Source organism: Enhydra lutris, unplaced genomic scaffold (assembly GCF_002288905.1).
Source record: "Enhydra lutris kenyoni isolate GAN:26980312 unplaced genomic scaffold, ASM228890v2 scaffoldscaffold42, whole genome shotgun sequence".
NCBI classification, from domain to species: Eukaryota; Metazoa; Chordata; class Mammalia; order Carnivora; family Mustelidae; genus Enhydra; species Enhydra lutris.
The window spans coordinates 13,184,376-13,325,437 of NW_019154126.1; the positions used below are offsets into that span (position 1 = coordinate 13,184,376).

At 45.2% G+C, this 141,062-nt stretch overlaps 1 protein-coding gene across 1 annotated transcript; it reads left to right on the forward strand.

Annotated features, from left to right (window-relative positions):
- Positions 1-29,854: 29,854 nt before the first annotated feature.
- On the forward strand, positions 29,855-121,672 carry LOC111155583 (supervillin). The gene is made up of 33 exons (XM_022515830.1): positions 29,855-29,862; positions 38,433-38,490; positions 38,606-38,757; positions 40,913-41,546; positions 58,781-59,677; positions 60,912-60,946; positions 61,503-61,564; positions 61,861-62,000; positions 65,494-65,737; positions 66,367-66,940; positions 67,720-67,945; positions 74,996-75,125; positions 86,556-86,703; positions 90,475-90,564; positions 90,655-90,741; positions 92,177-92,348; positions 94,437-94,609; positions 96,342-96,497; positions 97,794-97,930; positions 98,545-98,692; positions 98,813-98,958; positions 100,656-100,831; positions 102,824-102,968; positions 103,327-103,603; positions 107,859-108,010; positions 110,674-110,779; positions 111,411-111,618; positions 113,910-114,043; positions 115,476-115,631; positions 117,019-117,162; positions 118,156-118,280; positions 120,413-120,568; positions 120,666-121,672. Exons 2-33 carry the CDS (start codon positions 38,483-38,485, stop codon positions 120,750-120,752), a joined length of 6,225 nt encoding a protein of 2,074 aa, XP_022371538.1. The 5' UTR covers positions 29,855-29,862; positions 38,433-38,482; the 3' UTR covers positions 120,753-121,672.
- Positions 121,673-141,062: the final 19,390 nt, after the last annotated feature.

Sequence of the window (141,062 nt, forward strand, 5' to 3'; positions counted from 1 at the left end):
ACTACAATGGAAAACTGCTAAACCAGAGGATTTCCAAAGCCCTTTCCAACCCTAAAGATGACTAACTCTACCACAAGGTCCCCAATGAACTGGGCCTCCAAATTCCCAGTCTGTGTCATATATAACTAATGACGAGAATCCCATTAGATTTTTGTAATAATCTCATCTCACCCAAAGTGCTAAATACTAGGGCATCTTTTTCTTTGCTACTTGTAGCGTATTCTCTCCATTCGTTAGTGGGCTACGTGGACATGATACTTTCTCTCTATGTGCATGTTGTCCGTTCGGAAGGACTGGCATTTGGAATAGCGAACCACACAGACAAGGGCAAAACGCTAGTTAATATATGTAGCCTCACGGGCATTGTTCATGTTTTCTGTAAATTACATTTGCCCCATTGGCTTTGGTTCTCGCAGCTCATGAGGAGCCCAGATCTGGTTTATGTGACCATCTAGGAATTGATTTTGGTTTTTGTGCTTCCCACTGGAAGACTACAAAAAAAACTTTAAAACATATGAGAAAGAGCGGACAAAAACTGGAGAAAAAAATTAAAGAAAAAGTGTCTCGTGACTCAGAACCTGTGCTAAATTTTCCAGGCAACAGGAAGCAGCAGCTGTTAGCCTGTGAGTTTGCCTGAAGGCCAAAGTCCGGCTCAGGAGTCCAGTATTAAGCCCCAGGGTCAGGCATCAGCCCCTCATTCCTCCCTGAGACTCGCCTTCTGTCCCTGTCTCAAACTAGTTACTGACTTGCTCAAACTAGTTACTGCAGAGATGAACTGTTCTGCTAGAGAGCGCTTTTTTTTTTCTTTGCCAAATCAGCATGATCAAATATTTCTAAAGCTAGACCAAATGATATATTGGCTTACAAAGATTATCCACACCCTTGCATCAGTTAAAAAAAAAAAAAATTGGAGCTGCCCGGGAAGGGAGTGGGGAGAGGCTCTTTGGTGCTCAGAAAGATGCCCCAGGGCAGCTGTAGATAGCATTGTTTTTGTTCCGCTTTGGCTGGGCTGGTGTGTGCATTAGCTCATGTTCCAAATCTGTCCCCGGAAGAATGTAGCGAGAATCTTGTTTGAATCTTTTCTTCCTCACTCTTCGCTTAGGCAGAGTCCAGAATAGCCAGGATCGCCAAGACTTAAGAACAGCAGTTTTGAATAAAACCTAACAGGCTTTTTACATGATTCATAAGAAGAAATGGAGGCACTTCTCCCCATAGCCCCAGACACACATCTCCTGTTCCCCGCTCACCCGAGAGGTAGTTGCTGCTGAGTTTTACAATTTATGGGATAATCCTTTTCATAATATCTGCAAGTCTCCACTGAAATTAGAGAGCAGAGAAGGAGGGAGGGAAAGGGAACCAGAACTGGGATCAGCCAGGACTGTGCACTTGAATTTGTGATTTAGGATGATCACCTTCGCCTTTAAAACCTCCAGCAGGAATCTAGGGCTTTGTGTAGCTTTCTGACAGAGAGCCCTTCCTAGGTTTCACACCCTTGTAAGGGACCCACAGGTTAACCGTGTGCTTTCACCCCTCTCCCTAACTCTGCTTTAGCCCCGCTGGAGGTCAGTTTCCTCATCTGTGAGATGGGGACTGGGATTCTCCCCTGCATGCCAGCAGGATCCCGTGATGCCACGTTGCCTAAATCGCTTTATAGGTTATAAAACACTTCTACAATGTCTGTGTTTGTGAAGTGAAGATTAAATGAGATACTGAAAGCATGTTGTATGCCATTAAGGACTGTAGATCTGGAAAGACCTAGCGTTGATTCATGTTTGGTTTGGAAAACTTCTGCCTATACTTGGTACTGGGCCAGAACTTGGTCTGCACAGGTAAGAGGGCAAGAAAGGGGAGAGTGCAACAGAGGGTAGGCTGACCCTCTGGCTGGATGCCTTGTGGGCTGTATACCCCATGCCTCACTAATTATGGGCATCATTTCCCAAACCTGGGTCTGCCTGGCTCAGCCGAGCTCTCACTGGATGGGGAGGTCCCCCACGGGGAAGGGGCATGGGGCACAGTGTTCTCAGATGTGAGAACCAGGGCAGGCACCACGGCAGGAAAGAGCTTCTGGAATGGTCTCGGAGCGTGGCCTGGGGAGTGAGGAGCCCAGAGGCTAGAAGGACAGCAGCTCTTCCCCCAGAGGCCACAAACCTCAGTGGGGTGAGGACAGCTTCCTGAATGGGTCGCTTCCTCTATGCGCCATGACTGGTGGCCTGGTTCCCCTGGGTGCATGGCGAGGGCTACAGAAAATGAAGCATGATCACGGGCGAAGAGGCATTTGAAGAAGGTGTGTGACAGGAGGTGTGGAGCCAGCCCATGGGGTAGAAACAGGTAGAAATCAAGAACAAGGATGAGCTGTAGACTTCTTCCTTATAATATGTATTTATGTCTTGCAAACTGAGTTTCAAAGATTTGCCTGCCCACAGGGTGTTTTGTTCTGTGTTTACATTATTCTTTTCCCATCAAGAAGCTAATTAGCAGGATGAATGAAATGACTTTTCTTAGCTACTCAACCGAATACCTGACTCTCTGTAAAAAGTGTCGTTGCTGTCAGGACACTTGGCCCCCAGTGTGCACAGGGCTGGAATCCAGGCGCGCTCTCCACGCTGTGTCCCACGGGGCCTTGCACCTGGGCCTTGGCAGGCTTGCTGAGAACACAGCTCTCCAGGTGAACCTCCTTTTGCTGCTCCCCGAGGTGGCTGTGCACACCTGTGCCATCCTGGAAACACAGGATGTTTCCCTTCCAGGGCCCCATATGCAAGAACCCCGAATTCCATGAAGGAGGCCAGTCTAGCTTGGACTTTTGCTTCCCTGCTTAACAGATGTCAGGTAGCAAAGGCAGACCTAAGGATATGTCTTCCACCCCCTAAGGAGTCCTCCACCTCCGGACCAGCTCCTCCTCCTCTCTTTTCTTAGCGGTCTTAACCTTCTGGAAGCTTGTGGGCATCTTGTCAAGGGCTTGGGAATCAGACAATCAAACTCTTTAGAACTGGGTGAATAGAATAAAAGGGCTTATTGAATCTCCAAGAATAGGAGTTGGAGGCCGTACATTTAACATACTGTCCTGGGGTGCCTGTGGGGCTCTGCCTTCAGCTCAGTCATGATCTCAGGGTCCTGGGATCAAGTGAGCCCCACACTGGGCTCCCAGCTTAGTGGGGAGTTTGCTTGTCCCTCTCCCCCCAACTTGGGTTCTCTCTTGTACTCTCTCTCACTCAAATGAAAACCAAAATCTTGAAAAAACAAAACTGCATTTAAAAAATTATGAGATTTGTGTATTGATTATAGCTTAATATGTATGTAGTGTTAAATTTTCTTAATAAAATCTGATGCGTTCAAAATATTCTATATTATGTATATTTATAATTATAGAAATTCTGTCTTTGTAATTATAAAATATATTGCTAATTTGGGGACTTCTATAATAATATCATTCTTTTCCTTAGAGGGTGTGGGCTGGAGATAAACTGCCCAAGCACGGTGAATTCCTGTGTGTGATAAAGGAGGGGCAGGCAAGTCAGGAGTAGCAGGTATTTTGACATTTTTGGATTTTGATAACCAACCTGGTCAGAGTTTAGTGAAAACGACCTGGTTTCTGAGGACCCAAGTCTGATGGAAAGCTAACCAGGTCCCTTGGCTTGGAATCTTCCTGGACAACAGATGGAGAATGAGAATTGGCCCTTCCAGTTCCCAGCTGCAGTATGCTGGGAATTTCAGGGACACTGGCTTATATCCTTACGAGAATATTCTTCTATCCTTCATGTGAAGGTTTTAGGGCAAGCTTCAGGCACTTACCCACTTACTTCCAAAGGTCGGCTCCTGTCGGAGTCTGCAAAGGACTCTGGGACAATTTGTGTCTTGTTTGCACTATGAAAATAGTGTGAAATTTGTATAAAACATTTGTATGAATTTTTGTAAAACATGACTGTACAGTTTGGCTGTAAAATTATAGACCCCCTCTTCTTTTCACAGGTACCCTCTAACTCTCCAAATATTAACAAGACCACTGTCAAAAGTTTTAAGAGTAAGCTAGAGATTAGGGCCATGACCTCTGAGGTGTGTTCAGCCTGGGGCACCATTGTTGGTGATTTTTGAAATTAAACATATCGCCACCGCCCTTTCTCTGGCCCTAAAACATGAGGTGGAACAGGAGTGGATAGAAACATGTGGGGGAAATTATTTGAATTTTCTTTATACTTAACAGTGACCAGTCCCACCGATTCTTCTTAAAAATCAGTGAGGCTTTCTTTTCCAACTTAACCTTTCCCCTCACAAAGCTCACTTCGCATATTTTAACAGAAGTTGTTTGTGTGCGTTGTGTGTTTGGATCACACAGTACGCCTTGTAACGTGCCGCCTCCCCTTTCCTCCATAACTAATGGACACCTGTGGCTGCGGTCATTTAAATCTCCCACATGGAGCGCTCACCTTGGAGTGGAAAAATCTCAGCAGCAAGAGACTGAACAGCACCTGGGCAGGCGAGGTGCTGTTTTAAGCAGAAACGAGAACCTGCACGTGTTCAGTTTTTGTGTTTGTGCTCCTGAGATGTTCTCCCGAGAGGCGCTCTCGTCCTTTGTCTTGTGAACGATCCCAACTGCTGTCCTTCCTTGGACTGAGCCCAGAGCAGACAGCAACCACCCAGGGCACTTGGGCTTCCCCATGAGGGGTGGGTCAGAGCCCCTCTGGGCACGGAGCATCCCGCAGCTGAGGCTGGTGCTCCGAGCTGGCGTCACGGGCCGTGTGCTGCCTTGCCTGGTGCTTCTAGCACCTGACATCCCGTAAGGACTCACACAGGAATGATCCCAGTTGCACCACTGCCAGCCTTGAAAACAGATGGGGAGCGGGAGTGTAAGACAATAGCGTTCTATGGCTGTGGAATTTATGATGGCTTCGTCAGATGCGAGCTTCTGAATAAAACGTTCACAGCACTGTAATGTTTATATATGAAAGAATATAGTATCGTGGTGTGTTCTTGCGTCAGTGTAGATGGCTAAAGAGAGACCTGTTCCTTTTTTATGAGACTGCCCGGCTTTGATAACTCTTGGTATTTTAGTTCAGAATACGGAGGGTTGAAAACCGCCAAAGCCTTTTTATGTAGCTGATACGAAAAATCTCATTAGTTTGGATTTCATGGGTCACTTTATTTAGCGGATTGCTTGCTGAGGGCGCTGGCAGCCAGCTCCGGGCTCTGCCCAGAGGAAGGGAAAGGGGAAAGGGAGGGGACAGTGACAGACAAGGCATGGAGGAGCGACACCAGCAATACAAAATCACTCCTGCTTCCAGAGTATCTATAGTTAACCCCTGTGACATACGTTAAAAGGCCACTGGGCATGTGGGACATTACATTATACTTGGTCATTGATTACCAGAATGGAATTTTCTCTCACACCTTTACTGATTCTCTTTACCAAGTCCCAGGACAGGAACATGTAGTGCATATTTGTGGAGTAAATGAATGCAGTCATTTGCTAACATTTCAGCTCCTGGATACATCTCAGAGATACTAAAGCTATCTGCCTAAGCACAAAGGTCCTGACTTCAGGCTTTCCATTTAAGATGGTGTTCCTAAAATTGACTTTGAAACATGCACCAACTCCTTTCTGCCACTAGGGGACGACATAGTGCAGTTTAGGATTGGCGTTTTTAATTCTTCTTGAAAGAAAGGTTGGTTCTTGAGCTAATACCCTTTAGACGTGGAGAGCTGGGACTAAGTTAAATCAGCATTACAGGAGGCAGTTTCAAGCTGTATCGGCATATTTTAAGCTTAACACAGGGTAAGCATGTGTCCGGGTTAAAAATATATCCATAAAATTAGCCTGACAACATGCTTAAAAACAAAGGATTCTATAAATAGGTAGCAAATGAAGATTTAGTCCTTAATTACATTAAAGTCACTTTCTGCCACCCAGTACAATAGCTTCTAGGGCCAAATAGCCAAAAAAGATAGAATGTACATATTAAAGAGAACACCTCTCTTTGGAACAGGCAAAGATCTGATAAAACCCACTGTTCCCGTGCAGATGGCAGAGTTCTGATTTCAGGGGGACAGTGGAGTGGGTCTAGCTCTGCTGACTTGTTGTTAACGACATGCATATACCTTCAGACTGATGGGCAGCTGCTGGTTTGCTATGATCAGGTCCATGAATACATCTCTTGTCCTGGAAACCTGTTGGACAACCTTGCTTAATGCCAGTGGGAGGGTGAGCACAGCCCTATCTTTATTGTTAAAGAGAGAGTCACAGGGACTGAAAGAGAGAACTTTTTTTTTTTAAACAACATTTAATTAGAATAAATGTAATATTAGCTCAGTAGTCACTGCTGATTATTGGAGAAATGAACTTATTCTTCTTTTTCCTGTCTTCAGTCTCTAGAATCCTGAGGTTTGGCCACATAGGAATTCCAAGGTAGATCCAGGTCACCCTGTGATGCCAGGCCTTTCCTTCCCTTTGGCAGCTGCTGCCTCCTCCTCCTGCTCAGGGGATCCTGCTTGCCCTGCTGGCTGGGGTTGGTAGCCAGGAGCTCTGGGTCTCCTCTCCTTTTGCTGGCCTAGGCTCCCTGGCCCTGCTAATTAGGAATCAAACAGCCACCTGGAGTGGCTGGCTGTTGGAGAAAGGGGAATAATAATGCTTCAGTGCTCTCTAACTTGGCCTTGAACAATGGGAAATTAGCTGTTTGGGAGTAAAATAAACACAGAAGCCAGCCAGGCTGGTGGGAGCCTGCCAGGGAGGGCCTGGGAACTCCCCCCACCTGCTGAGGGGCCACAGGGACCCAGAACAGCTCCACACTCCTCCCCACCCCGCGCTGGGACTCTGCCCACCCCCACCCCCCACTGCGCCCACCCCACACTCCTGTGGTTCCTCTCCTGCTTTGCCTAATTTAGAGGCCATAAAGGAGAGTGCAAGCCCATTCCTGTAGGGTTGAAGCTGTGAGGGCAAAGCCCTGTTAGGACAGTATGGGGGTTGGTGTTTATTTTTTTAAACTCAGTTTTCCAAGGCAGCTTTACATGAAGCTAAAGGACAAGCTTTTGGTTATGAGGGTCCCATATCCCCTGTTCTCTCTGTTATGAATATCTAGACAGGAATTTCTGAATGCCTCTTGGGAGATTCCCCTAGGGACTGAATAGGTAAACTGTGGATTCCTCAACCTATCAGCAAAGCGTAGGCATCTGTTTTTCCTAACAGTTGTTTCAGATCCTCTAAACTCCATTCCTCTGAGAAGAAAGGAAGGCGGCTTCATGGTAGCTGTTAGGGCTCTGAGAGATTCTGAAGGAAGCCTGTGTTTACACGAAAAAGTTAACTCTGGGTGCTAGCACAGGGGGAAGGATAGAAGGACGGTCGGGGCCTCCAGATTGATTTCCATTGGCCATAAGTACGGATTTGGGCTGTGTACTGGACTTCACAGGCGCACTGACACTTTTTTTTTTTTTTTAAGATTTTATTTATTTATTTGACAGACAGAAATCACAAGTAGGCAGAGAGGCAGGCAGAGAGAGAGGTGGGGGAAGCAGGCTCCCTGCTGAGCAGAGAGCCCGATGCGGGGCTCGATCCCAGAACCCTGAGATCATGACCTGAGTCGAAGGCAGAGGCTTAACCCACTGAGCCACCCAGGCGCCCCTGCACTGACACTTTTGCTGAATGCCTTCCTCGGGGTCGGCCCTCTCGTGCTCCCTGACCCTTCCTGGCCTTGCTCCAGGTCAGCCTCTCGCCAAAGCTCGGCCGCTGAGACTTGAAATAGTGCTCAGAGCTCTGCTGGGAGGTACCCAGTTTGGTGGACCGGGGGCCGGATGTCTTCAGAAGGACACCGAGACTGATGGTGAAGAGCTGAAGGAAATTTGTGCCATGATGAACGGGCCGCACGCAGTTCATCACGGGTGTATCCTTGCCCTTATATGTAGCGGAGAAGTCTCAGGAGCGGGGGGTGGGAAGAGTCTGAGCCCAGACCTTAACAGCAGGAAAAATAATGGGTGTTTGTGTTCAGGCACGGTCTGGCCCACAGCGCAGCCTCCTTATTTGAAAAGATAGAAGTTTTGGTTTTTGCCGTGCATATTTTGTGGAATGCTAAGGATCCTTCCCGCACTTGACCTGGTGACTCCCTTTTAAGTACCCAGGACATGCCATCTATTTGGAGACTGTCGGTGGCTATTTTTGAAGGTGGGCGCCTCAAGGAGTCAGGATGCACACTGAATAAATTGCTCCAAAGACTGAGTGTGAGTTCTCTGAGGGACGTGGGAAGGGGGATTGGGGGAGGCCAAGAAGGCGAGGAAATTTCCCCTGAAGCCTAGCTACTCCAGCCTGCTGGAGGTAAGGTCCTTTAACTCTGCAAGCCACCCCGGGTTTTAGAGTCCCGGTTTGCAGACCAGTATGGATTATTATGTAAATGGCCCAACAGTGCTGCCTTTTAAGAGGTTTTGGCAAAGGGTAACCCTTTGTCTGCCAAAAGGTAGGCGCTCCTTTTGCTTGTGAGCCCAGAGTTTGCACAGTAAACAGTGCGTGACCTATAAGCCAGCCAGTCAACTTGCATGTTGCCTTATTAGGCAGGCTGGCAGGCCAAGAGGGCTGGCATCTGGGGACAGGCTGGCAGAGCTGGGGGCAGCGGGCAGGTGTCCTACAAGGAGCCAGAGAGCCCAGACCCTGGAGACATGGCCTAGTACTGCTCAATTAATTCTAGTCCACTGTGATGACAGGAATATACACTGTCCTTGGCAGACATACTTTATGCTATGGGTGGAAAACAGGAGGTGGCTTCCCAAAGGACAAAGTGGTCGGATCTCCTTTTGCTAGGGTTTTACTCACTGTGTAGCTTGTACTGTGTTAGGACTTACTCTATGGAGTGTGGACTCTATCAGGAAATGTTGGTTTCCTGTTAACCCAAGCTATTTTGGAGACTCTTGGTATCTTCATTGGGTTTTCTAGTAGAGTCTTGCTGGTGGTGAGGTCCTGTGTGTAGTAGGGAGGAAATATCACCAGATGGCAAGGTGGGACAGTGGAGAGAACAGAGTCCAGGAGCCAGGGGACCCGGGCTCGAAGGCTGTCACAGATGGGCTAAGTGACCTTGGGCAAGTCACTTCCATTGTTTTCTCTAAAATGTAGGGTAAAATGACCTCTCCATTTTAAACTTCTCTTCTTTTTTTTTTTTTTTAAAGATTTTATTTATTTATTTGACAGACAGAGATCACAAGTAGGCAGAGAGGTAGGTAGAGAGAGAGGAGGAAGCAGGCTCCCCGCTGAGCATAGAGCCCGATGCAGGGCTCGATCCCAGGACCCTGAGACCATGACCTGAGCCAAAGGCAGAGGCTTTAACCCACTGAGCCATCCAGGCGCCCCTAAACTTCTCTTCTGAAATTACATTCATTACATTATGGCATCTGCTTTATTGTTCTCTTTAGCAATAAGGTCTCCTCGGTGTTGGTGGTTAATAGCCAAAAACCTTGCATCTGAGGGAAATATCTATGCGAGTGAGCCTTTAAGGCAGAATTCCTCTTTTTCTTGTCTGTGTTTTTTCAAAATTGATGCAGTGGCTAGAAACTAGGGAGGATGGCACTTCTCTGGACCAAAATTTTTGTTTGGACTTCTCAAATTCTTGCAACGAACAGTCACAGCTCATGAACCAAAGCCGCACGTGAGACACAGAGCACATGGAGAAGGAGCCTGAATTAATTCCATGGCACAGGGACACTTCAAGTTCATGTCACTTGTCTAAGTGATTCCCTCCTCCCTCCCTCCCTTCCAAAATTTATTTATTTATTAGTGTGCAGGAGCAGAGGGAGAGAGAATTTCAGACTCCCTGCCGACCGTGGAGGCTGACACAGGGCTCAATCCTAGGACCCTGAGACCTGACCTGAGTTGAAATCAAACTCAGCTGGCTGCCCGACTGACTAAGCTACCCTGGCACCCCCTTGTCTAAGTGATTTCTTCTTCATTTTTGTACCGGGTACAGGCTCTGGACAGCCTACTGAGATGGAAAGAGCAACTGACAGCTCCTTCCAACTGCCAGGTCACCATGAGGCTCTCCTCTTACCCCAGAAATCTCCTAGCAACAAAGCTATCCAGCTCTTTTTGCCACCAGACAGCCCCCCCATCCCCAGGGTTAGGGTGGGCAAATGGCTGTAGACCCTAGGGGAGTGGGCAGGTGCCCCTCCTGCTGGGCCCTGTTTTTACCTCATTGTCTTCCTTTGATTGACTCCTGTCTGCTGCTTATCATTCAGGGAAAGGGCGGGGTCACTTTACCCCTCCTGTTAAAGAAATCCTGTTTTTGTTTGTTTGTTTTATTTTTTTTTTTTTATTTTTTTTTTAAAGATTTTTATTTATTCATGGACAGAGAGAGATCACAAGTAGGCAGAGAGGCAGGCAGAGAGAGAGAGGAGGAAGCAGGCTCCCCACTGAGCAGAGAGCCCGACGTGGGACTTGATCCCAGGACCCTGAGATCATGACCTGAGCCGAAGGCAGAGGCCCAACCCTCTGAGCCACCCAGGCGTCCCTGTTTGTTTGTTTTAAATATCTGTTCCCATCTTTGTTGACCAGCTTGGCTAACTGGCACCCCAGGGCATGGGCTGTAACTTGGGGTTACTGGTTCTTAACACATGTACCTTTGACCTGTACAAAAATGAAGTTGTTAGCTCGGTGCTGAGCTCCCCTAGGACTTTAGAAAACTCCTGAAACTCTGTGCAAAGTATGTTGGCTGGAGGGAACATTGCCGCACGTCTTATTGTAAAGAGAAAAATATTGTGTGCAGGACAGGAAAGAGCAGAGAACTCTCTGGAGGGGGGGTACATTTTCTTTATGCATCACAAAGACGTCAGGGGACGGAAGAGGCTTCTTGTTAGAATATAAACTTGGGGTCCCCAAATGAGAAGACACAAAGTCTACCGCATTGTAAATTCCAAAACTATTGCTTGAATTTTTTACTTCGAGGTGTCTGGAATGAGGAAGTTGGGATTCTAGCAGGTGGGTACTGAGTTTTCCAGTTTGGTTTTTAAATATATATATATATATATATATATATATATATCTTTACTGATAAGCAATGATTTGGTTTAAAGGCATAGTTCCTGTTCCTGGGAAGTTAAAAGTGCTGCCTTTTTAAGGGGAAGGGTCACGGACTCCCATGAATTACACGGTTTTTCATCGGTTGTTTTGATGATTCCATTATTACTTCAATGAGTGATTAGCTACAAGGGAGCCATGATGAATGCTTGACTCCAGATCAATATGAGTGTAAAACATCACATGATTTACATGACTAGGACTCCACAGTTTACATACTTAACTTCCACATTGTGACAGTTAAAATGCCTCCGCTGCTGCTGCTGTCACTGGGTGTTTTGAAGATCCGAGTGTGAAGGAAGTGCGGCGTGTTCTCTGTTCTAGGAAATGAGGACTTGCAGTCGTCCTGCCTGTTTGTCCCCGCGCTGCTGGGCACTTGGTCGTTCTGGGGCTGGAGGGCACAGTCTCTCATGATTCCCAGGAAGAACTGATCGTGTATGCGGAAGACAAACAGACGCACTTGACAGGAATAACAGAAGAGGTAGGGAAACTTCAAAAGGGTCAGGGAGAACAAGGTGGAAGAGGACCGAATGGGTCAAAACCAGTTCTGCATCCTTTAGTGGATCTCTTCATCTAGACTGTGAACTCCTCGGGGGCGGGCAGTCCTTTCAGCGTTCCAGCCCTCCTGGTTGCTGACCTCTGGTAGCTGCTCGGTGAATCCTGTTGGGTAGGAAGGAACAGCTTCTGCAAGAAGAGGTCTGGGGCAAGGAGCGAGGAGGGAGGGGCAAAATCTTTGACGTTTGTCTTTTGCATATTGGGTTCAGGTCGGTGGCTGAGCATCTAACTGGAAATTCCAGGCAGATAACGAGAAATATCAGCTTTCAGATGACATCTTACTCTTAACACTGAACTGCCCTGTAACTTACATCCCGGGCAGTCAGTCTGTCTCACTGGCTTCGGGTGTCTGGTGTGCTGGTCGGCCAGTCGTGTCTGGTGACAGAGACCAAAGCCCAGCAGTGACGTGGCCAGCCGTGGCTGGGGCTGTGACCTGTGAAGGGATCACAGTAATGAGTTTATCAAAGAGGCTGCCCTTCTTAAGCTTTTTTATTTTGCTGTCTGCTGTCCTGTTTAAGGGTAAGAGGCATGCAAGCCATATAGAGAAAGCGACTGGGCTAGTACATCTGTGCTCCTGAAAACTTTTCTCGCTGCCTAAAAACCATACAGTACACTGTTTGAGTGTGGTATCAAGGCATGAGAGAATCTGAAATTCCTTCTTCTGTTTGGACTTCAGTACTGGTTTTCATTTTCTTCATAGCAGGTGAATCTCCGTGTTCTGGTAGATACCTGCCTTCCCACTTTTGCATGGCCTGGCCTCTCCCATTTCTCCTGAATGTGGACCCCTGTTCCAGCTCACACCTCCTTTAGTAAAGCACTGCTCTCCTCCCATCTGTCACTCTCACATGACCCTTTCTTCTTACCCATCCTTTCCTCCATTCCCAACTAGGCTCACCATTACCTCCTCAGGAAGCCTTCCTTCATTAAACTCATCCATTTGGTTCGATTTTCCTGCTTCTTCCCAGATGTCATCTTAAATGGCTTGTACTCGTGATTTTTGACTTTTGGGAGCATATCCTAATCATCTGGGGTAGGGGGACCTTCATTTTTTAACAAGCACCCCACGTAACTCTGAGGGGCACCAAACTGCTATCATTTGCCTTTTTATCAGATGTTAAACTGACTCATAAGTGTGCGTTTATCTTTTGTCATTTCAAGTAGAGTAGAATGTATCTTCAACTTCCATGTCATAACCTTCCTGTGCTATTCAGTCTTTGAGTACAGACTGCTTTCCTGGAGATCACTGTACATGGAGAAAGCTCTTGAGAACATGTCCAATCTTAGCAACATCCACCCCCCACCCCCCATCAGTCAGCAAATGCACTGGGGACCAGCTCTGAAACTCTAGTGACGGTCCTGGGTACCAGCTAACCTACATCTCTCACAAACAGTGGAGATGCTGGGGATGGCAGGTTGCTGGATTTTTCTTAAGTTTCCATACAAATTAGTTTTGTGAGGTGGTGGTGGTTGTTTTTATGAAGATGCTTTTCTGAGAACAAGAAGGCCAGAAATTATTTTATTCAAAGCCCTTTCCAATCATTCAAGCATAGCTGTGGAAAGGCTATAATCTAACAGGTATCAACAGTAATATTATACATTTACGGTCTACCATCTGGATTTTTAGACTCATAAAACATTCTCATATCTGATGATTCAGTATTTCCTTGCTTTCTGTTCATGTTAAAACCATCAAATAGTGAGTATTGAATGACTGGAGTTGGCAGAAGCCTTGTGCACGCTCCCTGGACAAGTGGAATTATGCTAGCCCCCTTCTCCTCAGCTGGGGTTCCGCCCTCTGTGAGCGAGCCCAGTGGGGCTTGGACCTCTGTAGCTCTCAAGAACAGTGTTCTGCACCCCATGCCGTTTCAGATTTTACACACTAAATATCTAAATATATTACTTATTTGTCAGATCATTGTTGAAGGACCCTTTGTGTATTGGTCTTCGAATAGGTCAGAAATGTTCTTGGCGTCTCCTTGACCTGGAAGGGAGTAGTGGGCGCGTGCAAGCCAGCATCTGCCTTTGGTCCAGCGCCTGTCAGGAGACCTGTGCCCGGATGTACATGCCTGTAACTTGTGTCACTCTGTGCTTTACCTTTAGTGTACTTTATTAAAAAAAAGTGCTCAAATATAATACCATTGTAACCATTTTTAAATGCATTAAGTACATTTACATTAGTTTGCGACCGACCTCACCATCCATCTCCAGAACTTTCTCATGTCCTCCAATTAAAATTCTGTTCCCATTCAGCAGTAGCTCTCCATCCCCCCTGCTCCCCAACTCCTGGTAACTACTGTTCTGTTTTCTGTCGCTGTGAATTTCACTCCTCAACATACCTCCTATTTGTGAAATCACGCAATATTTGTCCTTTGTGTCTGGCTTAGTCATTGAACATAATGGGTTCATCCATATTGTTGTAAGTGTCAGAATGCCAATCCTTAAGGCTGAATAATAGTCCATTGTAGGTATATTTCAATGTATATTTTAAATGTGGAAGTGACCTTTGTTTTGTTTTGTTTTGTTTTTTTCTTGCTCTGAGAAATGGTTGACTGTCCTCTCCTCCTGTAAGCTACCTGGGTTATTTTCCCCAAGAATCATTAGCTACAGATTCAGAACTGGCCAGAAGCTAAAATGATTAGAGATAATTTTCACTTCGTATGTTAACATTCTTCTTTTGGACATTTAAAGACATGAATAAGTCCTTAAGAGTTTGCAGTAAGCCTTTTTTTTTTTTTTTTTTTTTTTTTTTTTTTTTTTAAGATCTTTCCTATGGCAAGATGGGCATGGTTCTTTCAACACATCCAATACAGGAATGTCTGAGTTATAATATTTCTTATCATTGAAAGTACTTACACCTTTTCATGGCTACATACTTGGCCTGTTTAAAATTACCTTAACAAATCCTGTAACACAAAATTTTATTTGAGACTTCTAATTATTACCACAAACCCAAATTCACAAAACACAACGCACACGGGAGGAGAATTACTCTAAATAAGGAGTCTGGAATATCTGAATAAACCAGTTTGTGATAAAAGGGAAGCAAAAAGGACTCACCAGGCTTCCTACTGGTGGGACTCAGGCAAGGCAGTTCTGCCCACATTCAGAGTCTGCACACAGAAATAAAATCCACCCCAGAAAATTTCCAGCTGCTTCTAGCATACAAAATACCCCTACTTTACTAGGCTATAAAAACACAACCCTCACTTTGGAATTTTCAGTCATGGCCTGTAGTAGCTTATAGTAGATTTCATTACAATGGTTCTGTGGCACTTGTTAAAATCGTTGAAATGTATCAGTAACTCACAACAGGATGTAGTCAGGTGTTGCACGTGTCAATGTACTCTCTCTTTCCTGTGGACTGGGAGGTTTCAGGCACTATCCAGGGAGCCCAGTGAGGAGGCGGGAGGCGACAACCCATAGGCCTGGGAAGAGTGTTGCACACACCCGCATCTCTTTCCCATATGGAGATCCACACAGGGATTGGAGGATGCCCTCCGGTTCTCGGAGCTGTTCCCCACGCAGTTGGCCCTCGAACAACACGGGTAGCAACAAGAGCGGATTGATGTCTCTGTGGATTTTTTTTTTTTCTAATAAATACGGGACGGTACTTGTAAATGAATTTTCCTTAAGATTTTCTTAATAGCATTGTCTTTACTTAGTCGATTATAAGAATACAGGTTATAATACACACACCAAATATCATTAATCGACTTTGTGTTCTTGGTAAGGCTTTCGATCAATGGGCTATTTTCAGTTCAGCTTTGGCATAGTCAAAGTTCTACTCCGATTTTCGACTGTGCAGGGGGTCGGTGCCGCAACCCCTGCGTGGTTCAAGGGTCAGCTGTATAGTCTTGATTTAATCATGGCCTCACCTTCGTATTTACCTCTTTGATTTCATTTTAATTGACCAGTAAGTGGTCTTTCTGCCTTTAGAGCTACATTTTAAGTGGCCTGTCCAGGCCCAAGGATTTATCCTAGAACACCCAGTATCTCCGTTTTCCCATCTGCCAGTGGGGATAGTAGCAACATCTCCCTGAAGGTTTGGAGAGAACTAGATGAATTTAATGCTCCAGAGCACTTAGCATTGTGTCCCCTCTCTTGGTGAAAGGTCAGTAAGGGACTCAGTTCCTATGCTATTCTTTAAATCATCACAGTAGATGTGGTAGAAAATGTGTAGGTGTTAGGCTGTTTTCCTTTTCATTTGGCTTTGTTCCCATTTTCTCCTCTATGATGATGACTCCCAGAGGACAGCTTCCTCTCACGTTGCAGGGGTACGTAAATGTCAGCCAGACAGCAGACGGGAGTTGGGTCACAGACCGTGGCCCCTCCATAAAGCCTCGGTGTAATCCTGAGCCACAGCTGTGAACCACAGTCCCTGAGGAGTTATACCTTGACCCTTTGTCATCTAATGCCTTACCTGTTGACCTTGCCCCTTTAGGAGGTGACCCTTCTTACCTGGACTCATACTGACATTGTCCACAGCTGGACTGCAGAAATCCACTCCCATTTTTCCCATTAATTCATACCCCTGGCACATCTTTAGCATTTCTTCCTGTTTCTCCCTCTACACAAATACTTAGGTGCCGTATCCTTGCTTCACATTGTAGGAAAGACAAGAAAACGTTCCTAGGATCCTGGGTCAAGTTCAGGAAGGAGTGGTAGTACTTCTGCTTTATGCCTCCTAGAAAAGAAATAGAGTTGGCTGAGAATGAGCCAGAATCTAGGAATGAGGAAGAGCGGAAGTGAGCCCAATGCTGGTCTGCTTCCTTGCTTCATTCACTCATTCCTCCAGTATTTAATAGTTCATTGTTCTGAGCCAGGCACTGTGCTAGGAATGTGTCTCAGGTGTTGCCCCACAAGCTTGGTAGTCCCAAAAGACATGGCTTTTGAGCAGGAAAAGTGTACTTGGTAATAGAGAGATGCTGAGAGAGAAGAAAATCTATGGAAGGGCTTTAACAGGTGAGTTCACTCTTGGTTGGCAGGGGAAGTTGGCCCAGAACTTCCATGCGATTGTGGCCCATGCGGGGTGGAGTTTGAGAAACACTGGGTTGCACGTTATCAAGAGCTTTTGTGATTTTCTGGGCCAATGCCCCTATAGCCAAGAAATGCGTATGTTCAGGGGAGAAAGGCTGGTTGATGTGCATAGGCCCACAGACACAATTCCATTCATGGTTTTCTCCTGGATGTTTAGGCCAAATCTAAGCCTTGGGATTTTAAAAGAATCTATTACCTTTGTCTTTATTTGTAGTTAATTGTTTTGGTAATCGTAGAAGTAATTCATGCTTATTGTTGGAACTTTGAATAAAGGAGGAAAAACATGAACAAGAGTTATGTCTGGGTAGCAAGATAATAATGTTTTGGTCTGTTTACTGTCTTTCTCATAAGGTGGGGTGTCTATCTCTAATACATCATGAAAATTTTTTAAATCATCAAATAAGTTTCTAAGCTGGTTTTCATGTATAATTTACCCATTCTTCTGTATGTTTCTTTATGTAGGCTGGTTCCATTTTTATATATTTATAAACAAAACTGTGGTAAACATCCTTGTACTCATTCAAAGTAATTTCCTTAGTACCTTTCTAGAAGTAGAATTACTGAGTCATTGCTTTATACATTCTTAAAAGTTGATAGTAACATCCTTATCTTGTCTATCTCCGATAAGGTGGAGACCTTGGAAAGGGAAGGAAGAATTGGAAGTTGCTTTCTTTTTTCCATAATCCCCCCCCCCCCCCCCCCCCCCCCGCCACCACCAAAAGGCCCCGATTTCTGTCCTTGCCTGAGGACCTTAGATATGTCCTATTTACTCCTGTCTGGAGTCACTGCGGGTTTGAGGAACATGTGGAACCATCTCTGGTTTGAGGAGCATCTCGGGAACCAAAACCAGACCAAGGAGTCCTATGAGATTTGTAAGAAGCTGACTTGACTCCTCCCAGGGCCAGATTGTCCCCTTTATCAATGAAACCAACACAGGTCAGAGGGCAGGGGACCCTATGACAACAAGCCAGGACACATATACAGCAATGGCTCCTGTTAGTTTGTGTCCAGACTGATCAGGAATGTGGGAGTTGTCCTGGGGAGAGTGAGAGAATGTGAGTTTATTTCTAGCCTGGCACTGCCACACCATACACTCTGTGACCTTGTGAAGGGAGGTTGTCCAACTCTTAGTAAAAAGAAGACCAGGTGATCAGAAAGGCCCCTTCCTCTCGTTTTCCCAAAGTCCATGGCTTTGGATTTACCAAGACCTGATGCAGTTGTCCGAGTGATTTCACTTTGGGATGTCAGCATCTCAGTGGTCCATTCATAGATCCTTCTTGGTCATCCACCACCGACCAATCATGACATTGACATGCCCATGACAGTGACCTTCCTCTTGTCCTCCCATTCACACATTTATGTTCCTTCCACTGAAACATTTTTTTGTGTGCCCATCTAGAGGAAATGTAAACATTTGCTTTCTTTTTAATTTCAAGATTGAAAGTTCAAAAACATTCCATAAAATACTTCCATAAAACATTAATTCTGAGCATTGAGAAGACTATGGTGCTTTGAAAATAGAAAAGATCTGTGTTTCTAACTGGACGCAGTAGCAGAGAATTTTATGCCTCTAGTGTATCTCCTTTCTTTGCACTGAGCTGGTGGTTAAGTGATGTTGGATAGCGAGTACGACAGTATCTCTGCTTTAAATTGAGCTATCTTCTCCCTGAAATTTAAGAACATCACAACCACAACTTAGAATTTTCTCTGCAGAGAAATAAAATATGCTAACCTACAGAACGATGTGAGGAAATGTTTGTCTGTTTTGGTCGCTCTTCAGTGTGAATGTGCCACCTTAAAATAAAATTATTATTAATTGTTATTATTTCTAATTATTGGAGAGTAGACTTAAAAGCCTCATACTTTCTACTGATGTAAAATACAGATTTCTTTCATCTTTATGATCTCATGAGGATGGGATAATTAAATAGGAAATTAATTTATATATCCGTAATTTAATAAAGAATGCTGTGCTTTTTCTTTTCAACAGTGAAGCCATATTTAAATCTGTTTGCTTTTTTCCATAATGGGTGAGCAAGGCAAATAATTCTGGTTAGATTCCATTACCAACTTATAGAGAATATCCAAATTCTTTCTAGTTGCTATCAGAATTTCATTTTAAAAACTCAAACTGGAGATGTTTCTCAGTAACAATTAAAAATAAACATTTAGGGCGCCTGGGTGGCTCGGTGGGTTGGGCCGCTGCCTTCGGCTCGGGTCATGGTCTCAGGGTCCTGGGATCGAGTCCCGCGTTGGGCTCTCTGCTCAGCGGGGAGCCTCCTTCCCTCTCTCTCTCTCTCTCTCTCTGCCTGCCTCTCCGTCTACTTGTGATCTCTCTCTCTGTCAAATAAATAAATAAAATCTTTAAAAAAAAATAAACATTTAGATATACTTTGGATAATTCTATTTAACTATTCTCCAAGAAGAGTAGTTTTCAGGAATATAAATGGTCATGAGCAGGTGACACTGTGTTTTATAAACTAAATTCTTTATAAAGATTATTTGTAAATATAAATATTATTTCATATCATGTAATTATTCATTTCCAGAATCAGTTGCTTGTGCAATTTCCTCCCTTCCTCTTCACCTTCCAACACTTCCTTCTTTTTTCCCAGTTGATCTAGACCTGACAATAAAATGTCTACTACAGTTGCCAACAGCTACGTATGTTGTTCCTTGATGAGTTTTTTTAAACTGTCCCATTTGCCCTATTTCTCTCCAATTTCATCAGAGTTGTAGTGACCAGCTGTATAGAGAGAACTTCAGATGCCATCGCGGACCCACGGAGTAACCAGTGCTGGGGTGCCTTCTGTGGGCGCACCTTGATTAATTTCTTCCTTTTCAAGTTATGTTTGTAGTTTGGAGATCAGTTTAAGTCCATCTGGTTTGAAATCAGGATGTAAAGTCAAATGAAAGGCATTTCAGAGTGTGACCTCGAGCCTTCAGGAAAGATTATTGCATGATTTCATATGGTCACTCAGCACACATTCTCTGGGAGCCTGCTGTGCTCCAGCTCAAAGACAGATGTACTCACGTAGGTCCCTGCCTCCCTGTGGGTGAATGGGGCGAATCATGGTCTGGAGCCCACCACCTTCCCCAGATCCTATGGCTCCATCATGAACAGAGTGTCTGCACATGAGCGAGTTACTCCTCTAGCCCTGTTTCCTCATCTTGTAAATGATTTTCTTAGGTTCCCTTTAATGCTCCTTTTAGCTGTAAAATTGCCGACCTCCAATCATTGCATATTTTTCTTGGAATTGCATTGTTGCTGCTTGGTCTCCCTGTCTTCATGTTGTAGTTAAACATAAATGGGGGGACTCCAGGGTTTCTAGTCTTGCATGTAAAAAGTTGCGAGTCCCCACTTTATCCCAACAACAAGAAAGAAACTGCATGGGCCGAGATCAACAACTCTTCTTGGATCCTTAGGCGGTCCCAGGGCAAACCACTGATCCTGAGATGAGAGACACAGACAGGCCAGTACAGGGAGTCGGGGTCTCTATAGGGAGTAGAGACCTTCAGGCAATGCAAGGGAGCAAAGATAGTCTCTTCCCCAAATGCTGCCTGAACAACTGGATGGCTACATGAAAAAAAAAAATGAATCTAGACACAGACCTCATACCCTTCACAAAACTTAGTTCCAAATGGATCCTAAACCTGAATGTAAAACACAAAACTGTAAAACACCTAGGTGAGGACATAGGAGAAGGCCCAGATGACCTTGGGAATGGCGATGCCTCTTTATTTTTATTTATTTACTTTTTAGAGAGAGAGAGCATGAGCAGGGAGAGGGGGTGAAGTGGTGGAGGGAGAGGGAGAGAGAATTTCAAGCAGGCTCTACACTCGGCATGGAGCTCGACGTGGGGCTTGATCTCACGACCCTGAGATCATGACCTGAGCAGAAATCGAGAGTCAGACCCTTAACAGACTGAGCCACCCAAGCGCCCCTGGTGATGCCTTTTTAGGTACGACACCAAAGGCACAATCCGTGGAAGAAAGAAATGACAGGCTGGTTCCTTCTTAAAATTATAAAACTCCTCCAAAAGACGATTTCAAGAGAATTAGAAAACCCATTGGCTGGGCAAAAATATTTGCGAAAGACACATCTGATAAAGGACTATTATCCAAAATATACAAAGAATTCTTAAAACTCAGCAATAAGAAAACAATGGAGTAAAAAATGGGCCAAAGCTCTCAGCAGACACCTCACCAAAGAAGATACAGAGACGGCAAATAAGCATATGACAGGATGTTCCACGTCATATGTCATCAGGGAAACTCAGAACAGTAAAGTACCACTGTGAATCTATCAGAATGACAAAAGTTCCCAACATGGACGTCACCAAATGCTGGCAAAGATGTGGAACAGCATGAGCTTTCATACATTGCTGGTGAGAATGCAAAATGGTACAGCCCCTTTCCAAGACCGTTTGGCCCTTCCTTACAAAACTAAACTTATTTACCATATGATGCGGCTGTCACGCATCATGACTTTACCCAAAGGAGCTGGTCTTTACCCAAAGGAGTTGAAGACTTCTGCCCTGCAGAAACCTGCATGTGGATGTTTATAGCGGCTTCCTTCATAGTTGCCCAAACCAGGGAGCAAGCATTCGGTAGCGGAATGGATAAACAGACTATGGTCCACGCAGACAATGGAATAGTATTCACCACTGACAAGGCATGAGCCGTCAAGCCAGGAAAAGACATGGAGGACCCTTCGGTGCATATTACCAGTGAAAGAAGCCCATCTGAAAAGGCCACATGCTATGTGACTCCAGCTATGTGACATTCTAGGAAAGGCGCAACAAGGGAGATGGAAAAAGAGCAGTAGTTGTGGGGGGAGGGGGTGGGGGGGTGAGTAGGCAGAGCACAGAGGATTTTTAGGGAGCCTTCCCCTCCATCTTGTAGTAAACCCAGACCTGCTTTATAAAAATGAAATCCCTCTAAAAAATAACGAAATAAAAAGGGGGGCAACCCAAGAGGTAAGGCCTAACCGGAGAGCCTCTGTCTCAAATTAAAATTTTTGAGCCTCCAGTAATATCTGCCTTTTCTTTTCCCACAATTTCGCTCATATGTTGTTCATAAATCTTAACTCTTAACGATGGGGTTTTGGCTCCCCGTTAGGTGAAATATTTCATTTAACTTCGCCAAAGCCAGACTCAGAGCAGCCTGGGAATCGTTAGGCTGCTTCCCCGCTTCCCAGTATATCAGGAGTCTCTGTATGGCTCCTTTTTGTTTACTTTTAGGGCGAGGAGGAGTTGTTTTGGAGTCCCCCATGGTGGGGGGTTAGGCTGCAGTATTGTGTGTGTGGCGGGAGCATAAGCTGGGCTTTGGCCCCTGCTTTGAAGTGGCAACATCAGGAATGGCCCATCCACGGAGAGCAGCCTGGTTCAGCAGCCACAGGCCTGATTTCTGCCTGTAATCTGATTACGGGGTCTGAGCTGTTCCAGCCTGCAGCCTCCTGGCTCTGCATTTACTATACTTTCAAGGACACGAGGGCCTGATTGCTCCAGCCCTGTGCTGTGAAAAATCTCAACCCAGTTTTGCTTAGACGGGCGGCAGGCCGCGGCCGGTTGCACTGGGCTCTGGATCACACTGTGTGACTAAACGTTCTGTGTGCAACATGTTCAGAAACCCAGAGCTTGCCGGCTGCCTGGGAGCTCTCAGGTTCCCTGAGAAACAAGGTAAGGCAGGAGAAATAGGAATTGCACTTGTGGGTTTATTTTGTAACAGGATGAATGCCTCGTATCCTCCATTTTTTCCTTGTATTCTCCTGTGTCCCGTTATCCTTTCCTCAAAGGACACTTGAAAGATCTAATTGCATTTATAAATTAGCTTATTTTGTGGCTGAAATACGTGAGGTGGTTTTTTGTTTGGTTGTTGTTGTTGTTGCTTTTTGTTTTTTCTTTCTTTCCCCCCTTTTTTTTCCCCTATTGTAAGTTAGAGATACTGCTGAACCACAAAAGCCTTTATGCAGGAAAAATTGCAGATTCAATTCCAATGCCCAAACTTTGGAACTTGTTCTGGATGTGCTGTGCATTAGCTAAAATAGTTTTCTAAAGCGAGGGCTATATATACTAAATTATTTCCAGTAGACAGTGGTGTTTGTCTTTTTTATGAAATCTTCATGTGATACTGTTTGGAACAAAATGTTGTTTTTGTAGTGGCTTCCTTTGAGGGCAGAGGAAAATGCATGCTTTCCATTGAACCGCCGGAGTGGCCTCGCAGATTCCGATCACTGATTGAACAGGGCTGAAATGCTGAAGTTATTTTGACTGTCCCATGTGAAATTCTGGCATTCTATGTCAAAGTCTTTTCCAGCACAGATGCACCCTTAGGAGGTGATTCGAACAGCCTCAGCTTCGGGAATTTTCTTCTACTACATTTGCTAGCTTTTTGAACTGAGTTCTCTCTCTCTCTCTTTTTTTTTTAAATATATAACACGATATTTGTATAATTAGGAAAAAAGCTCAGGTCTTTAATTGGCCTTATACTTTTCATTTTACTGTATTTCTCTAGTTGGTCAGAATTTCCAAATGCCAGGAAGCTCTGGATGTGTTTTGCTGGCTAATGACATGTCAGCATCTGGTGCATTTTGTACCTCCTTTTCCTCAGGCTTCTGCCCCCAAATATTAGACAGTAAAAGGCATTTGCTTAGAAGTCTGTGTAAGTGGTGTGCTTGTGGTTTTCTTCGTGGACAAACGATTACTGTGCCCAAAGTTGTAAAACATTACTTGCCTAGATCGGTATAAATTTGTCTCTGCCTGGTTTTGATTAACTGGTCCACCCGGATGTGTCTTTTTGCTGCATGGGATTGTTACCACCTGTCTTTACATAATACATATCTCGTCTTCAAAAATAAAGAAAGAAATAGTTAATTTGATGATTTGTTATTATTTAGATTTTAATGAAGGCAATAAAAACAGCGGACCTGTTCCCTGCTCTTCACCAACCTCTCCACGCATACATTCTTTTAAAAGCATCTTGAATATATCAGGCAGTGATGAGTTTCACCGTTTCTGTTTATCTGGACAGAAATTGTTTAATTTTTTTTTTTTTTTTTTGCCTTCTTTTCCCCTGAGTACGTAACTGTGCTATTCAGTATTTAATTGCTTTGAGTATTTTTATAGCTATAACAAATTTCAATGATAGCATTGAACTATGTCAGGTTCCCCCATCCCCACCTGCAGAGTTATGCTGGCTAAATTTCAGGAGAGGAAGAAACTTTGCCTGTGTAGAATGCATGTTGTGGAATTTGATTTCTGAAAAATGTCATTTTTGTATTCTTATGTCTTGTCTGGTTAATGGTTTCCTTTTCCTTAAGTGATATGTTCAAAGGGGCTTTGGAGAATTTTTTTTTCCATTGGAGGTTTTTTTTTTTAACTTACTGTATAGCTATTTCAATGTTGCATCATTTCTTTCCCCTTAGATTTCAACCAGAAAAACTTAAGCTTTGTTGGATTACCAAGTCAAAGAAGAGTTTCAAGGTAAAGTGATCTTCGCTCAAGGAATCTTAAATTTTGAAGATCTGTGGTAGCTTTTAGAATTATTCTCCTAAATTCCTAATTCATGAGTTTGAATGTTTGGCGGTATGTTTTCTCCCCAGAGTTTGATTTATTAAAATGTCTGAAGCAAGTTGACCTAATAGTACATTCAGCCAAAAAAAGATTCTTTTTGTATTCATTAATGCTGTTTATGGGAACATGATCTATTTGCAGATCAGATAAAATTTTGAACCTGTAAATGGCTATTATCTTTTCTTTCTTGTACCTGCCTCTAAGTGTGGGATGTTCTTTTGCAGTCTGTCCATCAAGTAAGAGAGCTTTTGATTTTTTAAGAGAAACTTTAGCCTTGTTCTTTCCTTCCATCCTTCCTTCTTCTCTCCTTCCCTCCCCACCCCCAAACAATCCATCTGTCCAGTGAGGTCTTTTTTTTTTTTTTCCTTAAGATTTAGAAAAATTTTTTTAATTGGACAGAGCAAGTGAGCATAAGCAGGGGGAGCAGCAGGCAGAGGCAGAGGGAGAGGGGGAGGGAGAAGTAGGCTTTCCACAGAGCAGGGGGACCTCCAATGCAGGACTCGATCCCAGGACCCTGGGATCATAACCCAAGTGGAAGGTAGACGCTCAACTGACTGAGCCACCCAGGCGTCCCCCAGTGAGGTCTTTTAATCATTTCCCTTGACTGTAAGGTGTTATGGGCACTGATTCAATTTACCTAACGTGCTGAGACGCTGTGGTACATAATCATTCATTTAAGCTCTTGTAAAAATTAAAGTCTGTGCCAAACCAGATAGCTGTATCCCAGATGTTTCTTAGTAGATCACTGTCCCTGGTAGAATTTGAGATTTTCAAGTGGAGACACAAAGTTATTATCCCTAAGACATGTAGGCATCAATCCCAGTCTAGACTTGGTGATGGTAGAAGGACACAACCCTGATTTACCCCACATTCCACTCAGACGCTTTCATTCCTAATGTATCATGTATGACAATGTTTCTTTGCTATAAAGGGTTTGCATTTCAATGCATTGAATAAATAGCTGTTCTCATCAGGCTGAGCCTGGCCCTGCCCTGCCCTGAGAATGGCAAAATCGATCTTGTGAGCACATTAGATGAGATAAAGCCTTGGTGGATTTGATCCATGTCTTAGTATCAGGCCAACTAGAGCAGTGTCATGGGTAAGGTTGTCTGTCTTATTGAACTCAGGAAATCTTACATTTCTGGGGCTTCACACAGTTTCCTGTATTTCTCATCTTCGCCTTTTTTGATAGAATCTAAGGCTTACACTTTCGTGAGTTCCAGCTACTATAACAAAATACTCTAGACTGGATGGCTTATAAACAGCACAAATTTCTTTCTCAAAATTCTGGAGACTGGAAGTCTGAGATCAGGGGGTGATCTCATAATGGGGTGAGGGCCCCCCTTTAAGGTTGGAGATGGCCAACTTCTTGTGTCCTCATTTGGTGGAATGGGTTAGAGAGATTGCTGGGTCTCTCAGAGGAGTTCTTTTATTTTAATTGAAGTACAGTTGATCTCTGAATCTCTTTTTATAAGATAAAGGCACTGTTCTCATTCATGAAGTCTTTACCTCATGACCTATCGCCTTCCGAAGTTCCCACCTCCTCGTCGAATCACATTTGGGGGTTAGGATATCAACATCTGAATCTGGGGGAATACAGATGTTCAGACCAGAGTAGCTTAGTTCCCAGTATGTTCCTGGCAGGTTGGTAGAGCCGTAGTAGAGCTAGTAAGTGACTGTGCAAGAGGAAGAAGAGGAAAGCGTTGCTTATTTAAGAACAGCAGCAGCATGAACTAGAAGGTCAGACGTTTCAGCGAAAACAGATTCAGAGGGACACAGCTGCTCTAAAATGGTGGGCGGTAGGTCCTCTGGATCCATGCAATGACGACCTCCTGCCCACGGAACTAGAGTAAAATTGGCTGGATATGGAGGTACTTGCCTTCTTCAGAGCATTATGATCAATCAGGCCAGAAGTACAAAGAGGAGGTAGTAGACTTTGATCTCTTGTGTCTTGTAATGTGAACAACAGTAGAAGAGTGAACAGATCAGAGGGAATCTTTCCCAGCGTGGGTGCTGACTGATCACTGTCATGGTGTAGCCCCATTTTGTCAAAGACAGACGCTAGTAACCATAGAAAATCCTGTCCTCACTCTCCTAAAGTTTCCCCTTCTTTCTACTGTTGGCATTTAAGTAGGTTAATGGGACACATTAAAAAAAATTGTGGAAGCAGGGAGCAATGTCTTCTTAGATTATTGAAGCAGAGGGAAGGAGGTAGGGTATAAAAAATTTAGTCCTGAGAGAGCAGTATTTCAGAGGAGATGAAGATATATAAAAAATACAAAAGGTGCTGCTTAATGGCAAAAGTCAAAAGTCAAGACTGTAGCATTTACGTTAGCTATATATGGAGGGTTTTATATATTTTATTCTGAAATACAGACTTATGCTTTTGGTTGAGCTGTGGCAACCCACCTGTGCCTACAGAGCTTGTCAGGCAGAGAGCCCATGTCCCAGGGGTGATGGTCCACGAAGAGAGCGCCACGGAGCACACGGAGCTCAGTGCTTTGGAGGCCCCCATTGCGTGAGGTAGGATTGGGCTCCACCAGTCACACTGCTTGGTGCCTCTGACTCAAAAAAATTAAAGGAGGGTGATGTTAGGGCTCTTTGGGGTATTTGTGGGTTGTTTTTTTTTTTTTTAAGATTTTATTTATTTGACAGAGAGCAGGAACATAAGCAGGATGAGTGAGAGAGGGAAATCAGGCTTCCTGCTGAGCAGGGAGCCCATGCGGGGCTTGATTCCAGAACCCTGGAATCATGACCTGAGCGGAAGGCAGATGCTTAAGGACTGAGCCACCCAGGTGCCCCAGGGTATTTGTGTTTTATTAGCCATTAGAAGATGATCGGAAGGGATTACTCATTCACAAATGTTCCAGAATCTTTTTTTTTTTTTTTTTTTTTGAGAGCATGAGTATGGGCTTGCACGTGGTAGACCCTGAGATCATGACCTGAGCTGAAACCAAGAGTCAGAGGCTTAACTGACTGAGCTACGCAGGCACCCCTATAAATCAATAATTTGAAATAAGACATTTGCCACATGTTCTACAAGTAAGAAACCAGGATACCATGAGAGAAAACAACAACCGAGGTGCATAATATAGATTTGGTGTGCGGTGGGACGGGCACGGGGTCAGGGACTTTCTTCCTTGAGGAACTGACCTTAAACTGAGACCCAGAACCAGGAGCAGGACTCAGGTAGGCTGGAGAGGAGGGAACCTGGGTAGAGTAAATCGCATTTACAGTAAACCGTGTTAGGAGCCACGAGAGCTTTTCCTGACAGTGCTTGGGTTTCCCACTGGTTTCTGACCAACTGGGAAAAGGCTGCTCTTCTTATGGGTACTGACATTCTCAAAGCTTGTTTGAAGAAGGTAAGTGCAGGAGCTGTCAGGGGCTGACTTGGAAACCCCACTGTAGAAGTTCAGAAAAACGTTTAACTGGGGAGGAGTTTCTCAGTCTTCAATTGCGGCTTTTTTTTTTTTTTTTTTTTAAAGATTTTATTTATTCATTTGACAGATAGAGATCACAAGCAGGCAGAGAGGCAGGCAGAGAGAGAGAGAGGAGGAAGCAGGCTCCCTGCGGAGCAGAGAGCCCGACGTGGGGCTCGATCCCAGGACCCTGGGATCATGACCTGAGCTGAAGGCAGAGGCTTTAACCCGCTGAGCCACCCAGGTGCCCCTTCATTAGTGGCTTTTTGATAAGCACAAAAAAAGGGGGGATATAGAAGCATGCAGATATTTATGTTTGAAAATATGAGATAGTCTTTGTCCCCTAAGGTCAGCGGCCTGAGAAACTGAATATTTCCAGGATTGGACCATTTTTGTTTTTGTAGAGACTTCTTTTCCTGAGATTTTAGTTTCCCGAAGAAAGTGCAGAACTTTATCCAGATGTTTGCACAAGTAGCTGAATAACCGATGACAATGGCATGCCGTTCTTTCAGTGGGCTATACTTCTACAGTTATGTGATTCGGTTGGTTTATACTAAGTCGTAAATCTGACTAAAACACTGAAAAAGAATTGTCACCGCATCATGATCGCTGTTGAGAAGTCAGCGCCAAGTCCACATTTCTGCCCTAAGCAGGTGTCCTAGAGTCTTTAAACCATTTGGAGTGTGGTTTATAATGACTACTTATTCTCAAGACTTTTTATGAAATAATATGAATGTATGGCAGTCATATTTATGAATATAAGCCCTACCACATTTATCAGCAATAAGAAAGATTTCAGATGAACTTGGTTCTAGAAGATAGATCTGTCTCCTATCTTGGATCTTGCGCCAGCTACTTGAAATTGAATTGATGGGTGGAGTGTAGATGATTTGTGTGTCCCACTTATCTGGTATGCACAGAACTTTCCTCAGTCCAGTCCCCTTGGGACCCCTAGGGACAGGCACCCCTGCAGAGCGGAAATGCAAATGGAGGACAAGCCCTTGGGGAGGGTCAACTTTGCACTGATGTTCAGCCTTTGCAAGGCTGTCATTCACCTTTCTGGAGGTGATCCTATCACTGAAGAATATTAGTTCTCCTGTTTTCATGCTGTTTTCTTCCTGTTGCATGGCGACAGCTCTGTGGTCTTGCACAACCCCAGACATGCTCCCACAGAGGCCCATGGTGTCAGTGCGTGCTGCCTGGGGTCCCCTAGATTGGTGTGTCGTCTTTGGACAAACCATGTAACAGCTTCCTAATCTGCAAACCAGGGATGACGATAGTGCCAGTGGTGTGCTGGGGCTGGCTCGCACTGCCTTGTGAGAGCGAGTGCATGTGTCTCTTTCCAGAAAAGTCTTATGCGAAGCTTGCAGATCGGCCATAGTAGGAGCATTGACATCATCAGCAAAGACTGCAAAGCACATGCTCAGGGGAAGCAGGTGGGAGAGCAAGAGGAAGGAGCCCACTGTTAAACCTTTCCCAGCACAGCCCTGAGCAGTTCAGGCCTCACTGAGTCTTATGAACATAATTAAGATTATACCCACAATATGCCTCATTAGAGAAGAAAAGTACATAGTGCTTAATTCCTTATTCTTTCCCCCTTCATTTCCTCCTGTATCCCAAGACAGGTCTTCATGAGCCTTTCAGACTTCAGACCTACTCACCATGCTTTGATTTCTTAGTTGTTTGAAGGCATTTGTTACTTTACCCTAATTTCAGCCCTGGAGGAAAGCATGTACATATCCTAGACAAGTTGCTGATTTTCTGAGGAAGAGATGAACACAGAAAGGTTGAGCGATTAATCCAAACTTCCCCTGCTCTTGGTGAGTGGCTGTAGAAGAGAGTGGCCGTCCCAACCGAGGCGTCCAACTCGCGGCTCTGCCATGTTGTTACCCCTGACGCCATGCCACCTGCCTGTGCTGACGTAATTCTTCCATTACACAAAAAAGTTTTAGTGACATGACTATAAATAAATGAAAAAAGCTAGCATTTAACTCCCTGAAATAAAACTCTTTACTTGTAATCCACATACACGTATTTCACTATGTATAACAGTCACGTAACTCTTGTTTTGCATTTTTTTTCCACTTAACATCATATATCTTGATTCACATTGACTTTAAATATTATTAATGGCATAATTTAATTTTTAGCTTTCAGACAGAGTTCTGGCTTGAAGAGAAAGAACAGCGTGCTAACCACAGAAGAAGAATTGATGCTAAGATTTTAACTGCACTTCCGAAAGGTGAGTCTTTCTCTAAATGGTTGACCAGTGTCCCGGGCACATAAGTATTGTGTCACCTGATTTTCTCTGAGGGGAATTCATTCCGAAGCTCCAGTGTATACCCTCCTTTGTGTTCCTTTCTGCCTGTTGCAAGAATTAACCTTAATGAAGGTACCTCTCTTCTTACGTGTTTCATCTGCACCTTTCTCCGTGTCCTTTCTTGTTCATTTTAGCCGTCTTCGGGAATTCCCTGGAGGCCGGGAGGGGAGGGTGACAGAGAGAGCCAGCATAGAATCCACCCACGTCATCTCTCCTACCTCTCACCTTCTCTAGGGGCAGTGAGTGTTGTTCATAAGCCCTTATCTACTCCGTCCACTCTGTCCACTCCCTCTGCCTCTTGGTGCTTTGCTGGTGCCTTTGCACTGAGTATCTTAGAGCTCCCTGCCAGGCAGCACACTGGGTTTCCAGGACATCCCATACCTCCCACATCTTTTTCCCCAGGTAGGCACTCACGTGTTCTGTGAATTCGTATTTTCATTGGTAAAGATACAAGCGCAGTAAAACATCGCAGCAGCCATGAGCCCACCACTCCCTGTGTTTTGCCTGAGAAATGATGTAAACGTTAACCAGATCTTTGTGTCCCCCAACTCTAACACTGGAAGAGGGGCATACCAGCTCTCAAACTGCTTTCATGCCAAATCCACTGTGTAACCCTTACTTCAGAAGAAACAGGTTTTGGTGGAAGGTCAGATTTTTTTTTTTCTATTTTGTCCTCTGAAAGAAAAAAACAAACAAACTTGAGATCAAACCCAAAAGAGATGAGACCAGAAAAAATATTCTTTTAATAGAAACTAAATCTAGTTTAAAAGTCCCAGTGATACATGGGTGTGCAGCCTGAGGAATTGAATAGGTGATGTGCTTAGACATAGTCTGACGAGGATGGGTATTTGAAGCACCCCAGAGATTTGGCCCTGGGGAGACAATTTAAACAGGGACATTTTGCAATTTTCAAGCACTTAGAAAACTGTCAACTGAAATACAGACTTACTCCGTGTTGTCCCGGAGGCCCCAGATGAGAATACTGTGCTGAATTACACAGAAGTAGATGAGATTTCGTAGGAGAGAGACCGTTCTGATAGTTCATGGGACCTGTGGATTATATGGGCTGCATCGCCATCTCATTCACTCCCATTGGCTGTTCAAGGAAGGTCATGGGCTTCCATGAGAAGGAGACATGCTCGGGTTCCCACCTGGATGGCGTGACATGGAAAAAGCCTTCTGATTTTTTAGACTCTTTGTGAAAGACAAAGCAGCTCTGGTGAATCTGAGCCAAGCTTACAGTCTGGGAAGATGGTCCAAGCAAAGTTCAAGGGTGAACAGATTGATTTGAGCAGGAACTTAGAAGATTGGACTGATTAGGCAAAGTTCTGTAGCAAAAGCTGCTTCACTCATCCTCTTTGTCTGCCGTGGTCCTTTCCTTGATGAGCAACAGTACGTGCAATATTAGGGTCAGAAAAATTAGAAACAGTATATGAGATGCAAGGTTCCTTTCAGGTTCAACAGCTTGTAACTCTGTATGTGCCGAAATTTAAGAACACGTTAAGTTGATTAACCAGTTTCATTAGAAAATGTATCATAGGGGCTCCTGGGTGGCTCAGCCAATTTAAGCGGCTGCCTTTGGCTCAGGTCATGATCCTGGGGTCCTGGGATTGAGACCCACATCGGGCTCCCCACTCAGCAGGGAGCCTGCTTTTCCTTCTCCCTCTGCCTCTTCCCCTGCTTGTGCTCTCTCCCTCCCTCTCTCTCTCTCTCTCAAATAAATAAATAAAATCGTAAAAAAAAAGAAAGAAAAAAATGTACCATAATTGGTGATGAAAATGTACTTTTTCACAAATCAGAGGTAATACCATGTATTAATCAGATTTATGTTTCTAAATTCACAAGATCTTCAAAACCGTGCTTAAAAAGTATCCAAACCCCTCCCCTCCTGAATTTCATGTAAATTCCGCAGAGTCTTATTTTACGTTCTGTACTTCACGAATTCGGGAAAGACCCAAATTTGGAAAGACCCACGTATGACCTCTAATCTCACTTCTCCATCTTAAATATTTTAATGATTCTTTCAGCTCCTGGAGATATAATAGTCAAAGTAGGAGTTGATTACAACCATTTTCATGGCATAGCGTTTTATGTCTGTTTATACATTTATAGAAGTTTCTGGTCATTTAGTGAGGAATTCTTGCTTTTGTGAAATTGAGCATTAAAATGATCATTGACTTTTTCTCTAAGGGGGCTTCCTTTAACTGTGTATCACAGACAAGTTATCCAAGGGTTAAAAATCCTTACCTCTGTAAAGATGATGATATTAAAATAGTTTTTCCACTTACGCATTATGAAATGGACCAAATATATTAGTCTACTTTCTTAATAGCTTTCTTGAAATATATTTCAAGCAATCTATAATTCATCCATCCAAAGTATACAGGTCAGTGGCTTTTAGCATATCCACAGAGCTGTGCACCCATCACCATAGTCTGCTTTGGAACACTGTCCTTATCCCCAAAAAGAAATCCCACACTTCTCAGCCCTCACTGCCCCCCTTAGTCCTCTAGTTTTGTAATCTCTGATTTTATAAGCTGCTTGTCTTTGTATTAGTGGCTGCCATCCAAGTGTGAAAATTAGAGTGCGGGAAGTCCGATCCCTTTTCAGGACTTTCTGGGTCTGGGCTGTGCTCTCAGCTTGTCAAGTGCAGGGTGGGAGGGAGGTGTTCTTGGCAGTCCTCTGCCACTTATATTTCTTTGGAAGATTCTACTGTACTTGGGTTTGGATGCCTGAACTCAACAATAATTTTACCAGAAAGCATGTTTCTCAGGGCTAATTAAAGAAACAGCGTTGCCCAAGAAAACTACCCAGTAGACCACATTATGCTGGGTATTGGCATCATATATTATGATAAAGCATGTTAGGCAAGTTAAATAACTTTGTAAAGTATGATAGCCCTGATGTCATTTGCCTTTCAGTTACCTCAGAAAATGACTGTCTGATTCCCTTCAAAAATAACTAAAGAAATAGACTCATAGAACCTTTGTTGGCACAGAAGCACTGTTTGGAATTACTCAGAGGAGGACAGCAGGCTGAGATAGCAGGTGCAATGAGGAATAATTTAGTATATGTCACAGTTTTAATGTACTTGAAGGCAAAGTAGAAAATTCGTTACAATGGAAGTTAGATCAACAGCACCTATTTCGATCTGTATTATACAATGATTTCTATTACTGTTACCTGAACCATTTATGAGTGGTATGCATTACACCACAGCATACAATCAGCTGAATTATAGCTGTTTAATCCAATTTTGTTTATTTTTTTAAAAATGTTTTATTTATTTATTTGACAGCACGAGCAGGGGGAGTGGCAGAAGGAGAGGGAAAAGTAGGCTCCCCACTGAGCAAGGAGCCCCATGCAGAGCTCGATCCCAGCACCCCGGAATCACGACCGGAGCTGAAGACAGCTGCTTTTAACTGAGCCACCCAGGCGTCTCAGCTTTATCCAATTAAAAAAACATTCTTATGTCCTGTTTTTAGGAAATATACACTGATAAATTTAGAGATAAAGGGATATCGTGCTGCAACTTACTCTTGAATAGCTCAGAAAAATTAGTATGTAGGTGGGCCTGGGTAGCTCAGTCCGTTGAGCATCTGACCCTTGGATTTGGCTCGGGTCATGATCTCAGAGTCATGGGATGGAGCCCCATGGACAGCTCTGCACAGGGTGTGGAGCCTGATTGGGATTCTCTTTCTCTATCTCGGTCCAGCCCCGCCCCCCCACTCGTACTCTCATACTTTCTCTAAAATAAATAAGTCTTTAAAAAATTATATGCACATATGTGTACATGCGTGCATGTGTATACACACATAACACATGTAAATATGCCTATGGAAAAGGATAAAAATAAATGTAGTAAACTGTAAACACGTTATGAAGCATGTGTCGATTTTTCTGTTTAAGTCTGAAATTACGTAATAATAGTAAAGACAAGACTGCTTTTGGTAGATCATGAGCAGTAACAAATTGTATTCAACACTATCTTCCAGACCATAACTTTGGTAGTGCTTTATGAGTGAAAGAATGGAGGACAACATAGATTTCCACAGCTGGGATGACTTCTGTGTTTTCTTAGTATCAGCCCCTTTTATGCTTTATGATAAACCTGACCAAAACTTCCAACCAAAGGGCCTAAGGAGGACTGCAAGAGCCCAGAAGATGTTGTTGTTTTTGTTTTTTTTTTCTCGAAAGGGTCCAAAAATATATGCACACATCAGCAATTCAAATAAAACCTATTCTCTTGCATACAACTGAAGTGTTTTCCCATGGAATAGAGATACTAGAGTAATTATATTGCATGTTTGTTTTCCTCATTTTACTTTTAAATTATAGACTTGGGAAAGGAAGCTTCTCTATGACTTCTTTTGTCTTCCACATCATTTCTTTGCCCTGTAATCTCCTGTCTATAGGAATGAAGCAAATCTTGGTAACTGAAAAATAGATTGGTTACAAAGAATTGACTGAGAGGTAATTTGTTTGTTTAAGGGATTTTTTTTTTCCCCCTAAAAGATTCACTGTGGGTCTCCACTAAGAATGAATAACCTTGCTGGTACATTTATTTATTTAATTTTAAAGTAATCTCTATACCCAGCTTGGGGCCAGAACTCACCATCCCGAGGTCAAGATTCAAGCACCCTACCGACTGAGCCAGCCAGGTGCCCCTAGCTTGCTGATACATTTAAAGTATGGTTTGATTTATGACCTCATTTCACTCCTCAGGAAATAATCTTAGAGGACTATAGGTTAGAGGCTTGAAACGGTTTTGGGTTTGAACCTAGGTGTGGTTGAAAAGAGTGCGGTGCTGGCTGGTGGTGTCTGTCATTGGGATAACCTAGAGCTCCAGCATCCAGGGGTGTGGCTGCTTATTTGCATCTTTGTCCTAGCATCCGTGCTTCTCAATCCAGGACAGTACCATCCCCAGGGGGCTTTGGGAACAAGCGGGAGTATTTTTGCATCATGGCGACTCATGATGAGTAGGCATTTGGTAGGGGAGCCCAGGAGACTTAAGGTCTTGAGGTACAGGACTCCATGAAGGAATTTTTCACTCAACAGGCCATTAGCACCCCGGTGGTGATCTGTGACCTGTTTCAGAGCAGGCTGATGAGTCTGTGACCCTGAGGAGGCGTACGTGAATGGCCGCTAATTGCTCTCAGACTTAAGAGCAGTGAGACTTACAGCCTTGCTAGTGGGCTGACCAGCCTGTTCTCTCCAGAAGAGGGCAGAGGTCACCATGGACAGTAGGGTAACTTAGGTTACCCCCTCCCCCATCTTTTTCCCACTGTCCCAGGCTTCTAAGGGTTCAGTTCCTGGGATGAATGACTGTTCTGACCATCAGCCTATTCCCTTCTCATAGTATCTTAGTTTTTGTAGCATGCTGAAATAGGTAGGTAATGGCAGAAGGAGAAGTATAGTTTTGTTGTGGGTGGGCCATTTGCACAGTCTGCCAATTAGGTGATCGTTTCTTCTAGAAGATGGGAAATAAAGAACATCAGGAAACAACTTAGCTTTTTCACTCTACTGCTGGAATCTTCTTTTTTTTTTTTTATGTCTTTAGTTGTATAATTTCTAAAGGAAAATGTAGAAATTTAACTAGAAGTGATTTCAGTCTCAGTTTAGGATAAAAAATATGCCTTTGTCTAATAGAAGGTATAGGATACTCTGTGCATTGAATTAATGTTTTTATCCTTATCTTATCTTAGTCCATTTGGGTTTCTATACAAAATACCATAGCCTGAGTGGCTTTTAAAGAGCACAGATTTGTTGTTCATAGTTCTGGAGGCTGAATCAGGGACCCCGCATGGTTGGGCTCTGGTGAGAACCCTCTTAGGTCTTGCAGACTGCCAACTTCTCACTGTGTCTCACATGGTGGGAAGGTGGCGCGAGCACCTTGTGGGGCCTCCTCTATAAGGACACTAATCCTACTCCTGAGGGCAGAGCCAATCATCTCCTAAAGGCCCCACCTCCTAATATCATCACTTTGGGGATTAAGACTTCAACATACGAATTTGGGTAGGACATCAACGTGTAGACTGTAGGATAACTAGTTGAAATAATTTGGATGGAGGAAAGATCATGGTGTTACGCTCTGCAAGACCTTATTAAGACACCCTGTTTCTCAGTGATGAGTTTGACGCATAGAGTCTGAAACCTACCTTTCAGAGCACTTGGAATTTGGTTCTAGTAGCTTCTGGCATACTCTTAGGAAAAATATGGCCCCTTGCTCTTCTTGGGGTTTAAATAGTTAATTTATACTCTTTGGTTTATCTCATCCTTGGAAATATTTTCAAAGTATGCACTACCAGTCATTAAAGTTTTATCACCATAATCTTGCTGGAGCTAATTTGATTAACTGGGAAGCTAGTATTAGTCAAGCTTCCTCAACAGGTAACATGGCAGAGGCACTGTTACCATTACACCCTTGTCTTACAAACAGAGCTGTAATTGACAGTACAGAGCAAATATACCTCTGCCTCCAGCTACTCTGATTCCTAGGAAAGCCACCTGAGGGAGAGACTTTTTTGAAGCCAACTATCTTTTTTTTTTTTAAATTCAATTCGCCAACATATAGTACATCATTAATTTTTGGTGTAGTGTTCAATGATTCATTAGTTGTGTGTAACTATCTCAACAGAAGTCAATCTAACTAAAATTGTAAGGCAGCTATCATTTAAAAATAAATAAAAACAAGGCTTGTATCTCCGAAGGCGGTCAAAGGGCAATATAAAAGGGGAGTGTGAGTGTGTGTGTGTGTGTGTGTGTATGTATGTGTGTGTGGTTCTGACTCATTACTAAATATGACAGCTTTAAAAAAAATAGAAATGAAAGCAGTTGAAAGTTGAATTCCAGAATTTAGGGGTACCTGGCTGGCTCAGTCAGTAGAGCATGTGACCCTTGATCTCAAGGCCATGAGTTTGAGCCCCACGTTGGACACAGAGTTTATTTTATTGTTATTATTTTAGAGAGTTGGGGAGAGGAAGGGCAGGGGGAGAGGGAGAATCTTAAGCAGGTTCTATGTCTAGTGTGGAGCCCGACCTAGGGCTGGATCTCACAACCCTGAGATCATGACCTAAGCCGAAGTCAAGAGTGGGACTCTTAGCCAACTGAATCACCCAGGTGGCCCAAGATGTAGAATTTACTTTAAAATAAAAAAGAAAATTGAAAAAGGGACACCTGGGTAGCTCAGTTAAGTGTCAGCCTTCAGCTCAGGTCATGATCCCAGGGTCCTGGGATCGAGTCCCTCATCGGGCTCCCTGCTGGGTGGGGAGCCTGCTTCTTCCTTTGCCTCTGCCTGCTGCTCCCCCTGCTTGTGTTCTCTCTCTCTCTCTCTCTCTGTCAAATAAATAAATAAATCTTAAAAAAAAAAAAGAAAATTAAAAGTATTCCAGCATTCTTGTATGCCTCCATTGAGTTTCTTCTTTGACTCAACCTTTCAAAGTTCCTTGGACCCCCAGGGCTGTTAGTGCCACTTCTCCCTGGTATTCCTGTGTCCTCAACAGGAGCCACTCAGATGAGCCTTTGTGAATTCACGTGGCTGAGGAGGAGGTGAGAAGAGAGACCTTTATTCTCCACCAAATTGGGCCATTTCTCCAAAGAAACAGTTATTTGGCATCTCAGTGATATCTTTGTAGTCAGTATCACATGAGACCCTCCCAGCCTCAGCCAGACATTTGTCTGCCCATCCGGTGTTACCAGGAGAATTAGGGTTGTTAGTTTATCTATCCACCCAAATTAGAGCGGGGAAACAAATGTTAACATTTCCCGGCAGCGAAAGCCAGTAACGGGAGGCTTAGAACTGTGTTAACCTAAACCGCAGTTAATGTCCATAAAGCTCCATTAGGGATGGCTGGAAACACGATCAGCTAGTCACAGATTTTTTTACAGGTTCAATGATAGGGTGAAATAGGAGTGTGGGGAGACATGGGGGTTGTGGCTTGCTGATGGGCGTGTGGGGGCTCTAGTACCCGTCTCTGCTTCTGCCGACATTAGAAGTTTCCCACAGCGGAAAAACTTGGAATACTTTGTTGAACGTAGTAACAAAGACAGATAGTGAGATATCTGATTGCTGGAGAGATCTTGATGTTCAGGCCTTCTCTGACTCCCCTGGATGAAACAGAACTCATGGTTTTACTTCTTAGCGGAGCCTGTGATGTGTGTGTGTGTGTGTGTGTGTGTGTGTGTGTGTGTGTGTGTGTGTGTGTTTTACACATCCCATGTGGCATCTGCCCTTTCACACTAGAAGACAGTCTCTAGGAAAACACTGCATGGGATCTAAGAACAGAAACATAAGTTCAAGAATATATGTTATTGAATATACTATAACATAAGTTATATACATAAGTTCAATAATACATAATATGTAAGTTCAATATTAACTTATATAAGTTCGATAATATAGAAGTTCAATAGATATATGTCTCATGAATGAGTGAATGAACACATGACTACTGAAAACTGGAGTATCTTTTTATTCTTCTGTTTTATTTTAGTTGCAGAATTAAGAAAAATCTTTGAACCAAAGAGGAAAGAATTTTTAGAAATGAAAAGGTAAGAAATTGATTGCACCTCATTAGAAAGTAGAAGAGCTTGGTGAAGCAGTATTCACTTGCCCTGAGAACCGCTTTCCATGGCTCACGAGGCCTGTCTTTGGTGCCCTGCACAGAAAAGAAAGAATTGCCAGGCGCCTCGAAGGAATCGAAACGGACACGCAGCCCATCCTGCTGCAGAGCTGCACGGGCTTAGTGACTCATCGCCTGCTGGAGGAAGACACGCCCAGATACATGCGAGCCACAGACCCGGCCAGCCCCCACACCGGTGAGTGCGCTTGTCTGGTGGCCTGCCGTCACGCAGGCTGCCCGAGATGGTCCATGGTGCCTTCTTTACCCAGTGGCATTGGAAGGAAAATGAGATAGTCCACAAAAGTGAATTGTGGAGGTGTACTTACTTATTAAATACACGTTATTTGTGAAACACTGCAATGACACGTATGTCAACTCTGCCCCATCTCACAGGTGTGGTCCTCTGGGATCATAGCAGGAAGAAATGGTTCCTCTTGGCACACTGTTGGGAAATTGATGACATCATTTCACTCCCGTCTCTTCCTGGGACCCCTAGAGGGCAGGAACAACATCTCCCTCCTGGCCCCCTCAGGGTGCTGGCACAGGACCTGCTGTCCTCTTCTCAGTAAGAGTTCTTAGAGGACTGAATGAGACTCCTTTAAATAGCATGCCCAGGTGCCCAGCACAGAGCCTGGTTGCTCGCAGCAGGGAGCAATTTAAAATGAACCTGGACCTTTGAGTGGTTAGGGTTCTTAGTCTATGTTTTAATGCAACAAACATTCTACTTAAATTATTTTAATGTAAATAATTTACATCTCATTTTAAATGTATTCCATATTTATTTTGTATTAAACCGTATTTCAAATGTGACTTAACTTTTTTGGGTAACTGTCAACGTTAGGAATATGAAATATTCAACTTGGGCTTGGAAGTGGATGACCCATATGGGGCTGTTCTTCTCAACCCGTCCCTGGCTCTGCAGCTCCATGCTGCTGCTTTTTATGGCCAGTGTTTTCTGGTTTCTTCCTTAGGGCTGTTGATCTCACTTTGTGATGTGATCATGTCACTTACCTAGAGTTCCTGATCTTCTATGGCCAGAAAGCTAGAGAAGTAAGATTTTTAAAAATTACTTGAGAATCAAGAATAGAGTATCAAAATTTGTAGCCAGAAATAAACCCTCATGTATGTAAAATGTGAATCTATGTATTTTAAGCATCACATATTCATGAGAAAGGGAAGACTTGTTTAATAAAATGGTGCTGGGAAAATAGGTTATTGTGCAGTAGGGAAGGGGTCATAGACGTCTTCTCACTTACACGAAACACAAAAATAAGTCCCAATTAATCACATGATTAACTTTAAGAAAATAATTAAAAACATGAAAACAGGTGATTATTTCATGCACATTGAATGGGAAAGGACACAGAAACAGCTTGAGAAATCACAAATGACCAGGTCAGTTGACTTGACCACATAACAATTCACATCTGTACTCCAAAGAAAATCTTCCATGTGGATGTCACAGAATATTAAACAAGTTTGAAATACTCATGAATGAGATTAAGGTTCACAGTCTCAAAAAAAAAAAAAAATGCATGCGAACCAATAAAAGTGACACTATGAATCAATAGTATATAGAGCTTAAATAAGCTTCATCAGATATTCCAGAAAAGAAAAAAAGTAATACAAATGATAGTAATTGAAAAATGCACAAATTCTCTTTTTCTAGTAATCAAAGGAAATTTTTAAAATGAACGTTTAATGTTTGCAAGCGAACATATATTGCAGGTTCAAGTATAAATTGACGCGAACTTTATAGAAATCAACTTGACAGTCTAGCAAGTCTCTTAAAATGATACACTTTTTGATAAAGCAATTACACCATTATCTGTTGTGATAGTAGTCAGAAAATCAGACTGATTAAAAGTTAGAAACAATGAAAAAAAATTGGCAACAATGCAAATGCCCAGGAATATGAGAAGGGTTAAATTAGCTGTGGAATGCCTGTTGAATATTACAAAGCTTTAAAGAATGTCTTCAAAAAAAGACTTCCAAATATAAGAAAATGTTTTATACAGAACATCAGTGGTATATAAAACATAAATTATTTTATATGGGAGAAAAGAAATCAATTTTATAAAAGACTAGAAGGAATATATAGAAATGTTTGGCAAATTATCAACTTATTATTTATTATTATATATTAATGATTATTGGTGATTTGGAGTTTTACCTTCCTATGTTTTCAATGTTAGACATTTTCTGTACCAAGCATGTGGCTGCAGTTGGAAAAATGCACTTCTATGCACAGAACAGAGTGCAGTCAATGTGCCTCTTGAACTTGAACTCTGTGTCTTGAACTTGAACTCTTGAGTTCTTGAACTCTGTGTCCCCCGTGTGGTCCCTTGTAGGCCGGTCCAATGAAGAGGAGGACACTTCAGATTCCTCAGTGGAAAAACAGACCCGCTCCAAACTCTGCACTGAAACCTTGGGCGTCCATGCTGACCCCTCCTGTGGTTCAGGTCTCATGGACACCCAGGCTCTGGAGTCCAAAGCGGAGAGAATCGCGCGGTACAAAGCGGAAAGGAGACGGCAGCTGGCCGAGAAATACGGGATAGCACTGGATTCCGAAGCAGACTCGGAATCGCCGTCCCGATACACCAAGTCCAGGAAGGACGCCGATGCTGCTGACAAGAGGGGAGGGAAAGGTGACAGACAGGCCGAGACAGGCAAAGATTCAAGCTCTCTGTACTCCAAGGACTATGCCCTCTCTGGGGGCGATGGGCTTTCGGACACCGAGGTGCTGCTCAATGTGGAAAACCAAAGACGGGGTCAGGAGCCTAGCACCACTGGGCAGGCCCGTGACCTGGCCCCCACGGTTGAGAGTTCCTCATCCTTCCCATTCCCTGGGCGAGACTGTGCCTTCAGTGACGTGCCAAGGTCCCCAAAGCAAATGCACAGCATGTCCCTCTCCTCGCCTCGGCCACCGGCCTCCCCGAGCCACTCTGCTGGTGACCCGCCACTCCCTCCTGAGGCCCGAGTCAGGTAAGCATTGAGCCCGCTCTGAGCTGTGTTCCCATCTTTGCTTTGCCTCCCCTGTGTCAGGGTCTGGGTGTTCTTGGTCTTCTGTGGAGGGTTCCGCTGGTGGCAGAAATAGGTAAGATAGGGTTTTTTAAATTTCTGCAGTATCAAAACAGGTTCTACCCAAGCAAGAAGCTTCAGTTCTTTTTTACAAAAATGATAAGCTGAACAAGTGTCATGGGGACACTTTCATGGGAGTCTCACTTACAGATCCTTCTTTTTATGGGTTTTTTATATGCTTTTAATAATTGTCTTTTCTTTTATGTGTTTCTCTAGAATTATACCCAACCCCCCCCCCTTTTTTTAAGGTTTTATTTGACAGAGAGAGACACAATGAGAGAGGGAACACAAGCAGGGTGGTGGGAGAGGAAGAAGCAGGCTTCCTACCAAGGGGGGGGCCCAATGCCAGGCTCAATCCCAGGACTCTGGGATCATGACCTGAGCCAAAGGCAGACACTTAATGACTGAGCCACCCAGGTGCCCCATTATACCCCAAACTTCTTAGTGATTGTTTTTGTTGCTGTCATGTAAAATCACAAAGCAGAAGGACCACCACTAACACAGTGGAAGGGTCTCAGTTTAGGGTATGACGAATGACTGCAATATAGCTTGAATATAATTGTCTCCTATAGCTATGCAGGTATATCAACATGCTGAGAAACAGCTGTGTAGAAGAGCACCTCATTAAAAAGATCAGTCATTAAGAGTAATTGTCATACACAAAGACAACAGCTCCCATTTGGGAAAATCAGAAAAAGGGTAAAATGAGAAACTCAAATGCCAGAAGAGAATATTTGTTCCTAAACTTAAATTTCCAAATTTAAATTAAATTTGATTTAAGTTCCCAAATTTAAATTAAATTTGATTTAAGTTTCCAAATTTAAATCAAATGGAAATTTCTAAATTTGAGTAAGATTTAAATATTTAAATCGAAGTAAAATCCAAATATTTAAATCTAAGTAAAATTTAAATATTCAAATTTAAGCAAAATTTAAATATTTAAATTCAGGAAGTGTGATGACCATATTCAAAAGGCACTTTACTTAAACATCCTAGTTTAAAGTTTGGGACAATTGTCTAGGTAGACTTTTAGGTGTGTTTTTCGGTCCAAATAGGCACTAGCTTCCCAGGTAAATTGAGGAGAGGCGAGGATCAAGCAAATTTATTTTGAGGGGAAAAAAAAGGGGTAGGGAAGGAAGAAGTATTGGGAAATACTCCTATGTATGTCACACTGGGACAGAGCAGTAAATGTGGTCCTCTCTAAGTGGCAATAATACAGCTAAAACAGATCATTTTACTTATTGATGTTTATGGAGTCAAAGACCTTCCCCTACTTAGTTGACAATTCACACTAAAATATTTAGAGAAGTTAACTTCTTAGAGAAGTCAGTACTGTAAAAGCTGATATGGGGTTCTGAGGGCCTTTCTTTTAGCCTTTGGGCTTATTTATTTATTTGACAGAGAGAGAGAGAGAGAGAGAGAGAGATCATAAGTAGGCAGAGAGGCAGGCAGAGAGAGAGGGGGAAGCAGGCTCCCTGCTGAGCAAAGAGCCCGATGTGGGGCTCCATCCCAGGACCCTGAGATCATGACCTGGGCTGAAGGCAGAGGCTTAACCCACTGAGCCACCCAGACGCCCCATAGCCTTTGGGCTTTTTGAAATTTTGGGACTATGACCTGTTTTCTCTTATTTTGAAATGAAAGTCTGTTGTTTGAGAAACCTTCATTTCGTAGCAGAAAACGTGTTCTTGCCTATCAAAGTGAACTCTTCATATGCTTTGTAAACAGGTCAAAGAAACCTAACGGTCTAATTTAGAAAGGAAATTCGAGATTTACGCTTACATGGGTTTGGAGAAAATTCAGAGCCAAATTTCTGATTGCTATATTATGAAAACTTGGGTTGTTAACGTGGCATCTGGGTTAGTCGTCTAGATCTCATATGATAGATCCTCAGTGAGATCCTCAATCAGTTGTAATAATAACTAAAACTTGGTTGGGTTCTCCAGGTCAAAAGATAGGCTATTTAATTGTTTTGTGTTAAAATCTTAATATTAAAAAAGTCTATAATGTAAAATCTTAAGAGGTATTTCTTTCTCAATTATTTGAAGAGGCATGTTACTTGGAAGTTTCCATAAGCCTAACCCCAGCTTCTTAGCACTTACTTGACTTTCACAAAGGGAAGATTAAAAGGATTAAGAAATTATAAAGGAATTCTTGAGGCACATGCTTTATTTATGTATTTTTCAATTTTAAAAAAAGCACATGCTTTATATATTTTTTTAATTTAAAAAAGGCACATGCTTTTTTAAAAGCCATTCAAGACCTACAATTCTATGGTTTAGAGGCAGAGAAACACAAATCATTTCATATATATATTTTAGAAAAATACTGAGAAATATTTACATTAAAAGGGATGGAACATAATGTATGACAAGTATGACAGTAAAAGATAAACAAAGATACAAGAAACAGCATGGAGGTTCTTCAGAAAGTTACAAATACTCTACAGTCCAGTAATTGCACTACTGGGTATTTACCCCCCAAAATACAAAAACACTAACTCAGAGGAATGTGTATACCCCTACATTTATAGCAGCATTATTTACAATAGCCAGGTTATGGAAGCAGCCCAAGTGTCTGTTGATAGAAGAATGGATAAAGAAAATGTGATTGATCGATCTATCTATCTATCTATGCTATTCAGCCATAAAAAAGGAATGAAATCTTACCATTTGCAACAACATGGATGGAGCTAGGGAGTATAGTGCTAAGTGAAATAAGTCAGAGAAAGGCAAATAACTTATGATTTCACTCATATGTGGAACTTAAAAGAGCAAAGAAAAAAGAGGGGATGGGCAAACCAAGAAACAGTCTCTTTAACTATAGAAATGATAAGAGAACAAACTGATGTTTACCAGAGGGGAGGGCATGGGGGGGATGGGTGAAACAGGTGAAGGAGATTAAGAGTACACTTACCATGATGAGCACTAAGTCATGTATGGAACCGTTGAATCATGGTATTGTATACCTGAAACTAATATAGCACTGTATGTTTTTTAAAAAAGGATTTATTTTGTAATGACTACAGCAATTCATCTTGCAAAGATGGATTTAAATGAATTAATATTCTGCTTAGATATCCTTTCTCTACAGCCCGGATATATGGGTGTCAGAAAACCATTGTTGTTTGATTTCCATTTGGGGGGGAAGAAAGACAAAAAATACTTTGTGAATTATAACAATAACCAAAGAAATCTCAGTGTCTTAATAACCATAAATGAAAATGCTTGTCATCCAGTATGGAAATAAGTAACAGAAACGTTGAGGGAGATGAAGGAGTAACCAAGAAAACCATCTACAGATAATGAAATTATTTTATTCCGCATGTTTTTGTGGATATATCCTAGCATTGAGATGGACTGTTTTTCTCACTGCTGTACTATACTCTCTCATCACCTAGCTCTGCCAAGAATTGGGGCTATTAATGTCTGAATTAACTCATTCCCATGTCATCATTTTATTTTGTGCTCACTAGCAAGAGGCTGGTTTTTTTTTTTATCATTAATTAAATACGAATGTGTCACTCATGAATATACCATCAAAGACTTCCTATGGTATCCTAAAAATCCACCTCTGAGCCAGACATCAAATGCACAGTTTTTGTGTGTGTTCATATACATGAACACATGTACAGATGGAACAGTCATTATACCATTAAGAGCATTCTAAGCTCCTAACAGTCTTGAGGGCTGAACAGTACATTTAAATTTATTAGAATTTGTTAATAAACATTTATATGATTAAGAAAATACATATGTCAGAGGGTCTTTAGCTCAAGAAATCCTGTAGCTGCCTGGGAGTTCAGGAGAACACGTCCTTCTGAAAGAAATGGAGAATATATATATCCAAAGAAGAGAGCCTAAGATACCTCTTAACTCCAACCCCCGAGTTCTGCCAAGCCCCTTCAATTTAGAATTTCAGAATTGTGTTTTCTAGAGAGGGAGTTTTGCTGATAGGAACCATTCTTTGTTAATTAAGCCATTGTGAATTTTAGAATAAAATTCAAATGGATCTGGGGCCTGTGGGTTATTCAGATTTTTAAAAATCTGAGCTGTTGCTAATGGAAATCCTGAATGCAGAATTTGTATTTCTTAGTTAATTAAAAAAAAAAAAGAAAGAAAGAAAAGAAAATGCACCATATTTGTTACTTCTGTGAGTGGAGAATCTCACAACCTGAGTTCCACACCTGCTGTTTTCCTGAGCGTCCATTGTGACTCCCTGATCTCAGTGACCTGTGTATTGGGCAAAGAGGAAAATTTCCCAGTGGTGATCCACTCTAGAAAACGCCCTCTGTATTTCATCTCTCCGCTTCTGTCCCCATCCCTCCAACTCCCACTTAGCAAATTGTATCATTAGAAAAATGATTATGGTATATAGAGCCCTCCCTGAAATTTGAGCTAGGGAGAGCTGCCATTGGTCAGTCAAGCTTCAGACCGGGCTCTGGTGACATCAGACCTGTGGACTGGATCTTCCCGGGTCACCCTCCACAGTGAGCCTTTTTGGAGACATGGTGACAAGCAGACTCAGCCAACTGAGAAGGAAGGGGGTTTAGATTATGTTCTTGTAGTTTGTCTCTGATGATACTTACTCAGCTCCTAGGGAGAGGTTCAGTCTAAAAACTGTCTTCAGAGCCTCAGGCTCATTGTTTTCCTTGTTAAAGGTCTGTTAACCTGCCTGAAAGAAATGTCCACACGGGAGTGATAAGGAGAGAGAAAGCTGCCTCTGGTCATAGGCATTCCTGTCTCAGTCCCTGTTCCCCCAGGGCAGGAGTGTTCCTAACACAGGCTCCGGGTCAGGGCAGGTGTCCTGGAAAACCTAGGTCTCTAAAGAAGAGACTTTCCTGTACACTCACAGATCTTGTAATGGGATGGAACTCTTTTCACCTTTTAGCCCCTGTACCCCCAAATATCTTTTCACCCGCTCTACTAGCGTTTGCCTGTTAAAATATGGTTAGTTCATTCCCATGTTTTTTTTTTTTTCCTTTTTCTTCTGTTCTCACTGGCAAGTTGTCAATTTCTGTTCACTGAACTAAATATGAATAGATCACCAAGAACCCTAGCTAGTATGTCCAAAAATTTAGACACCTGCCAGATTGTAAGGAGCTAAGCCGTGTGCGCATGCCCTCGCATGTTCGCACGCCTGCACGGACCCACAAGGCAATCCTTAGCACTTTTTCCAAACAAGCAACTTGAAGCATATAAACTGTTCATTTTAATAGGATGCCTAGTTAATAAGCATTCTTCTTCAGCTGAATACTGTTTTATAATTAGAAGCTGTTGTATAATTAGAGCTGGGCACCCACAGGGTGAAACTGATTCTCCTGGGCTGGATTTGACTTCACTGTGACAGCAGGAAGCACTTTCAAGTCTGTTGACTCTTAGGAGTTACAGGGAGTTAAAGCCCATCATTACAGACTTAGGGATAGAGACCAAGAGCAGCTCCCGACCTCTGTGATGACTTAGGGTTGAGTTCTTGTTTCCTGGTAACGTAATTCTCTGCTAGCCAATTGCCACATTGTTAGAAAGTTCTGTTATACCCAAGGTCAGCCTCTCACTGTTCTCTTGTCCCCAGTGACCCTGTGGCCCTCTCCCAGGGGAATGACCTCTGCCTTATGGGCAGCTGGCTCACCCCAAGCCCTCACAAGAACAGATACTCAATGTTAAAGAATTTTAAATTCTTAGAAACAAAAATAATCCTGGAGATTATTTAAAAATTTTTTTACATGTGAAAAAACTAAAGATTAAAGAATTGATTTAAGACCATAAGGCTGCTTTGACAACATTGAGGCCATCATCCATCACCCATTCATTCATTCAGTCAAGTTCCCTTGCATCTGCCCATTCTTCCCATTGTGCTCTGCTCCTTTTACTTACGTCAGTTCTATTATCCAACACACTGAAGAAGAGGGTTTGCTGGTTTTGCCCTTTGAAGATTAGAGATCTTTAGGAAAGAAGACTAGAGGTATTAGAGAAACAGCATGTGTGGATTTACATAAGGTCCTTAACAACTTGGCCCTTATAAGCAAAGTGAAAACTTGTAATTTAGGAGAGTTCAAATACAGTAGGCATCCATATATCTATGCATACGTCATAGGTATTGATTTATAGATTAGTTTCAGCTCTGAGATAGTTTAGTTAATCACTGAAGAAAATTATATTGGGTCTTCGGTCTGCGAGGCACTGTGCTTGTAGCTGGGTGTATAAAAAAAAGTGTAGGAAATAACTATAACATGATAGGGTAAATAAGTTTCTAGAGATCAAGGTTGGGTGCCAGGGGAGTACCAAGATGGAGTATTAACTTTTCCTCCATGAGAAATGGTCACAGTGGAACCAAGTCCTTAAGGATGTGGTGGTGAGTTTGCTAGCCATGGAAGGGAGGCTCCTCCCAGCACGAAGGCACCAATGCCCAGTGAAGACCTAGGAGGAGGTGGGATGAGGCTGAGTGCCGGGATGGTGGGGGGAAGCAGTTGTAGAGCGCCTCAGATGACATATCAAGGCATTTAGCCTTTGCCTTGTGGACAACGGGAAGTTCCTGAATTTTATTTTTATTTTTTTTTAAAGATTTTATTTATTTATTTGAGAGAGAGTGAGAGAGAACATGAGAGGCGAGAAGGTCAGAGGGAGACAAAGATCACTAGTAGGCAGAAGGAGAGGAGGAAGCAGGCTCCCTGCTGAGCAGAGAGCCCGATGTGGGGCTCAATCCCAGGACCCTGAGATCATGACCTGAGCCGAAGGCAGAGGCTTAACCCACTGAGCCACCCAGGTGCCCCGAGAAGGTCAGAGGGAGAAGCAGACTCCCCATGGAGCTGGGAGCCCTATGTGGGACTCGATCCCGGAACTCTGGGATCATGACCTGAGCTGAAGACAGTTGCTTAACCAACTGAGCCACCCAGGTGCCCTCTGAAGCATTTTAAAGCAAGGATGATTGATTCTGTGTTTTAGAAAGATTGCTCTGGAGGAGTATGGAAGATTGATCTGAGGGTGAGTTGATTCCAATCAGGAAGACCACAGGCATGTTGGCAGCAGTTACCCAGCATGAGATAATGAAATCTGTGCTTCCAAGTTGGCCTTCATCATTAACTTGGTCCTGTTTGGCATTTCATTAGAGAAGATATTAGTGATAGGTTGATTAGTTTGGTGATGGTGAGGTAGAGAGTGGGAGGAGGGATGGAGCAGGAAGAGAGATGAGAGAGAAGAGAGCACATGTACCTGCACTAGGGTTAGAAACTAACAAGATGAAATTTAATAAAGTCTTCTACCTAGATGGGGGAGAAAATCTGTGTACAAGTTCAGGATTGGGGAAACCTGATTTAACAGCAGTTCATGGGAAACAGACCGAGCAGTTTTAGTTGATAGCAAATTCTTTATGTGACTGCCAAAATGACTGGTCCAATCTTGGGGTACAGGACTGAAAGTGAACTGTTTATAGCCAGATAGTACTGGTCTAGCCCTGTTCTGTGATGCTCAGATAACATCTGGGTATTTCCTTCTAAATGAGCTGTTGACCAATGAGAACCTATCCAGAGGGTCTACTTTCCTGTCCGCCTTGCTTTCTTGACCTTTCCAAGTTTTTATAACCACCCCCCCACCGTCTTAAGAGAAACTAGAATCATTTTTGGTCTCTTGCACGTTCTCTGGTGCTTAGTCTGTCACACCAATCTATTGTTCTCATTATCAGATGGTTGTTTCCCCTGCGCAGTTATAAGGCTAAAGTTTGGCTTGGGATAGGGAGCCCTAAGGTTACCAACCTGGCCTCTCATTGATGAGGATTCTGCTCGAAGGGGAGAGGAGAAAGAGATCATGAGTTGATGAGGTGTGTCACACATGCCGTTTCACCTGTACCTCCTGTCTTGGGAAGAGGGACATTCAGATGCCTTCCTACCTGCACATGGGGCTGACCTCCCCAGATGTAGGGATGCTGGTCAAGGTGGCCGAACACGGCAATGTGGATTTGGTGTTATGCCAATGTGTGAGACTGGGAAGGATGATCCCAATGATAGCATTACTTCAGTACAGGCCTTCTGCGAAGGGTACTTGCCCTGGGTCATTTTCGTGTTTCCTTCCCCGCTCCCACCAGCATCTAGTGCATACTGAGTAGCTCAGTCAGTCATTTTTGGGTGAATGTTCTGTTGTTTTCTGGATTTTCTTGGAAGTGTTACCAAACTGTAACAGTGCTACTTGAAAGAGCTGGTCTGCAAACAGTTTATCAGCCCATTGCCTGTGAGGGTTGCAGCTGAATGTGAATCATGGGTCCTCTCCTTCATCAAGAACATCATGCTATGAGCAAAATGGCAGCTGAACTCAACAGTGGGCTTAGGGACATTGTTCATCTCCACTCCGGTGTGGGTCTTTGATCTCATCATAGGCCAGGGACACCGGTCAGCAGAACACACTCTGAGTGGCACGTACGTGTGGAGAGGCTCTTTCCACTCTGTCTGAAGTTAGAGTGCTTGGATATGAGCCTGAGTCTGTGTGCTCATAAATATTATGAAACTGTGAATGAGCATCCTGGTTGTGGGGGGGCTGCTTTTGGGATCTTGTGAACTCGGTCTCCAGTCCTGAATGTCTGAGTCTAGGTTAGTCTCACGACTAATGGAGCCAAGTCCCCGGATCACTTTGTTCTAGCTGGGCTGGTTAACATCCAAGCCGGAGATGTGGAGATCCAAATCCAGCTGGGAGCTAGAAGCTGGAGCCACTTTGGGAGGGCCCTTAATGGCACCTTCCTGAGACTCCAATACTTTTCTAGGCAGTTCTAGACACACACTTTCTGTCTTTGTGCTTTCTCATCTGAGGCTTAGCTTTTAGCCATTCAGTACTGAGATTAGTTCAGAGGGAACCTGGAAGAAATTGGTTATTTCACACGTTTATCCTGCTTCCACTCCAAGAAGACTGTATTTCTAGACTTTCATTACTCAAGAAGTCCTCATTATTTGTGTTCCTCTCTCCCTTTTTTTTCTTTCTTTCTTTCCTTCCTTCCTTCCCCTCTCTCTCTCTCTGTCTCTCTCTTTCTGCCTGCCTGCCTTCCTTGGGTGGGGAGAGGGAGAAGGAGAGAGAATCCCAAGCAGCCTCCATGCCCAGAGTGTGAGCCCAACACGGGGCTGGATCTCCCGACCCTGAGATCGTGACTTGAGCTGAAATCTAAAGTCAGACACTTCACTGACTGAGCTACCCAGGCGCCCCAAGAAATCCTCACTTTAATCCAGCAGTGGTATATTTGTTAACTGAGGCATAATTCACATCAAAATGCACGTATTTTAAGAATGCAGGTTAGGGAGTTTTGCGAAACATGTAACCATTGCTCTAGCTGAGAGAGAAAAGGTTTACATCCCTGCAGGGCCTCTGTCCACCATCAATCGTTGACTCTCTTTGCAACGACCTAATTTACCTGCCATAGCCCGATGGTATCATGCACTCAACTTGTTTTGTTGTACCAAACCAACCCTTCCCACTTGGTTCGGTTTTTTTTTAAGATTTTATTTTTATTTGACAGAGATCACAAGTAGGCAGAGAGGCAGGCAGAGAGAGGAAGGAAAACAGGCTCCCTGCTGAGCAGAAAGCCCGATGCGGGGCTCGATCCCAGGACCCCACGATCATGACCTGCGCTAAAGGCAGAGGCTTAACTCACTGAGCCACCCAGGTGCCCCTGGTTCTTTTTTTTAAACTAAGTTTTAATTATTAAAAATAGTTATGCATAACAGTAAGACACGCTGCAATAAATAGCAGCATCAATTTAATATTTAAAGAAAGAAAATGAACCCAAGGCATTATTTGCCATTATTCAGATGTGATCTCTTTTTTAAGAGCTCTATTTTTAAAAGCTTACCAGCTATTATACTGTTTCTCCAAAAACCAATGGCTCCGAGGCCCCAGAAATACATTTTGTACTCTTACAAAATGATAGACGTTTTAATCGGAGTTTGGACATCCCTTGGCCACCTGTCAGTCTCAGAGTCAGAGTGTATGGAGAACTTGGTCCACAAAGTTCCATTATATCCCATTGTTTTGGAGTGCCTGTGAATTGGTGAGATTGTTTTTAGACCTTGACCCACCATTTGAGGACTCACGCACTTAATGCAAAAGGTAGAATTTGGTTTCTCACCGATGTCAACACTTAAGAGTGACCACTCTGGGTTGTTTTCTGCTCTCTCCTCAGGTTTTTCAGTGTCTTTGGGCTTTGGGGGGAGAATTTGAAGGAGAGAAAGAAAAAGATTCAAATGGATTTTGTGGCATTGACTGTGTTTGACCCACATTTTCGTTTGTTATTTATGTATTTATATGAGTTTTTGCTTTTAAAGAGTGAAAAGAGATACTTGAGTTTAAAAATTCCATTAACTGCACTAAGCATCGATGTCCAAGTAAATCCCTTAGTGTGACTGTTGTCTAGATCAATTATGAAGGTACACTGAATTACAATTTTTTTAAAGATTTTATTTTTTTATTTAACAGAGAGAGAGATCACAAGTAGGCAGAGAGGCAGGCAGAGAGAGAAGGGGAAGTAGGCTCCCTGCTGAGCAGAAAGCCTGATGTGGGGCTCGATCCCAGGACCCTGAGATCATGACCTGAGCCAAAGGCAGAGGCTTAACCCACTGAGCCACCCATGTGCTCCCTGAATTACAATTTTTAGAAGTCTTAAATTTTTAGGATATTTATATTGAAGTATAACTTATGCAGAGTACAATTCACCCTCGCTAGTGAAATTCTGTGCATTCTGTCAAATACATCAAGTCATGTAGCTATCACTACAGTCAAGATACTTACCTGTTCCATCAGCCCAAAGATTCCTTTGTGTGCCTTTGCGGTTAACCCTTGCTGCTGCCACCAGGTCCCGCCAACCAATCATCTGTCTTCTGCACTACAGGTTTAGATTTTTGAATATATAAAAATTCCTTGAGTGTTTTGTTCTTGTCAATTTCAAACAAGCCCTATAAGAATTTGATGAAGTTAGTTTTTTAAATCATAGGAGAAATATTCATAGTGTCGACCATTTATAATACCATCTTAGAAAACAAATCCCTCTTGGTTGAGATTTAAACGTATAAGATACTTCACACAGAGCTGATTTTATTTTAAATATTTATTTATTTATTTATTTGACAGAGAGAGAGAGAGAGATCACAAGTAAGCAGAGAGGCATGCAGGGGGTGGGGGAGGAAGCAGACTCCCTCCTGAGCAGAGAGCCTGATGCAGGGCTCGATCCTAGGACCCTGAGATCATGACCTGAGCCGAAGGAAGACAGAGGCTTAACCCACTGAGCCACCCAGGTGCCCCCAGAGCTAATTTTAAATCTCAGATTTCCTAGTGGATACTCAGCGTGCAAGGAAGTCAGGTGTGCATGCTAAAATTATTTTCTCTGATATGGGCATTGCACCTGGAGCATAGGAGACACATGAACGTGTATCAGTGAGTGTTGAGTTATGTTTAGCTCTAGTGATGTTGAGCCTGAAAAGGGACCGTGAAAGTGGCATTTAGGTTTAGTGAAAGAGGTGTCATGTCACATTGTCTTTTTCTATGTGTGCCAGAGGAGCAGGGGCAGCCCAGAGGCCCAGTCAGGCTAGAATGTTCCCTTGGGCCTCAGAATATTTTCTGATCCCTCCCACTAACACCCAGTATCACCTGCTCCTAGTTTCTCCCTTCCATGAATTTTCTTGTTTCCAGATGGTTGATTCTTAAACTTATCTTCTGCTATAGATTGCTTTGGTGGGGGAAGGAGGAAAGGTCTCGTGCGTCTTGCCAGGTCTGGGCCCCTGCACCCTCTCCCACCCCCTCCTCAGCCGTGAGTGCCCTCCAAGCTAAATTGCTCTTTGCTTCCAGACTCCTTTGATTTCACATTGTGCATTTGGAGAAAAAACAGGGAGAAGATCGTTGGGTTTTGTAGGATTTACAGGAAATTTCCAGGCTCTCTGCTGAAGGTGGAACAGGCACAGCCAAGAGACCTCCATCCAGTAGGGGTTGTGGGTGTGGCCAAGACACCCTTGGTGCCTTCCTTGCTTAGTCCCAGAGCATGCGAATACTGGTGCCCCAACACCATTATTTCTCACTCAAGCCAGGGAGGGGTTGCTCATTCATTATCCATTCATTTTCCAGAATTGAAAGCCTGTAGAGCACTTGCTGGAGGAGAAGGTGTAGACTTGGGCAGGGTCTCACAATACTTGGGTTCAAGCCCCAGCCTTTCTTCACCAGCTTGTGATCTGAGCCAGTTAATATACATTTTTTATCTTTTTATTTTTATTTTTATTTTTATTTATTTATTTATTTATTTTAAAGATTTTGTTTATTTGACAAGAGATCACAAGTAGGCAGAGAGGCAGGCAGAGAGAGAGGGGGAAGCAGGCTCCCCGCCTAGCAGAGAGCCCGATGCAGGGTTCGATCCCAGGACTCTGAGATCGTGACCCGAGCTGAAGGCAGAGGCTTTAACCCACTGAGCCACCCACGTACCCCAATATACATTAAAAAAATAAAAAAAGATTTTATTTATTTATTTGACAGAGAGAGACCGTGAGAGAGGGAACACCGGCAGGGGGAATGGAAGAGGGAGAAGCAGGATATCCAAATGGAAGCTTCCAGTGGCCAGTAGAGTCCAAGGCTGGAGTTGAAGGGAAGGTCAGCATGGAAGTGAAAGCCAGATGGGAACATCAAGGCACTGAATGTCGATGGAGGAGGAGAGAAGCCCATCTTGGGCACCCCAAGCTCTAGAGATGCAGATGGTGGCGGGGGAGGAGGAGACCAAGAAGGCTGCTGAGTCGGGTGAAGGGAGGGATCACCTGTAGCAGATGCCGCTTGTTGGAGAGAAAGAGGATGGAGGAGCAAGCACATGCTGCTGGTCAGTGGGTGGGCGTGCCCAGAACAGCCCATGGGCAGAAAGTGTCCAGATTAGGTGTCTCCCCACCCCCTCTCTCCCTCTTTTCTGGTTCTGATGGCCAAAAGTATCACCCAGGTAAGCGCCTCAGCCAATGTCAAGGATCTTAGTGCCTAATTTTGCAAAATACTGTTCTATATCACTCCTGATGCAAATTGACTCAAGACAGACTCGTCCTCCTGGTTGAGGCTGGAAGCACGTTCCTGAAAATCACACAACTTTTGAATTCAGATTCTGTATGTCTCATCTCTTTACAATATAGAAGCAGTAACTCAGAGACATACAGTAGGATGTTGGTTTTTTGGCTAATTCCATACCTGTGGTGTAGTGAATAAATGGAACCCAGCCAGCCTCCCATGTCTGTATGATTGGCGCTTTTCAGATGCTGACCCAACATATTCTTAAACAAGCCCCTGATCATTTTTTATTTTTATTTTATTTATTTATCTGTTTATCGATTTATTTATTTTGTGGTGCTGACCAAGTTCTAGTCTTATCAATGAAAGCCCTGTTCAGAAATTTGTATAGCACTTCACAGTTTACAAAGCATTATGTTACACACAACGCATTTGAGTCTTAAAATAGTTTTGTGAGGTGGGCATATTCGTTATATTAACTGGGTGGTTTTCAGTAGCAAATATCAGCTGCTTCCTCTCCTTCCACTGTATCCCGTGCTTGAGGAATCCCCTCCTTTCTTAGCTGCTGATGGTAGACTAACTAATCCTATGCTGAAATGAGTGTTGAGGAATTAGACCTTTTATAGTTGGAAATAAAACGGCTTTCCGTACATCTGAATTTTTTGTTCACCAGACTGAATTGCTGTGATGCTGGGGTAGGGAGGTGGGCGGACAGGTTCCCGTGTAGAAAGGCAGGGGGATAACCAAGGCTAGAATGTGACAGGTTTCAGTGGTCACAGCAAAAGGTAGGGCAGTGGTTACAGATTGGCTCTTACCTATCAGCTTCAGCTAAAACTTGAACTAAAATGATTTTTAGAAAAATCAGATAATTGTAATTATCGTTCTATTTTTTTTGGATACTGCTTTGAGCTAAAATGGGTTTCTAGCCTTGTATTGAAAAACTCTTACAAATAAGGTGGTATGGTTCTGAGCTGGTAAACATTCTCTTTCTGCATCGTAAAATGATACACATCAGTGGTTTGTTCCTCCTGAGTCCTGCTTTACATGGTTGCCACAGGGTTTTTCTGGCCTGTTCTAAAATATCTTCAGCCTAACATAATTCCTTCCTCACATCCAACTTTGCGTAATATCCGATCGTGTGTGGAGGGATGAATGTATAAATCCTATGTTATCTGGCCTGCCATAGTGTAAGTTTTTTAATGGCTGGGGTGATGCCCAGGTCCCCTTTGTTACTTCTCAGAGTCTAGTTCAGGGTTTAATACATAGTAGGAACTCAACATTTATCTAATTGCCCTGAATTGGTATTGGTTATGTCATTGTTACGTTGGTTGCGTTATTCAGTGACAAATGGAAAAGGAAAATATATAAGAGCAATTAAAGATATGATCTCATTGAATTTCTTTTTATTGATTTCCTTTATTTGGTATGTGTTGTTTTGCATGGACACTATCTTTGTATTTGGCTATTTACCAATGTCCCTTGACAAAACTTAATAGAGGATGAGTTGACATTTAATCCAACTTCTTACAAGAAAATTGTCTGGTATTTGTGGGGAGAGTGTGAGTATAACAGACTCCTAATACTTTCAGGTTACTTGGAAAACACTGTATATGGTGGCTTTGGATAGATTTATTTCTCTTAAGTTTAGTAACGGGCCACATGTCCTTGGGAGTTTCGTGATGTGAATGTAAGCCCTGTGACAAAATGCGCTTATACATTTTCCGAAAGCCAGGATTAGTCTTGACTTAACAGAAATCAGCCTTCGGGTTTCAGATTATAATTGTCTGTACCTGTGTTGACGTTCAAGTAGAAATTATCTGAAGTTTTGTCTTTTGTACACAATAGTACCGGGAAACCCAAACATGAGTGGTTTCTCCAGAAAGATTCCGAAGGGGACACACCTTCTCTTATCAACTGGCCTTCCAGGTATATGCCCAGCTGAACCTCTTGGCTTCCTCGTAGTGAGTGCTTCTTCCCTGCTGACTTGCCTTGCTGTTCCACACATTACCCAACGCTAACTCTCTTCTTGCCCTCTGTTCATGGCAGTGCGTTTGACAATGATGTGTTCACAGGGGCTGCTGGAAGTTTCTTTCTGAACGTTTGCTTTTCTCCTCCCATTGCCCTAATCCCTGCTAATCGTATTTCCCCCTCCTCGTTTTTTCCTCTTTTTGAAGATCTTCTTGATGACACGTCTTGCTTTTCTCCTTTCTCACCAACCTGCATACCGCCAAGTGGGGGCAGTAGTGAGATTCCTCCTGGTTTCTATCCTCTTGAGTCTCACTAACTAACCAGGGAGTGTCCCATCTGGACAAGCGCTTCTAGCCTCCTCCTTTTCATGTCTCCTTGTCTCTAAACCAATAGTTAATTTTTATCAGCTGCCCTTAGGGCATGTGCTTTTAAAGGCAGACAAAACCCCCCCCATCATTTCATTTTTAAGGTTGGGGGCAGGGAGAGGCGGAAGGAGGGAGAATGAATAAGTTTCTGGCAGGACAAAGCACCCATATACTGAGTTTCTAACAGTCACTTTGTTCTCAGCGGAGACAACATTCAGATTGTCTCTGATTAGAAGGACACATTCCACAGGAGAACTTGAACCACATTTCAGTCTTCTTTTGATTAACAAAGATTATAAATATGAAAACCTCCAACACTGGCTAGTCTCTGGGAAAAAAAATAACTTAGAATGCCTTTTTTCCCCCCTCCTTGGGGGAAATTGCCTTTTGTGTGTGTAACTGCCTTTTGTGTGTGTTTAATTTTTTGTTAACGAAATATATATAGATATCCTGCATCTGTTGTTGAAATACACGTAGGAGTCGATATCAAATTTAGCAGGGTGCATTTGTCATTTAAGGAAATATTCTCTTCCAAAAGTATAAATAAGTATTTTTGCTGACTGATCTTCAGTACATGAGTGTTTATAGTCCCCCAAGAAATCACTTTTCCCACTCCAAAAATGTGTTTTACTTTCTAAGGATTATTGCCAATTAATAATCCATTCTTGAACAGCTTCAGTGGTTTCTCCTTTCTCACTATGTGGCATTTCAGAAAGCAGAGATAAGTACTAGCTAACACTATTAAATGGTTACTCTTCGCTAAGAGTACTTAGTACTAAGCCATCCAAGTGCTTTGCCAACATCACATTACATTTTGTCACTAGGATTTCCATTTAAAAGCAAAGAACTGAGCCAGGTAAGTTGCCTCAGACCACACAGCTAGAACTGGCTGAGCCAGTTTTGAACCGAGGTCTCCTAGGTGCCCCAGCCAGAGCTCTTGACTACTTGGCTTCTGCAGCAGTAGAGTAAGATTTTGTAGCTTTTCAACTGGATTTCACTTTAGCTCTCAGCTATTTAAATAGCTCCAGAAATGACAGTGATCTCTTTTCACTTTAGTTTTTAGCTAAGGGCCTACTAGCAATTCCGAAGGGGAGAAAACGTTCAGTCTGTTCTCTCAACAAATATCTTTTCTCTAACAGTCTTCTTGGTGCTACAATGCTTAGTCGTAATGATATCCAAACTGGTCACATGTCTTAGGAATGAATGGATACAGTCTGCATTGCATGAAAACGCTTGGGAATGTTTAGCTGAGTGCTTGAAAGGGGTGATTGTGTGTTGTGTCTTGAGCTCCATTTAAAAAATTTTTAAAAATCACAAATGTTCTTATATTTCCAGGAGACAGTGAAATTATTACACTTGGTCCATAGGTGTGTGTATACTTGGAAACTACCCCCGCCCAGAGTCCACAGAGTCCACACACTGGGCCTGTATGTGTAGTGTTCACAGATTCCCACCAACAGCCTCAATGTGCCCTCATGCATACTGGTGGTGTATATTAATGGATTTTTCTGTGGCTTCTGGTCATTCGTTTAGTCAGAAGGCAGCCATTCTCCCCCAGGATGGCATCTGAGCCGTCTCAGCTTTACAGAGGGCAGAGTGAGTTTGTTGCCACACTGGCGTACTCACATCTGGAAGCTCGAAATCCTTCACCCGGCCGGCAGTGAGTTTCTGACGTGAACCACCAGAAATGCATTGTCACTGGGGGTTCTGCCTTTGGGTGGATTTCCACTCACGGGTAGTCTGGGATCCACGCATGCTTTCTCCCCATGAAGCGGTTACTGCATTTTGCAACTTAAATCCTTTTTCTTTCTTAAAGAGTTAAGGTTAGAGAAAAAATGGTGAAAGAGGAGAGTGCTCGCAGCAGCCCTGAGGTGGCCTCCGAGCCCTTCACTCAGAGGAGACATCAGCCAGTGCCCATCCATTGCTCGTCCTTTCAGTCAGAAAATTCGGCCTTTGATAGGGTCTTGAGCAAGGCAGCCAGCTCTGCGGGACAGCCGATCCGAGGCTACGTCCAGCCGGCGGACCCCATTCACACGGCCACGCTGGTGACCTCAGAGATCCCAGAAAACGTGTCTGAATGCAGCTGGGGGGGGTCCGCCACCCAGAATGTCAGAAAGCCTTCCACCTTAAAGGTTCTAGAAAGCGAGAGAAGGGATACCCCAGTTCTCCATATTTGTGAATCGAAAGCGGAGGAAGATATGCTCTTCACCGAAGCTCTCGAGAAAAGCAGGAAATCACTTTTGGCGTTGGAGGACCATGGGCTTACGCGAAGCCACGAAGACCCCTCTGGAAACGATGACGTCGGCAAGCCTGCTGGGAGCCCAGTGCCCTCAGAACATCAGAAGGAACCAGAGAGCCTGTCACACCCGCCTCCCGCTCAGCAACCGCCCACTGAGAGGATAAGCAGACACGAGATGGTCTTGTACGTTCAGAGCCAGCCCGTGTCACAAGATGCCAGGGCGACAGGCCACAGACAGGAAGCCTTGGTGAAGAAACGCAGGGTCCTCACCCGCTCCCTGTCTGACTACACGGGCCCCCCTCAGCTGCAGGCCCTGAAGGGTAAGGACCCCGCGTTCAGGCAAGAACCGGAGCCGCAGAGTTCCAAAGCTGAAGGGCCCCCCCCGGAAGTCGGCGTGCTGGACACGAAGGTCTCTGTTGCCCAGCTCCGAAATGCGTTTCTGGAGTCTGTCCATGCCAGCAAGAAACCTGAACTGTAGGTGATGTTTCACACGCCCTCCCAATGTGTCATTTGCACGCCCTTGGCAGAATTATTCACTTTGCCACTTGCGGTGTGTCCCGCATTGGGTCCTATTAGCTTAGCTCACCAGGGTGCAGGGCAGACCGTACAGGAAATGGCTTGAAAACTACCATTCTGCTTCTGCCTACTAATAGGGAGCTACAGTACTGGGTCTCTGGACTGCTCCCCCTCCTTCAAGTGCATGGTCGGGGCATGTGGTGGGATTTGGCGGTGTCTGAGCCTTGCCTCACTGAGATGCATAAACCTTTGCTTTATTCTCTCTCTCTGTCTCTCGTTTCTCTGTGCACTCCCTCCCAATGATTCTAAAAGCCAACCCCGGGTGGAGAGGTCAACCGAAGGCGTTGGCTTGCCTACCGGTGTGGAACGGGAAAGAGGGTCCCGGAAACCAAGACGCTATTTTTCTCCGGGTGAAAGTAGAAAAACTTCCGAGAGATTTAGAACTCAACCTATAACCTCAGCCGAACGAAAGGAATCAGATAGGTAGGCACGCGTGATGTGTAGTTCTGTAGTCCAGGAACGTAAAAGCCATCGAATGGGATCTGCCCGCAGGGACAGTCCTGGCGATGTTTAAAATGGGTTGTGGTGATTCCATCGTTCCTCCATCTAATCTATAAGGGATATTTATGTGGCTTGTATATATGTATTTTTAAAGAATGCTGCCCGTGGCAACAGTATCGTAGTACAGTTTTACATTGTGTTCAGACGGTAAGAAGTGAGACACGTTATTTTTCTCTGTTTACTGTTTTTCATTTCTTATACCCTCGTTAAATTAGAAACCACAGTGAGTATTCCCCAGATTTTCCCGTGCAAAGAACTAGGGATTTTACACTCACTTTCTAAATGTCTGTCTACTTGTCGTATCTGAGTTTTACACGGTCCTATGCTTATACGTAGAGGGGATGAGGTTTGCGTACAAACTGACCAGTCGTGTTTAATGAGTCACACTCGGTTCTGATTTACCTCCACGAGGTGTGCACCTGGCTGGGTTGTGTGCACACACACTGCACTGTGTCCATTAACACCTGTATCTGTGTATTCACAACGAGGATTGCTAGCAGGATGATATTCCTTAAGAGAGTTCGATTGAATTTTTACTTTTGCTTTAACTTTTCATCTGATGTTTTATTTGGATCTTCTATTCCCACCAGCTAATTTTTTGTTATTATTATTTGCCTAATGTCTTTCCTAGGTCTGCTTCGCATTCAGAAATGCTGGCCGCGGAGGGCAAGTATCTGTTTTCCTTTTGTCGCTTCTCTGTCATCTCACCCAGATTAGGTTTCTGTAAGAGTCTGCTTTTTTGAGAGGATGAAATTTTGGAGTCTACTGATTTCTTTGCTGCAGGTTTTCTCTCTGTGACTCTAATAAAACCTAGTTGAGATTCTCGGGTGAGCTTTTCCTTATTTTTAAGAGAGTTAGAACTGTGGAATGAATAATACTGAAATTAACTGATTTGCTAAAGCAGCAGCTTTTTGTTGTTAATTTCTTGTCACTATGTAACAATAAAGAATTCCTTTCATAAAATCTATTCTTACACCTTAATTGTTCAAATATTGTCATAGAGATTTCCTGTCCAGACCGAGTTTTGTCTGGTTAATTGCAAAGGAAATTAGCACCTTTTCACTGAGCAGAAGAATGGGATCCCTCCAGGGGGAAAATATTGCCAATTATAATCTTTGGTACATCCATTCAGGATTTCCAGGGTCAGGCTTGGGAAACTTTTCAGAGACTTCACCCACATTTTTCTAATAATGTTCAGTTTTTATTTTGTGGCCTCTTACAGATGAAGAGAAGGTAGACGAACGAGCCAAGCTGAGTGTCGCTGCCAAGAGGCTGCTTTTCAGGGTAAGGTGTACTGAGGTGCCTGAAGTGAAACTGTCCCCTGCTCCCTTCATGGGGCCCTCCGGCCCGCCTGGCCTGGCCCACGTGCCTCTCAGCCCCTGGCTGGTGAGACCTCCCTACCCACGTCCCCACCCCCACCCCCACCTTCTGACACTACACAGGTGCACTCTCCTGAGAATGACATCTGCCTCACAGGGGGTCCCTCCTGGGGGGCCCTGTCAGGGAACAGAGCAGAGACCCTGCAGCCCCAGTGCCCTTTCCACAAACATATAAGGATTCCACATCGTTTCTGATCTCAGGAAATGGAAAAATCATTTGATGAGAAAAACGTTCCTAAGCGACGCTCCAGAAACGCGGCTGTGGAGCAAAGGCTGCGGCGGCTCCAGGACCGATCCCACACCCAGCCCGTTACCACCGAGGAGGTGGCCATTGCAGCCACGTAAGTCCCTCCTCCTGACCTCTGGGCCTTGGCTGAAAAGTTTTCTTGAAAAAAAAAAAAGAGAAAGAAAAAGATTTAAAGACTTTTAAGGAAAACTGAAGCGATCAGGAGATGGTTCGGTTAGACTCCACAGAGATGTTCACAATCTGGGATTTTCCTTCCTGTGGTGTCTCTGAACTTTGTAACAGGGTGTGTTGCCTGTTGTATCTCCTAGAAAAACCTCAAGACGAATTTTAATTTTTTTGGTCTGTGCCTTTCTCTTAATCTTTTTCACAGTGGAAAATTTGAACCATGAGATTAACATAATGAGCCCGAGTGTACTGACCACCGAGTTTCAACAGTCAGCAGCCCGGCCAGTCTTGCTCTCCCAAAACCCCATCCACTTCACCTGTCCTCCTGCCTCATTTTCAGGCAAACCCCAGATATCATTTCAGCAGCTGTCTCAAAAAGATAAGGGGTTGGAGGGTTTTTTGTTTTTGTTTTTGTTTTTTAATTTGTTTTTAAATAGTCATCAAAAAACCGTAAACAATTCCTTGGAAATTTGAGGACTTTCCAGTACTTGAGTAGTCCACTCCAATATGTTCAGAATGAATTTCCCAAACTAATTCATTCAGAGATAATTGCTTCAATCAAGTGAAAACTTTTATTGGGTTTTTAGAAATGGTTTTCATGCTTCCACCCCAGACCCACACGCAGCCTTCCTGGAGAAAGTGTGTTCATCTCATTCAGGGCATGGACACCCCAAGAGGCATCTGTGTTGCAGCCCACACCGGTGGGCCTGCTGTTAGAGCAGCTGCTCACGTCCTTACCCAGCTGTTCCTCAGCTTCCTGGTGTGTCTGTGGAGGGGCACTTCTTGTGTTCATTAGGAACTCTTGAGCAGATCAGCTCTTTTGGTTTTTTATTTTTTCTTATTTTTTTAAATTTTAAAATTTAAAAATTTTTTAAAAAAGATTTATTTTATTTGACAGAGAGAGACACAGCGAGAGAGGGAACACAAGCAGGGAGAGTGGGAGAGTGAGAAGCAGGCTTCCCACGGAGCAGGGAGCCCCATGTGGGGCTCGATGCGGGGCTTGATCCCAGGACCCTGGGATCATGACCTGAGCCAAAGGCAGACACTTAGTGACTGAGCCACTCAGGTGCCCTAGTTCTTTTGTTTTTTTAATGTTTGAGGAGCTGTTGTTTACCAAGAAGCAACTACTCGTGGGAGCAAAAGAGTAAATGTAAACAAAAATTATCACCTTGTAAGGCTCCCTGAAGCTACTTTGATGTGTGTGTAGGTTATAGGAGGATACTGATTTTCCACAAAATTGGCTGAGTACAACATTCTAAGACATGAGCGTAATCTACTGATTTGCCGGTGGCTGATACTAGCTTTTTCTTAAGTTATTTTTTTAAAAATCCAGACATTTATTCTGAAGTCAGGGTAATTCCTTTCCAAGCTTTAAAAACCTAATCTTACTCCATTTACTTTGCATCATCTCTGTCTCTTAGTTCCTCAGTTTGTAATTGCTTTTCAAGTTCTTTGGTAATTTCCCCCAGAGTACCTATAAATAATTTTGTTAAAATATTTACGGTTTCTGAAATTTAAAACTATGTTTTCCTTTAACGCTTCTTTTCTTCTCTCTCCTCATGAATGTTCCTTCTTTGGCAATTGCCTTTAAAGTGAACCTATCCCTGCTTCGTGCTCTGGGGCCACCCAGCCTGTAATGGCGAGACTTCCTAGTCCCAGTGTAGCTAAGAGCACTGTGCAGCCTGCCAGGTACTGGACGGAAGTAGCTGCATGCGGCCCTCAGGCCAAAGGTCCTAGACAGCAGATGCATCTCATTATCCTGAATGTCTTTCATGTGTTTGAGAAACGAGTCAGTGCAAGGAGTTGCCTTTGGGGATGGGCGCCATTTTGTTTTGTCGTAGTGCGAGACGCTGCTAACTTCCTATAGGCCTGCATGAGGAAACCTTTCATCTCCCTGCTTACAACATGTATTGGAACTAGGATCACACTAACTCACTCATCCATTTGTTTTGTTTCTGTTTTTCATAATCACGGTCTTCTCTAAGAAATTTCATCCTCCATCTAAATTACTAGCACTTAATAAAGGTTAATACGAAAATAAGGACTCGACATGAATGTTGAAATTCTAGTAATACCCTGGTTTTTGTAAACACTTGTAGTCATGAATACACGCTAGAAACAACTGTATCTCTTTCTAATGTACAGAGAGACAAGGTCATGACTTTTGGGGATTGAGACAATAATTATCTATGGAGTCTGAGCTTAGATGTTTTACTACTAAGCTTTGAATTGTGTTTTGAAAGTATGTCCTTATGGCACATAGGTGTCCCCTGTTTTGCTGTGAGGGACCAAAACACAAGGGCCAAAAATAAGTTTAAAGGAAGTCAGACGGCAGTGCAGAAATAGGTCTGGCCCCACCCAGAGGTAGGGGTCTACTGCTCTTTAGTCTGGGGTAACTTGTGAACTGGTGATTCACTGGTGTTCAGACAGAATATGCTGTCCACTGGGTTTGAGAACTGGATTTGCCGGTGGCCTCAACCTACGTTGTCATAAACCTTCCAATATCCACCGTGACCAGGTAATAGGAGGCCTTCTCCCCCACCCAGAAGCTGGAGGGATTTCGCAGCACCTGAAATGCCCTTTTTCAAGTTGCTGGGAGTTACAGATCTCTGTACCTTTCAGAAAAGTGGTAGGAAGCTATGAGAGAAAATGATGCACTAAAGGAGCGAAGGAATCTTTAAAATCGATCTATTTGTGTTTAGTAAGTAAAAATCGAAACTCCTTGTTCCCAGATATATTATTGACAGAGTGACTGGATTATTTCCTAGTCCTATAAAAAGAAAAGAATACCTCTGAACTACATGTTTATTTTTTTAAAAAGATTTATTTAATTATTTGAGAGGGTGAGAGAGAACAGGGTAGAGGGGAGGAGACAGAGGTAGATGGAGAAAGTGAGTCTCAGGCAGACTCTGGGCTGAGTGCGGATCCTGACACAAGGCTCGATCTCACCATCCTGAGATCATGACCTGAGCCGAAACCAAGAGTCGGATGCTCAGCCGACTGAGCCACCAAGGCACCCCCGAACCACATATTTGGATAGTGTCTAGACATGCCATAGATAATGCTTTGGGATTCTCTTTTAGCCTTATTTGTTGTTGATACCACTGATATACCGTCTCTCTAAGATAAGGTATATCCAAGCTGACTTCGGTCTCTTAAAGAGGAAATTCACTTTTTAGAAATAATTTAGAGATAAAGTTCTGCCTTCATGACATTGGTAACAGTCTCTGCTATTCACGGGCTTGTTAATAGCTAAACAGTGCCTACACCTGTCTTCAACTTTTGTAGGGAGAAATCAATCCTTTTCAAAATTAAGTGACACTTGGAAGAGAGTTAATATTCAAAATTTGGCAGTGGGCTTTTTGTCTGTGTTGATCTCTGTCACTGATTTTTTTTTTTTTTTTAATGTTTATCCCTTTCAGATTACAGGCATCTGCTCACCACAAAGCTTTAGCCAGAGACCAGGCAAATGAGGGCAAAGATTCTGCTGAACAAGGTGAACCTGACTCCTCCACTCTAAGCTTAGCAGAGAAGTTGGCCTTGTTTAACAAATTGTCTCAGCCAGTCTCAAAAGCTATTTCTACCCGAAACAGAATAGACATGAGACAGAGGAGAATGAGCGCTCGCTATCAGACTCAGCCGGTCACGCTCGGGGAGGTGGAACAGGTGGGTACACTGTAAGTCTAATCCAGTGTGCGGGAATGTTCTTAAAATGCAGGATTGTGCTGTTGGCTCCTAGATGGAATTAAGTTGATAAACTGTATGACCTCTCGGGAGTCTGGTAATAACTTCTTTCCTCAGAAAGATAGCCATGCCGAGTACCTTTTTCTTTTCATGATTTGCTTGCCGAAATCATCTGGAATGAATCCATTATGGAGAAAAGAATAGGATGAGAAATCTGCTTTTCACCCGGATGATTTTGATTAATGATTAATTTTGATTAAGAAAATACATCTTCCTGGGGCGCCTGGGTGGCTCAGGAGGTTAAAGCCTCTGCCTTCGGCTCAGGTCATGATCTCAGGGTCCTGGGATCGAGCCCGGCATCAGGCTCTCTGCTTAGCAGGGAGCCTGCTTCCTCCCTCTCTCTCTGCCTGCCTCTCTGCCTGCTTGTGATCTCTCTCTGTCAAATAAATAAATAAAATATTAAAAAAAAAAAGAAAATACATCTTCCTGCTAAGACAAGCTGTGAAACTGCCCCCAATGTAGTCGTTCATTCTATGTCAGTCCCTAAACTGAGATTTATATAGATAGTATTTTTGAATCTGCTTTTTTGCACTTTAACTATGTCCTTCCAGGTGCAAAGTGGAAAGCTCATTCCTTTCTCACCGACTGTTAACACCTCTGTGTCCACTGTGGCATCTACGGTCACACCGATGTACGCAGGGGATCTTCGGACAAAGCTGTCTGTGGACGACAACACGAGTGCCACTGACTATAAGTTTCCTTCTTCGATAGAAAATTCAGATTCTCCGGTTAGAAGCATCCTGAAGTCCCAAGCCTGGCAGCCTTCAGCAGAGAGTAGTGGGAGCAGAGGAATGTTGAGAGAGTTTGGAGAGGCCGAAAGCAAGAGAGTTTTGACAGGTGGAGATGGTGGTAAAAAGTACGGGTCCTTCGAGGAAGCAGAGCCATCCTGCCCTACCTTTAACAGAGTCCGGGAAGGAGACAGCCATAAGGAACCCAAATATGCCGTTCCGAGAAAGGGCAGCCTGGAACTAGGCCATCCTCCCGTCGCCCACCTTGGTGACGAGCTGAAGGAATTCTCCATGGGTAAAAGTCTCGCACAGGGGAGCCCAGACTTGAAGGACAGGCAGCCCTTTGAAGAGAAGGTCGACATGGAGAATGTCCCAAGAAGGAAGTTTTCACTAAGAGGTAGGTTACTGCTCCGGAAGTTTTAGAAACCACCTGGGTTTTTGGTATTGGCTTGATTGGTTGTGTGTGTCTGTGATTATTTTTAATTAAAGTAGGAGGACAGTTTATAACTCGTATCGATTACAAATCACAAGTGAATCCCACTCTTCTCCAGACTTCTCTTCCCCTTGAATCTGACCTGTTCAGTGGATCGATCAGTTTCCAACAATAGGAATGCCAGAGCTCTCGCACACGAGGATTCACTCACATAAGTCTTGTGAAATGCTAGCCCTGTTGGCCCCTTTTGTGACTTGGTGACCCCAAAGGGCTGTGTTAAGCACAGGGAATGAAGACTTGAACCCAGGACTGTGGATTTCCAGACTCCTTCCATGGTCCTGGTACGCAGACTGGTAAGCTCCGCTACTTGGGGCTTTCATTCTCCTTCTGCATTTATAGAAAATGATGGCGTGTAAGTTACGTTGGTGGTTTTAGCATGTGATTCCGGCCACTGGCAATGTGAAAAGGATTGTTTTGGAGGAGAAGAAGCATTCCGTAGTGTGTAGTAAAAGCTCTCTTCCTGTGTCTTGCACACAGGAAAAGACCAGTTGTCACAAAACCTCCCGGGCAGATTGGTTTCCTCACAGAGGATGGCGTGCTACAGATTGGCGTGAATCCATGCGGATTGGGTGACACCCCCCACGCCCCCAGATAGCACTCCATGTGTGGGGCCGCTCGGGGTAGATAGCTGGAGGAATGTCTGCCTGGAGGAGGGAATGCTGACGTGGCTCCTCTCTTCCCAGCTGCAGAGTTCGGGGAGCCCCCTTCTGAGCAGACGGGTCTGGCTACTGGGAAGACTGTGGCCCCCACCGCAGCCCCCGTGTCCTGGAGGCAGCAAGATCCTGCAGAACCAGGGCAGGAGAAATACTCCAGGAGTCCGTGTGCGATGTTCGCTGCCGGAGAGATCAAAGTGCCTGTGGTGGAGGGCATCCTCGATTCAGCCGGCAAAACCATGTCTATTAAAGAGAGGTAACGTGATTGAATGATGGCAGAGTAATTCTCCTGGGGGTGGAGCTTACATGTTGCTGGTAGGAAAAGCTCCGAGTGATGGGCAGAGATGACGTCATGAGCACACAGAGGGCGGTGACGCTATAGGAGTGCCAGTTTTGGACTCAGGTATGGGCGCGAGCGGATGCTGACTTGTGCTTACTTATTTGTTTGGGGTTCCATTTTCTCTTTTTCCTATGAAATTCTTGCACTGTCCCATGATGGGAGCAATGATCTTGGCTCTTTCCCCATCAGACATGTGGCTTCAAATTGAATGCACTTAAGCCTTCATGACTGTCTATGTAAAGTGTATGTAGATGGAATGAGGATAATTTGGGACAGACATTTTTGGGATTAGAACCCAAGTTTTATTTATCCTACAGAAAGGGAAACGGGAGGACTCTTGTTTAGAATTTTTATATCAGGTAATAGCTGTGAAAGATTACATTGGAATATCCAGTAACACTGTAACCTCATTTCCAAAAATCGAATGGAGGATTGAGAGGGTATATTTAAATGGGACAGGGACAAGGAACCAGGGCTAAATATTTCAGGCTGTGTTTTCCTTGTTAGCCTTTAGCCACTGTGGAATTAAACAGCAAAAGATGTCATAGCGATAAAAAGACTAGATGCAGAAAGATCTCTATACTTTTCCAGGGTGACCAGCCCAGCTGTGTCCGCCATCCGCTCTGCCGGCCGGCACCCTTCCTTTACACCTCCTGCCATTTGGAAGCTTTCTTCCTCTGCCAGACAGCAGCCACTCTGATTTTTCTGGATACATTTTGCACTGCCTAAGACTATATATCAAACCACAATCAAAATTCCTCATTCTGCTTTTCAAGTCCAAGTTTTTTGAGCCCCATGCTTAAAAAGGTTAGATAGACGGGGACTTTTTCAACCGACAGATTAGTAAGGTTGTTAAATCTTACGTACTTTTGCCTTCACTTGTTTCAAATTCACAGTAGATGAGACTGCTGGACTGGGGCTTAGATGAAGGGGAAGATAATACCCCATCAGCTAAATGGGAGTGAGGTCTTGAATCAGAGACACTGGCCTGTGCTGGTGTGAATTCCTCCTCCACCAAAACCTGGCCCAGGGAGAATTTGATCCCAGAGATCCTACTCCTCATAATCGGTTGGATGAGAAGGAAGAGACATCATTTAAGGGAATTAATGACAAATACCACTTACACACAAGTTCAGGTGTTTCATACATTGGAAAATATTCCTGGGGTAAAATTTCAGTGAAAGATACCAGTATGCCCCCTTCTTTCACAGGCTCTTAAAGGAGAATCCCCATCTTTGGGTATAATCTGTCTGTTGGGACTTTGGACTTTCGAGGAAGAAGTTTTGTGTCTCTCCACTGTGCAGTAATTCTTGGTTTACCTGCCTGTTTATGGTAAATTTGGTATATTTTCTATTAGCATAATTTACGACGAGCTTAGCTGCTAATACAGGATGAGAGACACTTCTCTTAGAAAATATATCACCAGTGATCTTTCCCCCCTTATGTTGATAGTATTTTTATTTGTACTTTGCTGAAAACACAAACTATGTTACCTTTACAGTCCATCTGTAGTGGTTTTTCCTGAAGCAGGGCTCTGATCCCTCCCTTCTGTTCAGAAAGAAAGAATGAAGCTTGACCTATTTAAAATAAGAATGCTCTTTGTATATTATTTGGCCTTTTTTTTTTCCTTTTGTGATGTAACATATCACGTGGAATTTTCAAACTTTATTTTAACTTCTGATTGCCCTGTTTCACCAAAGTAGGAGTTCGGTTCCAAGGACCACTAAAGCCCAACGGGGGCGATGGGACCGACTCCAGGGGCTGGCCTCCGACCTCCCCTGGGTAGCTGGGGTGAGATTGTCGTATGCTCACGCTGCTGGGTTAGCCGCTCACCTGTGTTCCAACTAGGAAACTGAACAGAGGACTGAAATGTCAGCGAGACAGGGGTGGGAAAAAGATTCGCCTCCTCCTGAATGGATTTTCTCAATTCATGTGTTCTTTGCATGGCTTATTTCCAATTCTACGTTCACATCTGACTCTTAGTAAGAGGTAGAGACTGGACTTCGCAGATTTCCTTCATTGTTTTTAGAAAGCTGCAGCTTTGACTTCCTCAGCCTTGTGCATCCGTCTCTTTCCTGCTTGGGAGGTGGGCCTGTTGAGTCCTTCATTCTGAGGGACACCAGGGGTCATCTCCCTCCCTTGGAATTTCTTATGGACCACCTCACTTAGTACTGAAGGCAGCCCTTAAAGGGAGGCAATGCTGTCCCTGTTTTGTACTCTGATAACTGGGACTTGGAAGAGTGTAACAACTAAGAAATCACAGGAAAGCCTCAGTATGCTCCTCTTCTGGGGGAAGCTGGCTGTTCAAGGAGATGTCCCTAAAGGCTCCTTTTCTTTCTTCCTCTTTTCTGATGTCCTCAATGTCAAGTTTGAACCATAACTAGCACCACTCAGGCTACCCATTGGCTTTTTGCACTGGATTAGTAAAATCAACTGTTTCATAACTGCCTAAATGATTTGGGTTTAAATTGGCCCTGTTCGGGTACTTCTTATTCTAAGTCAAATAAATTGTGTGTTCTTTAGGGGTAAGGCCCTTGAGACCTCTTTAGAAGTATACTAGGCTATTGGGAACCTTATCCACAGTTACCAAAGCAACTGTAGCTGTGCTTTCGGATTCAGGAGAAGATTCCTAAACAAGGCAACAAAGCCATCCTCTCACTGGGAAACTGGTGGAGTGTGAGGGCTTAGGTGAACTCCCAGAGGGGCAAAGAATGTGCCCCTTGGCCCTCACCAGCCTAGCAGTCCGCCCTGCAGAGTTCCGCTCTGGTCCCTGCGTTCCCCCCTCCATTCTCCTGCTTTCCCCCAACCCCCGCCCCACCAGCCGGTGTCCATGCTTCCCCCATAGGGACTGGAGGGCTCTTGCTCAAGATTTCAAGATTTCAGCCACCAGAGGGCCCCCAGATTTACGTAAGAATTCAGGCCCCAGGAGTCTTCTCTGATCTTTGATGTGTCCTCATTTAAAAGACACAGGAGCTCACTCCAGCAGCCTGCAAACCAGCCAAGACCAAGATCTGATAGGAGGACTGATTTGTGCTGGTCTGTCCTATCTGAAATCTGTGGGGTGCCGGTGATTCAAAGGGGGAAGGAAAAAAAAAACAGACTTAAGATTAGGGGAACATGGTTTGCCTGTCCCACATTTGACCCAGCCCCAACGGCAGGGAGCCTGCAAAACCCGTTCTAATCAGGCTGGCCTCTTAGACTGGGCTGAACACAGGCCTGTCAGGCCAGCATTCCCTGCTGAGAAAGTGTGGGCCTTGGCGAGAGAGGCAGACATTTCCCCGGGCGGCCTTGGAAGCACACAGCGCCTGTGGCCCCCAGCCAGGCCTTGGGGTTAATAGGCTAACCCAGTGCCACTCACAGGGCTCCCCGCCTCAGACCAAGCAGATGCCCAGGCTGTCAGCATCACAGCCCTGCAAATAGCGCTCGGACTTGGCGGATGTGAAAAGCGCTGACAGTTGTTTGAATTGCATAGTCGTGTGTGGGAGCAGACCTTTCGCTCCTCGGCCCCCACCAGCGGGTTGTGGAATCACAGGAGGAGGGTTTGGAAAGGTCTCCTGCCCTTCCCGGCCTGCGGATCACCAAGTGGGGAATCCATAATGCATAAAATTTTCAGCGTGTGTTATTCGTTAAGTTAGCCGTCATTGACACTCAGTAAGCCAGGGCAGGGTCCAAGTACTGTGTGGCCTAAGTTAAAATACTGGTTGTTCCACGTGATTCTGCTGACCCTGTAGTCCTTGGAAGTGCCTGATGAGACCCTGCCAACACATCCAGAAGCAAGATTTCAGGTTTGGGGCCTGAAATGAAGGCCATCACAGGGGAGAAAAAAGCCAACATTATAAGAAACCCAGAATACTATGCAGTCTCTAAAACATTCGGACACAAATGGGTCTGGTTAGCTAATGCACTAATGGAGACAGACAAGCCATACTCTGGGAGGCAGGGCACCCCTCCCTGCGCACAGCATCTCCCTGCCCCTCCCCTCTAACCACCCCCCCTCCCCACCTGACACGCAGTGTGACCTCGGTCAGTGAAATCCTTCGCCTGTGTGTGCACTCATGCCTCGTCTGTCGCCTTAGGAATAATCTCCAGTTTCTTTGGAACCAGTAGAGCATGTTGTAGAGTCCACAGTTTGTTTTTTCTAAGTCAGGTTTACGTGCACTCGGGGCAGCCCTCAAGGAAACCATATGGTTATTTGGGTTATGTTTTCATTGCTCCAGACACCCAGGAGCTTTGTTTCAAGAATGTCCTCAAAGACTGTAGCGCAGGATTTCCCATAAGCCCAGCTCATGGGGATGAATTTGACTTTTTAGATTCTCTCAGCTCACTTGGGATCAAATCCGATTAAAAAGGTAGATGGTCAACATGAAGAACTACCGTCTGTGTCAAAGGGGGAGTAAGAGAAGCTGGCCCCGAGACCAGTTTGCAAGGAGAATATCGGGGAGATGAATGTCTCTCATGAGATGGCACGTTGGAAGTACTTCCTCATTCAGGTGTAAAAATACTGGCATGCTCACTTTTTTAAAATCTCACTTGTAGATACTTGGAAATACTCTGTGCAAGTACATAGATACTTTGAAAGCTCTATGCAAATACTAGTTGTTTTTTCATGATCTGATTTTATTTGGTTATTTTTTCTTAGTGGCGTAAAACTGATTCATTCAGAATAATTAGAGAAAAAAGAAATCATTGTGTAGTCTGATGAAAACACCTGAAGGCACTGAGCATTTATTTTCAAGTACATGAACTGGCCCTGGTAGCCTGCAGAATACTGTCAAACATCACAGGCTATAGAATGCAGGGCTAAATGGAACCCTCAGCCAAATGGGGCCTGTCTTAGGATTTTGACTCTAATTGCCAATGTGGGTTATTTTCCTCCACCACCAAGCATGTCTCTGACCCCAGCTGGGAGTCCTGCAATTCAGCAAATTCTGACACTGTCTACTTGGAGATGGCTTCAGATGCCACAGGTTAAGGGCTCTGTTGCATAAGGATGCCCCCTTAACACACACTGTCACATCAGATGCTAGAGGAAGGTTCAGGTTGTCTCCTGGACTTTTGACCCTATATGCTACAGATTGGAGGTTCCAATGACCCCCCTCCTTGGGTTTGGTTTACTAGAGCATCCTTACTAGATCTCAGCCTTCTTATAGAAGCTTATAACACAGGAATAGCTGGATGGAAGAGATGCATAGGGTAAGGTATAGAGAAAGGGCGTTGAGCTTCCAATCCTCTCTGAGTCCCATCCTTCTGGGTATTTATGGAGACCTCATTCCATAGGCATGGTTGATTGGATCATTGGCCATTGGTGACTGATTCAGCCACCAGCCACTCTGCCCTCTGCAGAAGTCAGGGAATAGGACTGTAAGTCCCACTTCTCTAATCACATACCACATGATTGGTTCTCCTGGCCACCAGTCCCCATCCTTAAGGGCTTCCCTAAGGTCACCTGATTAATATAAAGACAACTCTGTCATTCTCATCACTTGGGAAATTTCAAGGGGTTTAGCAGCTCTAGGCCCAGAAGGGTGATGAAATCCAAGAACAAATTTCTTATTGTAAATCACAATATCACAATAAGGTGGCATTGTATCAGTTTTATAGAATGGTCTTGTGAGGTCTTATGTGCTGTAACACAGCGGAAAGGAAAGAAAGGAAAAGGAAGAGAAGGGGATACGTCCAGAACTTGAAGCTCCTTCCCTTTTAGGGGACTCCTTTTCTTTGTGCTTACTTTCCATTCTTTGGATGAATAGACAAGGTATGATTATGTACAAATTTTTAGATGGAAGTAGATTCTTATTTAAGTACTGCAAAATTTGTTTTTCTTATTTGCATAGGAAAACTTTCATTAGCGGAGTCAGGAAGTTGGGTAGAAGGGACCTAAGAGACCATTGAGTCCAGTTCCCAGAATTACCAACAAGGAAAGGATGCCAGGCTGCTGGGCCAGAGTTCACGGCCAGGCTAGAGCTGATGTGCTGCTTTCAAGTATGCCGTTTATGGACATGCACTAGGATGTTCAAAAGACCCCACCCAGCAGGCTCGGCAGAGAAGAACGACGGGGGCTGTCTAATGCCTTTCCCCCCCCCAATCTTTACATTGTTTGAACAGCAGCTGAAATGAGTTTAGTAATCACTTTTTTTCCTTTCATCTTTCCTATGTCTGGCCAACTTCAGTGCCTGAGATGGCTTCATTCATCATAGGAGAGCAAGCTGGAGAAACCTTATGCTCACGGAAACAGCCTTTTCCCAGGCTGTAGCATCTAGGTAGCTTGGTACCAGGTCACATCAGATTGAGCTAAAGTAGGTTAGGTAAAAAACCCCAATTAATTAGATTCTTTTTTTGTATGTGGTTTTCCCCAGGAGGAAAGTTGGAGTCATTTTAAAACATTTAAAACAGGTTTGTAGAGAATAGTTTCCATATTAAGATGGATTGGAGAGACCAAGTAACTTTGGAGGAAAAGAACAGGGCTTAGAGTACAGAGAGACGAAAATCTTAAACATCTTCTTTTGCCTTTTCTTGAAAGATATGAAGTGATTGTCAGTTCTTTATAGTTTTAAGTTTTTAAAGCCATTTCTGCTAAATTTTCTGCAAAGGAGTACTGTCCATCCAGCTCTAGTTGTTAAATGTTATTCCACAAAGTGACCAGAAGGGGTCACTAGAAAACATTTTTCTCTGGGGATGGTTTACCTTCATCTCCTTGTTCTCAGCCCAAGGGCAAGAAAAAAACAAAGGTAATTCCTCTGGTGGAATGTTGATGCTAAGATTTGGGGGAAGGGACATCTTAGAAAAGGGGATGCTTGTATTAATTTTCCAGACAGAACTTTGTTCAGAATAAATGAAACTCAAAAAGATTGAAAGTAGGTAGCTGTGGTCATGTTTTGGCCAAAGACTAACTTACCCAAACTATGCTTCTGTTACAAGGTAGAGTTTAGTGCTGAACCCCTTTTGGTTGGCCTGTTTTCCCCCCAGGTTAGCGCTGTTGAAGAAGAGTGGGGAAGAAGATTGGAAAAACAGACTCATCAGAAAGCAGGAGTATGGCAAGGCGTCTGTCACCAGCAGCCTGCACATCCAAGAAATGGAACAGTCCCTCAAGAAGAAGGTAATGTTCTCCATGTTCAGAAAAAGCATTCAACTAACATCATGCTTGGAAGTGTATCAGCTAGGCAAGCATGCCCTAACTAATGTCCACTCTGGGAAGCGCTGTCTTGCCTCGGGTACACACTGCACATCTGCCTCACAGCAGCCAAAACTGATCAAAAGGTCAAGCCTTGAGATGCTATCAAAGTGCGAACAGCACTGTGGACGTAGTGCGTGGAGTAAGCAAGTTCCTCCATTTTGAAGTGTGTACTTCACGTCAGTTTAAAACCTTCCAAAGCGAAGTCATTTTGGCGTTACAGTGTTGTTAAAACCTTTAGAGTAACAATCTTCAGTTGACCACGAGCCGTTTATAAGATGCATATACAATGCGGTCTTGAATGTCCTGTGCTAAGATTTAAAAACTGAAACATACAAAACAAGAACATATGTGTGGTCAGTGAGCACTTATTTTCTTATTACTTATTATGGTGAGCGTGCTTTACAAGGAGCCAGGTATGCCTCTTGTTGAGCATGTATAGCAAAATTCGTTACAAATTAAAAGCAGGTAATAAAAACAAAAACAAAAAACCAAGTAATGCTCTGTGATCGATACGGGCAAGTGTTTCGATACTGACATGTTGTTAAATTACTAATGTGATGATGACCAGCTTTGGACCAGTCAGTGCGCACTCTCAGAGCTGATGGTGAGTTTCCTGTCGCTTGTCCCTACGCTTGCAAATGCATGTCCTGGCTGGGGACAAGGCGGCCACCTGTCACACGTCCACTGGCCAACTTCTAGGATCAAAAGTCTTCAAACAGAAACAAACAAAAACCCCAAAAAACCAACAGTTCCACCAGGATAATCCCCTGTAACTCTTTTAGTTCTAAAACAACTTAGCATCTATGGAAGAGAGGAACTGTGAATGTGGCCGGTAGCCATTCAGAAACTTCCATGGAAGGGAGGTGCCCATGTAGGATGCTAAGGCGGGAATTCTGGTGCTGTTTGATATGGTCCTTGTGAATCCTCTTAGGTTGAATTGAAAGAAAAATTTGAATTTTCTTGTTTGAGACATATAAGATATTAAAGATAGTGACTGAAAACATCATTTTAGCCGTGAGAATTCTGGTGGTATTTGATATGGTCCTTGTGTGTCCTCTTAGGTTGAATTGAAACAACAATTTGAATTTTCTTGTTTGAGACATATAAGATATTAAAGATACTGACTGAAAACATCATTTCAGCCATTTGTAAAGTTCTCTAATATAGCTGACTTAAAAGCATGTGGGCGAAATCTGGATTTCAAAAATGAGATCTTGAAGTGGAAAAAAACAATAACAAAAACCGGGGTCCCTCGATGTATCCCTGTTGCTCACACACTTTATTTAAAAGGGTCTTGAAATCATCAGTTCAACAATAACTTTAACACTCACTCCTTGTTGGTCATTTTGGAAGATGCAGAGAAGCCGTAGGAGCTGACAGGCCCATATGGGGCTGGCGAAAATTCAGATACAGCTCTCATGCAGAAAATTCAGATACAGCTCTCAAGGTAGCTGGGCTCCTTGGGAACAGTGAATGGGATAGGTGCCCTACCCCTTAAAAGATGGGGGGGATCATTTGAGCTGTGAGTAGAGGATGAGATCTGAACAGCATCCCACTTAGGTTTTCAGAAGGTGGGAAGGCTGAGATGGTGACTGTCTTTGCCTGTCGGGGAGAGCGCAGCCCACAGGAGCGCCGGGGCTCTAAGCATGCCTGGGGCCCGAGTGTGCAGACGTGTCTCCGTGCTCCTGGACATTGCAGAAGCCGCACCCATCGTGAATGCACTCTTCCTCCTCCTCCAACTCCTCCTCCTCCTCTTCTCCTCCTCCTCAGTGACCTAGTTCACCAGGGCCTGAGACAGTAAGCTCTTTGAAGTTAAAATAAGCCGATCTATTTTGGGCTTTTGTAACAGACATTGGGAAATCTCAGGTTCTGTTGAGGTCAAGTGGTTTTCACATGGCCCCTGATAAGCCCTCGGCTTCTTTTCATCCTAAGGGCTGGCAATATATTTCAGTAACACCTTCGCTGGGCTCAGATGTGAGGTGCCTTAAACCTAATCTGTCTTCAGACGGTCCCCCAACAGCTGAAGGGTGCTCGAGAGATGCCTCTGCTCCTGGGTGTCTGAATACTGCTTGGAGAAAGAAAGACATTCATACCATGTGGTGCATGCAGATGGGATCTGGCTGCCTGGGCTGGATCTAGACTTGCTGATGGAGAACTCTGCTAAGGGGAGCAAGTTCTAGAACCATCCATCTTTTCCACCAAGAGAAGAAGAGAGCTGGTTATACAGTCAGGGCTTCACTTCCAGCACAGTTTGCGAATTCATCAAAGGCACAGAACTGTGGTGGCCAGACATTTTCCCGTCCACCCTCCTCTAGCTTTTGTATGTTATAAGCACAACCCCATGAGCTGCAGCCTGGGGAAATGCAGAAGAGGCAGGAAATAGAGACGGGACTCCCTGTAAATCATGCCCGTGGCCCCTATGAAAATCCTCGCTGTCCAGTAAAAATAAAATGTGAGCCGCATATGTAATTTTAGATTGTCTAGTGGCTGCATTAGAAACCAATGAACGATGCCTTGAAAGATCTGTAAGGGTCTTGTTTCTGTCAAAGAGTTTGTCCCCAGACAAAACAAATTCCTGATGCTCTAACCAGCATCCCGTTCTGGATCCTTCCTGGGAAGAAAATCTCTCTTGGCCCATGAATAGATTTGGGGAACTAAGAGCTTCCCATTCCCTATAAAAAGACTGGTTGTGTTTCAGAGAACACCTCACTTAACAAAAGTTCCCTGCTTTCCAGATTTATTCTGCCACACACCGCCCCCCTCGCATCGGGATGGATGATTTGGAGCTTCAGAGCGCAAATCATTTGTTTACTGGACTCTCTCCTTTCCTGTAATAACCATTCTGGGTTCTTCCTCTTTCCTCTCTCTCTCTCCCCCTTTCTCTCCCCTTGCTGCTCTTCTCTTCTTCTCTCTCCTTTCTCCTGTTCTTGGCTTAGTCCAGGGCAGGGCTAACCTGACTTAAGCATGTCTGCTTTTGTAGCAAGTATAATTAGTTATGAAGATGGGAAAGCCATGTGGTTTGTGGATTTGGCCAGGTCCACACTGTCCGGAATGCGTGCACTTGAGCGCGATCCGTAGACCGGTCCCTCCAGGCTAACTCATTCCATCCAAAAAGCGAGAAAAATGAAACAAAGTTTTCAAAGCGGGAGTCTCTCCGTTACCACTCAATTGCATTTATTTATTTATTTATTTATTTTAACCAAGTGATTATTTTAAATTTCCACCTCATTTTGGCATGTTTGACATCAAGGTATGTCGTGACTCCCCTACAGTTTAAGATAATCATCCAATATATCAGACTTTTTTCCAGGAAATAAAATCCCTTTATAGAACGTGCCATTACAAGTTCTGTGTCTGAGTCACAGATGTGGAGTTAATTTCCAGCTGTGCTCAGTAGTATCAGGTCAGTGAATCAAGCTAAGATCTGTGATGTCCCGAAGCATGTTCTTGAAAATTCAACGAAGGTAAATCTGCCACATTCACGTTCTAATTGTCTGCTGACATTGAAATTCCAAATCACAGTTCAGGAGAAAGAAGTCGCCTCAAAGAGCTAAGGGAGGAGGGAGAGAAAGGCTGAGGGTATGATCTCCAAATGAAAGATTATCATCGCACTGTTGGGATAGGAGTTTCCCTGGTGTTTGTGTCACCGACTGTGTGAGCATGTTTGTGCATGCGTCCAAGTGAGCCCAGGCTCCATATCCTTGAGAATGCTTGTGACACCCTAACCCTACCCTACTCTTCCAACACTCTGCAATGTTTCCTGTTTGTTTTAACCTGTAGGAAGAAGGAGGATTTGCAGATGATAGTGCCATTTCTAATCTGCTTTGGGTAAGCCTGACTCTAACGTAGCTGTCCTCTAGATTCTAGCTACAATTCGACCTCGCCATGTATAATTTTCATCACTGGTGTTTCCGTTTTAAACCCTCGCTGTTTGGTTTCTTGCCCCCAGGCAAGATGCCACCTCTATCCAGAGAAGACAGCTATCCTGTTTCTTTAATTTTTTTTTAATCGTATAATGATAAACCTTAAAGACTTTAAGTAAAAGATTTTATGGTAAATGCTGAACCTGTCGATGAACTTCGGGGTTCCCCTCTCTGTAACTGAATATCGCAGAGACTGCAGTAATCTTGTCATTAACTCATGTAATTACTGCACAGAACTGACTCGGTTGTATTTACTGTGCTGGTGTGGGTTTCTGTTAGCTCTCTAAGAAAACAAACAAATAGAAGGGACTGTCTTGAAAAGAGAACTGAAATTGCAATGAGTAAATTAACATCCTGGTCAAGATACCTCGTTTTTGTCTCTACTCCTCCCCTCCCAGCTCTGATAAACCTTCTCTTTTCACCTCTAATCCTCTTGCTTTGCTCTATAGGAACCTGTATATGCTTCTATTTATTCTCCTACTATACCTGCTGCCCATAAACACCTGTCTTTTGTATCTGTTAATCAGGTGAGGAAAAGCCTATGCATTTTAAGCCTCATTGCAATTTCTGAGCAGTAGGGAAGAACTTGTTTCATTTGGGGACATAACTCCTTCGCTGCATTTCAGTGTGTGTGTGTGTGTGTGTGTGTGAGTGACAGAGAGAGAGAGTTCAGTTCTTGTATAATTAGAGTTAGTCGCACACGTCACATCCATGGGTCAGACTTTTAGGTAGACTTGATGGCATTCTTTGACTTTGTAATTGTGAAACCGGTTTAAGAGAAGAATTTCCCCTTTTAATGTCCAAGGTAAGTCAGAAGCCCAAGGACTATGCCGAAGTGTTCTGCTCCCAGTTGGGAACAGTGCTATCTTGCTAGGCTTGATAAAGGAAGACGTGGAGATGCGGTGGAGGTAGGTGGGTGTGGACGGGTCAGAGAGAAGGTAGAGCAGGGAAGAGTCTGGGCTGATAGGACCTCCTCACAGTGATTTACTAAGATGAGAGCCCACAGCCCTCTTGCCCCTTCCACTCCATCTCCACTGTACCTCCTCTGAACCCCACCCCAGAAAGGAGACCTGGCTTGGGTGGAATCTTTCTGTTCGTGCAAAACACACGATCACTGTTAAAGCCCAGAGTACCAGTGATTGTTTTTTATTCTCTTTGGAATGTCCCTGGGGTCAAAGTGACTGGGAGAAGTGCCTACATCCACACTGTCATGAATCCCAGATTCTATCCTCCCTCCATCTTAAGGACCTTAACCTAGTCATTTCCCTCAGAGGGCCTTTGTCTCCTCATCAGAACTGGGATTTCTTTTCTTTTTCTTCTTCTTCTTCTTTTTTTTTTTTTAAGATTTTATTTATTTATTTATGAGAGAAAGATGACAAGTAGGCAGAGAGGGAGGCAGAGGGAGAAGCAGAATTCCCACTGAGCAGAGAGCCTGATGTGGGGCTCGATCCCAGGACCCCGAGATCATGACCCAAGCTGAAGGCAGAGGCTTAATTGACTGAGCCACCCAGGTGCCCCAGAACTGGGGCTTTCTTACCTCTAAGGTGTGTTCTAACTAAAAATTTCATGACTATAGTCATGAAAAAAAGAGTTCTTTATGTATTTTGGATAACGTTTCTCTCTCAGATGTGTCTTTGGCAAATATTTTCTCTCAGTCTGGGGCTTGTCTTCTCATTCTCTTGACAGTGCTTTCATAGAACAAAGGCTTTTTTTATTTCAATGAATTTCAGTTTATTGGTTCTTTCTCTCATTAGTGTTGTATCTAAAAAGTTATTGCATTCAAGGTAATCTAGATTTTTATGCCCTGCTATATTCTATAAATTTTAGTTTGACATTTTACATTTAGACTTATGATCCATCTTGAGTTAATTTTTAGGGGAACTGTAAATTCTGTGTCTAGATTCTTTTTTTTTTTTTTTTCTTGGCAAGTGGGTATCTAGTTGTTCCAGCACCATTTGTTGAAAAGACTGTTTGATGTTCACTGTATTGCCCTGGACCTTTCAAAGTTAGTGGGAGTGTATTTGTATGAGTGTATTTCTGGGCTCTCTATTTTGTTCTATTGATCTATTGATCTGTTGTTGTTGTTTTTTTTTTTCCCAGTAATACCACACTGTCTTGATTATTATAGCTTTGTAGTAAGTCTTAAAGTTGGGTAGTGCCAGTCCTCCAATTTCATTTTTCTCCTTCAATATTATATTGGCTATTCTGGGTCTTTCTCCCTCTCCATATAAACTTTAGAATTAGTTCATCAATATCTGCAAAGTAGCTTGCTGAGATTTTGGTTGAAATTGCATCAGATCTGTAGATAGAGTTGGAAAGAACTGGCATCTTGACAATGTTGTAGCTTCCAATCCATGAACATGGACTACCTCTCCATACATTTTTAAGTTTAAAGAAAAATACCACTCATCAGAAATAGTTTATATTTAATTGCTTCAAAGTTAAAATAGCCCTAAAATTTTGTATTTTTATATCTTGACAGCTTTCCCAGATAAACATTTTATGTACCAGCCTTTGTAGTTGGAGTTCATCAGTGTCTCAGAGACTCCTTACCTCCTGCGGTCCTGGTATCTGTGTTCACTTATGCAGAGGTTCAGAAAAGAAAACAGAGCATTACAACAGCACACACATTCTGTCTAAATGGACCATTTGTCTCTTTGTTGGGCTTTAACACACATTTCCTTCTTCCTCACATGCCTCACAACTGCACCAGAAGAAGATTTCCCTGTATTCTCCTCCCTTCATCTTAGCTGCTGGTAGATGGTAACAAGACCATGGTTAGTTTGAGGTTTAAGCTTAGTTGAGATCTTTCTCCATGTTTTTTTCAGGCCATCGAAGGCTGCGTGTACTGATGAGGGACTAAAATCACTGGCGGGGTTGGCGGGGTGGGGGGCTGGTGCAAAGCCACAATTCTTTAACAGTACATAGAATTCTTACACAAAAAAAGGCTAACAGTACTGATTTGTCACTTTATTTATACTACTTAATCTGTGCTCTTATAATTTCTTTAGCCTAACTAGATGTGAATAAGATAAAAATTTAAAAGCCAGATCACAGTATTTTCTATTCATGAAGCCCTCCAGTTTAAATTTGTACTAATCCTAGTAGAACATGTTAGATTTGCTCTCTCTTCTTGTATCACCTCTCTGTGTCAGCAACATGTGGGAAGATTTATGTTGTGTATTCCCGGTAGGTGTACAGAGGCAAAGCCATCAGTAACAATGCAGTATGCTGAAAACATTCTTGCAGATTGACCCTTTGCCTAATTTCAAACTCTGTTCTATTAAGACTCTTGTCTGTCCCTAAGACCTGCCTTCTTCCCCAGCTACTTCACTTGTTTCACTGCCTTCTACACACACACACACACACACACGCGCACGCGCGCGCACACACGTGCATGCACACACACATATGGTTATTCTCTCCCCTCGCTGTTTCCATCTCTCTGCTACATTCATGGGATCTGCATTTGAAAGAATGGAGGACAGACGGGGTAGGGCTTCTATTCACATTCTGCCCTAACTCTCTTACTATTCCAGTTAATCCTAAACCATCACCAGCTAAATCTAGACGAGCCTGGAAAATGGCACAATACTTACTATAATATATACCATGTCCTTCTCTAAACAAGGAAAGAACAACTTAGAAAGGAAAAACAAGACAATAATGAAATTTAAAGCCAAAGAAAAAGTAGACAAAGATATGTATCTTGTTGTCACATTTTAAGTTCAAAAATTTAATAGCTTGTGAGAAATTGTATTAATCGTCTCTGTGGATTAAAAGCTGTATATTTCTTACCCCCATTATAGAGCCATCTGAAATCAGCAATTAGGGGCCCTAAACCAACTTCACTAAGTAGCCATGTTAAGAAAGAGAGGCAAAAAGTTTTATGTTCAATAGTATCATTGAGAGAGGAGTTTAAAAAAAAACAAAACACTCCTTGACAAAGATCTGGCAAACTACTGGAAGCTTTAAAGCTTCTAAGAGCTGTATCATTCCTGGGCTTGTAGCTTCCACGTTCTTGTAGGAGCTCCAGGGGCATCTGATTGCTTTGGGAAATGGAGTTGTGGACTCGGGGATGCCATTTTTTTGAGTCATGAACCACACCCCACTGCTACACATGGGACTTTGGAGACGTGTTCCCAAGTTCAGCAGAATGATGATGTCTGGCTCTTCGGAGGAGCAAACTTTCTTGGCACTTCATATGTTTTTTCAGAATATTTTAAGCCAAGTGCTACATTGATTTGATTAAAATTCCCTCCTGAAGCTTCGTTTTCAAAGAAAATGTATTATCCTTTTTGAATTTTGATGAGGTCTTCCTGGCAAGTCAACCTTGGAGTTTATTTAATAAGGGTATTGGATTCGGAGAGTTACTTAGAATGAGGGTTATCTCACCAGCCATACGTGGAAAAGTGCAGGGAAAGGGTTTTTAACCTTGGGATAATATTGTATTTTGATAAAATTTAAGACTTACAAAAAATGCACCGTGATAGGGCTCTCTCATATCGCCTTTACTAGAGCCACCAACTGTTGGCATTTGCTCGCCACCCCTGCCCCATCTCGTCTCTTCCCTCCATCCCATCCCCTCCTGTCTCATGTACATATACATGATATACAAAATTGGGGCTCCCTAATAGAACGCTATAGACTGAGTGGCTTATAAACCATAAAAATTGCTTTCTCACGGTTCTGGAGGCCAGAAATTCGAGATCAGGGTGCCAGTGTGTTCTATGTCTGATGAGAGCCCACTTGCTGTTTGTAGAGGATCATCTCCTTGCTGCAGCCTCACATGGTGACTGTCCTCCCGTGGTAGGATGGGCACAGGAGCTCTCTGAGGTGTCCTTTATAAGGGTGTCAGTTCTCTTCAGGAGGGCTCCACCTTCCTGACTGAATGCCTCCCAAAGGCCTCACCTCCTAAGACATCACCCTGGGGATGAACTTTCAGCATAGGAAATTTGGGGCACACAAACGTTCGGTCTCATCACAATACAGTGATGGAGATGAGGAAATGTAACCTTGATGCAGTGTTCAATCCACAGCCCATTTCCAGCTGCGCCCGTTCCCCTCCAGCCATGCCCCTTCTAGCCCCCGCTGTCTCTTCAGGAAAAGGGTTTTTACTTAAATTAATTTAATCACCAAAGATTTCAAAGTCCATTTTGGCTGTGATTGCTCTGTAGAAGAATTCTGTAAAGGATTCACAAACTAGATGAAGGAGAAGTCCTTGTTCATGGCTTAACCCGAATGTGGCCGGTGCAGATACGGTTTTTTGCACATCTCTCTTGGGAACGAGGGAAGGACCCCTCTCCTGTATTACCCTCCATCGTGGATGAACCTTGCTGATCTCTGCTTTCTTGCTGAATGAATCTAGAAGTTGTTTGTTTTTTTGTTTGTTTGTTTTTCCTGTTGGTCAGTTAAGGGAAGTATCCTCAGGGCTCTCCTGGTTTTCTGACTTCAGTCTGTGGAAGGTCTATGATCACCTTGACCTTGTTGCTTCTTATCCAAGGAAAAACTAACAAGAGAATAAGAGCTGGGGAACCTGCCAAAGGAGGTTAAGGCAAGGTCATCCATAGTTTGAAAGCAAAGCCCCAACAGGAACAGTGCACCTCAGGTCTGAGAAGGGGCTGAGGTTCAAGCTGAAGCACATAGCCAGGAGGCCACACCGGCGTTGGAGCCCCTGTCACAGGAGCAACCTAAGACAGTGGACTGCAGAGTGAGCGAGGGAAGCTCTTGCTCTAGGGGGAGGCTTTTTCCTCTCTTCCTTCCTCCACACTCACTCCCACAGCTCCTGCCCCTGCATCTCTCCCTGTCCTATACTCCCTGCCACTTGGCAAATCTTAAATTTTACCAAAACAAAAAATGGCCCCCAAATTAAAAAGCCCTTCTCTTTCATTTCCCCCTCATGATCTGTGCCTACTTTGACCCTAATTCCAAGTAACTCTGAGAGGGGTCGGTAGTGAGAGGAGAGACAGCGTGGAGGACGAGGGAAGACAAACTGTCCTACCAGCATTGAGGACTGCCCGCCCTGGTGTCACCCACCACTGTTATCCACACGTCCCTGGCACACTCCTTCCCCTCTGCCACCTCTTCTTCTTCTTCTTTTTTTTTTTTTTTCAGTTTTTTTTATTAACATATAATGTATTATTAACTCCAGGGGTACAGGTCTGTGAATCGCCAGGTTTACACACTTCACAGCACTCACCATAGCACATACCCTCCCCAATGTCCGTAATCCAGCCACACTATCCCTCTCCACCCCCAGCAACCCTCAGTTTGTTTTGTGAGGTTAAGAGTCTCTTATGGTTTGTCTCCCTCCCGATCCCATCTTGTTTCATTTATTCTTTTCCTACCCCCAAGCCCCCCATGTTGCCTCTCAACTTCCTCATATCAGAGGGATCATATGGTAATTGTCTTTCTCTGATTGACTTATTTCGCTAAGCAAAATACCCTCTAGTTCCATCCACGTCGTCGCAAATGGCAAGATTTCATTTCTTTTGATGGCTGCATAGTATTCCATTGTATATATATACCACATCTTTATCCATGCATCTGTTGATGGACATCTAGGTTCTTTCCATAGTATTCTGCCGCCTCTTCTTGTTCCTCCTCCTCTCACCTCAGCCCAGTCCTGTCCTCTTTCATCCCCTCTCCCGGCTCCCTCAGTTCCCTAGGCCTTTTTCTCTCAGGCCAAATGAGTTCACCAAGGCCTTAGAAACTGAAGAAGCAGGTATTTCCAGAACCCCAATTAGAAGCTTTTGAAAGTAGTTTTTAGGTGGAAATGTTGGTCTGAATGTAGGTTATGTCCATAGCACCATTCATCCTCCGTGATCAGACACATTGGGACCCAGAAGTCCCTTTCAGGGGCTGACCTGCTTCCCTGACTGCCCACCTACCAGAGTTGTCTAGGAAACATGCTGAGTTCCAGAAAACCTTCTTGTAGCACACCTGATTCCTACTCAGCTTTCTCTCTTTTATACTTGACTGTGATCCTTGTGAACTGAAGTGGGTAAGATTTTTCTGGATTGACCATGTCTTTTGTGAGAACAGATGGATGAAATTTCCTAATCAACTGAGTTTAGCTAGCTTGGTACAATTGAGCAACTTTTAAATTGATGGCCTGGAAGAGAGTCTCTATTTTTGTTTATTTTTACAAGGTGTCATTTTGGTGGTCCAGTAGTCCAAACGAATAAGTGGGAAAAAAAAAAATCAAAGTTTTAACGTAAAGTTTTGGTGTTGCTGGTGGTGATCTCTCACCCAAGCTGGGAGTAAGGACATCCCACCTATTTCCACTAGAACAGTTACAGACATTTTTTGGACAGTGTACCCCTCCTGTTTGTTTGCCTGCTCCTAGGCTCATGAAATGCTACATGCTGAAATTCACAGCTCTGTCATTTCCCTGTCCTCTTTTCTCCCTGGCATGCTTTATAAACAGCGGGTCACAGAAAGTCGAGAGAGCCAGATGACTATCGAAGAGAGGAAGCATCTCATCTCTGTGAGAGAAGAAGCCTGGAAGACAAAAGGCAAAGGGGCGGCCAACGACTCCACCCAGTTTACAGTGGCTGGTAGAATGGTGAAGAAAGGTCAGAGTCTGTGTGTGTGTGTGTGTGTGTGTGTGTGTGTATATGCACCTGTGCATGTGGGGAGTGGGACACACACACCAACTCAGTTGCCCACAGAAGGGAGGATGGCCTGTGATAACCCAATTTAAAAAATCAAGCCATGATCTTTTTTAGTTTTTACTCTTATTGAAGTTGTACGGATTTTTTTGGGGGGGGGTAGATTGGGGAGCTCTTCCTACTGAAAACCCTTTCTTCCTAAATGGCATCATCTTCATGTAAGAAGTATAATTCAGTTAGTCACATTTCAGAATTTAGCCAGTTGGCGCTTTTTTTTTTTTTAAGATTTTATTTATTTGAGAGAGAGAGAATGAGAGAGCACATGAGAAGGGGGGAGGTCAGAGGGAGAAGCAGGCTCCCCACTGTGCAGGGAGCCTGAGGAGGAACTTGATCCCAGGACTCCAGGATCACGACCTGAGCCAAAAACAGTCGCTTAACCAACTGAACCACCCAGGCACCCAGAATTTAGCCATTTGGAAGTTGAGCACAGGTTTCAAAAGCAATGGCAAATCTTCTAACAAATCTTAGTCCTTTCCCATAATTGCTTTAAAATTATTTTCATTTTCTTGCCACCTGGCAATCAGTTAACCCAAATAAGCCTTTGTCAATGAAGAAGGAGTTTGCATCTTCTCTTTTTTGGAGGAATTCCTAGGTCCCTTTCCACCAAACTAGAGTTTGCTGGCTTACAAAACCCTATTTCCGGAGAGGTTTTAATAGATTTTTAAAAGACGTATGCCATCCTGAGGAAGTAGGATTCCCTGCAGACGGTCTCTTCTTTGCCGCTGAGCTCTTAAAACTGATTTGAAGTTGGTAGTCAAAGATTTGTGAAATTGACCAATGCCTCACATGGTCAGTGAAGTCACTTTTTGCCTCACGTGGTCAGTAAAGCTGTGAGCCTCCATATCCTATGGGAAATGGTTAAAATCTGGGGTTCGTTCATCACCTATATGCCTATACTTTCATTTCCTAAGGTATTGTTTGAAAACAAATTTCCTGACTTCGTGGTATTAGTGCTCACACGCACTTAGAGTTAATGTATGTTGTCATCAGCTTTCTTAGTTCATGCTTCTCTTCCCTGGAAAACTTCCAGGATCCTCACTTATAAATAGTGCCTAACTCATTATAGGCACATAATAAATATTTGCAGAAGGAAGGGCGGGGAAACCCTGAATTGTGATTAACTCAAATCTTGGTGTAGGAAAACAGAAGGTAATTTGCTCCCACTGAATGAGGTGGTAACTGTGTATTTTCTTCATCAGATCAGAGACCTGTATACACATGTTAAACAACTTTGGCCCGAGCCCTGTTCCTGTGTTAACAAAAGCAGACCCTGAGGCCCATGCTGGTTAAGAACTCAAGCTGGGAACTTGAACCAGAGTTCCCATCTTCCAACTTTTAGCCTGGACTTTTATCCCAATAATTTTGAACTTTGGTTTCTTTCTTATTCTTCCATCTTAAAAATTATCATTTATTTGTAACCAGGCCCTTATTACCAAATACACTGTCCTTGTCCACAGGGATGTCAGAGGAAGTGGATTTGGAGAACAGGGTCAGAGACATTCGTATCCCTTAGTGCAGGAGTTTGCTTTCACATTTCTTGAACAAATCCAGGGTCTTTATTTAACAGGTGCTATATGGCTGGCTCAGGAAATAAATGTCTTGTACTTTTCATGTAAGGAAAAAAACTGTATCCTGTTTTTCTAATATTTTTACCATCTGCTGTTACATGTTTCACTGGAATCATCAGCTCTTTCTGATTTGCAGGAATACGGCATCTAGTGTGCTACACTCACTGCAGAATAACATAGTCCCTATGCCACAGCCACAGAGACTTCTCCGCTCAGCTCAGTGTTGCTACATATTAACCCTGATTTTCCTTCCCTTCTCTTACTTCGTTAAGATGTTTTGTTGTTCCTAGACTGTACCTAAGGATTAGTGCTCTAGTTCTTGTGGCATTTGACAATTCTCCTGAAAGTTCTCAAAATATCCCTTTGAATAAGAGAGCTGGGAAGATGTCTCTGAAGAGAGTAGGTGGCTGGTAATTGCAGGTAGAATTCACTGAGAAGGGGTACAGGGAGTGCTTTAACAGTGTTGAGTTAGGGAGAAACCCTTGCCTGTAGTTGGGAAAGGGAACGTCCCACCTCTGGGAGCTCTTGTGCATGCTGCTGGCTGGATGGGCAGCAGGGGGCGCCCCTACAGGCCGGAGGGCCAAGTTCTCTGAGCTTCAGAGTTTGGGAACTTTTCTGTTGTCTCCCGTAGGTGATGATTTACGGCACCTGTACGGGCTGTGTTACCAAATTTTACTTTATTATCTTTCAAGAAAGTTTGCTTTCTCACATAAACCTTTTTCAGGTTTGGTCATTGAAACAAATGTTTGGATTTTTATGGACATCATCAAGCAAATGTATGTACCTATTAAGAAGTACTTCTAGAATATCACCTAAAACTGAAGTTTTAAGCCACATTTCTGTATTTTTTCTTTAAAAGTTTTATGCTATTATACATCCCTCTCCAGTGAACAGGAGGAGAGCAATTCATTCATTTATTTTTCCTAGTCAGCGATAGTGAGTTACATATTCCGCAAATGCTGTTCTTTGAGGGATGCTTAAAGGGGCAGTGTCATCTAATGATTTCACATTTATTACAAATGAATACAAAGAACATTAACATCTCATTTTGTTCTTTGTAAATGCACTAATTACTTTCCTTTGCAATCCCTTTACTTAGGTGAAGAAAAGGGTACTCATCTTTGTTCTTATTAAGGTTTCTTGTTCCAACCAGATACCCTCTCTATGTTGGAATGCCTTTCTTTCATATGTCCCTAACACTTACACTTTAAAAAAAAAAATTCCCCACTCTGCTTTTTTTTAAAAAATATTTTATTTATTAGAGAGAGACAGGCAGAGAGAGTGCACAAGCAGGGGGAGCAGCAGGCAGAGGGAGAAGCAGGTTCCTCACTGAGCAAGGAGCCTGACTCAGGACTCGATCCCAATACCTTGGGATCATGACCTGAGCCGAAAGGCAGACTCTTAACCCACTGCACTGGCCCGGCATCCCCCCGCTCTGCTCCTTGATAAATGTATGTGAAAGCATTTAGCTAGTTCCCAGCCACACCCAAGATAGATAAGACCCTTCAGCGATCATAAATCAATTTTAATGTATCCTCTTCTGTGTCTTTCTTCTAAAAGGTTAGTGCTCCTTAGGTTATTGCTCAATAAAATCACTCTCTGACTGATGCCCCCGAAGGCCAAACTGCCCTACCTTGGGTCATCCTGCAGGAAGACCCCAGTGCCAGGGGCCGCTTGACAGCTGGTATGACACGGCCCATTCTCCACTGCCTCTGTGGGATGTGGTGCAAATATACTTTCTCTTGAACTACCTCCACCACCTAAAGGGCCTTCAGGACTCACAACTCCATGTATTCTAGTATATTCTGATGCTTTATGTACTCTTCTATTCCACTTACGTGTTCCGGGCACGTTTTCTCACCTGTCCTCATTGTTCCTTTTGGAGTGGCAGCTTCTCAGCTACTGTAGGCCTTAGAAACTATAAAACTCTGTCCACATCTGCAGCTGTCCTACGTAGCAACGATACCTGCTGAATGGACGTACGTGTGCACATGTGTGCCCGTGTGTGAGGTCTGTAAGTTGTAAAACCTACAATGGGACTATTGGAGATCCGGCAGGGTCCTGGGAATTTCCAGAAATGATCCTGAGCTCTTTTGATGTTCTGCAGGTTTGGCATCACCCACGGCCATAACTCCAGTGGCGTCTCCCATCTGCAGTAAAACGAGGGGCACCACACCAGTTTCTAAGCCCTTGGAAGGTAAGTCACCGGGGCACCTGATATGCCCCTGGGTCTAAGACCAGAAGAGTCCCCGTGGCGCTGTCTCACGGATGGTTTCCGCTTACCTAGATATCGAAGCGAGACCTGACATGCAGTTGGAATCGGACCTGAAGCTCGACAGGCTGGAAACCTTTCTGAGGAGGCTGAATAACAAAGGTACATACCGGAAGCCAGAGCGAGGCTTTGGGTTTTGAGCTTGTAGCTCGCTGTGATTCATATCCAATGAGTAGCTAAGGGAACCTAAAGAGAAAACCCCGCTTCTCTCTCAGAATCTCTAAATCGTGATTCTGATTGCTTTTTCTCCTCAGCTAAATTGTCTCTTTTCTGTTTGACTTCACCAAGTCATAGTGAAAGTATTATCTTCATTACCATTTGTTTGAAAAAGGAAGTCAGAAATGATTGGATTACCCCGGTCTGATTCACTTCTTACTGTACTAGTTCGGGGATCTCCAGTAAGATTGGTTCCTGAGTCCCACTCAGTCCTTGGGATGTCACCCAGTCAGGACTGGGAACACAGTAATTTTGCTTTTATACTTGAAAGCAGATACTACACAAAATTGACATGATCACACACTGGATGAAATTTAAATTGTATATGTCAGGTTTTTTTTTTTTTTTTTTTTTTTTTTAAGGATTTTATTTATTTATTTGAGATAGAGAATAAGGAAGAGAGCGTGAGCCAGGGAAAAGATAGAGGGAGAAGCACAGAGCCCAATGCAGGGCTCTATCTCAAGACCCTGGGCTCATGACCTGAGCCACACAGGCACCCCTATCTATCAGTTTCTAATAAGGTAGCAGATGACATATTGCAAGTGATTTCTGAATACATGTTGAAATATATACATCAGTATAAAAGTCCTTAAAGTATACAAAGTAACGGAATAATATGCAGAACTAGCATCATCTCAATAAAAATGTCCAGTACTTGAAACCAATCACATACTAAGCACTGGGAGTCGCTGCTGTTGACCATGGCCTCCTAACAGGTTGGGGATAATGTAGACAAATGCTTTATACCAGCAACATCAAAGTGTAAGGTCATAACGAAACTGGCAAGGCAAGGAGTTCAAACAACTTGAAGCCTATTACATATGTATAACGGTGATCTAGCTCAGGGGGTCAGGAAACAAATCCAGCTCTCCGCCTGTTTTTGTTAATGACGTTTGTTTGGAACGAAGTCATGCTCCCTTGTTAATGTATTGTAAAGAGTCCCCTTTGCCCAGTAGCAGAGGTGAGTGCTTGCCGTACAGTCCCTATGACCTCCCACACACAGCCTATAATGTTTACCATGTGACCTTTTCTAGAAAAAGTTTTTACTGATTTCTGATCTAGAATGAGGCTGAGGCCATTTCTGCCTCCAGTGGTTCAGAAATGCTCGGTGGGCTTTTATCGCCTCCTCTCCTAACACCTGCCAGGTGCAAGGTTTTTGCAATGGACAGTCCTTCCGTGAGACGTCAGGAAGGCCCAGAAACTATCACGTTCTCTCTGCTCTTGGCATTCAGGGGGAAATATTTTGAAGACCTCGTGAAGCGTAGTTGGGGTAGTGTTTTGACACAAATCCAAGGTCATGTATTCGCTTCGTCTGTCATAGTTGGCGGAGAGACCGTACTCACGGTCACTGGGAAATCTGTGAAGGAGGTCATGAAGCTGGACGATGACGAGACCTTTGCCAGATTTTACCGCAGCATGGATGACACCGTCCCGCGAAGCCCCGTGGAGCTGGACGAGGATTTTGATGTCATTTTCGATCCTTATGCCCCTAAGTGAGTGATTTCTGTTTCTTTCACCCACAGAGAAGGGATGATTCTGTCGTCAGCCTTCACACGGTACCTCCATGAGGATCTTCTCTCACTGCCACCTCCTTCTGCCGCAGACCTTCCTCACAGACACAGGGTTATTCTCTAGAGCCAGACACGTAGGGTAGGTGACATGCGCACTCCAGAACAGACGTGCGCTCGGGCAGGAGGTCAGCGAAGACCGCGCGAAGACCGCGTGTGCCGCGGGTGTTTGCCCCTGCCCATAAAAGTAAGGTCACTGCGTTTGTCACATAACTGAATATTGTTTTGCAGATTTTTAGACAAACATAAATTTGGCCAGCGATCTCTATGCTGTCTTTCATTTGACATTGAACTTGTACTCGTAACCTTGAAAAATATTTGGATCACACGGGCTCAGACTCACAGAACGGATTAGAAAATCAATAAAGCAGGTTACTTACCCTCCAGTAATCTATGAAATGAATAGCTCTGAGAGTCTTCTCAGGGATGACCAAGGGTCGCTCTTCACACAGGATCATGACTAAACCACGTCAGGAAAGCCATTGTGGTTTTGGGATTCCTTTGGTTGCAGGTGCCAGAAGGAAATCCAAGTCAAACGGACTTTGATAAAAGAAAGGTGTGGAGGGATTTATAGGTCCACTCACTGGAAAGTGTGAGTGTGAACAAGGTTCCAGAGGCTCCTCAGAACGAGGTCTCTCTCTTGCAGGTGTTTCTTGGGACTGCTTTGCTGTTGCCAAGCTGTAACCCGTGGCAGACAATGGCCACCCCCGGTGTGGCTGTTTCAGCCACTGGCTTGGCCACTCCAGTACAGGCAGCTTCTCTCCTCAGCAGTTCCCTCCAGCCCAAGTTCCAGGCTGGATTTTCTAGGGTCCGAGCCCTGTCCTAAAGCAATCATTGTAGCCAAGGGGATGGAAGGTGAGGATTGGCCAGAGCTGGTCTCTGGACGCCTGCCCCTCAGAGCCAGAGCCAGTGTCAAGGTTTTCTTAGCAGAAGCCAGGGAGAATATATGCTGGGCAGGCTATGCCCACAGCCACAGACCACATTTTTTTCCTCCCCACAAATTTATCTGAGTGACTCCCTCTTCCAGAAGACTGTGGGGTCATCATACATTTTCCTGTAAGCTGCTCCAAATACATTTTTTGCATATTTTGGGGGGAGGGGAGTTCAGTTTTTCTCAATTTTCTATCTTAAGAAATGAACAGTTTGCCATTTCCCAATTTTTTAAATGAAATTTTATGTATTTGCACATTTGTCCTCTTCTCCCAACCCAAATGTCATTGCTTAAATCGTTGTATCTATCTCTGTATAGCTATAGCTATGTTTATACACACACTGTCACACAGAGGACAGAATTATGTATCAGAGCTCAGAGGATGTGTGGTTGGAAACTGAGAGTAGGAGTGAAATCTGTCAGGAGACCGTGTGACCGGATCGCCCCCCTCCCCGTGTCTGGTCTGCCCCCAGAGAGTCGTGTGAGTGTGTGGCAATTGTTGCTGGCTTCTTGGGCCTGTCTTATTTCAATATATTCTTCAAAGCAGTGGTTACTTTTCAGAAAGGCGCAAAGAATTGAGAGGAGGCTGGTTGTGGGGGAGTTCCGAAGGCAGCTGAAAACCAGTTGTGTGAAAACAAAGTTTAGTCTGGAGGAAAGAGAAATCGAGAAGCAGTGACTGGCTGTAAATTCCTGAAGGGCTTGCCAGCGACAGGAGTAGACGTGCCTAATATTCCAGTCCATGGGTGTGATCAGGGTAGGAACGAACTTTCTACCCTTCAGAGCATTCTAGTAGTGGAATGAGCTGCCCCACAAAGCATCAGATGCACGGCCAGCAGAGACCACAGGGTGTGCTGTGGTGTGTGGGGCCGGGAGCCTCCGGGATCTTGGACTAAATGGGCCTGAATCCCCCATCTCCAAGATTCTATGTGTACATGTCCGGGAGTGACGGGCAGGAGGAGGACTTGTAAGACAATGAAATCAGAAAATAAAATGGTAGAGACTTATTTCACCTCAGAGAGCCGCAGATAACCCAGGTGTGGACAATAGGCAGACCAAGGTCACAACTCCACTTTGCTCCCCAGGTTGACCTCCTCTGTGGCCGAGCACAAGCGTGCAGTGAGGCCCAAGCGTCGGGTCCAGGCTTCCAAAAACCCCTTGAAAATGCTGGCAGCCAGAGAAGACCTCCTTCAGGAATACACGGAGCAGAGACTAAACGTTGCCTTTATGGAGTCGAAGCGGATGAAAGTAGAAAAGAGTGAGTATGTGGAACCACTGCTCTGCCTCTCTGTTGGTGTCTGGCGATTAGGTGATTTTAATCTTTTTCTGCCTTGCCGGGGCCAGTCATGTGCTCAAAAGACACTCATCAAATAAAAATGAGTAAGTTTGCACACACGTACATGCACACCTGCCTGGAAATGGAAAGGCTTTTCGCAGAACTTCTTAGAGCGTGGAGTGTCTATTCACTACATTAACTTATTTTCTTATTTTTTAAAAAGATTTTATTTATTTATGGGACAAAGAGCACTCTGGCAGAGGGAGAGAGAAAAGCAGGCTCCCCGCTGAGCAGGGAGCTTGGTGCGGGGCTCCATCCCAGAACCCTGAGATCATGACCTGAGCCAAAGGTGGACGCTTAACCCACTGAGCCACACAGGCGCCCCGTATTTAAGTTATTCTGTTTTGCTGTTTTCTGTTCAAGAGATTGGAGGAGAAGGGTTTTGTAGTTCAACCCATTTTCAGCTCCGTAGAGCCCAAACACAGTAATTCCCCACTTAATCTTGTTTGAGAGCAAATCATTAGATCTCTCATGAGAAAATGAGAAAATTCTCATGAGAAAATGTCCCAAATGGCTGCTTTTCCTAATCCTAGATTTTCATATTACTAATTAATGCATAAACAAATGATTTCCAAATTGCGTTTAACAGGAGCCTTGGAAATTGGGGATGTGGATTGGGTAGTGTTGGGGCTTTGGGGTAGAGCTGGTGAGTAAGAGTGAGGCAGTGGCTCTGTGTCCTGTGTCCCACTTCTGGCTCAGCTGCTCTGCTGTCCTCAGCCTGATGAGGTAGGGTCCCTTGTTCTGAAACAGTGGTTTTCTTAGTGGAGGTAATTTGGGCATACACCATTTGCAGATTGAATAGTCTTGCTATAATTTGTATTTTCCTTTAGCACTCGTAAACCTACTTCTGAAAGTTTTTCTTAGAAATACAGTATTTACATGAAGTAGTTGGTCTTTTCATTATAACTGATTAACTAAGAAGATATTTCAAAACCTCTGTGCCATACGAATTGTCAAGTAGGATAAGACCTTAATCCCGGCAAAATAATTTTCTCAATTTCTCCTAGCCTAGACATTTTTAAAAAAATGAGCAGTTGAAGAAATAAAGGCTTCTTGGCACAAATTTTAGGTATTTTTCCTCTATCTCCACGTTCGGGGGCTTGGGAGTCGGCACGTACACATTTGTTGGTGTCTGAGGGCAGAAGACCTTAAGGGATTATCTAGTTGATCACTTTGCCTCCAGGAAAAAGATTAGGACTAACCCATCCCTACAAGAGTGCCTGCTTTTCTACATATAAAGACTTTGTTGAAAGATACCTCCTAGCCTTCCTTGTGAGTGTGTTGGCATTAACATCCAAACATTGTTAGGAATTACATTCGCTTTCCGTGGAATTGCGACATGTGAGTCCAGCTCCTGATTTTGTAGCAAAAGAGCTGGTCCACACTGTCCCTCGATTCTTGCCCCCCTGCAAGGTAAGGTGTGATGTGTGTCCGCAAGCAGCTTGTACTTTGAGGACAGAGTTAAATCCTGAGTACAGGAGCTCAGCCCTGTACCGCCTCGTCACCCAAACCTGAGGATGGTCTCCCCCTCGGGATTAACCTGAGAAAAAGCTAGTCGATCATGAATCTCTGATGGCAAATGTCATTTCACCAGCCCGTCTTGCTCCCCCTTCCCCACTGTTTCCCCCACTGTTTCCTTATTCAACCCTCCCAGTGTCTGCCAACTCCAACTTCTCCGAAGTCACTCTGGCAGGTTTAGCCAGTAAAGAAAACTTCAGCAACATCAGCCTGCGGAGCGTCAATCTGACCGAACAGAATTCCAACAACAGCGCGGTGCCCTACAAGAAGCTGATGCTCCTACAGATTAAAGGTACTTAGGAGCTGTGGGGAGGAACCACGCACAGAGCAGGGGTTTGAGTCTGGTAACACCGGGAGGCCTGACCTTCAGGGGGAGGGAGCGCATGCTCTTTGAGAACCTACTGTGGGCAGAGCACTGTGCTACCTCCAGTCACCTAAGCTTCACAAAATCCCATGAGGTGGCAGATGTGATGCCCACTGAGGCTTGGTGTGGTTAGTGATGCACCTGAGGTCACAGCGGCTGTTTGAGTGGCAGAGGTGGATTTGCAGCCAGGTCTCTCCCATTCCAGAAGCTCAGCTTCTGCTGCCGCTTCCCCTTGCCCTCTGAGCCCCGTCACCACGCTGTCCTGTAGTTCCAGCAGTCCCGGAAGTCTTCGTGGGGCCTGTCTCCACTCAGTTATCCTCGCTGAGGTGAGCAAGGTTAGTGTGGGCCAGAGGCAGAGATGCAAGTTCTTGGAGAGGGAATCCAGGGAAAGCAGAGGCAACTGAAGCCGACCTAGATTTCCACTCCAGCACCCCCTTTGTCAAGAGCACAGGAGACGACCAGAGAGACTGGGCTGTGAGGAGAGACTTCGCTGCCTCCGAGTGGCAATCCCAGAGTAATAATGAAGAGGAGGCTGGTGGAATATCCTTTACGGAGGGTGTCCCGTGTGTTTCTTCGTGACCACTGGCCTTTTTAGTGCATTTGGAGGACTAGTGATGAGTGCAATTAACAAATGTCTGGTCCCAAGTTCTGACCCAGAAATGACACTATCAGTATGACCCTGGAAAGTCCTAAATCAACAGTCATTTAGGAGATGGTGTGGAAAGCAGCACAAAGCAGTTCTTCCCTCCAAGCTGATTGCCTCTAAGACTGCCCTGGGTTTAGCGTGCCAACCCCAGGAAGATGATGCTTGGGAAGGTAGGGCCTCGTCTGCAGTGTGGCTGGCCTGGGTTATGAAATGCAGGAGGTAGGCTCAGCGCAGAGAAGGGGGTTGGGGGGGAGTTGAACGGGAAAAAGGAGCACGTTTGCTAACTTTCCTGGAGGAGGGAACTTAATGAATCCACACACACACGTGCTGTAAAAGGACTCCAGTGGCAGTCATAAGACTCATGATGACATATAGGAAAGCACTAACACGGGAGAGTAATCTAGAAGGCCGTCACTAGAAACCCCCCTTCTACCATTCTTTGTCATGGAGCTGGTGTTGGTAGATGAGAATCTTTAGAACTTCAAGAGTCTGTAGCAGGGGTGCTTCCTGGCCCTTCCTGTGGCTTGGAGAGTTCTCCTCTCTGGCAAGATGGCGACTCTTTGCCTCCTGCCTTACAGGAAGAAGACATGTGCAGACCAGACTGGTTGAACCTCGAGCTTCGTCCCTCAACAGTGGGGACTGCTTCCTCCTGCTCTCTCCCCATTACTGTTTCGTGTGGGTAGGAGAGTTTGCAAATGTCATAGAAAAGGCAAAGGTTGGTATCTGAAAAATAAGAAATGTTGAGTTAAACACCACCTTTATGCACCGATAGAATGTTCTACCAGTTGCTAGGTCTTTACAAGGCTTCTCAAATGCCAAATGTTTCATGCAAGTGAGAAGGGAGAGAGGCAGTATTTCTTTGCTGAATGTCTCTCAAACACGCATTCATTAGGTGCTTGAGTGGGAAGTTTTAGAAGGATTATGACCCATCCCACCAGTTTTTAACTCCTATTCCACTCCTGTGTGAAAAAGGAACTGGCACATCCCTTCAAAGCCATTTATCCCAGGTAACTATGAAATGCTGCTACCGGCTTATTGAATAAAAACTTCATGGGCAAAAGCCCAGAGAATGGGTATTTTTCCAAAACTTCAGAGTGACCTATTGTATTTAAAAATAAAGAATGGTTGCTCTAGAGAGTTGTGCCCCCTGGTCCTTGAGTTCCATTCTCCTGACCTTGCTGAAAATACCCAAGACCCGGTGCCTGCAGCCCCTGTGGTCACATGGTCTCCCCTGCAGACCCGCCATTTTTGCCTCCAGCTTCAGTATGCACCACTCTGCCTCACCACAGGCTTGTCTATCTAGGTAATTGTGCTCCTCCCTTTTTCCAGGCCTCAGAACTGGCAAGTTTAATTCAGACGAAGAGGGAACTTGGTTGTAGAGCTACCTATGTCCAGACTATCGAAGAAGGAATTAATACACACACTCATGCGGCCAAAGACTTCTGGAAGCTTCTGGGCGGCCAAAGTAGTTACCAGTGTAAGAGTTTACTGTATTTTCAGAGCCTTGCGAGGCTTTTCTAATTCCCTACTTACTTCTTCTAAACCGGCCACTTTTCAGTGTAAAATGTCATCCTGTCTTCTTGTTCTCATCCCAAAGCTGCTGGAGACCCAAAAGAAGATGAACTTTATGAAACAGCCATAATTGAAACAAACTGCATTTACCGTCTGATGGACGACAAACTTGTCCCTGATGACGACTACTGGGGGAAGATTCCCAAGTGCTCCCTTCTGCAGTCAAAAGAGGTACAGTGTGTGGGCACCATCCTCGCCAAGAGAGCGCTTGGCACGGGGTTGCCCAATAACACCCATGCCACGTGCTGGAGAAACGCTGGCTGGCGTTCGTGCCTGGTGTGGAACAGTGACATATTTTTACAGGATATTTACTTGTGAATGCAAACCATCACTCCATCTTAAATACGAGGATCGAATTCAAAAAAAATTTTTTTAAAGATTTTATTTATTTATTTGACATAGAAAGACACAGTGAGAGAGGAACACAAGCAGGGGCAGAGGGAGAGGGAGAAACAGGCTTCCCACCGAGCAGGGAGCCCGATGTGGGACTTGATCCCAGAATGCTGGGATCACGACCTGAGCTGACGCTCAATGACTGAGCCACCCAGGTGCCCCCAGAATTCAGAACATTGTTCAGAGGAGTCATGGGTCATTGAAGGCTTTCTGTTTTAGGCAAAATGTAAAAATTTTTTTTTATTTTTGGGGAGGATTTTTATTGTATTCTTTTTCTTATCTGTATGAGGTAGTGGATGTCAACTGAACTAAATTGTGGTAATCATTTCACAGTACATGTAAATCAAGTCATTGTGCCTTCTGCCTTACACTTATATGGTGCTGTGTGCGAGTATATATCAATATAACCAGGGAATAAGATATAAATACTCCTTAGCCCTATCTCTTGATTTTCTATAAACAAAGTTTCAGGAATAATAGATGCATGTTTATACAATTTGGGTTTATCAAGAATACTAGCTTTTTTCTCCTATATCAGTAAGTATTTACTAATCATATACACTGTCATTACCATCGTCTTGTGAAAAAAGTGGAAGACACGAAAGAACCTTAAATTTCATTGGGTAGAGGAGTATTAGAAAGAACGTCTTCCAGAGCTAGGTGGATTGTATGACACCTGTGGGCATTTAAATGGAAAAACAAAATCACAGAGAAGAAATAATCAGGAGTAATTTTATTTTATTTTTTTTTAAAGATTTTATTTATTTATTTGACAGACAGAGATCACAGGCAGGCAGAGAGGCAGGCAGAGAGAGGAAGGGAAGCAGGCTCCCCGCTGAGCAGAGAGCCCGATGTGGGGCTCGATCCCAGGACCCTGGGATCATGACCTGAGCCGAAGGCAGAGGCTTTAACCTGCTGAGCCACCCAGGCGCCCCTCAGGAGTAATTTTAAAGGGAAGGTGCAGTTGAGCCGCGCTGGGAGTTGAGTAGGATTTGGATTGCCGGATAGGAAGGAAGAAATTATTCTAGGATGAAAGAGTCAGATAAACCAAAGGTATGGAAATAAGAAATGGCATTACATTCATGTGTTCACTCAGCAAACACTTCCTAAGGTCCTGTAAATGTCAGTACAGTATGGTCTCTGCCCTGGAGGGTGCTGGAACTGTACAGAGGGGAGACCGCCTCACTGGTCCTCAGGGTCTAGCATTTAAGAAGTGGCCACTGTATATGCTCAGTGAATGAAAGAGCAGGGGGACAGGGAAGAAGAAGGGAAAGAAGGCAGGTACGAAAATGCAGTTAAATAACTTGCCATGGAAGCTGGTGAGTTCAGAACAAGACGGAAATCAGAGCCACGGGCCAGAGGCCAGCGTGGCAGGGCAGTGCCAGCTGTCACCCCATCAGACTTGGTTAGTGCACACCTCATTCAACCGGAGCAGGGCTCTGAAGTTAACCTGTTGCTCTCTGCGGCCTTTCCAGGTACTGGTGTTCGACTTCGGTAGTGAAGTGTACGTGTGGCACGGAAAAGAAGTCACATTAGCACAACGGAAAATAGCTTTTCAGCTGGCAAAGCACTTATGGAATGGAACCTTTGACTATGAGAACTGTGACATCAACCCGTTGGATCCTGGAGAATGCAACCCGCTTATTCCCAGGTATTTCCGTCAGCCGCCAGTGGTGTGGGAGATCAAGCAGGTTCCCTCAGCAGGCCTGAGTTCCCCGCATGCTCACCTGCTGTCACTCTTCCTAGGGTTTCCTTTTCATCACTGACTGCAGGCAGTACCCTGAATACTCACAAAAAGAGTATTTCTTTAGTTTTTGCCTAACTGATGCGGAAATATGGATGCCATCATCTTCCCGATGCTGTGTTCAGTCTCCTTTCTTGAGGTGAACAAATTGTTCCCACCTGCGGCCTCCCAGGGGCTGTCCTGGCAGATGAGTAGCCATTGTTGAAACAAATTACATGCAGATCTGAAAAGGCTCCGGGGCCTGGAATTCCGCCATCGATCCGAAGGGGCAAAAGCGACATATTTCCTTCTCATTTCACGCCTCCTTAGCATAGCTCTCAAAGTCCAGGATTTACCATTTATTTGGCAGTAGATGACGTCTGTGCCTTTTGGGGGATAGGGAGTGAGAGGGAGGATATTGTATTGAAATCATTGTAACTTTAATATTTCCGACTGGGAGTAGATGAGTGAGCACCTAACCTGGGGCTTCTCAGCACATCCCAGATCAGAATCACCTGAGAAGCTTTAAAAAAAATGCATGTGCCAGGCCCAGCCCCAGCACCGGCCCCTGGGATGTATTCTCAATTCGTGTGCAGTAGGGCTTTGAGTCCATGTGTCTTAAGAGCCTCCTCGGGGCTCCTCCTAAGGGGCAGCCAAGAGTAAGCCCTGAGCCCCTCCTACCCGATGAGGGGCCTGAAGCACTGAGGTGTCCAGACTTAGCCCACTTCCAACATGGAAGTCAGCATGGAGGTAGACGCTCGTGTGCTCCTGCCCCCCTGCCCCCGCCACCCACTGCCTCTCGTGCTTGCTTGACTCCCAGCATAAAAAATCATTGTCTAAAGCTGAAAGCAAGCGCTCTGCCGGTAGGCATCCTAGCAAACTCTGCAGAGTAAAATTTATATGAAGGATGATCATTCAAACATTTGCCGTGAAAGACTCCAGCCTCACAAGGGAGCCCTGAATTTTCCAGAGTTGCTGGTACCTGGTTCCCAGAGTCCTGCAAGAGTACGAGGTGGGAGCATGTGTGTACCATGCTGTCCCCCAGCAGTCTCCCTAGGGGCCAGCAGCCTCCTTGATGGGCCCTAGCTGTGACGTCAGAAGCCGAGTCCTGACGAAACAGGAAGTGACGGAGCATGGGCCCCAGTGAGCGTTGCTAGGCAGTCTTGTGGGGTATAGCGTCCCAGTCTCTGTTCACAACCAAAGACTGATGTGGAAGGATGAACAGTGCTCTCCTGAACCGTCTTCAGCTACCACGTCCTTGACTTTACCAGGATTTGGAGCCGTTTCAAGCTCTGCGGTCCTGAGGCAGGACCAGGCCTCCAGGTTGGGCTGTGCCACTTCCTTTTCTGAGTACTTATGCTCCCCCGGGGCCACTGTCATGTCTGGTGTCCTAGAAATAAATATGCAGAAATTCTTTTAATGATCTATGAAAGTATGCTCCTTTTAGTAACGGGAGAATTTCATCTGTTCCTGGACGCCAGAGAGCTTCATCGTAACGTGACTTAACAGAGAATTCAGGGCCTCCCTCCCATCTACCCATTAAAGTGACAGACACATGGTGAGCATCTGCTGGGGACTCTGAGGGCATGTGGCTCCTGCCTTCTCCTGGCTCCCAGGCTAGTGCTCCACCCTCAGCGGGTCCCAGATACAACAATTTGCTAGAAAAGTCCAGTCCTGACGGGGTTCACATCCCACTCAGGCACCTCAACTCCACGCACACAAAGTTTTGCCAGGCTTCAGGCTGAAATACTAAAATATCACTTACCTGACCACACGAACCACTCATTCTCCATACCACTAATGGATTCTGAGTTGTTTTCAGTAGCCACGTGTATCTGTTTTCGGTCCCTTTCCTTTGTTTACACGTGGCTTAATCTCTGGTCTTTTCCTGTGTCCTCCCCCTCCCACCCACCCTTGCAGGAAAGGACAGGGGCGACCGGATTGGGCAATATTCGGGAGACTTACAGAACACAATGAGACAATTTTGTTCAAAGAGAAGTTCCTTGACTGGACTGAACTGAAGAGACCTAATGAGAAGAGCGCCAGCGAACTTGCCCAGCCAAAGGTAGTTTTGGGAAGCAAGTCTCAAACCTCAGGCTTTGTTCGAGGTCCCAGCAGAAGAGGCCTGGATGCTAAAAGCCTTCCTAGGGTTTCTGGGAGACCAGAGAACGGGTTTCCCGTTATAGTCTATCTCGCCAAGGCGGAGTAGGCCTGCCTGTGCCTCCGGGGTTTCCGGGCGACCCCTTCAGTGTTGTGGGGGGCTATTTAGGACTCCAGAGCCCTACCCTAAAATGCAGTGAAATGCCGAGACAGGGCTGGAAAGCCTTTTCTGCTGTCCCACTAATAGGAGAACAGCAGTGAATGTCACAAGAAGTGGCATTAGAAACAGGCCTCTGAACCAGTGTCCTTCCGTTCCCTTGTAGGAAGATCCTAGGGCCGAAGCCAAGCCGTACGATGTGGCGCTGATGGTGCCGGTGCCCCAGGCGACAGCGGGCACAGTGCTGGACGGGGTGAACGTGGGTCGCGGCTACGGCCTGGTGGAAGGCGACGACAGGAGGCAGTTTGAGATCACCAGCGTGTCTGTGGATGTCTGGCACATCCTGGAGTTCGACTACAGCAGGCTTCCCAAACAGAGCATCGGGCAGTTCCACGAGGGGGACGCCTATGTGGTCAAGTGGAAGTACATGGTGAGCACCGCAGGTTAGTGAGCACTTCCGTTTTCTCCATGCCGACCTGGGAGGCTTGGGGGTGGCAGCGAGCCCATCTTCGAGCCCTGTCCCTGAGCCCTGTCCCCGTGCGCGCTGCCTTTCCCTCAGGCGCGCGGACAGTGCGCCAGTCTGATGGTTTGCTCTGAGGACCATTCGGTCAACGTTGAAGATGGGTTCCAATGAGCCAGTGTTGCTAATGAATGTCATGGTTTCCTCGAGAAGTTAAATGTGCGCGTTAAGGTTTCTCTGCTCCCCTCACTCCCTCCCCAACTCCGTCCCCAGATGTTCTCTAGGAAAGTGGTGATTTGCCTCCAAATGATACTTAACATGTGGCTGTCTGCTGCCTAGATTAAAGGCTTGTGAAGCGTATCCGGATGGCTTAGAACTGGAACCACATGGTGTGGTAACGCACCAGAGATTGATGAGAACTAAAAGGAGCTATTTCCTCTGAGGCTGAGAGCACCAATGCGCTCTGGGGATCTGGTAGAAGAAATACATAGTCCAGCTGCTCATGGTTCCTGTCAGTGAAACACTCGAGGAAAACACTCAATTGTATGCTTGGCACGAGAGGCAGTGAGTGGGGAGAGCCGGTGGACTTTGGAGGGAGAATCCCTGTTCCCTGCCAAGAAGTAGCCCGTTCTCGGCACCGTTTAGGAGTTTGTCACAGCTTTGTGGTCTCGAGACTCAACTCTCGAGAGTTCACTCACCTCTCAGACTGCCTCTTTGCTGTCCAGATATGGCTCCCCCAGGGCTCCAGGGGGGTGGAGGCCGTGGTCTGCTGATCAGACCCCCGTAGACTCAAGACCCATTTATTTCTTTCCTAATTCAGTCTGTTAATCACTGATGGCATGTACTGATCACCTAATCTCTCTTCTGGGTATAAGACATATATTTTAAGGGGAAGTAAAGACGTCAGGCCCTACCTTCTAAACGCATATGGCATAAATAACTGTAAGGCAAGTTTGGGGAGAAGCAGCTGTGTCATGCCATGGGAGGAGAGCTGGGTTCCCCGAGGCCAGCTCTGTGGGAGGCCCGTGGCTGGGCATCACCTGGTGGGACAGGAGGCCGTGCCCAGAGCTGTCTGGGTATGCCCCGGTCCTGGAGGCCCACCTGGTTCACGAGGCACAGCACTGGTGGCTTTGCTGCGCACCCTGGCTGAGTGCCTCCCCAGGCTCCGTGCGATGTACCCTGGTGTTATGCTGATCGCTCAGTGAGAAAGAGGACACACGCTTAAGTCACCTGCCCAAAGTCACACAGCAAGTAGAGAGCAGGTTAGGACCCTAAGACTGCCTTTCCCATTTGTAAGGAGGCCCTGGGGCTTGGAAGAAAGGCCACAGGCCCAGGGGCCATACAGCCCAGCTCCGCGTCTTCTCTTAGGCCCCACATACCAGCTCTGCAAGGTGGGTAAAGTGACTTAGCCTGTCCGAGCATCGGTGTTCTCACCTAGAAAACCAGCTCACAGATTATTATAATCTGGCACGGATGATATTTAGCATGGGCCCGGCACAGGAATAATCACCACCGATGTCCTGAGCAACAAAAGCAAAATCACTGTAAATCAGGTGACTCTAAGAGTTAGGAGGCCTTCACAGCCTATTCTCTTGGAGGCCCCTAAGAAATAATGACTTGGTGCAGGCAGATACTTTCTTCTATATTTCCTCCCGGTATACTCAACGCACATCTCACAGCCAGCTCTGGCAGCATCTCCACAGCCACAACTCTGGACAAGTCCATCTGCAGAGCATTAAGTCAGAGCAGGGAGCATTGAGATTTCCAGACGGTCCCTCTGGGAGCAGAGAAGCATAGCCCAGTGACATTAACAGTGGCCCCTGGGGGACTGCGGTCCAGCCCCTCATCACTCGTACCCCATAAGGGCCACACCTGCAAACAGGACTGAACTTGGAGCTTGGGAAGCTCTTCTGGGACGGGGTCAGCAGAAACGAGAGGCTGTAGAGGCAGGACAGCTGTCCTCCGGGTGGACGCCAGCCAGCCTGCACAGGCCCACAGAGAAGCTCCTTGGGGGAGTGAACTGTGTGCTCCAGGAAAGGGAGACCGAAGGCCTTGGTGGGGTTGGTCCTGCCCTGTAACCAGGCCAGGCAGCTGGGGAGTGTGATACAGGCCGAGCTACCCTGAGTAGGTGAGCAGTAAATGGGACTCTGCCGCGAGACCACCTGACCAGGAGAAGTCCTTGATGTTCTTTGTGTCTTCCGTTACTCCTAAACGAAACTCCTGGTCACAAACTGACTCTAGGAAGGATTTTGAGGCGTGAGACAGTGACACTTTAAGTCAGCCACCTGGTCAAGGCTATAAAGGTTACAGTCCGTCATGTCTTACTGCTCAAAGCTGAGTCTCTACTTGGCTAAGATTAAAAATGAATGAACTAAAAATTGTGTGTAGGATGAAATTTGGGTATCTTGACAAAAACTCCAAGGAAAAGTACTGAACACTATTATGAAACATTTTAAGAAAATACTTCTGTTTTAGGTGTGGATACTGAAGTCCACATTAAGATGGTAGGTGGTAAAACACTGATTCTTACTGAAACCTGAGTATATATTTACACAATGTATTTAAGTGGTAACAAATTTCAAGATATGTCTCAACTTCTGGGACTTGTTTTAAGCATATCTTTCCCCAGCTGACAGGACTAATTTTCACTGCTTTGAAGGGTGGGATTGCTAATCAAAGGCAAAATTTTGTTCCTATCTAAAGTAGCAGAAATTTCAAAGGAGTGCCTTCCAAAATAACTGTGAAAATGCCTGACCTGTTCATTGATAGTTTCTCTTTTATTTTGTCCACTTAGAAATACATGGGCTTGACCAGTTCAGGTCCACAAAAGATGGCACTAAAGGCCATGCTTAGTCAAAGTGCTATAAGGAGTATTATAATCATTTATGAAAACGGTTTATAGAGTGCTTTGCTCAAAGGCCAAAAAATCAAATAAATATGGCCCTGGTCTCTTAAGAACTTAAGATAAATGAGCTTTCTTCTTACCTTCAAATTCCAAGACAGCTGTGATGTTATAAATGGGTTCGGAGGTGAGAAAAATTGAGTTCATACAGAAACAGAGAATCCAGTTATCATCTTTAATTTTCAACAAGCGTGGGGGCTATAACTGTTTTCTCCCCTGTGGACCACCACTATCTGGGACCACCCAGGCAGGCATTTGAGGTAACAGCTTAGTCTCCTGACCTCATTCATTCCAGAATGGTCTGCCTGCAGGTCCTGTCATCTCGTCATTGGTCACCTTCTTAGAGAGGCCTTTCCTCAATAGGGAATCTCATCAGTATTCACCCTGCCCTGGGTCACGTACCCTTATCTGTCTTCCTCAGAGCACTTGGGACTCTCTGAAACTGTCTTGCTCATCTTTTGGTCAGAATGAAAGCCAGGGGGTTGATGTGTCTTGCTTATCCTGGTATTGTGAAGAGGCCCAGGCCCTCTGTAGGTGCTCAGTGACTATCTGCTGAATGAATGAATGAATGAATGAATGAGAGGAGTCTGGAGTGCAGTATAAACCTAAAAGTAGTGAGGCGAGGTCTGAAATACGGCCATTTTAAAACGACCACTTGACCAGTGAACTTTCCACGCCTGCTCTTCATGAGATCTGTGTCCGGGGTGCTGGTAATGTTGACCAATGTGCCTGGGAGGTGCCGGACAGTAAGGACAGCAGGCACTCCATCCTGGCTGCTGTCCTGGGGACAGATACAACTGAAATCCCAGATTCGTTTATGGAAGTGATATGTCAGCAATAGAGCTCTTCCATTTCTGACAGAACTTGGAAACTTCAGAGTGGTTTTTTTTTTTTTTTAACTTGAATCATTTTCACAGACTAAATTTTTCCCTTTGTGCTTAAAGCTGGCCCAGCTGTTGTTTTTAATATCTTTTCTCTACTGGCTAATCTTATGCCAAAAAAAATGGCATGATATGGAAAATGCATTTGTGTTTTTGGGAGGCCTGCTCTGGCAGCTGCCATTTTTTTCTGTCACACACTTGGAGTGATCTGCCTTCCTGTAGGATGACAGGTGTTTTTCTCAGGGTATCAAGAAGGCGAGATCATTTTTTTCTCCAGTTTGGAGGTTTGGGATCAGTTAACTAGAAGAAAGATGGTTTTTCTCCTCAGCCCTGTGGCCAAAAGCTTTTTCTTCACAGTTTGTCCTCACGGAGCCTGGAGAAGAAAGCCATATATTTGCTCTTCTTTTGGCTTCTCAGCTGTCTACCTCACCCTCTTGGTTTCTGTATGTTTGCAGTGGGAAGTCGACAAAAGGGAGAGCACTCAGTACGGGTGGCTGGCAAGGAGAAGTGTGTCTACTTCTTCTGGCAAGGCCGGCAGTCGACCGTGAGTGAGAAGGGCACGTCGGCTCTGATGACCGTGGAGCTGGATGAGGAGAGGGGTGCCCAGGTAAGTTCTAGAAAGTGGCTGCCCCCATGGAGGAGAGTCTTGGCCTTCCTGGAGTGCTCCAGGGGGGTGTGGCCTGGTCCCCTGAAGAGCCAGTCCAGTGAACAAAGACAGCATCACACAAGCGACGTTTAGTCCTGGCCGGCTTCCCTAGATTCCAGGCTGGGCTTCCGTAATCATGTCGCCACCGCCTGGCCAGCAGTCATGTGCTCTTATACGAGATCTATCTGCAAACAGTAAATCCACAAATCAAGTACAGAGTGACAATGAGTGGTGGGTTTGTTTGTTTTTAAGTTTCCACTTAACTAATACTCAAGGAATTGTAAACAGAACAAAGAGATACTATTTCCCACTTCTAAAACTGGTAGAGATTTTGTGAAGAATGGATCCAGGGCAGGTAAGGATTCAGCGGGACGCTTCCATTGGGAAGGATAGCTTGAAACAGCCATCCTGAAAGCAGGTTGGCTCAGGAACCTTAAAATTCTCATAAACTTTGATCACTTTTTCCACTTACACAGATCTATCCTAAGGAAATATCAGAGATTAACATGAAAATTAGTATTGCCATCATCTGCATTCCTCACAGCAGCCTGAGTGATGTTTCTGGATCACGTCAGATCATGTCATTCCCTTTTCCTCCATCACACATGGACTGCAGTCAAAGCATTCTCCTGGTGGTTTGCTAGCACCCTTGTGTCTGGTCCTGCACACCTCTCCCACATCACCCCTCACCCTCACCATGGCCAGGGCTGCTCTAGCCTTTTTTTTGCCATTCCCTACCCTAGGGCCTTTGTACAGTTTCCCCTTCCCACAATCTCCTCTGTATCCATAGTAACTTTCAACTTCAGAAGATTGATATCTGTTCAAATGTCACCTATTTTATCCAAATCCCTTCCTATTCTCTGTCCTGTTACTATGTTTTATAGCACTTGTATTACTACCACTACTTAAAACCACATAATCAATCTGTCATTTCGTTTACATTTTGAACACACTGTGTTTACTTATTTATTATCTGCCTTTCCCTACAAGCATGGAAGAGACAGTGCCTGCTATTCTTCCCCACCGCTATAACCTCAGGGCCTGTGTGATACCAGTGCCAAGACTTTGTAAACAGTTCTTTTTGATGTTCAGATTACCTTTGCATCAGGTCCCATCCTTTAGGAATTAAGAGTTGACTGTGGGGTCTTGAGAGAACATGATACCATGTGCAAATATCTTCACGGTCTTGGATGAGTAGTTAACAATAGCACAAGGGAAGAGAAAGATGAAGTTTTATCACCTTGGATGGGACTGGAGGAGATTATGCTGAGTGAAACAAGTCAAGCACAGAAAGTCAATTATCATATGGTTTCACTTACTTGTGGAACATAAGGAATAACATGGAGGACATTAGGAGAAAGAAAGGAAAAGTGAATTGGGGGAATCGGCGGGCGGGGGTGGGGGGACGAAGCACGAGAGTCTGTGGACTCTGAGAAACAAACTGAGGGTTTTGGAGGGGAGGAGTGGGGGGGTTGGGTGAGTCTGGTGGTGGGTATTAAGGAGGGCATGTGTTGCATGGAACACTGGGTGTGGTACATAAACAATGAATCTTGGAACACTAAACAAAAATTTAAAAAAAAGGGAAGAGAACAGGAATTTTCTCCAAAATAGATTAACACTCACTTAGCTTTTCCTGAGTCGCTTCTCTTCCCTAAAAGATATACCTTTCCTCCTGTAGACCATATAATAATTGCAAATAATTGTTAGAGACCACTGCATTTTAATTTATTCTTAATTATGGGTCATCTCAACTGCCTTTTTAATTTTCGTAAAGGCCAGGTTTTAATCATGCCTCTAAAATCCCCTTTAGAATTTTGAGTCTTAACCTCTCTAGTTTGAGCATCGCTTTTTTTTTTGTTTGTTTGTCAAGCCAGTGGATATAAGAACATTTCGGACCTATGAAACACTGCTGCAAAATGGCACTTAATTACGCAGAACAGGCCCTGAGATTTGCAGGTTAACAGTTGGTGGGGAAATGCTTCCTACCTTTCAGTGTGCCCCAATTGCCAGGCTCAATCAGCAGTCTCCCATTAAAGGAAACTGTCTAGCCGAAGCGAGAGTGGGTGAAGTCAACCCACACGTTTACTAAGCAGCTACCACTTGCTGGAACATGGTGGTTCACAGGCAAGGGGCAGGCTGTGGTCTGGGGTCAGCAGGCACATGGCTCCGTGAGTGGACTCTGGGCACGGTGGCAAAAGAGACCGTTCTTTCCCCTCCAAATTACTAAGTGATCAGTCGTTTTTTCCTTACTGAGAAGATTTTGTTTAAAATGTGTTTAAATCAGTCATGTCACATCTCCACCGTGGAATACCATTAAAACGTCAAAACACGTTTCAAGAGCCTTTGGTGACCGAAAAACATCAGCGAAGAAAATCAATATAAAATAACATAAAACAACAGTCCTATTTTTGCTTGGGAAAAACATATACCTGAAAAATACTTGGAAAGGAAAGCTAGGCTCTAGAATTTTTATGGTGGTTATCTGTAGATAGATAATAGTATTATCACTGGCTTTTGTTTGCACTTCTTGATATTTTCCAGATTTTCTACCATAGGCCTGTATTATTTTTAAGACTCTGAAAACCCAGTACGTGTTACTTATTGGAGTATGTTTACCTTGGAAGGTCCAGGTTCTGCAGGGAAAGGAGCCCCCCTGCTTTCTGCAATGTTTCCAAGGGGGGATGGTCGTGCACTCCGGGAGACGGGAAGAGGAGGAAGAAAATGCACAAAGTAAGTCACTTTACTAGTGGAATTAGATTTTTCTCCCTCTCCTGAAAGATATTTTTATATAAAAGTGTGGTCAGAGTAAATTTCCTTTTATATAGGTGTGTCTTTATTCCTGAAAGCCTCATAACGTTGGCCTTGCAAATGAGCTGTATGGGGAGCTCATAGTGGAAACCCAACCCTCCCCACCACCCCACCCCACCCCACCCCTAGTCCTGTGGACCTGTGGAGTTTCATCAGGATACGGCTTTGCATGTAGGAGGCTGGAAGATGATTCCACCTTAAACTGAATTCTCACAATGACTCTGTCTCTTCTTGAGAAGAAAGTTAAGTGGGTCGTCCATTATAAGTTGAGATTTTTGTTAGCCAACATCCCTGTCCCTCCCACAAAGAAAGGGCTTAGCGTCGATGCCAGTTATAGGATTTACTTGGGTATTTACAAATTTTGTAAAAATGGTCTTTCTACATCATAAACCGCTTCTAACTCCAAAAAGTTGTACCTTCTGGGCCACCAGGAAGCTGGCTGCTGCTCCCCCCGGGGAGGGGGGAGGGGGTGGTGTTGGCTGGTGACTGCCGAAGGAGGGCAGCTCTCCGGGCAGCACCCAGCCTAACTCTGTGCCGCTGGTGCCCCCTGCAGGCGAGTGGAGGCTGTACTGTGTGAGAGGAGAAGTGCCCATGGAAGGAAACTTGCTGGAAGTGGCCTGTCACTGTAGTAGCCTGAGGTCCAGGACTTCCATGGTTGTCCTCAACGTAAACAAAGCCCTCATTTACTTGTGGCACGGATGCAAAGCCCAAGCCCACACGAAGGAGGTTGGAAGGACTGCAGCAAATAAAATCAAAGAACAGTGAGTGTTGTGCATGAGGGCCTCTCCAGAAGGGGCTTCCCTGTGGGACATGGGCTGAGGCCGGAGGGGAGACCCACCCAGTAGAAGCCCCTAGATGCCCCGGTATACTTAAAGGGACTTCAGCAGGGGGGTAGTTCTGAACCTTGTCAGCTGCCTCTGACGTTCCAAACAGATGTACACACGACTCCCGTAATACTGCCAACGTGAGGGCTTCCCCAGAGTTCTGAGGCTTCCCCTGCCTCCATAAAAAGCAGAGGGAGGAGCGAGGGAAATGACCCCAATGAGAGCTTTAGTTTCTTTGTAGGTACAATTGAGCTTTTGAATGAAAAGCCTGGAGTCCTTTGTCACTTAAAAATGAGAGCAAATTTCAAACACCTTTTAGGGGTTCAGAGTTTTAGTTCTGCCAGAGCCGTGGAAAGTTCGAAAGCATGGAGCTGAAAAAGAGTTTGGGAGACCACAAGCATGCTCGACTCTAAAATGCCCCCTTTTCAGAGGACGACGGCATTTCTGCTTTCTGTAAGGCAGCCACCTGCCAGGGAGTGGTCGGCCTGCCTGGGCCATTTGTGGGTCACAGCACAGCAGGGGCTGGGTTTGGTTCCTGTCCCAGGCAGGCACCCACACTTGGGCAGCTGGCCGAGGAAGCACCCAGTCCAGGGCATTATGCGAGGGCCGCTGGGAAAGAGGGAAAACCGAAGCAGGAAGAGAAGGCCTGCAAGGGAGCGGGCTGTACTGTGCAGTCACCGTCTAGAGGAGGTGGCAGCCCATGCTCAATGGGCTCCACAGATAACCAGCGAGAGCCCAGCCTCGCCGCGGCATTCGGGGGTTGCCTAGTACTCCCTCAGGCTGAGCCCCGGGAGGACGGTGGTAACATCTGAACAGTAAAAGTGAAAAGTTTCCAGGGCCGCAGTGTGCCACCAAAGTGTCATCGGGTCCGGTCCATGCTCTGGGCCCCAGGGCAGTACGGCAGGTGGGGCGGGGAGGGCAGGTTTCCCTTGGGACTGCTCACAAAGCCAGCGCCCCGGGGAGCAGGCGGAGAGGAGCACGCAGACCAGTGCCCTTGCAGCGGGCAGCCTGCTGGGAAGCCACACGTCTCCTCTCCAGACCCCTTTGTGTGTACTGGGGAGCAGGGAGGGGCGATAACCAACCTTCAGTGAGGTAGTTAGAGTCCTCCCTGGTCCATCGGCTTTTCCCCCTTGGAGCCCTGAGAAAAAACAAAACAATGAACTCCCTCGCTCATTCACTCAGTAGGTGCCATTGAGCACGTACTTGGTGCCCAGCCCAGATTTAGGGACCAGGGACTTGGCTAGTGAACAAACCCAAGTCTCTGTCCCCATGAAGCTTATGTTCTAGCAGGAGAGGACAAGGAATAGTAAGTATGTATGTTGATATATCAAAATGTGTATCACTTTCATTACATCTTACATGTAATCATACATTCTTCTCTGAGGGCCCAGCCAGTCCTTCTCATCGCTCCCCAAGCCCACCTCCCCCACACTCATAAACCACAGAGCCCATTTTCATTTGTTAGGAAGAAATGATTTAGTTAGAAAGAAGAGAAACGGTGAACTTGTCTGTAGATTTAGTCTTGAATAATTTTGCACTGCCAACACTTCTAGGGCTTATTTAAACCAAAACAAAACAGGGGCACCTGGGTGGCTCAGTGGGTTAAAGCCTCTGCCTTCGGCTCAGGTCATGATCCCAGGGTCCTGGGATCGAGCCCCGCATCGGGCTCTCTGCTCAGCGGGGAGCCTGCTTCCTCCTCTCTCTCTGCCTGCCTCTCTGCCTACTTGTGATCTCTGTCAAATAAATAAATAAAATCTTAAAAAAAAAGATTTTATTTATTAATTTGACAGAGACACAGCGAGAGAGGGAACACAAGCAGGGGGAGTGGAAGAGGCAGAAGCAGGCATCCCGCTGAGCTAGGAGCCCGATGATTCGGGGCTCGATCCCAGGAGACTGGGATCATGACCTGAACAGAAGGCAGCCGCTTAAGGGCCTGAGCCACCCAGGTGCCCCTAAAATCTTTTTTTTAAGATTTTATTTATTACGGGGCGCCTGGGTGGCTCAGTGGATTAAACCTCTGCTTTCAGCTTGGGTCGTGATCTCAGGGTCCTGGGATCGAGCCCCACATCGGGCTCTCTGCTCAGCGGGGAGCCTGCTTCCTCCTCTCTCTCTGCCTGCCTCTCTGCCTACCTGTGATCTCTGTCAAATAAATAAATAAAATCTTTAAAAAAATAAGACAAAACAAAAATTAACAAAACAAAAAAACCTACTGGATTTTCTCCACGCAGATGTCCCCTGGAAGCAGGACTGCATAGTAGCAGCAAAGTGACAATACACGAGTGTGACGAGGGATCCGAGCCCCTGGGCTTCTGGGATGCTTTAGGAAGGAGAGATAGGAAAGCCTACGACTGCATGCTTCAAGGTAATAGAACATTCCGTTGCCTTCCGTCACTAATTTAGTCAATACATGTTTATTGAGCCTGTACTATGTACAACACCCAATGAATTAGACCTAGGCTAGGTCCTCATAGGCCTACAACACAATAAGGATGCTAAATAATATGCGAGACAGGTATAATGCCAAATAAAACTTTCTGTGGGTCATAAAAGAGGTAAGAATGAAGGAGGCTGACAGTTGAAAAAAGAGGTTCCGCCAGGAAAATTGTGCGTGGCCCCATAGAAGACGCGGCATTTAAACAGAGCCTTGAAGGTAAGCGTGACTTGAAGAGAGGGAAGAAGATTCCAGGAGACCAGTTGAGCAATGACACACCATGACCCTGTGGAACCAGATGCTTTTGGTTTGGCCAGCGTCCTCGGCGCTGGGACGTAATGGAGTTCAGCAGAGAGAAGTTGAAGAAGAAAGTCGGTCCCTTATAATCACCTCTCTCAAAGATAACCAGAATTAACATTTCTCTGTGTGATCCATACATATCTGTATTGAAGAAAATTTTGGATAGCACTATACAGTTTTATACCCTGATTTTCCCCTTTATTATGAACAATTTCTCAAGGTGTTCATTAGACTTCTGTGGCCACAGGGTATTCCATGAAGATGGTATATTGCCATTTTCTACTTAACCTCTTTTAGTTTGATTTTAGAGAGCGGTTTCCAATTTTTCCTCATTATACAACAAATGTGAATAAATTTAAAATAAGTATCTGCATTTATTTCTAGTTAATTTTCTAGATACAGAACTGCCCTGGTAAAGGTAGAAAAGCTTTAGAGTACATAGCAACAAGGTGCCCCAGGACATTGGCACCAAGTTCCCTTCACACCAGCAATATTATACATACAATATACATATACACGGACTGTGCATTTCCCAGTACAGTCAGAGACTCGGTAGGTCACCTTTTCCTCTTGGCCAAATTTAGTGGGGCAAACTGATATCTAAGCACTGTTTTAACTTAGTATTTTAAATTGGAAATACTGTGAAACGCTTTAATTTTTTTTAGTCATTTGTATTTCTACTTTGGTGAATGTTTTAGTTTTGCCTTTTGCACAATTTATTGAGATATTTATCTTTATTATATTCTTTTATATACTAAAGATAGTAGCAGGTTTCCATATTTCTCATGTTGTCACCTGCCTTTTCATTTTGTTTGGGTTTTTTTTTTCCTCTGGCAATGAAATTTTTCATTTTTGTACTGTCAACACATAACTCCCTTCTCTTTTCATTATTTCCTTTAGAATTATGATTAAAAAGGCCTTCCCACCTTCAAGTTCAGATAAATCTTACCATCCTTGCACTAATTTTTGGATTATTTTATGTTTTATGTTAATTCTCCAATCCATCTAGGATGTACTTCTGTGCATATTTTGGCTTCAGCTTTGTTCTCTTTTCTTTTCAAAGATCCTGGAAATTTTAACTTCACACCCCGCCTGTTCATCCTCAGCAGTTCCTCTGGTGATTTCGCAGCCACGGAATTCATGTACCCTGCCCGAGACCCCTCCGTGGTCAATTCCATGCCCTTCCTGCAGGAAGATCTTTATAGTGCCCCGCAGCCAGGTATGGCTGTGGAAGGGGACATCGCACCCTGAGCCGCAGAAGATGCACCTTCCAAAGAGCCTTTTTATTTGAAGCTCATATTTAGTAAACAGTTTTTATTTGCCAAGTACACTGGCAAGAAACTTTATATTACCTCATTTCATCCTCACACCTACCCCCAAAGGAAGGGCACATCAACCGTACATTACAGCCTAAGAAACTGAGACCCGGTTACCTAACTAACCCAAATAGGTTGGTTAAGAATAAGCTGAGAGGTCGGGAATCCATGCTGTTCTTCCAGGCTCCCCTCAGTCTTGTTGCTTCATGGTCTGCAATTGGCTATCAAGTTTTCATTCAAGACAGGAAGAAGGGGTAGGGAAAAGGGTAGGGATGGCCATGTCTCTCCCTTTTATCAGATAAAGCAAAAGCTTTCCCAGAAGCCCCGGCTGTCTTCTGCTTACATCCCATTGGCTAGAGCTCTGTCACATGACCACCCTCTGCTGCAAGGGAGCCTGGGAAAGTGAGTGGCCGGGGAGCAAGGGAGTCAGAGCACCAGCTGAGTCAGCCAAAGAACTGTGCCTGCCAAGGCTGGAGGGTAGGGCTGAGGTTCTTGCCCATGTCTTCTGATCCCGAGGTCAGGGCTGTATCTACTTGACCTCCACCTCAAGACAGAATCTCTGTGCTCTTGTTCTGGTTGGGACAGTCACCAGAGAGTGGGCTACATGCATGGACCCTCCAGCCCTCCTGCAGTCAAGTCTTGGGGCTTTTCACATGTGTCGTGTGCACAGCATCCTGAAACGCACATTAGGGAGGGACTTAGGTCAGGCAGACCTGGCAAGTGCGAGAGCCCCTTGGCCATATGGAGTAAGAGCGTGACCACTGGATGAGAAGAAGCGAGGAGGAAGAGGCAGAACACATCTACTTACAGCCTGCTTTTCTCGCAAAGAACCCTGAACTTGGTTGCCTACGATGCAGTCACACGTGGGGCATGGACATCAGTGACCTATAGAGCAAGGGAGATGCACTCTCCAGTTTGTAAACTACTCTCAGGAGATACACAGTGCTCACAAGCCCCCAAGTGGCACGTGAGCTGTTCCTCTGCTCAGCTCGCTGCCGGTTCCAGAAGGGCTGCTGGCAGGCCTGCAGCTGAAGAGGGACAGGAGAGAGGATGCGGGGAGAGGGAAGGGAAGAGGCCAGCATCACAGATGCCACCTCTGTGCCCAGAGGCTTGTTCTGATCAAATGTTCAAAGGGCTGAGGCATCACAAACACCCTTTGGCCCGTGCCAAAGGTATTCTGCCCGCCTGACAAAAGCAGTAGGGAGGGAAGACCTCCATTGGGTTTGGGGAAGAGTGAACTGGAAGCATCCGAGGAGGCCCTGATTGTCTGCTATGTCCTTGCCCTCGCAGCTCTTTTCCTGGTTGACAATCACCATGAGGTGTACCTCTGGCAAGGCTGGTGGCCCATTGAGAACAAGATCACCGGTTCAGCCCGCATTCGCTGGGCCTCCGACCGGAAGAGCGCCATGGAGACAGTTCTCCGGTACTGCAAAGGTGAGGGTCACGGCGCAAGCTTGAACCACCGTGTGGGGGTCTTGATACGGCCTGGCAGACAGTGATGAAGCCAAGTAATTTTGTGAGGCTTCTTAATTTTGAGATTAGTGTGTTCTTGGCTATCAGCCTGAATGAGAATTCATTTTTCTCTTTTAGATAACTGGGCCATCTAAGTTGCTACCCTCAAGGTCAAAGACTACATTGTAGAATACCCTGGACTGGTTAAAACCCTTTTGCCCTGGGAATGAACCATGCTGAGGACATGAGGGCCTCCTCCTACCCCTACCCCCCCATACCACGGAGCGTCACACTGTCTGAGAGTGGAAAGCTCCCCCGCACAGGCTGGAGAGCCAATGGCAACCTTTTTATTATTCACTATTATTTTTAGTATTATATCTTAAAAAAAGAAATCTGTAGTGAACTCATGGCTTTTTACTATACCATCCACCTAAAATTTATAGCATTTTTTATGAAGTGAAAAATGCCCTTAGTTTCTTATCTTAATTTTTCAGGTTTCATGGATTAGTTTCACTGAGTTTGTACAGCCGATTCTCTCTTGAAAAGCTTGTCAGTAATAAGTAACACATTTCCACCCAATGTTTAAGTTAGAGTGGCTTATAAAATGCTGTCATTAGCTGTTTAACTGTCATTGAACCTACGGCTACATCAGGAAGGCAGAGGCATTCTCTACAAGTGAGCACAGGAGAAAGAAAATGTCTTACCCAAAAGCCATGGAGACAGGCTTTCTCCCATCCAGAGTTCTAGAAGCATTTTGTCAGACTCAGGTCAATTACCTGCAGTTTTATGCATCATTATATGCATGAAATTGACATTTTGTATAAACATCATCCATGTGTTATTATGAACTACTCATAACTTGCATTTTAACCATAAGGGAGCCAAACAAGAAAAGCTTTCAAAGAAAATCAAAGAAAGCCCATTTCTTCAGACCAAACCCTGGGTGTACTGACCTTGCCTTCTGTGTACCTACAGGAAAAAATATCAAGAGGCCGCCCCCCAAGTCTTACCTTATCCATGCTGGTCTGGAGCCCCTGACCTTCACCAACATGTTCCCCAGCTGGGAGCACAGAGAGGACATCGCCGAGATCACAGAACTGGTGAGCGCGCTTTCTCTCCCCGTGAAGGTAGTTCCCCGCTGTTGAGGTTGTGGGTTGACTTTACCTTGGGGAAAAGCATCAATTGCATTTTCAAAATAGGAAAACATTTTTCCTTTTACAACACATTAATGAGTCTACATAGAATTTGATCAGGAATAGAAGAAATCATCTGAACTATTTTGGTTAATTTGCTATACTTGGTGCTCAAGTTAAAAGAACTTAAAAGCAAAGGTGGGGACGCCTGGGTGGCTCAGTGGGTTAAAGCCTCTGCCTTTGGCTCAGGTCATGGTCTCAGGGTCCTGGGATCGAGCCCTGCATCGGGCTCTCTGCTCAGTGGGGAGCCTGCTTCCTACTCTCTCTCTGCCTGCCTCTCTGCCTACTTGTGATCTCTGTCAAATAAATAAATAAAATCTTAAAAAAAAAAAAAAAAGCAAAGGTGACCTTAATTACTCTGCAGAATATACATAAGTAAAAGCTGCCATCTTTTCCTTCTATTAGCTAAAAATCTGTCGCTTTTCAAGGTCTGTATAAGGCACAACAAAATGCTCTTGTTTTAGACATTAACCTTGTGTTAGAGGAGACATGAAATAAACCCGTGATGGATTAACCTGCTCAAATAACAGAGTGAAAGAATGTATCGTGAGTCATTCCCGATAAGTAGTGTTAATAGCCCATTAATAGTCTTTAATGACACCAGCTGGTGTTAGCACACGAAGCATTTATCATAACCTTTATTTGCTAAAACATACTATTAACTATAACGTCATAATTTCCAACCACATAGGGAAAAAAAAAAAGCTTAGTACAACTTTGTTGAATTTCTTAAGTTATGAGTTTTTTACATTGCTAGCAGTAGGAATTCCAAGGGTTTTTTTTGTTTGTTTTTTGTTTTGTTTTGCTTTGGTAAGGAAATAGGTTTGTTCCATTTCAGTTTTCTTACTGTGTAGGAGAGCTGCTGTTCCAGGGGAGAGATCATGGTATTTTATGGAAGGTCTGAACAGGTTTACAGAAAGAGAGTTCACTGCTGTTTACCAATGGATATTTAGTGCAAGTGCATGTTTGTGCAAGCGGCCCTGCTGAGCCTCACCTCTCTCTGGAACCAAATGGACTGGGTCTGCATGGGGAGGAGCCTACAGTCCTGGCAGAGGGCTCCATTCGCTGTAAATGTGCAGTCCACACTAGGGACGACGTGTACGGTCATGGCCTCCTGCAATCTGCGTTGAAGGCAGTAATCCCCCTGTTGCCTGCATCCGCTGGAGGTCCCGGGGCGGCAGTGGACTTGGAGCATGGTGTGCAGACACCAACCTGTAGTAATAACCCGAGTGCCAGGTGCATGCTGTGCGCCAGGCACGGCTCCAAGCTCTTGACGTGTATTTTCTCATTTATTTTCACAGTAGTCTATTAAGATGCATCTTCGTGTTATCCCTGTTTTTCCAGGGAAGGATCGAGGCACAGAAACCTGCCATAGCTTGTCCCTGGTCTCAGATGCAGGCTTGCTCCAAAACCCCCTCCGTGATCACTAGTCTGTACCATCATCGGTGAATCTGGCAGCACCGTTAGTCATTCATTCCCGCCACTTAGAAGGAGGGAGCCAATCTGGGATTCCAGGTTTAACACCAGAAGATCATTTACATGGAATAACCTGTTCAAATTATATGCACAGAGTGGTTTTTGTTGTTGTTTTTAATCTAGATTCAACAGCATATTCTAGATGCATTTTCTTACCTTTTTCTATTCCAGATTGAGAAATGATAGTAGAGGATATGATTCCTTTTAAGGTTATTTTTAAAGACTTTTAAACAAATTCCATTATTTGAATGTTTCTAGTGTTCATAGAGTTCAAATTTAATAATCTTATGCCATAATTCACTCATGTGATTGGTCCCTAAACGTTTTTCCGAGGCAGCCCCAAGGCAGGATTTATTTGGTAGGGGTGGGGAGACATCTAAAAGTCAGGAGGACTGTGAGGCTTTGGGCAATTCCTTTCCATGTCAGAGCCTGCTTCCTCCCCAGCGAGCCCCTGGGGCTGGGGCGCAGAGCAGCCAATGGGGCTGTATGTGCACAGGTGCGCGGGAACATCTGTGCACATGCAGGGCATGAAGTTCTCTGTGCTCCCTCCTCCACTTCTCTAGGATACGGAAGTTTCCAATCAAATCACCCTTGTGGAAGATGTGTTAGCCAAACTCTGTAAAACCATTTACCCCCTGGCCGATCTGCTGGCCAGGCCACTGCCCGAGGGAGTTGATCCTCTGAAGCTTGAGATTTATCTCACAGATGAAGACTTCGAGGTAAGCTGGTCTTCCTGGGGGCTGGCATTTAAGCACTCCGAGGGCTTGGCTGGGAGTGCTCGTCCTCACCCACGGGGCGATTCTCCCCATTTTGCAGTTTGCACTAGACATGACAAGAGAGGAGTACAGCGCACTGCCTGCGTGGAAGCAGGTGAACCTGAAGAAAGCGAAAGGTCTGTTCTGAGCGGGAGAGATGCTGGAGGAACCTCTGTCGTCACTTTCAATACCATTGGACCAGGGAAATGGGTATTTTTTTTTTTTTCTTGGACTGGTATTTAAAAAAAAAAACACACACAACAAAGATTTTTTAAATCAGGGTTTTCCAAAACCTGAAGTGATCAGCTCTACTGCTTGTCCCGGATTTGTGCATTTTGTAAATGTTTAAGAGAGCCCTTTGGAAACTCTCTTTCCACGATTCAGCAGGTGATGTTAATAAAGGCGTCCCCCACGTGCACATGCGCGGTGGTTCCCGCGCTGCCCGCCGCGTCCGGTGGGCTGCCTACCTTTTTTTGGAAGCAATTCTCTTTCTAAAGTGTTATTTTGATAGTTTGTGGGTTCTAAAATATATATATTTATATAAACACCATATAAATCAAATACGTATTTAACAAAGCAGTATGTATCCATTCACTCTTACGATTTGTTTTTCTTTTGGTGTCAAAATAATTTTAAAAGGTAGATGGAGTCGCTTCTGTGGCATTAGCTCGGGCACCCCTCCGTATTTTCACACACGTTCAGAAACGTCTCCTTCAGCATTAGGTCTGACTTGTTCTGAGTGCTGCTTCTGGTGCTAAAATGAACAAATGAATTTGTACTTCCTGGCATGGGCTCTGAAGACTCTGTGCGAATCCACCTCTCTACCTTAATATCTCCCCGAAATGTATAGTGCCTTGTTTTTATGTACAGTTTATATACAGAAAAGTTTGCTCTGCATTTTTTGATGATGGTTTGGAACAATTATCTCCAATTTTACTCTCAAATAGTAGAAAGGAAAAAAAAAATCTCAAATTTCTAACACCTATTGTAAACATGAAACATGTCATTTTGCGATACAGAACTCCAAAATAAAAGCTTCAAGAATAAACACAGTAATTGATTGATTCACATTGGATCCCAGGCATGGTCCTTTCTGAACAATGTGGGGTTTTCTTTGTAAATGTTAACCTAGTATCAGTATTTTGCTATGAAATATTAACCACTATAACTTTTCATTTAGTTTAGGGCCAGATTTTTTAATAGGGTCATATAACTGAATAGACTTTGGACCTGTAACATTCGTTCTGAGTATTAGACTAAAGATGGGTTTTTGCAAATCATCCCTCAACAGAAGCTTTTTACCCTGAAACTGTTTTTGCATTTCTTACATAGGATCTCAGTGTCTTTTTTTTTTTTTTAAAGATTTTATTTATTTGACAGAGAGAGAAAGAGATCACAAGTAGGCAGAGAGGCAGGCAGAGAGAGAGAGGGAAGCAGGCTCCCGGCTGAGCAGAGAGCCCGATGCGGGGCTCGATCCCAGGACCCTGAGATCATGACCCGAGCCGAAGGCAGAGGCTTTAACCCACTGAGCCACCCAGGCGCCCCTCAGTGTCTTTTTATTTATTTATTTATTTATTTAAGATTTTATCCACTTATTTGACAGACAGAGATCACAGGTAGGCAGAGAGGCAGCCAGAGAGAGAGGAAGGGAAGCAGGCTCCCCGCTGAGCAGAGAGGCAGAGAGCCCAGGACCCTGGGATCATGACCTGGCCGAAGGCAGAGGCTTTAACCCACTGAGCCACCCAGGCGCCCCCCCCATTCTTAAAAAGACACTGAGGGGGTGCCTGGGTGGCTCAGTGGGTTAAAGCCTCTGCCTTCGGCTCGGGTCGTGATCCCAGGGTCCTGGGATCGAGCCCTGCATCGGGCTCTCTGCTCAGTGGGGAGCCTGCTTCCCTTCCTCTCTCTCTGCCTGCCTCTCTGCCTACCTGTGATCTCTGTCAAATAAATGGATAAAATCTTAAAAAAAAAAAAAAAAAAGAAAAAGAAAAGGGAAATCTAAAAATGAGAAAACTCCCCACAGGCTCCTATATTCATAAAATCCCACAACTGTGGTTTTGAATAAATACCAGAGACTTGCTGTGAATTGTTGTCCTACCCACCCAGCCCCGTTTTGGTCTCAGTCTTAACACATTAGATAACAGCACATTGGCTTTACATGTTGTCACTTAACGTTGCTTGTGTGTCCTAACCCTGGGACTCCAGGTCAGCAGCCTATCACCCACTCCCGGGCCCACCACTTTGAGACTCTGGAATTTTGGACAGTCACTGAACTTTCCCACCTTGATTTGCCTCAGTTTGGAAAAAAAAAAAAAAAAAAAGAGAGAGAGTCAATACTAGCTATCCTGCCCACATCTGAGGATTGGTTCTCAGGTTGGATCAAGCAGAAGCTCTTCGGATATTTCAAGTGCTGATGCCTGCCGGTGTTGATGTTTCCGTTATAGGAGCTGAAATAGGAAAGCTTCAGTGGTAAAGTGAAGTAGTGTAGTCACACCCGCGGAATTACAAATTAACCCAGAACGAGTAGAACCTTCCAAAGAAATCAACGTAGAGGGGAAAGGAGAGGGGGGCATTCAGAATTAGTGTCCTGCAGGCAGAATGCAAAGAGGAGCAGGGGCTCAGAGCAGGTAAGCCAACCGGGGGAGTTTCCAAAGGACAGAGGCGGGGCGACCGTTCAAAGTCACCCAGATCCCTGCGTACACAGACGGGAGCTCGGGTTGCTGCGAGGACTTCAGTGGATAGCCTGCTGAGGCAGCAGGTAAGGTCGGTGTCACCAGCGGTGTAGACAGGGTGCCGGCAGTCGGCTTCCTGCCTCTCCTCTCTAAAGGGGGTGCCCATCTCGTATACCTACTGACTTCCTGTTTGCCTCTCTTCATCTGAGTCATTTCCTGCGTCTCTTTCCTGCTTACAGACCCGGATCCTCTCTTCCTTGGTTTTTCTGCAGCTTTTCCCTTCACAGCTGCAACTTTGGAAATCTGCATACGGCGGGAAGGACCCAGCCTAAAAACTGGAGTTGCTGAATTTGAGCAACTCAGCCGATGAGTTGCTCCAGCATTCCAGGCCTTTCTCTATAGCTGCTCCAGAAGCAAACCACCCTGGGGTACGTGTATTAAACATGGCAGAGTCGTGTAGTTGCCTTAATTTATGGCTTTTGAACCAAAGGACTTCAGAAAAGAGGAGTATTGTCTGGGTTGGGATTGCCATCAGAGCTGCAGTGGGACTCATGACTGCCACATGTGTTCCGAGGCGATGGAGGAACTGCACGAATGCCATCAGTTTCCAGAGGACAGAGACCACTGTCCCTGTCCCTCTTAGGCCGTGCACAGGTCAGGGTCAGGGAAATCTGGCTCAAAGACCCACATCTTTCCCTCCTTATTTTAAAACTTTGGCCCCACGTCTAGAGCTCCCATTTTGCTAAAAGAAGATGCATTCCAGAAACAGCTTGATAATCTGTATCCATGTTGGTCTTTACTTTTGTCATTTTTCTTTTTTCCTGATTATAAAAGTAACACTTCTGTCCATACAGAGACTTACACATGAACGTTCATAGCATTATTCATAATAGCACAAGCCCACAAACCCAGTTGTCCACTGACTAGAAATGGATAAATATGGTGTGTCCGTGCAAAGGAATATTCTCTAACGACGTGGAGACGCACTCCTGATACACACTCCCACATGGTAAACCTCAAAAACACCATCAAGCCAAAGAAACCGGTATGAAAGGCCACCTGTTGCTTAATTCCATGTATATGAAATTTCAGAAAATCCATTCAGAGAGGAGATCCATGGTGGATGGGGAAGGAGATGGGAGGGAAGGTTGCCTGCAAAGGCGCACAGGGATCTTTTGGGGGAGCATGATGGAAATCGGTCTCAATCTGGACTTTGGCGATGGTCCCACAACTCTATAAATGAAGTCCTAGGACTTTATTGTACACCTTACACAGGTGGGTTTTCTGCCATGTATAGGTCAAGGAGACTGATCAGTCTTGATCAATGTGAAAAATGCAAACATGAAAGTATGATGCAAATAAAAGGATGCAAACCTAATATATAATTTAGGAATTGAGAGTCACAGGTGTCCCCATGGCTAAATAATTACTCATGCCGCTCGTGAAGGCAGTAAGGCAGACTATTTGGGACTATTACAATAGGTATAGGATCCTGGCGATGAGGGGTAGGGGAGAGAGATTGGGCTCAACTCCAGATACAAGGAAGAGTGGGAATTTATAGCCAAAGTCAGTGGAGAGAAAATGACTAAGAGGAAACACGAGGGAAAGGGGAGATCTGGCTACACGGACCTCACCGGATTCTTGCTGAAGCCAGGCCAGGGTGACCAGACAGCACCAGGGGATGGTGGAGAATGACGAACCCCATCAGATCCCAAGGGCAATGGGATAATGAGGAGAGGGCAGGGGATCTGACTAAACCTGACAGGATTTGCGCTAAAACTGTGCTCTTGGAGGACATGCCCAGGGACAGGACCTTGCTGGGCTCAGAGAAGCCTGACAAAAGATTGGTCAAGGAGAGTATCTTCGTCCCTACTTCTCAAATCCAAGTACTTCAATAATTTGGCTTATGTTCTTCTAGATTTTTCTTTGCATCTATTAACAGAGATACATGCTCATTTTTTTTTTTTTTGAGAAAAAAGTCACATTTGTTCTCTGCCATCGTAATTTTCTGTTAACAGTAGGGCTCCCACGCTGATTCTTTGATGTCTGTCTGAGCGTGTGTGAAGCTGAGGCCACCTGGGCCACACTGCAAAGGCCTAAGCCAGCAATTGCGGGGGCCCAGCTCCACCACCCCACAAGCATTCCCCAGTCCTCGCTGAGGATGGGCAGCATAAAGCTGGGGCCCAGAGAAACGATCTAGGTATTTGTTTTCACGGGCCTTCCTCAATCCCCAGTCCAGAGTAAGGGCCAGAAGCTTCCAAATGGGCCTCTGTACAGAGCCTTGCTGAACAGCAATGACTAGTGAGTGACTAGGAAGTGTCAAGGGGACAACAGCAAATCACAGATCAAGGTAATGATTCAAACGCAAATGATGGGAAATCGAATATATACAGTATGGCATTGGACCCAAAGAAAAATCCGTACCTTACTTCTAAAGAATAAATGCGTTGCAAATACTTGCTCTTTCTGCACCAGAGAAGGAAGGCCGGGCTGCTCCAGACGATGCAATTAGAGGTAACCCAAGAGTTAGATCAGAAAGATGGACTTGCAAGGGGAGAACATTGGAGGTTCTCAGTTCCTGTACGCACACCACGGATGTGCTGAAATGCCACCCCCCATGCTCACCGTTCGAATTCACATGGCATGACCTTGATCCTTAAGGATTGGGGGGAAGAAAGAGGAACAGATCAGCATCCCTTGTTTCTATCAACAAACTTGTCCCCTACTGAGCTTTTCCCTCATGCTGAGTTTGAGAAAAAGGCTACAGGAGTAGAAGCGAATGCAAGCTGAAGGGCAGGCAGGCAGTGCCCACACTGCCTCAGCCCCAAAACGCCTGCACAGCCTCGCTGCGCCGGCGGGACATGTTTCTGTCACCAAATGCCACAGAGCTCTGCAAGTCTCTTAAGGGATAGATTGGAACTGACTTGCAGTATCTGGAAATTGACATCAATTGCCTGTTATTAAATCTCACTGAATTGTTAAGTCCAACCTTGCCATCCAAACACCGTTTTAGCATTCACTCTGAGATGGTTCTAATTGGCTGTGTTATCTCTGTCCAGGTAAAGAAATATCAAACCACCACTGAGCAAGGAGCCTTCTGCGTAAGTGGAAGCAAAGAAAAAGAAAAGGGGGCAGGTTGACAGACAAGCCTCAGCGGTCCTTTTTGGTTAGTGGTTTCTCCATATTAAAAACAAAACAAAAAAACCCAAGCAACTAAACAGTGCATTTGAGGACTGTTGGACATGCTTAGTGCCCGAGCCCATCGGCGGGGAAGATTATACAACAGGCACCCTGCCTCCCGTCCGGCCAGGAATAATCAAGTTCCCTTCTGGACACTTGTGCATCCTGAAGGAGGTGGCCATTCTGGTTTTTGAATCAGGAATCACAAAGGGTGAGCATGGAGCCCTCACTTGCCAATGATGACATCTTGGGATCCCAGGGGGGAAGCACTGTTTCTCCGTGTTGGCGGGGGTCTTCCCACAGGTCGGAGCTGACTGCAGGGGCAGCCACGTCGTCTGCCGAGGTGCGTTTCTAGGCTCACATACTGGCTACTCCAGACCTGTCGTCTTTGGCAGCGGTCCATATTCCCTCAGGAGCACATGTGTTTACTGCTCGCTCACTCAAGTATTTATGGAGTGTGTGCAACACGAGGGGCTCAACAGAGAAGATAAATATGAGCAACAGCAAGGCTTAGATCCCAGAAGGGGCCTTCCAGAGAAGGGGAGAATGATGATAACTCACCACAAATTATCAATAATGATGCAGTGGGAGTCTGGCAGGGGTTGGGCTGTGCGCCCCTTCCCCCCAAAAGAAAGCTACGCAGGGTCCTAACTCCCAGGATCTCAGAATGTGACCTTCTTGGGAGACAGTCTATAAGTAATCAAGTTAAATGAGATCATTAGGGTGGGCCCCACGCCGATGTGACTAGTGTCCTTATACGAAGAGGAAATTTGGACAGAGAGGTAGAGGGAAGACAGCCGTCCGCAAGCCAAGGAGAACAGCCTCAGAAGAAACCAAGCCGAGGTGCTGACACCTTGACCTCAGACTCCTAGCTTCCCGAACTGTGAGACATTAAGTTTCTGTTGTTTGAACCACTCAGCCTGTGTCACAGCTGGCCTAGGGAACTGACACAGATCACACACTGGATCTTCCCATTGGAGGGAAGCAGGAGGGGAGGAATCAGGGTAGCTTCATGGAGGGAGTCCCATGGGGTAGGACTGGAAGGGCGGGTAGGATTTCTCACAGCAGCTGGGCATTAACCCATCAGGCAGCAGCTCTAGGGGGGAAGATTTGGAAAGGGAGAGGTAGAGAGGGAGGGCCCACAAGTCTCCCCGCTATGGCACGGGCAGGCTGGGGGAATATCAGGGTCTCGTGGATGAAGCGACAGGCGATGAAGGGAGATCGATGCTGGAAATGAACAGGCTGACTGACCCAGCAAAGGACAAGTTCAGATGTCGGGAGGATCTGGTCACGCCACCTGGGACTGACTCCTCTAGTCTCTAGGAGGCGTTAGGCCAAGCAGGCAGTGTCCCTTTCTCACAGTGACCTGGTGCACTTGTTTCCAGGGCTCGTTGGTCTCTCCTTACTGTCTTGTCTTACACCATGTGCTAGAACTTCTATCTTGTACCTTTATATTCTCAAAATCAAAGGTGTTGACTCTGCTCAATCCTCTTCTAGTCTAGTCTTATAAAGGTATTTCTGAAATCTCTGGCAGACAACACAGTATGTGAGAAATGCTGGCATAGGGTTTTTACACAATAGCACGTCTTTTAGAGTTATCCCGTGATCATGAAGGAGCTCTGCCAACTGTTCCTTTAGTCTTAGAAGCTACTCAAGAAGACGAGACATGATCCTGTTGCACCAAAAATATTTAAGTTTCTGAATCTTGCACTTATATTGCTATTTCTTTTTAAAGATTTTATTTATTTGACAGAGATCAGAAGTAGGCAGGGAGACAGGCAGAGAGAGAGGGGGAAGCAGGCTCTCCGCAGAGCAGAGAGCCTGATGCAGGGCTCGATCCCAGAACCCTGGGATCATGACCCAAGCCGAAGGCAGAGGCTTTAACCCACTGAGCCACCCAGGCGCCCCTTATATTACTATTTTAAGTGTTAAATGTAAGCACTGTTTAAATGCTGGTCTTTTTTTTTTTTTTTTTTTGCTTTAAGATCCATTAACTTTTATTCCATTAAAACAAACTCTTTATCAAAGTATGCATGACTTCAAGGCACCTTACAATAATCATAAAATTGCTACTAGAAAACCAATTATATAATTTTTATAGCAACATTACAATATAGCAACACTTCACTTGGTCCTTTAAAAAATAGACCTCCCTCTCTCTCATATATATGATACACACACACACACATATATATATATATAGCCCTGGAAGATTGACTGGGCATAATGTAGATAAAAGACTAAGGCACAGAAAACTTCAGGGGTCCAGTGGAGAAGGAAGACCTGGCTACAGCAGAGGCAAAGCAAGACCAGACCCACATGAGGTTGTCTGCGCTCCATCCCTGTCCGATTGTGTTGAATAATCAAGACCAATGAAAGTCCATTATCATCTCCATTAGGAGGCACTCAGGAGAGTAATCACATGCTCAGTCTTGTACCAGGTGATTTCATCCCATCCTGGGAAGCAGCCCCGTGAGGTGCTCATTATCCCCATGGTACAGATGAGTAACTCGGAAGCCAAGTTCTTGCCTGTCTTCCCATTGCCGGGAAATGGTAGAGGGTGAATTTGACTCTGCCTGATTCCACTGTACCCCCTGCCTCCACACTGCCGGAAGAAAGCAGCTACCCGTTCTCACAATCTCTGACCCACTGTTTGACTCAAGTATTAGAAAGTACCTCAGTTTGCCCACCTGCTCCCTCCTCCCCATTGCCATGGCCATTGGGAGCGAAGATAACCGGAGGGGCTGCCGATGCCACAAACAACAACACGGGAGGGAGGACCAGTCACACAGCAAGGAGCACAGGCTCCCAGACTTGCAACCCCAGCCCCACCCCTTCCAGCCCATGAGCCTATACAAGTTCCTTAACCTCCCTGCACCTCAGGTTCATGGGCTTGATGAACCTGGCACCACCCTTCACAAGGCTGCCTGGAGTAACAATGTGTGCAAAGTGCCATCCGGCCACCAGACACGTCGATGACAGGGGAAAGTTGCCATGTTGTAAAGCCATCGCCCATGCCAGCCAGAGCACCCAGTGGGAAAGGTTCACTAGAAAAGTAAGACGGGGAACCCACTGATACTTGCACGACCTCGACATTCAGGCTCCCCGAGGGCTCAGGCTGGGCCCAGGACTCCCCCAGGAGGAATTGGGGGACCATCACCTGCATAGGAACTCCGCCGGCATTACGCGGCTCAGCCCACGTCCAACACTGCCCTTGCTTGAGGGACGGTGGACACATCTTGGAAATCAAAAGCTGCATCATGGATAATTTTAATGTCATCTTCAGTAGGACCTCAGCCAGGGTTGGCGGGGGGAGAGAAACAGGCCAGCTTCAAGGGCCATGCAGGTGGACCCTTCCAGCTCAAGCAGGACTCTGTATGCAGGGCTCCCCTCTAAAAGCTGGATGGGGCAAGGGAGGCTCCAACTTCCTCGTCCCCATGTGCTGAACTCTGCCACTTCTCAAGTTGTGGGAGAAAGACTGGGGCCCTCTTGCCCTGATTCCAGCTGCAGCGGGGTTTTGCCTCACTTCGCTCTGGGGTTCTGATGGCCCTAGGCCCCTGTGGACAGGCTTCCTGAGCATAATCCCACCCGGCGATTCTTGTTTGGGGTTCCCAGGGGGGCAGCAGGTGGGAAAGGAGAAGCTGAATCACCCTGTACTCTAGGAGAAAGGATGGGTAGGCCTGGAAAGTAATTCAGAACTTCTTTCCATTATCTGGGAGAACAAATGGAGATTTTTTTTTCCATCTCTGTTCTCTTGGAGAGAGTAAAATATTCAGATGGATCCCCCACCACTGTTTGGAGGACCCGGGTGGGTGCCACGGCAGGTGACCAGATGCCTCATGTGGGGTCGTCATGAAGCCAGGCTTCGTGGCTGCACCACACCTGGGACCCCATCAGCTCCTTCCTCCCCACCCACCCCCCCACCCCCGCCACCCCCAAGCACGCACACTGCCTCAGGGAGAACAGTGCTTACTACACAAACAACTTCTAGACAAGTGTCCAGAAACCCACCCCTGGTGGAGCGTTTCCCTTAGCCCCACCCACCCAGGCAGGAAATTTCTTCAATAACACGGATTTTCACCCCGGTGAGAGGTTTGCTGTTTATATACAAATGGTCCTTCGATTGATATTGATTCTGAAATTTATATAGATTTATATTGATTCCAAAATAACCTGTCAGCTGCATTCCTCCAACTGAAGAAGCCAGGACTGGGAGCTGGGACTGGCCAAGGAAGGAAATGGGGAAATGACAGAGGCAAAAAGCTGGCCACAGGTTCAGAGTCTGGGACGAGCTGTATCACCAGCAGGTGGCGCTGTTGCTCACCATCAGCCTCAGAGGAGCCCAGGGAGTGCCTGTGGTGCCCTTCCCCTGGCAGCTAGCGCCAGTCCTTACGCACTGGAGTGGGATAAGACCTTCCCAAGACCCTCGTGGACCCTGAGGAGCCCCACCTTCCCTCACAGGTGTGTTTACACCCCAAAGAACTTGAGTCCGGTGACCTGGAGAGAAGAGTTCCTATGCTGTCTCTTTTCAACCTGTCTGGGGCTCCAGGAATGTTTCCAGAAGCAAATCCAGAGAGGCCATCATTGAAGAATACAAGCAGTGAGCAGCGAGAAATTGCAAACACGAAACTTCCCAAAGACAGGGGCTTCTGGGGGCCGGGACAGTCTGGTTCTAAGGACCTCTCCCCTGTATACACATTTTTTTTTTCGACTTTAAAGGTCCTCCCTTCCCCGCTTCTGTCATCTGTAGGATGAAGGTGATACCTTTCCTAGACTTAATTAAATGTCAGGAAAGCTCTCTGCTGATGAAAAGTGCTAAATTCTATTTATCAAATATTTAATTAGCCACCGTTGGGGGATGATCTGTAATCATCTATTCAATGTGTTGAATAACCAGAGAAAATGGCATGATCAGAAAAATGATTCTAAATACAGGTTTTCATAGATTCTGTGCCTGTCAGGACAATGACAGAGACTTTTCAAATTAGCTCTCCATTTCCGTCCTGGCTCTCGGGGTCCTGAGGAGACAGTCTCCCTTCCCATTCGGCCTGCTGCATATGACCGCCCCTCCACCTGCCACGCTTGGCCCTGGGCGTGTACTGGGCCCATCTCCCTTTCCAGCCCGGAGCTCCTCTCTGCCCTGGCACGTCCCCTTCTCTGTCCTACTCAGGGAACTTCCCACACGTCCCGTCTGTCACATGCCTTCCCCCTTGTTGCCCTGACAGGGGCTCTGTGAGGAGGAATTAGGTCACAGAGGAGATGTGGGCATGTTCAAAGGAAAGACACCAAACCAGCTGAGAGTGAAGGTGACTCAGAGGCATTTCCAACTGCTTTGCAGCAACATGGCCCAATTACTTTCAGATCAGGGCTCCCGGGCCACCAAGACCATGCTGTTCTACTTGGGCACGCAAACCTCTAAAAGCAAAATCCCCGCCCCCACCCACATTCATTCATCCTGCACGTCCAGACTGAGCACCTGCTGCTAGAATAAAGGCTCTCCCAGATACACACTTGAAATGGTACCAGTGATGGCCTTGGACTTACTGCCAAAGCGAAATATTCAGAAAACTAAAAACAAAACCCTCAGCCAGATACATGGTGAACATGGGTGACATTTGGGGGCCTCCTGGAAGCAGTCACCAAGGCAGGGTGAGACATGCAAGACATTTATTGGGAGGAACATTTATTGGGGACACGCAAAGAAGGGGAGCAAGAGGAGGCAGAGGGAGCCTCCTGATGGTGACGGAGGCTGGACAGCTGGGAAGGGGGGAGGGAGGGAGGATATGGGAGAGTCAGCTTCAGCCTGAGAGACAGTGCTGAGAGATTTTTGGCCAGCCCATGGGCAGCCCTAGACCCAAGGCTGCTCTTTTGAGGACATCGGCAGAAAGGGCCAGGCCCTGAGAACCCCTGGGCTGGGTCACTGGCCAGACCTGATCATGGCCTGAAGGCAGAGAAGCCTGGAAGCTGAGCAGGGGGAAGGGGGGGGGGGCACTGAACCAAAGACTTAACTACAATCATTAAATGGTTAATGATGGAACCACCAGACAAGACAGTAACGTCAGTTTGGGAAAAGCTAGGAGAAAAAATAGAGAATAGCTACATATATGCAGACACGTGTCTGTTCCTGTCTATGCAGAGGAGGGAGACAGTGGGGAAAGGAGGGAGTGAATCAGACTTCAAACGGGCTCCTGTCCCACCAGGCAGTAAAACTGTTACCACTGGCGATTCTTCTTTTGTATCAGTCAGAAGTCATTGGCACCTCTAGTGGACAAAAATCATTCCCAGTTTATCCATTTCCTACAGGCTAACATGTACCATTAGAGTCTGGGCCCTAATCAATAGGAAGCTGTGATCAGACGGGACGGCACTGCCTCAAGTGGCCCCATGGCAGGCAGCCTTACGGGGGGCCGGCCTGGCTGCCAGTAGCCAGGAAGTCATCTTTGCGCGTTACTTCCAAGTTTTGGCTAATCATTACTTCCTTGGGAAGCTTACATTCTAGTGGGACGAAGACATAAGGAAACATTATTACATGTAAAACATTCCATGACGAATGCTGCAACAAGGGCCAGCCCCCAAGAGGGGTACTGGACTCAGCCTGGACTATGGGGACACAGGGCTTCCCCAGAAAATGGTGCATGACTGGAGCCAGAAGGCTGAATGAGTTAACCGGGTGCCAGGGGCTGGGTGGGAAGGAGGAAGCAGGAGAAATCAGCACCAAGGCTCTGGGGGGCGGGGGGGCTTGGAGAATTACAAATTGTTCAAAGGGCTGAGGGTGACCAGGGGATGGTTCTGGGACTGGAGCAAGTGGCAAAGCTAGCGGGGACACAGGTACAATGATGAACTGCCTTGTGTGCCAGGCTCAGGAGTTGGGGTTTTTATCCTGAATGAGAGGAGGAGACACTGAAACATCTAAAGGGTCAGGGTTACTGATAAAGCCCACTCTGGCTGGAGTGTGGAAAGGGAGTTGGAGGGCACTAAAGCTTTAATAGCAGGTGGGACAGGGGGCTGTCATGATCTAGGTAGGACGTGATGGTGGTCCAAATTGGGGTGACCCTAGGGGTACCTAGTGGATCCTGGGTCACACACCCAGGCTATGGGGACACTTGGTGAGCTGGGCTGACCTGGCCCTCCACCCATGCAGGTTACCATCACTCTTCAGAAGGCCTCTTGGTCAGCTAAATGAAGGATCCCAGGGCCGAGAAAGAGACACCTGGGCCTCAAAGTCCCGTGCAGCTATGGAAACTGTGCATGGGCACGCGATCAAAATTAGTCTGACCACCCTACCACCATTCAGTAAATATTTACTGCTCACCTACTGTGTGTCGGGCCCTGTCTGGACTCCAGAGATACAAAGAGGAATAAGAACAGATGCTCTCAAGGAGCTTGCCTGCCAGTGGCGGGGGGCACACGACAAACCATAAATGCAAAGTGACTTCGTGTAATTTCACGAGCTTCCTGCATCTGCGGTTTGCTGTGCCTCATTAATCTTGGGAAGGTCGTCTGCCATTATTACTTCAAATATTTGTTCTGCTTCCTGTTCTCCCTTTTCTCCTTCTGGTATTCTGATCATGCGTCTGTTACATCGTTTGTAATTGTCCCATGGTTTTTGGCTGTTCTGGATTTTTTTTCCCCCTTTGGAGTTATATTGATAGATCTTCAAACTCACTGATTCCTCACTCAGCTACGTTGAGTCTACTGATGAACTCATTAAAGGCGTTCTCCAATGTCCAGCATTTCCTCTGAGGCTTTCTTATCTCTCTGCTTACATTCCCCAGCTGTTCCAGCATGTGGGTCGACTTTTTCCAGCAGAGCCCTTCACAAATTAATCATCGTTACTTTAAATTCCCGCAGTGAGCATTCTTAACATCTGTGCTATATCTGAGTCTCGTTTTGAAGCTTGCTTGGTCTCTGCCGACTGTGTGCTTTCTTGGGTTTTGGTGGGGCTGGTTATTCTTTGGTTGTTGAAGGCAGGAGATGCTGTACTGGGTAATAGGAACCAAGGTCAATTGTCCTCTTATGAATTTCCAGTAATTCTGCCTAGGAGTCAGCAGATTTGGCTAATGTTTTCTGTGTCTATAGGTGCCAGGGACACTAGGGTTCTTGTGTTTGCTTTTTGTCTTTCCTCTTGACTTTGGGCTTCCCTAAGTACTCCTCCTCAGAGAGGAGGAGGTTAAGATATGGTTGTTATATTACAATTCCTATAGGGAGCCAATTAGCCCTGTGGGTGTAGAGAAGGGGGAGGGAGCTCTAATCTTCCAACCAATCTGGGCCTATAGTGGGCCTGTGCTTCCGGTTGGAGGCTTTCTGGAATGGTGAGGCAGGAAGGTAGAGCAGGTGGGGTGGGAGGGCTACAGTTCCCCTGAAGGCAGGACTTTGTTATGGAGAATGCTCTGATACATTCACCAGGATGGCTCTTCCTTGACCCCAGCCAGAGCCAGGGACCTTTCCCAGGCCTTCCCAGGAGAACATGGTGAATTCCTACAGCTGGAGCCCAGAAAGCGTGGGGTCTCCCAAAGGACTGGCATCCTCAGGAATTCATTGCTCTCGTGCTGCCTTCAGCAATTCTTCAAAATGTTCGTACCAGTTCATGGGGCCGGTGGCTCCTGCTCCCGCTCTTGACTTTGACTCTGCAAATTCCAGGGCAAGGGCTGGCCCAGCAACCTCATTTGACTCCCTAATGAGTACAAAAAAGTCATTAAGTTTCAGTGTGTCCAGCTTCTCTCATTGTGAGGATGGGAGTGACAACTTCCAAGCTCTTTACAAGTTGAAGCTAAACCTGGAAATCTGTAAACAACTTACTTTCAGAGAGCGGTAAGTGTTAGTGAACGAGCTGGGGATGGAGAAGTGTTACTGCAAGGTCATAAGAAGGGGCCGGGAGGGCATGTGAAGAGGCATGAATGCAGGCCGGGCAGCCTCATGAAGATCTAGGGTGCTCAGGCATTATGACTGGCAGGTGAAAGGTCTTGGTACTAAAAGAAGTTATGTGTGGCCAGAGCACAGGCAGAGGGAGAGAGGAGGGTGAGATCGGGCCGATGGCAGGGGAGTGGGGGGAAAGACATGCAGGCTTTCTTCTCATTGCTGTGGGACGCCATTAAACAGGAGAGAGTTGCCATGTAACTTACATTTGCTAATGATCTCTCTGGCTACATTGGGGTTTGCCCAGAACATTCCCAGTTTATGCCTTTCGCCTCGTGTAATCATTTATAGTGCCTCTTTTCACTTTCCAAAGCGTCCAAGTTCAGACCAGAAACCAGAAGATTCCCCCAACTCCAGCCACAGGAAGGAAAAGCTGTAGGGACAGCCATTGTGGCAGCTGAGAAGTCGGTTGGGAGTGAGTGCAGTGAGGTGGACAAGCTGTGGTGGGGACCTGGACAGCTGGAGTGGACTGATGTCCCTGGGATGTTATAGAGATGGACCCAGTGGGACAGCTACTAGACTGAGTGGGGAGGTGGACAGGGAAGGAGATCAGGGATTCAGGCCATCATGAATGACTCTCTCAGCCCGTCACCCAGTCTTGCAAACTGCATTATATAAACTCTCTCAAATCTGTCATTTGGCTTCCATTCCCACACCCAGCTCCCCAGTTCAATGCTTCCATTTCTCGCCTGAGTTCAGATCTCACCCTCCATGTCTGTGTCATTTAGCATCATCCCCCTGGCTGTGGACACAACTCGCGGTCCTACAGCCCATGTCAAGAGCAGACGTCTGCCTTTGGCAACCATAACCCTTCAAATCCCCTTCCCTCATTTCCCACATGGAATGCCCACCACTCCAACACCCTTCTAATCCTACGGGCCCCTCAGAGCCTCTGCTTGAGGTCCCCTCATGCCATCTCTGCCAAAGGAAATTCTCCTTGCCCAGTAGGGGGCTTCCACGTTGCCCCCTCAGCCAACCGTCACTCTCTTCTCTCAATGCCTAAGACCCCTTACACTGTACTTCTTTTTAGGACCTTACATATTCTACCTTCTAGAACAGTCATCTGTGTATTTACCTTCACTCCTCAACTAGCTGTAAGCTTTTGAGGGAAAGACGATGTTTTGCTGATCTTAAATCCTGTAGGCACATCATGAAACTCAACTCTTTGTGGGGTTGAATAGATTAGGCCCATTGGTTTGACCCTGTCATGTTTACCCCTTGACTTCGCCATGATGCAACCAAGCAGGAAGTGGGTCACGGGTTCCTCACTCAGAATGAGGAATGGGATCCATGCAGGGCAGACAGCCCAGACTTGGCCCCAGGCTCGCCCTGGCATTTGGGCCTGGTGGTGGGAGCCAGGTACAGAAGAGGATCTTACCACTCACTCACTGTGCACTTTGGGCCACTCACTTAAGCTGTGTCTGAGGTTTCTTATCTTCAAAGCCAAGGTAATAACAATGCCTGACCAGGGAAGCTGGGACGACCACACAAGACAAAGCACATAGGGTGCTTACCACAGAGTCTGATTTATAGGACACTCCCCCTAAATGTAGTCATTATCACTCAAGTGACCGAAGGAGGGGGAGCCATAGAGAAAATCGTGACTAAAGCTATTGATGGTGTAAATCATTTGATTATTTTTACACTTTTATTGATAACACTTAACCTGGAGAGGGAGGTGTGGAACAGGCAGAGCTGGTAGGTTTATAAAAGAACACAACGCCTCTGGAGAGCAATTTACCAAGAACCTTCAAGGTGCTCACATCATTTGATCAGTAATTACTGATCAGGAGTATCATGGAGGAGATTCTGGGTGATCTAGATCATAAAAACTCACAAAAATGCAGAAAAAGCTGATATCAAAAACATTAATCCCAGAATTGTTTGTAGTAGCCAAAAATTGGAATTGAGCAACTATTATACAAGGAAATATTTAAGAAAAGTTTCACACGATGTCAAAATGTATGTAGTTAGGAAAAGCACATCTACGAAGATTTTTTGATGACTAGGGAAATGTTTATATAAAGTGAGGAAAGTAGACTACAAAAAATTTTATACATGAGCAGTGATGTAAAAAGTATGCACATAAAGAAGAGAATATAATATACATGAGCGTGAGTATTGGGTTGTCTCCAAGTGAGACGATTACGGACAGTTTTGATTTTCCTTTTTTGACAGTTTCTAAAATGAAAATGTACTATTTTTCTAGTCAGAAAGAAAAATCATGCTATTTTAAAAGATGCTTGAGAGGGACACCTGGGTGGTTCTGTTGGTGAAATGTCTGGTCATGACCTCAGGCTTCTGGGACAGAGCCCCATGTCAGGCTCCCCACTCAGCAGGGAGTCTGCTTGTCCTTCTCCTTCTCCCCTCCCCTCACTTGTGCTCTCTCTTTCTCTCTCTCAAATGAATGAATAAAATATTTAAAAAAAAGATGTTTGATAATCAGTGGGTTTGATAATTGCGGATCAAGATATATCCAGTGTTATACATCAGTGACACCCCAGCAGTAGCTTCTGAGATGTGTGACCTCAACCCCATCACTGAGCTCATTGGTTCCCCTCTCTGTACCTTGGTGGTCTCACCTGTAGAACAGGGATAACTAATCTTCACCCACCTGGCAGGTGGCCAGACCTGGAGCTGCCGGAAAGGCTTGCCTTCTGGTCTCTGATGATCTTTCACGGGGCCTCTTTTCTCAAAGTACAGACAGACATGACTAGGGCTGGCTGACTGGAGACACAAGCATGGCGGACACTGTGCGCTTCTCCACGTCGTGCTGAGTGGGTGACAGTGGAGGGAGAAGTCAAGGGCAGCGGCTACTCTGGGCTGACCACGCCTGCCAGAGCCACTCTGGGCAGGAGTTTCAGAAAAAAAGGGACCGGGCTCTGTCCTTTCCTCTCATGCTGTGGTCCCGCCAGGTCTCCATCACCACCAGACCATTGGGCACTGGGCCTTAGCTTCTCAGGCAGAGGGCATATCTGCAGTTCTCTAAAATATTTGAGGAGCAAAGGGCCCCACAAGCAGAACTCCAGGCCCTTCTGGCCTTCCCTCTCCCCTCGCTCATAGGAATTGGAGGAAGAACTTCTGTTGTGAACCAGAGTCTGGGGACCCAGGAACTTGACAGTAACAACCATCCATTGTGGTCCTGCAGGACAAGACAGGTTGTCCCAGGACACACCTTCACAGGGGGCCTTCTAGTGGAATGAGCAGGCCAGGCACCTGAGGAATTCTCAATCAGGTGCTCCTGTGTGGGCCTAACCTCAAGGAAGACTCTTCCCAAGCAGCCCGTCAGCCCAGGACGAGGCAGGGGTGCAGGGGAGTCTGCTTGCTTTGGCCAGACAAATGCAGGGGGATGGGCCAGGCAGGGGCGTGTGGAGTCTGGCGGCCAAGGTCAGATCCATGCCCCACCTCTTACTGGCTACTGCGTGCTGGGGAAATGACCTGGTCACTTTAAGCATGGGTTTCCCCATTCAGCAAATGAGGGGCACCCTGGCACCTATCACACAGGGTCACTGTGAGAATAAGCTCGTGCCCAGCAAGGGCATCCTCCGTTGTCCGGCAGGTGATGAGGGCGTGAGAAGGGGCTAGTTTGGTTGTAAGGCTCCCGCTCAGGTCTAGCAGCCTCAGGGGCAGCGAGGGGGATACAAAAGGCAAAACCACATCCCCACCTCCGATGAGGCAGGACCAACCCCAGGAAACAGTTAAACATCCAAGCGGCGGGTGATTAAATGCAAAAGTGTCAGGGAGGCTACGATGCTATTTATACCAGCAGCAGGCTGGAGGCCGCCCAAATGCCCTGCAAGCCCAAAATGACTAAGCAAACCCCCAAGCTTGGTGACAGAACAGCCAGCCCTCTGCTGCGCCCTTGGAAATGGCAGGTGTGCCTCTGGTGTCCATACACGGACATGCACCTCCGAAATCAACTTTTCCGGAAGGAAATCATGAGATGGCACGTGCACACCAAAGGCCGTGAGGATTGAATATCTGGGAAACACAGCTCCCCCCACCCAGCCCCGCCCCAGAGGTCAAGAAGGAATCTGGAGGGAAGGAAGTACTTTAAAGTGCAATGCGCAGCCCTTATCCCCTACACCCAAGTGCTTAAGGACCCGGAGTTTTTAAACAGTAATAATGGTGCAACAGGGCAGCGTTAGAAGGATTCAGAGCAGGGAAGGGGGTGTGCAGGGCAGAGGGATGGGAAAGGCTTCCAGAGAGGATGGGGTTTGAGCCAATGTGAAAGGCTTTTTGGATCCTAATAAAGGAGCTGAGTGGTCCCAGGGGGACAGCTGGGACTCCCCTCCCCTCTCCTGCCAGTCTCTCTGGCCCAAGAAAGTGAGTTAAATGCTCTTAAGGGCAGTAGGAGTACTGCTGGGTACAACAGCACTGGGTGGGCCCTTTCTCAGAGGGAAAGCTATTTTTGTATAGTAGGCAACAGGGCTTTTCTACACCCGCTGATGGACTTAACGCCAAGTTCTCGCCTGTGTGATGGGGTGTCAGGGGCCTGGTGAGAGCCAGCATCCTGACTGGCTCTGTGTTGGGCTCTCTCTCAGTTGGAAAGTTTGCATTCATGAAGACACACAACAGGCTCCAAATAGGGTCGCCAAGGCACCAGAGTGAGCGCTTGGAAAGAGTTAGGAAATCCACCTCCATCTTGCCAGAGGAGCCGCAGAGGGCAGCTCATGGCACTAACCCTGAATTTCTCAGGCACTTGGGGGCTCTCATCTCCCTGAGTTTGTGGGGTACGTGGCCAGCTGTTGTTTGGGCCTGACCAGCCTCCAGGCACTGGCTCTTGGGTCTGACTTTCGTCCCCCTCACGTGAACCTGGTGGCATCCATGAATGTCACAGAACAGACAGTGGCACCTGACAGATGCGGGTTCGAATCCAGACTCTGCCACTGAACTGTGATCATGGAGTTTTCCAACCTCTAAAAACCTCCAGTTACTATGAATAAAATGAGGGATAGTGACATCTCCCTCCAGGATTCGAGAATTAGCAATAATGTAAGTGTTTGCACAGCTCAGAAACTCCAGGAGTGGGGTGCATTACCTTATTTTTCTGGTTGACAGCATGCCTGTGATAGAAGAGTGACCATTTTTGTGGGACCCCCGTACACTAGAGACACAAACCTGCAGCGTGATCATGGCCTCCGCCCCAACCCACACTTTCTCTCCCCTGCTGGCAAGTCCTCAACTGACTGGATTTGGGGTTTTCTGCTCCAGCCTGGGGAAGGTCATTGGTGGTTCGTGCATCAGAGATGGGTTCCACCTGCCAGGCAGTAAGGCTGGTGCTCAGGGCAGGGAACGGGGGACAGGAGGCCATTACTGCTGAGGCCTAGCCTCAGGTGGCTTCTAGAAACCCCACAGGACCAGCCCCACCCAAGGAGCACCTCCAGAGTGCACCAGCCACCTATAGTATAATAAGACACAGATACGGTTCCCAACACAGAGTTCCTCAAACCCTTGGAATTTCCTGAGTGATAGAGGTGATAGGATTGTCTTTTGTTTTGCTCTTTGGTCTTTGTCCCTGGTTCCTGACAACAGAGCCCCTATATCTCTTGGAATTTCCTGGATGATTGGAGCATCTTTTGTTCTAAGGAGACAACTCTCCCTGTTGCCCTAGATAGCTTCAGGATGGGGCAGGTTGCCAGGTTAGACCTTGATTAGAAGCCTGGAACTTTTGGCCCTTCCCCGAACATCCT

Coding starts and splice junctions, on each gene's coding strand:
- LOC111155583 (XM_022515830.1), top strand. Junction 90,565..90,654: donor AGTTTCTAAGCCCTTGGAAG/GTAAGTCACCGG, acceptor CCGCTTACCTAG/ATATCGAAGCGAGACCTGAC. Junction 97,931..98,544: donor ATGTCATAGAAAAGGCAAAG/GTTGGTATCTGA, acceptor CCCTTTTTCCAG/GCCTCAGAACTGGCAAGTTT.